At 44.6% G+C, this 144,179-nt stretch overlaps 1 protein-coding gene across 2 annotated transcripts; it reads right to left on the bottom strand.

Annotated features, from left to right (window-relative positions):
- Window positions 1-46,443: 46,443 nt before the first annotated feature.
- Window positions 46,444-101,303, bottom strand: LOC135318729 (uncharacterized). 2 transcript variants are annotated; one of them, XM_064476987.1, is made up of 6 exons: window positions 99,521-101,303; window positions 89,364-89,592; window positions 87,746-87,870; window positions 84,093-84,299; window positions 53,096-53,327; window positions 46,444-47,007 (listed from the first exon to the last, which is right to left on the bottom strand). In XM_064476987.1, exons 1-5 carry the CDS (start codon window positions 99,550-99,552, stop codon window positions 53,171-53,173), a joined length of 750 nt encoding a protein of 249 aa, XP_064333057.1. In that variant the 5' UTR covers window positions 99,553-101,303; the 3' UTR covers window positions 46,444-47,007; window positions 53,096-53,170. The 2 variants fall into 2 exon arrangements, 1 of the variants encoding a protein (XP_064333057.1); XR_010377064.1 differs by lacking the exons at window positions 84,093-84,299; window positions 87,746-87,870; window positions 89,364-89,592; window positions 99,521-101,303 and adding an exon at window positions 55,817-56,091.
- Between the last annotated feature and the right edge of the window lie 42,876 nt (window positions 101,304-144,179).

Genomic DNA, 144,179 nt, shown 5'->3' with positions numbered 1-144,179 from the left:
TTATCACTCAGAACTGAGCATGATGATAGACGTTCGTTTATCTAGCACAAAGGGAACGGGTTGCAGGAGAAATTTTACTCTGGTTTCTCAGGCTGTTTCCTAGTGCCGGTTTGAAGTTCCTGCAGTTTTCTCTGTAAAACCGAGTTGGAGCTAGAACCTACCCATCTATATGTATGGATTGGAGTTTGCAACTGAAAAGAAATTTTGTGTTCCAAACAATCTGTGTGAAGGACGGCTTTCACACACACTTATCTCTCACAACTGAACATGTGGACAGTCATTCGTTCATCTAACACAAAGGGAACGGGTTGCAGGGGTAACTTTTACTCTGCTTTCTCAGTCTGTTTCCGAGTGCCGGTTTGAAGGTCCTGCAGTTTTCACTGTAAAACCGAGTTGGAGCTAGTACCTCCCCATATATATGTATGGAATGGAGTTTGCAAATGAAAATAAACTTTGTGTTCCCAACAAGCTAGGTGAAGGAAGGCTTTCCCACACCATAATCTCTCATAACTGAGCATGTGGAAAGACGTTCGTTCATCTAGCACAAAGAGAACGGATTGCAAGAGAAACTTTTACTGTGGTTCCTCACTCTTTTTCCTAGTGCCGGTTTGAAGCTCATGCAGTTTTCACTGTAAAACAGAGTAGAAGCTTGTACCTCCCCATATATATATGGAGTGGAGTTTGCAACTGAAAACAAATTTTGTGTTCCCAACAAGCTAGGTGAAGGACGGAATTCACACACACTTATATCTCAGAACTGAGCATGTGGAGAGACGTTCGTTCATCTAGTACAAAGGGAACGCTTTGAAGGAGAAACTTATACTCTGGATTCTTAGTCTGTTTCCTACTGCCGGTTTGAAGTTCCTGCAGTTTTCACTGTTAAACCGAGTTGGAGCTAGTACTTCCCCATATATATGTATGGATTGGAGTTTGCAACTTTTAAGAATGTTTGTGTTCCCAACAAGCAAGGTGAAGGACGGCTTTCACACACACTTATCTCTCAGAACTGATCATGTGGAGAGACTTTAGTTCATCTTGCACGAAGGGAACCGTTTGCAGAAGAAACTTTTACTCTGCATTCTCAGTCTGTTTCCTAGTACCGGTTTGTAGTTCCTGCAATTTTCACTGTAAAACCGATTTGGTGCTAGTACCTCCCCATATGTATGTATGGAATGGAGTTTGCGAATGAAAATAAAATTTGTGTTCCCAACAAGCTAGGTGAAGGACGGCTTTCACACACACTTATCTCTCAGAACTGAGCAAGTGGAGACACTTGCATTCCTCTAGCACGAAGGGAACGGGTTACAGGAAAAACTTTTATTCTGGTTCCTCAGTCTGTTTCTAGTGCCGGTTTGAAGTTCCTGCAGTTTTAACTGTAAAACCGAGTTGCAGCTAGTACCTCCCCATTTATATGTATGGAGTGGAGTTTGCAACTGAAAAGAAACTTTGTGTTCCCAACAAGCTAGTTGAAGTACGGCTTTCACACACACTTATCTCTCAGAACTGAGCATGTGGACAGACGTTCGTTCATCTAGAACAAAGGAACGGTTAGCAGGAGAAAATTTTACTCTGGTTTCTCAGTCTGTTTCCTAGTGCCAGTTTGAAATTCCTGCAGTTTTCACTGTAAAACCGAGTTGGAGATAGAACCTCCCCATATATATGTATGGAGTGGTGTTTGCAACTGAAAAGAAACTTTGTGTTCCCAACAAGCTAGGTGAAGGACGGATTTCACACACACTTATCTCTCCGAAATGAGCATGTGGAGAGACGTTCCTTCATCTAGCATCAAGGGAACGGGTTGCTGGAGAAACTTTTACTCTGGTTTCTCAGTCTGTTTCCTAGTGCCGGTTTGAAGATCCTGCAGGTTTCACTGTTAAACGGAGTTGGAGCTTGTACATCTCCATATATATGTATGGAGTGTAGTTTGACAATGAAAAGAAACTTTGTGTTCCCAAGAAGCCAATTGAAAGACGGCTTTCACACACAATTATCTCTCAGAACTGAGCATGTGGGGTGACGTTCGTTCATCTAGCACAAAGGGAACGGGTTGCAGGAGAAACATTTACTCTGGTTTCTCAGTCTGTTTCCTAGTGCCGGTTTGAATTTCCTGCAGTTTTCACTGTAAAACCGATTTGGAGCTAGTACCTCCCCATATATATGTATGGATTGGAGTTTGCAACTGAAAAGAAACTTTGTGTTCAAAACAAGCTAAGTGAAGTTTGGCTTTCACACACACTTATATCTCAGACCTGAGCATGTGGAGAGACGTTCGTTCATCTAGCACAAAGGGAATCGGTTGCAGGAGAAATTTTTACTCTGGTTTCTCAGTATGTATCCTAGTGCCAGTGTGAAGTTCCTGCAGTTTTCACTGTAAAACCGAGTTGGAGCTAGTACCACCCCATATATATATATATGTGTTGCAGCTGGCAAGTGAAAAGAAACTTTGTGTTCCCAACAAGCTATGTGAAGAACGGCTTTCACACACACTTATCTCTCAGATCTGAGCATGTGGAGAGACGTTCGTTCATCTAGCACAAATGGAACGGGTTGCAGTATAAACTTTTACTCTGGTTCCTCAATCTGTTTTTTATTTCCGGTTTGAATGCCCTGCAGTTTTCACTGTGAAAACGAGTTGGAGCTAGTACCTCCCAATATATATGTATGGAGTAGAATTTGCAACTTAAAAGTATCTTTGTGTTCACAACAAGCTAGGTGAAGGACGGCTTTGACACACAATTATCTCTCAGAACTGAGCATTTGGAGAGACTTTATTTCATCTAGCACAAAGGGACCTGTTGCAGTAGAAACATTTACTATTGTTTCTCAGTCTGTTTCCTACTGCCTGTTTGAAGTTCCTGCAGTTTTCACTGTAAAACCTAGTTGGAGCTTGTACCTCCCCAAATATATTTATGGAGTGGAGTATGCAACTGAAAAGAACTATGTGTTCCCAACAAGGTAGGAGAAGGACGGCTTTCACACACACATATCTCTCAGAACTTAGCATGTGGAGAGACTTCCGTTCATCTAGCACAAAGGAAACGGGTTGCAGGAGAAACTTTTTCACTGGTTCCTCAGTCTGTTTCCTAGTGCCGGTTTGAAGTTCCTGCAGTTTTCACTGTAAAACCGAGTTGGAGCTAGTACCTCCCCATATATATGTATGGAATGGAGTTTGCAACAGAAAAGAAACTATGTGTTCCCAATCAGCTCGGTGGAGGACGGCTTTCACACACACTTATCTCTCAGAACTGAGCATGTGGACAGACGTTCGTTCATCTAGAACAAAGGAACGGTTAGCAGGAGAAACTTTTACTCTGGTTCCTCAGTCTGTTTCTTATTTCTTGTTTGAAGTTCCTGCAGTTTTCACTGTTAAAAAGAGTTGGGGCTTGTACCTCATAATATATATATATGGAGTGGAGTTTGCAACTGAAATGTATCTTTGTGTTCTCAACAAGCTAAGTGAAGTACGGCTTTCACACACAATTTTCTCTCAGAACTGAGCATGTGGAGAGACTTTCGTTCATCAAGCACAAAAAACGGGTTGCAGGAGAAACTTTTACTCTGGTACCTCAGTGTGTTTCCTAGTGCCGGTTTGAAGTTCCTGCAAATTTTTGTAAAACCGAGTTGGAGCTTGTACCTCCCCATATATATATGGAGTGGAGTTTGCAACTGAAACAAATTTGGTGTTCCGAAACAGCTAGGTGAAGGACGGAATTCACACACACTTATATCTCAGAACTGAGCACGTGGAGAGACGTTCGTTCTTGTAGCACAAAGAAACAGTTGCAGTAGAAACTTTTACTCTGGTTTCTCAGGCTGTATCCGACTGCCTGTTTGAAGTTCCTGCAATTTTCACTGTAAAACTGAGTTGGAGCTAGTACCTCCCAAATATATGCATGGAATGGAGTTTGCAACTGAAAAGAAACGTTGTGTTCCCAACAAGCTAGTTGAAGTACGGCTTTCACACACACTTATCTCTCAGAACTGATCATGTGGAGAGAGTTTCGTTCATCTAGCATGAAGGTAACGGTTTGCAGGAGAAACATTTAATCTGGTTTCTCAGTCTGTTTCCTAGTGCCGTTTTGAAGTTATTGCAGTTTTCACTGTAAAACCGAGTTGGAGCTTATACCTAACGATATATATGTATGGAGTGGAGTTGGCAACTGAAAAGAAACTTTGTATTCCCAAAAATCTAGGTGAAGGACGGCTTTCACACACAATTATCTCTCATACCTGAGCATGTGGAGAGACGTTCGTTCATCTAGCACAATGGGAACCTGTTGCAGGAGAAAATTTTACTCTGGTTCCTCAGTCTGTTTCCTAGTGCCGGTTTGAAGTTCCTGCAGTTTTCACTGTAAAACCGTGTTGGAGCTTGTACCTCCCCATATATATGTATGGAGAGGAGTTGGCAACTGAAATGAAACTTTGTGTTCCCAACAAGCTAGGTGAAGGATGGCTATCACACACACTTTTCTCTCAGAACTGATCATGTGGAGAGACTTTCGTTCATCTAGCACGAATGGAACGGGTTGCAGAAGAAACTTTTACTCTGTTTTCTCAGTCTGTTTCCTAGTGCCGGTTTAAAGTTCCTGCAGTTTTCACTGTAAAACCGATTTGGAGCTAGTACCTCCCCATATATATTTATGGAGTGGAGTTGCAACTGAAAAGAAACTTTCTGTTAACAACAAGCTAGTTAAAGGACGGCTTTCACACACACTTATCTCCCAGAACTGAGCATGTGGAGAGACTTTCGTTCATGTAGCACAAAGGGAACGGGTTGCTGGAGAAACGTTTACTCTGGTTTCTCAGTCTGTTTCCTATTGCGGGTTTGAAGTTCCTGCAGTTGTCACTGTAAAACAGAGTTGGAGCTTGTACCTACCCATAGATATCTATGGAGTGGTGTTTGCTACTGAAAGGAAACTTTGTGTTCCCAACAAGCTAGTTGAAGGACGGCTTTCACACACACTTATCTCTCAGAACATAGCATGTGGAGGGACGTTCGTTCATCTAGCACAAAGGGAACGGGTTGCAGCAAACTCTTTACTTTGGTTTCTCTGTCTTTTTCCTAGTGCCGGTTTGAAGTTCCTGCAGTATTCACTGTAAAACCGAGTTGGAGCTAGTACCTCCCCATATATATGTATGAAGTGTAGTTTGCACCTTAAAGGAAACTTTGTGTTCCCAACATGCTAGGTGAAGCACGGCTTTCACACACACTTATCTCTCAGAATTTAGCATGTGGAGAGACTTTCTTTCATATTTCTTTATGTGGTGGGACGTTCTTTTATCCAGTTAATAGGTAGAGTGTATTTTAATAACACCTTCTCTCATTTCTCTGTAAGGATTCAACGGTCGGTTTTAATGTAAATCTTGTTTGCTCTTTAAAATGTTTTTGCAGTTGTGCTTGCCCTGGGATATGTAAGTAATGTATTTTCTCTAGACCAGTAACTCTGGTTTTCCAAGAATTTATGTGAAGTACTTCTCCAACACACATACTGATGTGGGAATTCACCATGTGCTGAGCCGTTCTATCATCCAGTATTTAAGTTAAATAATACAGAAACACTTACTCTGTTTTCTCTGTTTGTTTCTCAAAACCGGTTTCCAATAAAAGTTTTTTGCACTGGAAAACCGATTTCGTCCTAATACATAGCCATATATATGAAAGCAGTGTAGTTTCCCCTGCCCAAAAACTCTGGTTTCCCAACAAGCCTGTGGAAACGTGGCTTCCATTCGCATACAGATCTAAAAATTTAGCATGTATAGAGGCATTATGTCATCCAGCATAAAATACAAGGGGACTTCTAGAGACACATTCTCTGATTTCTCATAATGTTTCCTGATGCCGGTTTCAAAGTTAAAGCTGTTTCCTGTGGATAACCGTTTTGGAGATTGTGCCTCCCTTTACATATATAATTAGTGTAGATGCTCTAAGACAGAAGCTCTGTGTACCCAAAAATCTAGTTTTACAACAGCTTCCACACAGATTGAGATGTCAGAAGTGATCATGTGGAGAGGCTTTTTACATCCGTCATAAAAGGTAGAGTGACATGTAGAAACACTTACTCTCTTTTCTCAGCATGATTCTTAAAGCCGGTCTCTAGTAAAATCGGTTTGCAATGGAAAAGCGCGCTGGAGTTTTTGCCTCCCCTTTGATATGTAACTAGCCTATTTCCCCGTGGCCAGAAACTCTGGGTTTCCAAAAACCTAAGTGAAGGAGGCTGCAACACATATTCCGTTCCCAAAATGGTACATGTGGGGACGCATTCCTTTATGTAACGTAAACAGCAAGGCTACACCTCAAGCACTTATCATGATTTCTCAGCATGATTTCTAGAGTATGTTTAAAGCTAAAAGCATTTTTCGCTCAAAAACCTTATTAGAGCTTGTTCCTTCTCTTATATTTATAGGTCGGGCACTGCCCCTAACACCAAACTTCTGTGTTCCAACAGGGTTGGTGAAGGATGATTTGCAAACACATTCGGTTTTCTCTCCTCCTCACTCTTCTGCTAAGGGAACCATGCAGGTTGTCTATTCTGGAAGCCAAGGAAAGTTTTTTCATTTAGGATCAGCCTCAGAGAAAACTGAGACCTGCTTCTGCTTCTGCTTCTTTTCCCTGCTAGATTTCCTCTTGATGCATTTCCAGATCCTCACGAGTGAGTTCCTGTAACCAAGAAATTATTTCAAAGAAAATGAGCAGGTTTCCTTAAGGCCGCTACTTCTTTTATATTCTTGCTTTTTAATACCTCATTTCCATCTCTTTATCTCCAGGTATCTTATTTCTATGTTCTTTGGTTGGGGCTGAAGTCTAATCAGCAATAGTGTAGAAATTATTGCTTGATATTACTGATCTACTTTCTTTCCATGGATATTTGAATTATCATTGGATTTTAGGGAAGATACATTCTTTAAAAAAATTCTAGTATCTTGTGGGTGATTCTGATTCTCTTTGTCTAGAATTACAATGCTTAATTTCTGAATAAGTGATGCTTTCATAGAGCTCAAAATTCCAAAGGTTTGTGCGCCACCACTGTCCCGAAGCCTTTCAAACTTTTCCTTGGGGGCACTCAGAACTTCGTGTGTCTCTGTGTGTGTGTGTGTGTGTGTGTGTGTGTGTGTGTGTGTGTACTTCTGGACTTAGTTTAGCCTGAAATGAGCAAAAGGAAGTACCCCTCTTTTTACACAAACAGCAGACGACTTTCACAAATTAATAACTTTTAAAAATATATGAACTGTATTGTTGTAGAATTTTACAAGAGGCAGTGACCTTCAGAGTTGTCAATAATGGAGGCAGAACAGTTGGAAGGACAGCAGGTGCTCGTGCTCAGTGGCTGAAGTCACAGAACATCCACGGCCACCTCTGGTTAATCTTATAGAGTTGGTGCTGTCTGCAGGCATTCAGGGCTGTGCCCCCCTCCCCACCAAATATATATATTAGGAAAACTGGTGAGCCTCAGTATGAGAAACAATAAAGTATTAGAAGGGGAAATTGAGTATATTGTTTTTAAAAAAAATTAGCATCCAGGTAGTTTAATTTCAGCTCCTAATACTGATGTGATGACATTGACAAGGATGCGTAAACACCTGTAAGATCAAGGGACAGGACCGGAGACTCTGAAGCAGCAATCACCACACACAACCTTCACTGCTGTCCTTGACAACCTTATTGAATTACTTGATTTAAAATAGACTATAGATGTTAAACATCATCATTTTGAAAAAGCAGATCTTTTGAAATCTTATATATTAATGTAACTGAATTGGATAAAGAAATGCTAAATGTGTAATAAAGTATCCATAGAGGTAACGATTACTGTAAACACCACAAATTGAAGAGGACCACAGCATAATGTGCATATATAGTTTAATGATCTGGAAGAATCACTCACCATTGTATTCAAGACATCTAGAGATGATGTTAAATGTGGTTGTCCTTGGATAGATTTTTGTGAATGTTAGAATGAAATCAGGGTCAAGCACACAAGTTTAGTTTAACAGCAAAAGGTGAAACAGACTTCTTTTCAAAAAGCTATTGTGTCTGGTTAGAAATCATCGAACCCATGGGTCAAGGGAAGGAAAAAAAACCTAGTGACCACGTGACTGTTTCAGGAGCTGGTAGTAAAATGAAAGTTGACAATAGTGTAAATTAGATATGATATTGATGTCCAGCTGACCCAATGATTTTTAGTCCATGTGTAAAAAATATATCAAGGAATAAATACTGATTTATGTGTTCTCAGCTCTGTTGCCCCCTCTTCAAGCCTGCATTCTGGTTGGGAAAATAAGATCTTCTACTGCAGGGAGGAGGATTTTCAAAAAAGGAGTGTCCCCCAACCGAGAAAATAAAGAAAAAGTAGACGACCACTTTAGAGACACAGGGAGATCTGTTGAGCCAGATGACACTTGCTTTACTGTCAATTAGTAGGAGGCACAGCTTTTTGATGAGTTGGGTAACGTATTGCTGCCTTTCTCAAGGTATTGCCCACGGCTCTTGAGAAGCGATGAAGTGGGGCCAAGGAATTAGCCTCTGAATGCCCTTTGCCATGGATGTTGTCTCTATTCTCCACTTTTAATCTTTAGCTTAGACAAGTTGCCGTGTCTTGCCAAGTGAGCTACAGACAGTAAGTACATCTTGAAGCACACGGCTCTTTCCTCCTCACTGCAGCAGAGAACCTCTGCATTGGAGCATCCTGAGATGTCATTGGTGGTCATTTTTCATGTTAGGAATCAGTAAGGATGCTATGTCCACATGGATGAGGAGGGTAAGGTTTCAGTCTCTAAAGTGTAATGATGGGTTTACCTTTTCACTTAAAGAGTCTCACATCAACAAATGCGGGTCTCTTCTGGACCAAGAAGAAACAAGTGTTTCAAAAATAACAGCTTGAAAGGTCAGTGGGACATGCCAGGCATCTTCTTCATGTCTTCAAGTTCGGGTATCAAACATGGGTTTCCTATCCTGAGTGATACTGACAATTTGTCATGCTCTGTGCCTCATGTATACCAAAGGCTTTCCTAGATAAAATTCTAGAAATGGTAACATTCTTGATATCTGTTAAACAGGGGAAGATGAAGGAATTAAATTTAGTCCCTAATGTGCATTGATTTTTTTAAAGACATCAATTTTATAGAAACTTTTGAAGAATTAAAGTGACAGAAAATTGCAAAGCACCTTCTCCTTCTGGTAGAAAACTATTCTGTTTTCGTTTTTTGAAGAATGTGACATAGAATCAGTACTAATATTGTTTGTATTGTACTTAGTGTTTACAGAGTGATTCACAGATATTCTCCTATTTCATCTGTGCAATGACCTCTGGAAGATAAGATTTCCTAGTTATGCTTTTTAATGTCTGTTTCCTAACTCTGTCTAAAAGCAGATTGATTGAGCTCCATTTGCTCAATTTAGAAGGCTGGACTGATTAATTGTGTCAGAACATTCCAGGAGGCAGAGGAAAGGAAGAGACAGGGGTTCTACACGATGGAAGCTGCTCCTGAAATGATTTGACCAGCAGCCTTATCCATTTTTCCCAAGGCTGGAAAGAAAAGACAACCCAAGGCAAGGAAAACAGGGAGCCCATGAGACTCCAACCTTGGCACATAGAGTCACGGCTGTCCTCCTGTGCCTTGGAGAATAGGAGGCTTTGTGTCTCTGTTCTATAATCTCTGTTTTGCTTTTTCTCCACAGTGTCTTGTTTTACTAGCATATGCTGAAACTTGATTTACATTTCATAGTATTAAAACAAAAATCAGGAACTCTTTATCATTTATTAACTATTTGGTAAATAGTTTTTGGTGAATCTTTAACTTTATTACTAGGACTTACCGTGGCAATGTACAACACCTACATCCCCAGATAACAGCGGTAGCTTACACATGCTAAACTTGTATTTCCCTCTTACATAAAGAAGTCAAGCAATCGGTATCACAGGGCTGGTTTGCATGAAGGTCCCAGGGTCAGAGAACCAGATGCCTCTTATTTTCAGCCCGTCAACTTGATGGCCCAAAGTGTCTTCCTGAGGGTCAAAAATCAGGCCCACATTCCAGGCAGCAGAAAGGAGGGAAGATAGGTGCTTCAGTTCCCTTTTGGGTTGGTTCTGTAAAGTCCCAGGTAGCTTTCCTTCTTTTATCTTGCTTTAGACAGAGGGCTGAGAGACAGCTTGCTATGAGGTAAGCTCAGCTCAGGACCAGCCATCTCCATCGAGGGGAGGGGAGGGAGGGGGCGGGGAGGCACTGCTCATCCTGCACGTGGTGTAAGACACCACGATGAGACGCCGGGGGCCTCCACAGTCCGTCCATTGCTTCGGGCTGCACTGATCGGTTGGTAACGGTTGAGATTTTCCCGTAGAAGTGCGTGTATGCTCGAACAATTGCTCGGTTCATTTAAACTAGTGGCTACCAGAGCACGTTGGAGAACACATTTGTTCTCACCTTCTAGCCAGTGACTCTCCCGCCATGTTTCTGTCCTACTGTTCATTTCCACCTTATTTTCCAAGACTCCCGGAGGAAATGTAAGCAGCCTGATGCTCAAATGCTTTTCTGTGTGATTCCCCCCTTGTTCTTTGAAGGAAAAACAAATTGCCTAGAGAACAGTGGACGAAATGCCAACCCCCCATTTCTTTAAGGGTCTGAGATTTGGTGTTAGGAAATAGAAGAAATTTCCAGAAACACCCTTAAGAAACATTATTTCTTTCAAATGTGATTTGGAACAACAAAGGACAATATATTTTATAGCACAGCTTTTAAGACAAATGAATTGGCAGTAAGTTCGCATAATGAAACTTCCAACGTCTTTATATTTCTCCTGGAATTTCCATGGTTCTTGGTGTAAATTTTTAATAATTAATACCAGCTTTCTATTCTTTCTCTTCCTGTAGTTGTAGAGTTAACTTGAAAATAGCTTGTTGTGTCACTGAGAAAGCCTCCTGGTCAGCCTTCTAGTTAAACAGCTTGTGTGCGTTTCGGTGGCAGGTGTGCTAAATAGTAGTTTTCAGGCACTTGAGGGATGCCCATCACACCAGCACTGCGGGAGCCTATTTCTCACCCACGACAAGGTGAGACCCTCCTTTCCTCCGCTGCCTCGCCCAGGCCCCCGCATTCTGGTTCTTTCTCACGACCCATTTTCATAAAGTTCAGCCCTGCACCAGCAGAGCAAGTCTTGGTTTCTCAAAGACCAGGAACTTAGTTCAAGGTTTTCTGTTAAAGGACAGTGTGTAAAATCAGGCAAATTGATATGTCTTTTGAGGCCTCAGGATCTCTGCATTTAAAACAAGAACTTGAGTTACAATACTATTCTCTTCCACTTTTGAAATTCTAAAGCTCCACACAATAGCTTTTTTAATTGCTAAAATTTTTTTCTAGACTATATTTTTCGAAGATTCACAAATATCTGTTAATTTATATTTAAAGATGTTATATTTAAGAAATGGAATAATTATTTACATTTAAATAGGAATTTAAGTCAAGAAATATTTGATACTGAATGTTTACTCTGAGTTCAAGTATGTAAGCTTAATTTTTGTGGTACTGTCGATAAACCACAAAACGTGAGAGTTGTTGGTTAAAGTTTATCTGGGGCAAAATAAGGACCAGAGCCCAGGTGACAGCATCTCAGAGAGCTCGGAGGAACTGCTCTGAAGAGGAGGGGGAGCTCAGAATTATATAAGATTTCAGTGAAGGGGGACGTGCGGTCCAATACAAGTTTAGGCAGAGGCTGCTGCTAGTCAAGAAGCAGGTGTCTCTGTTAATGATTTTAGCGCTTTTCTAGATAGGAGGGGATGTAAGAATTTGGGCGCATAAAATTTCCTGAAAATGTCTAACTATCTGAAGACTCTTCTGCCCATTTTCCCAGAGCACAGTGCGCCCCATTCCTGATCTCCACACTTAACTACTTTCAGAGGGTGTTGAAAGTCAGCAGCTGCAGTGGCTCATGACTTAACCAAATCAGAGGCAGATGACAAGTGCCAATTTTTAGTTGACAATATGTAAATATTGTAGGAAAAAATGTTACTTTCCAACCCTACCCGTGTTCTAGTTTTAGTTAGAGATCAACGGATAACTGTGTTCGATGACTTAGGTCAGACGAGGGGGCGACGGGGTCGTCTCGTGAGCCGGCCAGTGCTCTATGTCAGCCTCCTTGATCACATTCAATTTTCTTTCTCTTCAAACAGTATGCTTCTGATTTTGTGAAGTTTGGAGCCTGTCCTGAGCACATGGGGTCTGGAGGTGGCCCTGTTCCTGTGGTCTTTGTTTATTCTGTGAATTATGGTGTGAATCTTTATGTGCCCAAGCTTCATCATAATTTCAAACTTAAAGGATTTAAATATGGGAGATGGATGCCACGTTCTGGGAATAGATTTTCAGGATAACAGCCAGGATTGGTAAAAAGTAGGGAGAATGGATACGGACTTCAAAAAAGAAATGTTATTTTACAATTTCTTGTAGACAAATTAAAGTGCTTGTTGGGATTCTATCAGGAATGTTTAATTGGGAGACTTGCCTCCCATTTTCATGAAACAAAATAATTTTATTATTTGTTTAGTGCCTACTGTCTGGCAATGAAGTAGCCCCTTTGCATACACTTTTATCATTTAATCTCTACAAAGAGTCCCAGGAGAACACATGTGTCACCGGTGAGGGAACCAAGGTCATCCAGGGTATGTGGCTGGAAGGCAGATGGGCTGGAGGGCTTACCCTCCTTCAGGATGAGACAGAGACACCAAGGTTTATTGACAAGCATGTTGCAGAATGGCTTACTTAATACTTTGCTTCCTTGATGAAGTGGATCTCTTGAAATTGTTTATGTCTGGCTTATATTCCCCTCTCTCCTCTGCCTCAGGACTTCTCGTAAGTAGAATGAATTCAGCCTGAACTGATTCAGGAAAATCAGAAAATATAAAATTAGCTCACAAATGTCTGATTAGTCCTTGTAATTCAGTAATTCCTAAAACTCCTAGAAATGCAAGGAAGGTGTGTTACCTCGGGGACTGAGTGCATTTGAAGAGTGAGAAATTTAGTGTGATCTGGTAAAGGCACAGGCTCTATAGACAAAGATCCGGGTTTGGATCCTGGCTCCACCAAGTACTGGAAACATGACCACACATAGCCTCAGTTTCTTCATGTGTTAAATGGGCTGATGGAGCTCACCTCTAAGCAGTCAGGTCAAAATAAGATGGTACGAGTGACTCTCAGGCAGAATGCTTGGCAAAGTGCTAGTTGCTCTTGCTGCTTTATAATGTCTTCTTAGGTAATTCCGTTGTCCATTGGCTTGCAAATATCTCCTCATATGATTTAAGAAATATAGCATGCCTTAAGAATTTTAAAATAAGGAATGAAGACTTACTGGTTAATGCTGGGTGTATTTTTATAGGCCATTTATTAAAAACAAGTAGTTCTCTAAACAGAATTTATTCAGTGTGCCTAGAATATGATTCAGTTAAAAATGATTTTCCTTTAAATTCTTTTCAGAAATTTTCTGTGATATTTTTATCGAATAGTAGTTGAAGTTTTCTGAGGAGGGGTAACATTTTGAAAAGATTATTCTAGTAACAATTGATATATTAAATAAATGATTCATATCCCTAGACAGCGTAAAGCCCTGTTTTTTTTTTAAATATATATAATTTTGGGGCTTAGTTCTATGTCATTTTATTGGGCAGAAGTATTTCCCATTTCCATTTTACAGGCAGAGAAGATGAGTCATACGATACTCATTACACAAGAGCAGCAGAGGCTGATTAATTTGGGCAGAGGAGGAAAAGTGTGTGGATAAAAAATCCTTATTCTCAAACTGGACACATTCTGCAGTGCTGTGCAGCTGGAACGGTTTTGAATTTGCTTCTGGGCTGTTCTAGGTTTCGGCCCATGTGCCTGGAAAGGTCACTCGGGCAAACATGCTAATTTAAGAAGTTTGTCATTCTAAATGCTCTTAAGAGGATTAAACAAGTCCACAGCAAATAAATGAACATGTTTGGAAGGTTTTCCACCCTCATGTAATTTCCAGAAAACAGACATGATTCACTTGCTAAACCAAACACACAGGTATATTAATGAGCCTGTTTCACATGACTGGACATCACGGAGGGAGCCTCATCTATTGGCGTGGGTTCTGCTGCAGGAACCGCACCTGAAGGTTTAATTAGAATTTATTTCCAGCGAGTGCTGCTCCAGCCTTTTTCTCCCCAATGTAAGAAAGCGCCCTCCTTGCCTGGCCATTACTCTGCAGAGCCCCGCGGCTCACACACTCCCCTGCTCATCAGGATGCTGATGGAGCCAGCTTGCTTAGACACACTTAGCTACACTCGCAGCGGGGATCATCAGTCTCTTCTGTGTGTTCACCTCCACGTGCAGGGGAGAAAATCGAGTTTTGCTGGAGACAAACGCTAATTGACCACCAGTTGTTTCAGAGGGACTGTGATGTTGAAAACTGGAGTCCATTTCATTTTTATATGTTGGATGCAGACAAACTGCATGGCGACACCCCCACTGTAAGTACACCTACCAGGGAGGGGGTCGGAATTTTGATCTGCACGTATTCAGATCCTGGCACTGGTCAGCTTACAGTGTTCTCGCTGGGTTTGGGAGACTGTTTCCGTAGTGATTTATTTGGTTTCCAATAAATTTGCACAGCCGTCTCCTTCAGTCGAGTTCTGATGAGTTCAGTTGGGAGGGGCATGTGAAATTGGGGCAGGCAGAGAGGTGCAATGAAGACTAGACACCATCTGGTTACCTCTCATTTTTTATGGGCCCAAAAATGCTTGTCTTGTTTTCTTTTCTCCTCCATCTACCCCTTCAGGTCAGGGAGTCGTCTTCAAGAATTTCATCCTAAAATATAAATTAATGAAGAAGGCAGTGTGTCCCTTTGGTTGATTTCATTTGACTTGGGTTCATTTTTAAAGATTTTCCAGTGAGGAGTTTGTGAGCTTTTAAAAGCTGGAAGTGCAGCACAACCAAGGAGAGAAAGTCAGAGAAACGAGTCAGGGGCCCCTGTGAGGTCTGCAGGACGAAGGCAGGAAGTGGGGCGGAGGCAGCACCGTGGCCTCCCCTGTAGCCCTGAGGCCAACGTGGGCATGAAAAGCCAGCTTCTCTTGTCACCATGTGTTCTACCAGGTCTCCAACTAAAGGAATGCGAGGAGATTTGGAGAGGCCTTACCTTTTACCCTCTTGTCAAACATCTTTAATGCTGACTGTATTTATTCAAGATGACACAGAGATCACCTGCAGAGCTTGAGGGAGCGGTGCTTGCTTCCTGACTTGCCCGCCCCAGGCTCACTCATCAGACTCCTGATTCTTGCAGGCACTGCAGTGCCCGTGGGGGGCGCTCTGCTCCTGGGGGGGTCTCTGCTCCTGTGGGGGGAGCTCTGCTCCTGGAGGAGCTGGGCACTGGAGTGCTCACATTGGAGCCGGTCGCACAAGCGCTGATCCCTCACCACGTGATGAGCCCTTTGTGTAAGTAGTAGAGGTGGGAAACAGAGTCTTCCCGTGTCTACGGAGTTCTCCAGTAAAGCCAACTTGGAGGAAAGAAAGAAAATGCCTACTATTCCATGACTATGTCCTAAGGGTTTAAAGCTCACTGCGGAGCACACGTGAGATCTCATCCAGTAAATACTCTGCGGTCTTGACTCTGACATGTCATGAATTTGGCATTCTCATAATGTTATTTCTCTTAAAATATGTCTAAGCAATCATTTTTGTGTGATGGTTATATGTGCATAAGTGTCCTGAAGAAACTGTTGTGGATGGAAGTGTGGGCATCAGTGGTACCAGAAGGGCTGGTGGCCCTGGGGGCTGCCCGAGCTGCACACCATCTGTTACCAGCAGTCTTTCAGGTCGCATCTTATTCCAGAGCTCACCGGGGCTCCCATCTCTCACTATGTGTCTTGAGAGAATATTTGTTCAGAGGGTAGGGGACAGGGTGCTTCCAAGTCTGGGTTCTGGGGTTCCCTGTCTAAAGGTGGCACTGGCACAAATCCTTTATTCATGGGGTAATTAAGCCACACAGTCTCGTGGTTAATTTGGCCTCCCTGTCCTTCTTCATGTTAGGAGCTGGAGGGCTTGGGTAAGGCCCCCAAAGCTGTTTTTGGTGAGCTTTCAGCCCTACCATACCACCTGGGTTGTCCCGTTTCAGTCATATGACTTTGATTTTTGCAGGTAGGTGTGACTCCTGGACAGTGCCTGGGACTTCCAGGTTTCCCCTACAGTAGGAACACTGAAGAAATTTCAACCCGTAAGTTGTGTTCGGGGGCCTCGAGGACAAGTAGGGACCCACAGAAAGATATCTGGATGGGTGGCGATCAGGCCCGAGTCTTGGAAGGACAGAGATTCCATTACTGTTGTAACAGTGAACTTAAGGGAGGAATTCGGGAAGGTCTGATGCAATTGAGATTAAAAATATTATCTGGCTTTTATTGTTAGCAGTAGTGGTTTTTAACCCTTAGACTCATTCCCGCTTTTTATAAGAAATATTTTGTAACCTTTCCTTTTTGGTGCCCGGAATTGAACATCATGGAAAGTGTAACCTAAGTATAAATATGATAAACAAATAGACAGGTAGATGGAAAGATGGGGTACCTAAATTCTTATATTATGGGGTATTTAATATTTATGCTAATTAGTGACCTCTCAGGACAAAAGGCACATACAAAGGAAGTCACTTCTAATAAACTATTTTTCCAACCATTACCTAACTGGGAAACAAGTGGCTTCACAATGTTAGAGCACTTCCCAGGCCCCGGGCAAAACTCCTTGTCAGAGTTACACTTGCTGATGGTGTCCTGTGCCAAGTGCAAGCAAATGCTGTTCAGAAGCTGCCCGGAGGCTGACTCCGGGGATTCCTTCTCCGTCGCAGCTGTGAGGGGGCCTTGCCTTTCCTGACCACAACCACAGAGGCGATTTTAAATCTCTGAAAACTGCCATACCAGTGTATATCACAACCCCCATAAGATACGTTGAATAAAGTAGAAAACTTTAAGTGCCTCCTTTAGGATAGAAATATGATATAAAATAAATCATGATTTAAAAAATTCTAGTGCCTGAATAAGTGCTACATTACACTGGCTGCATTATTAGGTTAGACAACTTCATTACTGCTTTCCATACCACATCTTCTAATTAGATATTACTTATCTTTTTTTTCCCTAAAGAAAAAAAAATCATATGATGCATTCTTGTGTCAGAGGTGACAAGCAGAGAGCAAGTGTAAAACCGGAAATCGTGATGATGGTCAGTCTAATATCAGCTCCGTCACTGCGCAGATCATCTTAACTCATTTTACTGCACTTTTTGGAATTACCTTCTCACTTGGAAAATCCCCTGTGTCAGTTAGATTTGTTAGTAAAACAATTTGTTTTCTTACTTAGTGCATCAGTGATGTTTTCAAAATGATAAAAAATTTTGCCCATTGGATTTAAACAGTTGCTTGTTCTCGTAATTCATGGCTCACGGTCTCGTATTTGTCACAATTGGAGAACTGTGTTTTCTGTGTGCAAATTCTCATTGCTTTGGTGACGCAGGGACACGTGTCCTTACTGGATGGAGTATGATAGTAGTTGTTTGCATTCTCTCCCTAAATCTGGAGTCCTGTGTTATGATTCCTGTTAACTTAAAAAATATGAATATTGTTATTTACCTAAGTAGATAACATCGCACCAGTGATGCATATCAAATTGGTCCAACTAGGAATTCCAATATTAAATGAGACAGTAATTTCACAACTCACTATTCCAAAAATTTGGATTGATGGTTCAATTATACCAGGGACATTACCTGTTGTAATTGAATCAATCATTGCTTTCTTCAATAAAAGTTTCCATTCCATCTGCTCTTTTGTTTTATTGTTCTTCAGTGTTTTGTTTGCTTTCTTTCCCAAATATATATGATTTTGGTTTTGTCATTGAAAATCCTTGCTGGTTTTGCTACCTCATGCTGGAGAGGAAGGCTTGTGACTGTTTTATAGTCACTGATTTCATGGTTGTATGAGTGCTTAATGCCACCTTGCAGGGATGTGGAGACCTAATGAAGTATGTGCATAAAAGGCTTAGTCTACATTGAGTGCAGGGTTAGTGTGAGCAGCTCATGTCATCAGTATCATAGTTAGTCCATTACAATCATCCTTTGTTAATCAGTGTTATCATTCTAGCGTCTCCAGGAGAGGAAATGTAGTATTCTAAATGCAAATCTTTGCCACTCTTTTAGTCAATTCAACACCTTTAAAGCTTTGCTGTAATAGGACTGTGTGCCTGCTATCCCTACTTTTGCTTCTCCTGACCCAGGACGCGGTCTCCACGGCTGGTGATCCACAAGACACTGGATTCTTGGTCCCATGGCTCTGTGTGTGCTGGGACATCTGGGGACTTCAGCACTGTTTTAGGGGCTTTGGTCCCCACCTCTTCATAGCATTGCTGAGATGAGATCTGTGGGTTCACCCTCATTCTTGAGTGTATTGTGCATTTTTTCTAGAACCAACACATGCCAACCTGGCAGCACTGCTTTGACCACGTGCTGGGGCAGCGTGTGCTTGTCAGTTCTTGGGTTTAAATTTTCTGTTCTAATTTCTATAATGGGGTATATTGACAGATACACTCCATGTAAACAGAAGCTCTGTGGGGTTTTCTGCAACTTCTAAGAGCATAAATATTCCTGAAGCAGCTAACCTTCCTCCCAACAAGTGAGAAGCAAGCTGGTAAGTCCTGGGTGCCTGTGGCGGCCAAGCTGTGCAGCCCAGGCTGCTCACTGAGGTGCAAGGAGAAAAACTTAAAAACCTACTTCCATGTTGTGTTTCACAGAATCTCAGAACTGAACGTTTTAATATTTAAACAGGGGTGATTTTTTTATATATTATTTTATTTTTTCCTTTTTCAGTATTATTAGGTAGAATTATTACAGTTCAACTCCACATACACATTGCATGTAAATACCTGTATAGAATATACTGCATTTTTTAGTTTACATATATGTACTAATTATTGTTTCTAAGAACACATTAGAGTTTTAGATTTTTAAACTTACATAGTTACCAGAGGAATAAAGCCAACAACAAAAGAATAATAAACAGAATATGGTAATCCAATCACAAAGGACAGTCTTATGTGCTTACACATATTCAAGAAATCAAAATAATAATTATTTCATTTGTGGTCTTATTATTATTGCTATTAATTTTAGGTTCCTCATAAATGAAGTCATATGGCATTTTTCTTTCTCTTTCCACCCCACTTCACTTAGAATGACAGTCTTCAGGTCCATCCATGTTGCTGCAAATGGCATCTTTTATGGCTGAGTAGTATTCCATTGTAGATATGTATCACTTTGTCTTTATCCAGTCATGAGTTGATGGACATTTGTGTTGTTTCCATGTTTCTTGTTCTATGTCCCTTCTGGCAACAATTACTGATTTTAAACATTTTCCACCTTAAAATCCTTCCTGAAGGAGATGTGGTAACAAGAATCAAAAACAGTTACAGCACAGGGTTGTGTGTGATGGGCCCTAGGGGCTTGGTAGGAAGGTTGGCAGAAAGGATTTCAGATTCTAATGAAATGATTCCTCCTCTTGTAGCCCTGCCTACCGCCTCTCTCACAGCCTGACCTACAAGTCTGACCAGTCCCTTTTGTGAATCCCACTGTATTGTGCACAAATTTTTTCCAATTGATGTCATCCCGCAGGGAACTTAGGTAAGGCACCCAAGCTCCTGTGTTGGTTTCTTCCATCAGCCCTTAACTTCCTTGGGAGCCAGGACTGTCTCATTGCCCCAAGGATCCCTAATGCCTAGTGAGATGCCTGATAGAGCTGGTACTTAACAAGCACATGAGTCAAATGGAAAAAACAGTCGAGCGCTGCGTCTTATTTTTCAGACATGCCTACTTGAGTACATAGTGTAAAATGACATGTTTTCTTGGATTTGCTGTCAAATACTTCAACAAAGGACAAATAAAAGAACAAAGGTCTGAATAAAGGAAATATGGAAATGTTTGTGAATTCCTTAATCTGGGTGATGGGCTTATTGTACTATATTTATTGATGTATACTTAAGTTATTTTATGATTTTACTATCTTTAGCTGAATAGCAAGTATTAATACATATTAATTGAAATCCTTTGAGCAGACCAAATTTACCCCACACAAAATTCCCTTAATATCCTAGTAGTCTGTCTTACAGAAATCTTTTCCCATAAAGACAGGAAAAAAGGGAAAGACAGATCCGTGCAGTATTTCCATATTGTCAAAAGGCCAAAGACTGACACAAAAGAAGAGATTCTAAAAAAGATAGAGGCTGAAATCAATGTCCTGAAAACCTAGCCAAGAATTCTAAATGTCCCAACTTAACTAACCTCAGCACTGCCGCATCAAGAATGGGGCAAGTAGAACCTTGAGGATTTTTTTTTTAAATAAATAAATAATGATCCAGTTCCTACCACAGGCAATTATGCTAAGAGTGAGTATAAGTTCTAACACCAACTAGTGTACAAATTATAATTTCTACTTGATTCAAACTGCTTCTTCTATAAAATCTGAATCTTTTTATTCTTAAGACAGATTTGTGGCATATGACCTAGTGATAGAATTTTCAACTCGCTTGTATTCAAAAAGTTCACCAATGTGAGAGTTTATTACATCAACTATTGCTTTTTGGGAAACCCATGTGCCTTGTCACTCTCTTCCATAAGATTTCCTGTGGAAAATTCAATCCCTCATTCAGGAAAGGGCTGAGTAAACGGTCTGATGGAAAACCTTCATAAACTGCAACACAAGAAAGTGAAAATGACAGTGAGCAGCCCGTGAAGCTGGAAGACACACACAGCGCACGGCTGTGTTCCCGCCGTGACTTTCTGTAAACAGCAGGGGAAATGTGCATCTCAAGAAATAGACATAAACACTTCTCAGGACCTGAGCACACAATTTCCCTTTCAGGGTTTAGTGGGCTTCCATTTAATTCTATGAGAAGTGTTTAAAACAACAGAAAAACAGCTGAGATATGGTTTAAAGTAAGTTATGTCTTAGTGAAAATAAAGCCAGCTGATAGTTATCATTTTTACTTTATTTGATCTCACTCTCCTAATTTACCTCCTCAACCTCCGCCAGAAAATGATGGTGAAGTTCCCCTCCTGGGTCAGAAGGCTAAGTAGAAAGTACCAATCACATGGAGGTGTGCTTTGTTGTTTTATTTTTCAAAAGAAACTTGTTTCATTCATGTGATTTACTAATTAAGATCAAGAAACAAACTCTATTCAATAAATGGTAGCCAACACATGTCATCATATCTGCTCATCAGGTTTGGCCCCACGTTACACACATTTACATGGACATGTGACATGTGCTGTCATGGGACATGGTGAGTGGGGACAGGGTCTCTGCTCTCACAGGGCACACAGCCTGGTGGGGGAGGCGGTGTTCAATCATTGCCCTTTTTTTTTAATGTACTTACAAATTATGGTAAATGCTATTTAAAAAGAACAAAGTGAGTCAATGAAAGTGAAAAATTCAAGGACAGTATTTAGGCTGAGGGAAGACAGGGAACCTCTTTGAAGAGCTGACACTCCACTGAGACCCAAAGGACAACTCCGGTGCTGCAGGTGAAGGGCAGGGACACATTGATAAAGGGCTGATATCTAGAATACACCAAAATCTCTTTAAACTCAACAAGAAGAATGAATAACCTGCTTAAAAAATGAGCAAAATGCCTCAACACACACCTCAACATAGAAGGAAACTAGTTGCCAAAGAAGTTCATGGAAAGATGCTCCACAGCATCTGTCATCAAGGGGCTGCAGACTGAAACAGTGAGGTACCACTGCACACCTGTCAGAACTGCAAAAACGCAGAACACTGACAGCACCAAATGCTGCTGAGGATGTGGAGCGTCAGGAATTCTCATGCATTGCTGGTGGGAATGTAAAATGGCCCAGATACTTTGGAAGACGGTCTGGCAATTTTTTACAAAACTAGACGTACTCCTAACATATGATCCGGCAACTGTGCTCCTTGGTGTTTACTCGACGAAATGGAAACTTGTGTCCATACACAAATCTGCATACAGATGTTAATAGCAGCTTTATTCATAATCACCAGACCTCAGAAGCAACTAAGCTGTTCTTCAGTAGGTGAATGGATAAATAAACTATGGTCCAGGCAGAAAATGGACTATTATTTGGTGTTAAAATGAAATGAGTTATCAAGGCATGGAAAGACATGGAGGAACCTTAAATGCATATTACTAAGTGAAAGAAGCCAATCTGGGAAGGTTCTGCAACTGTGTGATTCCAACTGTATGGTGTTCTGGGAAAGGCAAAACCACAGAGACTAAAAGATCAGAGGCTGTCAGAGGCTAGAGGGGAAGGAGAAATGAATGAGGTGCAGCACGGAGCATTTTTAGGGTCACTTATACAGACTACTCTGTATGATGCTGTGACGGTGGATACATGTCATTGTACATCTGTCCAAACCCACAGAGTGCACACCACCAAGTGTAAATCCTAGTGTCAAGCATGGGCTCTGGGTGATGATGACGTGTCAGTGTAGGTTCACCCATTGTCGCAAATGAACGCTCTGGTGCAGGCGTCAATAGTGAGGAGGCTGTGGGGACAAACTGCAGTTCATACACCCAATCCAGCACCAGCCACCGCTGTTAATAAAGCTCTGTTGGTATGTGGACTGTCCGGCTGCTCTGGCGTCTGAACAGCAGAGCTGTGCAGCTGCACCAGAGATCAGGAGGTTTGCAGACCCTGAAATATTTACTCCCAAGCCCTTGACAGAAAAAAGCCTGCTGTGTCCTGTTCTACACGAATCACAATTCACCCGGATGAGACAGAACAGCAGGGCCCAAACCAGGCATGGTTAATGGGACAGAAGCAATGTTTTAGTTCCAACACCTTTGCTGAAGTCCTGCAGATCCAGCGAAAGACTGTAGCCAGGAAGCGTCTGCAGAAGGAGTCGGTAGCAGGCCTTCCCGCCAGGCTCCGGGATGCCAGGGGCCGCGCGCTGCACGGGGGCCACCCGCTTGAAGAAAGAGGACTTGCAGTGGAAGCTGATCAACTAATAGAGCTCGGAGAGGATGCTGCACTGCTGAATTCTCTCATCGGAACGCTGAACCACAGGGAGAAAAGCAACAAGCATCTGAACGAAACATGTAAGTGAAAAAAGACACTTAAAAAAGGTTTTCCCATAAAACAGAGACCTGATGACACAGGAAGGAAGAGGAATGCTGACTTCGTGCGCTGACCGGACCGGATGCAGAAACGCAGGGAAACAGCGCTGTGCATATGCTCCAGGCCCCCTCTGGGCCCCACCTCTCCATGTTCAGCCTGTCCTTTTCCTAGAAAGGCCCGTAGTCCCTGAAACAGAGGAATCTGCTCCCTACACATGAGACGCAGAGAAGGGAAGGAGCAAAAGAAAGGGAAAGTAAAGGAACAACGTTTCATCTAGACCCTAGGATTTGGGCGGGACTTTCACCAAACACAGAACCTCTCAAAGCACAGAGCACACAGTGAGAGGCTGACAGTGTGACTGCAACTTCTGCTCCTTAAACACCAGCTACCTGCCAGCACACGCTGTGCCCGTTACTGAATCATTACAATCATTTCAGAAACTATTACTACCCCGGCTCACAGGCAAGGAAATCTGAAACTCGGGGAGGAATTAGTATCATCCTGGACAAAGTCCCACGACCCAGAAGTGTCAGAGCCTCCGGCAGACCCTGGACTAAAATGCTCCTCATCACCACGGGCCCTGAGCCTCAGGCTGAGGCCACGTCAGGTCTGCACGGGCCCAGAGCACGAGTCTGTGGGACAGGGAGTGGTCCCACTCGAAGTGCCAGGCCAAGGCCCTCAGGAGCCTATGAAATGAAACCAAATCCCCAAACTCATTTCCAACCCACTGCCCTGTCCGGGAGGACTGCTCGGCACATCTGTGCTGTCACCTGTGCACAGGCTGTGAAAGGGGAACAGACAGTGACTTGACGTCCCAGTGGAAGTGGCTTGGAGACCGCTTCATCACAGGACAGACTCTCCCAGCTTCCAACGTTAACTCTCCATTCCATTTCCAACTGGAAAGTAAGTTTAGACTTGTTTTCCTCTCCTAGAAACAAAGAGACTGGTAACATCAGCGGGAAACTCAAGACATAGGAAGAGTCTCCTGGCCATTTGGAAGGATAGGCCAGAGAGGGAACAGAGACAGGGATCAGAAAGACCCGTGTTCCAGTCCAAAGTCTGCACATCACTCGCTTTGACAGTTTCCTTATTAATACAGGTGAAAAAATCTAATTATGATTGTTGGGAAAATTAATTGAAATAACGTATGCCACTAGCATACGTCTAAATTCCTTCATGAGTGTCCCAGAAATGGACGTGATCGTGGTTAGTTACTGTCTGCCAAGTCTTGGGTGCTAAGCTCACATCAGCCAGCCAGAGATGTGCCAGAGAATGCCTCACCAGCCAGCAGCCTTCTCCAACTTGGAAACTCACAGTGTCTGAAGAACAGGCAGTGGTGGATGCTTTGGGACACTCTGGAGGTAGCACTCCAGTGATGACTTTAAAAAGCTGGGGAGAATTTAGGGGACCATACAGTTCAAATACAGAAAACACATTCCATGTCTACCCACATTCATCTCTAGCCATGATGATTCAGAGAGGAAATACATATTCAAACGTACACCATTTTCCCACATAAGTGTATCAAAACAATTTGGAAAGAATGTAACTTTCTTCTCTAGATCACACAGCGGGGATTACAAGGTTTGTACTGACAGCCCTACTTGTAAAACATCTGCTAACGTAACTGGGTCCACTATGAGTCATCATCATTCGAAGAGAAGGATGGAAAAGAACAAAGCCTAGCTAATACGCTCCAGTCTTTTGTTGGGTTACGATGTCACAGAGGAGACGGACAGCTCAATAAGGAACCACTGTGCCATGATCACGGAGCCGGGGAGCGGGATGGGCGGCAAGATGTGTGACGCAGCCGCAGCTGTGCCCGCGCTTCTAGGCAGTAACCCAGTCTCCTCGACAAGGTGTCAAACGCTTGTGCCCACTTCCTCATCACCTGACATGTATTAAAGAGAAATGAAAACCTATAAATGGCCAATATCCTCGGTGGGCACACCGTCCAAAGAGCAAAGTCACAGTTTGACAACTGGCCATCCCGGTTCCCTGGGATTCATTCTTGGAGAACCTTAAAAACCACTCCTCTGTCCTCAAGAACTGCTGCCTACTTGTCCTATCTTTGGCTCAGGGATACACCACGTTCACGTGGACTTTAATGTCGGCACAGATTTGACTGTCTTTCTCCAGGTTCACTTGTCCATTCTGAAGAGGCCTGAGCTAAGTCCATCCTCCGTAAGATCTATTCCCTCCTGTGACAACTCATCGAGCCTGCAATTAAAAGCCAACTGAACAGGAGTGTCCTCAGCTAAAAATGTCACCCACCCTTTGCTGTTTTCTTAATCTCCTCTCCTGGCTAATTGCAACAGACTAACACTTCCCTCCACCCAACTCCCCAACTATGTCAAACAGAAAGTAAGGTCCATAAAAGAGGAGACAACTCTATAGTCACCTCTGAATTCCTAGCATATACTAATGTCAATAAATTGAACAATGATTATGGCTTCTTTCCTTTAAAACCTTTCTGGTTATTTAAATGAGACCTTGGAACAGAGCTGTTTGGGTCTAGTATCTTGATCCAGAAAACTCAGGAGGCCTTTTTGGGAATGGCTGTTCACTGATTCATTCAAAACCCAACTTCTCATTCCGGGAGGAGCTGTGATTTTCTGCCAGGAGATTGTGGTAACTCTCATGACAGAACAGCTTTAAACTAAATCCTTACTTTCGATTTGTTATTTTTCCCTGATTCCAAAAAAATTGACTTTCCTTCATTTCTTGCCTTGAGGAATGATGTTTTTCTTTCTTTCTAATTCACCCTTTATTAAACAGGCTTCTCAGAATGTGCTTGGCCTTACATAGGATGACCCATCCAACTCCCAGTGTGAGAGGCCTGGGTCTCACCTCCTGCCCTCCTGTCAGGGCAACTAACACGCAGTTCAGGAGCCAACTGGCACCCCAGGGCTTCTAAGGCTCGCATATCTCCCAGAATCCCTGCTTTCTGGGTTGACTTGGCTTCTGAGGATTCCCCTCACTTTCTTGAAAATTAGCTGTGCAGCTTGAAAGATGAGGAAGGAAGGTTTTATTTCTTAATCAGCATTTTAAGGAACTTGTGTAATGAAGGTTTTCACGAGTTTCTAGAACCCTCCATTGCCGAGACAGAAAACACAATAGATATTTTCTAAATTTAGGTATCATGTGCATTGTTTCTTTGCTTTTGTTTTCTTAACTACTAACAGACATTTTTTAATTAAAAAAAAAATAAGGCCCCAAATAGGATAGAAACTTGAAGGGGCAAACAAAATTTAAGGACAAAGACAGAAAAATGATAAGTACTCTACAAAGTTAATAGAATACAAACACTATGGATCAGGTCAGCAATTCTCAGTAACAGCTAGTTGAAACATGACCATGAGGTAAAATGTCTCTCCTGTCAGGAGATGGCCAACAGAAAATAGAATTAAAACAACAAACTAAAATTCTAAGTCTGGCGAAGTACAGAAGGCTACCAGCTAAATGTGTCTTCTTCTGGAAAAGAGGAAGACTCACCAGCACTTTTCTGTGGAGCCTGAGCCCAGGGGAGGGCGGTGAAGTGAGCTCTGTAAGTACCCAATTAGCAAAGTGGGTGATGAATAAAGAGACGTGAGCTTTGATGACAGAGATGATACTACTATTCACTTGTCCGGTAAAGTATGTCTTTACGTTCAGTGATCAATACCTCGGCGTCCTCAGGGATTGAGATTATAGGAAAATGCACAGCCCGGGCCAAGACCTCCTCTGTGAGCTCATGACATTGCACTTAGATGTCTCAAGGGCACCTCCAACTCCACCTGCACAGAGCTGACTTCACGGTTCTCCTCCCATGGCCGTCCTGCTCAGTACTCCTGGTTGGGGGATAAGGTCGCTCTGCCTCTCCCAGCTCAGGCCCATCACTCACAGATTTGACTGGACCCCTCTTTCAGGGCTCAGATTTCCTCAGTCACCGAGCCCCACCACCCACACCTGTCCTACCAGGTATTCACAGGAACTCCCTCAGCACTGACTCTGTGCTGGGGACCACGCTGCACACTGTGTGCATGTTATCTCACTGGATCACCACAACAGTCCTGGGAGGTCGGTACATCACTGCTTCAATTGTTTAGATAAATTGTTTCACTTCCTTGAGTGCGTCATCCAAAGTGACACGGCTACTGAGCCACAAAACTGGGACTGAAAACCACTTGAAAATTGAACACTGCTACACCTCGCAGCCACCCTACTGTGATTCATCACATCACCTCTTGCCGAGCCTACTGAATGTTTGCAAGCATTCTACAAACACAAAAGTGATCTACGAGAGCACCCCACTCCCCTACTTAAAATCTGTCAATGACGGTCCACTGTCCTTCAGAGAAAGACCCACCGGGCCTGAGCACAGCCCAACGGCCCGGCATCCTCGTTCCCTGCGCGGCCGCGCCGCCTCACCCACCAGGCATCTCTACACGTGCCGTGTCCAGGACAGGGATGCTGACTCCGTACAACCAAGGGCACGTCTCACTCGAACAATGATCACCCTCTTCAGTGGTCACCCTCTTCAATGCTGACTCTCAGAAAAATGTTTTCTCAGGATGAATCAATATCTTTTTCCTTACAACTTCCAGTCATTGATAATGAGCTCCTCCCAAAAGAGAGAACACTTAATAGTCAGTCTCCTTATCTGTAAAGTGGGAATAACAAGGAATTATGTGAGGTTTTCAGAGAAATAAAATTCATGTGAGTCTGAGGGACAATTCCCAACATACAGTAAGCACTCAATATGGGCTTACTTAGTATTAATAAGAATATGTTGCATTCCAGCAACCTTAACTCAATGTTTTATGGCTTTATCCAACAGACTACTGACAAACTGTTGGACGAACCCCTTTGAGCAGATCAGCACAAGCGTACTGGGAGAGCTAAGTGCTGACTCCAGTTACAGCTGCAGCCACCCAGCACTACGGGGCGGGGGCAGTTTGCTCAAACTCTTACATGTTGTTTGAGCATTTAGTTGTCGTTATTGAATAAAGACAGGTGTTCTTTAGTCAAAGCTCCTGAAACATAAATCTTCAAAAATAGATACAAATTAGCTTTCAAGTACAACATTCTCACTAGAAATTATTTGAAAATGATAGTCTTAGCTCCTCTGCACATCAAAAGGTCATGTTCTTAATGTATCTGACTATATACACTGAAAGGATTGTTTAAAAGAAATTAAGATGAAGCCATCCTAAATAATCTCTCAGTATCATCTGCACAAAGCCCCACCCAAGGGTCTCATTTCTCACTTCCACATAGGTGTTGAGGTAGCTTAACCTGGGTCTTGGTTTCTTATGACACAGGGGAGGGAAGAGTTGTGGATAGATTTATGTAGCAAATATAAACCTAGTGTATTTGATGTGTAGGAATCCTAGAAATAAACAAATTGATATATAGTCCCACCCTTAAGAAGCTCAGCCTTTCCATTTACAACAGCATTAAAAATAAAATGGGAGATACATTTAACAAAAATTTACAAGATTTGTACATTGAACATTTTGAAGTATCACGGAAAAAAAAATTTTAAAAGATCTACATATATGGAAGACATCCCATGTTCATGGAATGGTAGACAATATTGTTAAAAATGTTAAGACTCCCCAAAATGATCTACAAATTCAGTGGAATCCCTATCAAAATTCCAGCTAACTTCTTTGCAAAAATTGAAAAACTGATCCCAAAATTCATATGGAAGTGCAAGGGATCCAGGTCAGCCAAAACAATCTTGAAAAAGAAGAACAAAGTTGGAGGACTCACTTTAAAGGTTACTACAAATCTATAGTACTCAAGTCAGTGTGGTACTGGCATAAGTTTGGATACATAAATCTATGAGGCACAATAAAAATCCAGTGGGGGAAACTTACATTTACAGTCAGTTTTCCACAAGGGTGCCAACAACACTCCACTGAAAGAATAGTCTATTCAACGAATGGTGCAGGAACACCTGGGTATCTGCAGGCAAAAGAATGAATCTGGAACCCCCCTATTGTATATAACAAATAAAAATTAATTAAAAATGGATCACAGACAGAAACGTAAAAACTAAACCTATAAACTTTCTAAAAGAAGACTTAGTATAAATCTTTGTGGTCCTAGGATAGGCTATGGTTTCCTAGATATAATACCAACAGCAAAAGTGATAAAAAAAAAAAAACAGATAAACTGGACTTCGTGAAAATTAAAACCATTTGTTACAAAGGACATCATCAAGGAAGTGAAATGAAAGGGGAAGAGGATAGCTCAAGTGATAGAGTGCATGCTTGGCAAAAAAAAATGAATAAATCTAATTACCTCCCCTATAAATAAATTGTTTTAATGTTTAAAAAAAGTAATGTGAAACGACAATCTGCAGAATAGGAGAAAAATTTTGCAAAGAATATATCTAATAAGAGACTAGTATCCATGATATAAAACAGATGCTTACAACTGAACAATACAAAGAAAATCGACCCAATTTTTAAATTTGCCAAGGATTTAATTAGATACACAATTGGCCAATAAGCATATGAAAAGATGCTCAGCATCACTAGCCAAATCAAAATAAAAGTGAGATCTCATTTTACACCCAATAGGATGGTTATATTCAAAACATGGACAAAAACAAGTGTCGGTCAGGAGGCAGAGAAATGGGAACCCTCATATGCAGCCGGTGGAAAGGGGCAATGGTGCAGGTTCTTTGGAAAAGTCTGGTGTTTCCTCAAAAGGCTAGAGTTATCATATGGCTAAGCAATTCTACTCCTACATATAGTTTCATCCCTCAGTGTCCTCGGGGAGTTGGTTTCAGGAAGCCACCACCCTGGATTCCATAATCCAAGGATGTTCGAGTCCCTTAACAATCAGCCATCTGGATCCATGAAGTGGAAACTACAGATATGGCGGGCCAACTGTACAGCCAACAGAATGAAAACATATTCTCACAAAAACTTGCACATCAATATTCATGGCAGTATCATTCAGAGTAGCCAAAGGTTACAAACAATATCCATCCATCAATGAACGGGTAAACAAAATTACCAAGAATAGTCCCACAAACTTTTGGTCATTGAATCTTTGACAAAGGAGGTGAGAACATAAAATGGAGTAAAGACAGCCTCTTCAGAAAATGGTGTAGGGAAAACTGGACAGCTGCATGTAAATCAATGAAGTTAGACTACTCCCTCACAGCATACACAAAAATAAATTCAAAATGGCTTAAAGACTTAAACATGTAGACAAGACACTACAAACCTCTTAGAAGAAAACATAGGCAAAACATCTGACATATATCTCAGCAATGTTCTCCTAGAGCAGTCTACTCAAGCAATAGAAATACAAGCAAAAATATACAAGTGGGGACTAATTAAACTTACAAGCTTTTGCACAGCAAAGGAAACAATAAGAAAAACGAAAAGACAACCTATGGAATGGGAGAAAATATTTGCAATAAATGAGACTGACAAGGGCTTAATTCCCAGAATATATAAACAGCTTTTACACTTGATAAGAAAGAAAAATAAACAATTCAATCCAAAAATGGGAAGAAGTGCTAAAGAAACATTTCTCCAATGAAAACATACAAATGGCCAATAGGCATATGAAAAAATGCTCAATATCATCATCAGAGAAATGCAAATCAAAACTACAATCAAGTATCACCTCTCACCAGTCAGAATAGCCATCATTCAGAAGTTCACAAACAATAAATGCTGGAGATGCTGTGGAGAAAATGGAAACCTCCTACACTGTGCTGGGAATGCAGTTTGGTGGAGCCATTGTGGAAAACAGTATGGAGATTCACCAAAAGACAAAAAATTGACTTCCCCTATGACCCAGCAATCCCACTCCTGGGCATATATCCAGAGGGAGCCCTAATTCAAAAAGACACCTTTCCCCAAATGTTCACAGCAACACTATTTACAATAGCCAAGACATGGAAACAACCTAAATGTCCACTGACAGGTGACTGGATAAAGAGGTTGCAGTATATTTATACCATAGACTACTACTCAGCCATAAAAAATAATAAAATAATGCCATTTGCAGTAACATGAATGGACCTGGAGAATGTCATTCTAAGAGGAGTAAGCCAGAAAGAGAAAGAAAAATACCATATGAGATCGCTCACATATGGAATCTAAAAAAAAAAAAAAACAAACAAACAAAAAAAAAAAACAAAACAATACAAAGAAAGAGATACTTATCTACAGAACAGAAACAGGCACAGAGACATAGAAAGCAAACTATGGTTACCAGAGGGGAGACGGTGTGGGAAGGGATAAATTGCAAGTTCAAGGTTTGCAGATACTGATTATGTATAGAATAAACAGCAAGTTTATACTGTATAGTACAGGGAAATATGTCTAATATCTTATAGTAACTTATGTTGAAAAAGAATATGAAAATGAATACAGGTATATTCCTATATAACTGAAGTATTGTGCTGTAAACAACAAACTGATGCAACATTATAAACTGACTAGACTTCAATGAAACTATTTTTAAATAGACCAAAAACAAAAAAGAAAAAAAGAAAAAAGATATTATTAAACCAAAAGAATAAATTACTGTTTCAGGCTACAACATAGATGAACCTTAAAAAAGTATGCTGAAATAAGCCAGACACAAAAGGACAAATACTGCCCTTTTAGGTGAACTGTATCTAAGTGTTCATTGTACTACTCCTGTAAATTTTCCGGAAGTTTGAAGTCTATCAAATTAAAAATAAAGTGTATTATTCATTAAAAACATAAAACGATTCCTCACAGGAGGGCTTTAAATAATAAATGAAGAAATGCATGTAAAGCTCCTGGAACAACACTTTGCATTTCCACAGTCACTGTTGTCACTGAAACTCAGAGGGTGGTGACAGCGCTGATGAGAGCTGCCTCCACTCGCTCCCCTGCAGAAAGGAGTGAGGGCCTGGGCTCTGACAGGCAGGGTGACAGTGAACCTGAGTCAGACACAGCCACGCCCCAGACTCTATGTTACCCAACTTTCTTATACAAACTGCTGCATGTAACGTAAACACGCTAGAGGGATGCATCTTACAACATAGGCAATACAGTCAATGTTTTACAATAACTATAAATGGAGCAACTATTGTACACCTGAAATATATCATATTGTAAATCAGCTGTACCTTTAGAAAAAATTAAAAAATAATTTAAAAATGTTATAACTTTAATATCAGTCCGGTTTTTAAATAACTACGAAACAGCTTAGAATGTATAAAAGCATTTAAGTGTGATGTTTATTTACATATTTATTCACTTTCAGCCTCCTGCTAAAAAAGAAATTGAACAATTTTTTAAACACAGCTTAACAACCATAACAACAAAAAGACAAAAGTGAGAGTGAAGAGAAAATGGAGATTCAATACTTAAATGAAACCAGGGGGAGGTAAAGTCATAAAATCGGATGCTATGAAGTCAGGGTAAGTGTTAAAGGCCAACTAGAAATTCAGCTGTAAGATTCTTGGCAGCTAAAGCAAAAAGAAAAAGATGATGGGGCGGGTGGTAGAGCTCAGTGATAGAGCGTGTGCATAGCATACACGGGGTCTCGGTTCAAGCCCCAGGGCCTCCACTAACAGATAAATACACCTAATTACCTACCCACCCAAAAAAGCCCCAAAGAAAAGAAAAAGAAATTTTTTTCCTCAAAAAACCTGATATTAAATTTAGATTAAATTCTTAAAAAAAAGAAAAGAAAAATAGAAAAAAATGAGTGACACAAGCGATAATGCCCGTGAGATAAATCTGCAGTGGCTGCTGGCAGGTCCCCATGTCCCAAGTGGGAAAATCTAAAACATCCTTCACACCACCCAGAGTCATCCTCAGCCTACCCCACCCCTCCCCCTGTCAAATGCAGGAGCACAGGCAGGGCCTGGCCTTTGCTCTCTCTGTGTCATCACAGTGAGACAGGATAGAAGGGGACAGAGCACAGCCATTCAAGGAAGGCCACAACAATTAACATCAAAATGGTGAAGCATTCAACCCCCAATAGGCCTTGAGGCTCAGGATGAAGAGATTTAACTTCTAGCAGAGCTTGAGCTTCATTATAAACCCATTGTAAAAGTAACATGGTGAATAACATGCCCCAAGGCACAATGGCAGTCCCAAGGCTAGCCACAAAAGGTCAAAGGGTGGGAAATGGCCAACTCCCTGGGAATTCCATCCCCTTGCCCTTAGGCTGGTCCTTCTAATTATTACCATATGAAACCACCAAGCCCATGAAAACAAGCAACACAGAGCCGCCTAGCGGTCACCCCTCTCTCTCCCTCTTCGGAGAAGGCCCACACTCTGTCTGTGGAGTGTGTACCTACTTTTAATCTGAGCATCAAACCCCTAAACTTCATGGCGTTTCTCTTGCCTTTCAATGAATCTCTCTGAATAAATCTACCTTTGCTCAACAGTGGCTTGCTTTTGAATACTTTCCTGCATGAAGCCAAGGACCCACATTTGGTGGGGCACATCCCAGGGGCTCAACCAAAGCCTGAGACACAGCCCTTCTCATGCCCCACTTATTTTTTTCTTGTATCAACAGGACTGGGTTGTGAAGGGAGCTCTGAGGCCCTGGCTAAGGGACAGAAGCAGCCCCAAGGGCTCGAATTGGCGGGCAGCCTCTCTCCCAGGAGGGGCCTGGGTCTGCCCGGTTCTCTGAGTTTCTTTGTTGTGCTGACTCCCCAGCCACAGAGCGTTCTCCATAGGCCTGTCCCCACAAAACCCTTCTCTCCAAAATACAAGCACATCATGTCACAATCCTCTTGTTCAATCAGGAAATGTTCAGCCCACTTTTTCCTTCCCCAGTAAAGAACCTAACTGTCCTCCTTCCCATCCCACCACTTCTTTCTTTGTGAGCACTCTGCACTCTCCACACACCATGATGAACGCAGGTGCCTTGCTGGCTGGGACATAGATGTTTCAGTCTTACACAGCCTGCGTCATTTCACATTCCCCTTTCTACCTTAAAAAGCCTTTCCTGAGTCTCCCACCCCTCTGATTCTGAACTTCACAAAGTGCTGAGTTTACGGTCACTGTGTGCATACATCCCAGGTTTTGAGTATGTTTCCTTTGCAAGATCTTCATTAAGGAGCTGCATCAAGAAGTTTAAAGAGGCTATTCTTACATCTGAGCAGATGAGCCTGCATAAAATTTAAATGGCTTTGAATAGACTGTTAACCGGGGACAGAGATGTCGCAGGTCCTAGTCAACAGTGTCATGAGGCAAAACGTTCTTCAAAGGCTCAGAGTGGCTTCTGAACGTGGAGTCGGCAGGGAGGAGGTGACAGGCAGGGAGTGGGGTGTGTGAAACAGCTTACGCTCCCCCAGCTGGGGAAGAATTGGATTTTTTTCTAGTTTTCCAATTTCTTACAACTTTTTTCTTTTATTGTCACATACCATTTCATATGAATTAAGAAAATCAATGTCAGTCATTTGGGCCACTTGGGAGAAGCTACACAATGCCATTCACAAGTCTGGGAAATGACAGCCACACCAGTTTGGTTGAAAGACCAGTGGGGGTATTTCCAAGGTGATCACGGGAATGCAGCAAACTTCCCAGCTTCAATCACCTCATCTCAAAGGTGGGGCCAATAAAACTACCGAGCAAAATGCGTGATGATTATGGCCGACATCTGTTTACTAGGTAAGTGACCGTGACAGCTGCCACTTAATGGGGAATGAGAATGATGAACGAGGCCCCGTCTACCTGGTCACACGTGCCCTGCCTTCCTGCCTTGGTGCAGCAGCAGAGTTTGTTTAGCTGAGATGAACGACCCCAGAGCAGCCCCAACGGGAAAGCTCCCAGCTCTGCATGGCGAGGCGTGTTCCTTTCCTTCTCAGAGCTGATCACAGTTTGCAGTCATCTGTTTTTATGTTTATCACTTTTGTAACTGCCTCCCCCCCGGAGTTTTGCTCAAGCAGCACAGGGCCAGGTGTGTCTTGCTGCCTGCTGGATATTCTGGGCTGGGAGACAGCCGACCTCACATCTGGCTCAGGTGCTGGCTGAGGGCAGAAGGCCCAGGGGCCAATGCTGAACCGAGGCCCCTGCACCCAAAATTATGGTCTGACTTTGGGAAAACTACACAGTCTTCTTTACCCTGAGATTCCTCATCTGTCCATGAAAATAACTGCCCATGGCACACAGACTTACCAAGATTAAAGGAAATCACCAAATTCACAACCTATTCAAGGGGCTACCAGTGCATCCTCAACAGACACATGCTGCCTTTACGGCTCTGACACACGCCAAGCGGGGCGGCCGCACACAGTGAACACTGCTAAGAGCCAGTGTGTTAAGTGCTTCATGTGTGTTATAATACTCTTTACAACTTACAACTATCCCAGGTAGAAACGAATATTATCATGCCCATTTCATAGATTCACCAACAGGTTAGGAGTGGTTACATTCTAGTCCAAGGCCCTATGGTGAGGAAATGGCGATTTAAACCTGAATCTGGGCCCAGGCCTGGGCTCCATCTCTCTCTCATCCACCTGACAACTTGCCTATGAAATCCACCTGTCCAATACACGTTTGCAGCCGGCCAGCTCTTAAATACAATGTGTTCCACCGTTTGTCAATGTTCATTAATCACCATAAACTGTTATCAGAAACCACTACAGAAAAGAAAGGTGGGCTTATGTCCCTGCCCACAAAGAAAAGGAATTCTGCCTTGCCTTCTCCTGTAACGTGCAGAAACCCTTCCCTACACCACCAAATCCTTTTGTATGCTTCCTCCATGTTTATGTTTGCACACGGCTTATTAAATTAGAAGGTACCTGAAGTAATTGCATCTCGGTTGCTTTCCAAGTTTGCATATTATCCATAATCAGTCTGTGAACGAAAATACTACAGTGTGAATGAAAATACTACAACAATGTCAGTAAACAAAGAATGCTGAAACCAAGTCATCAGTGGCTGCCACCACCCCCCAGCGAGGACAGGCATGCAGCCCAGCCTCTGCAGCCACTCACAATGGTGCCCTCTGAGCAGACTCAGAATAAGAAAGGACAGGATACTTGCCCTAGATAGCTAGGTGCTTGTCTAAAGAATGAATTCAGTGAGTCCAAATGTTTGCTTCCTTCCATACATGGAAAAGCACTAAATTCTTGAACTTGAGATACCTGGCTTTCTTTAGATAACAAGCAATCTTTTATTGTTCCAACTTCCTGGTCTTTGTTGTAAAGCTCCTATATATCCTAGTTCCTCCTCAAACTCTTGGGAACAGTCCCTCAGAGTGATCTGAGAGGCTGTCATCCCGACTCGAGTCCTCCCGTCAAATAAAACATAACACTTAACTTTTAGGCTGCACATGTATTTCAGTCAAAAGTTTTGGGCACCAAAAAGGGACCCAGAGCAGATTTCTCTCCAACTGAACTCTCCGAGGAACTGGAGCCTTGGTACCAGCAGTTGCACTTTGTGCCCATCCGCCTCCTCGGGGAGTCCAGATGAATTTGGATGAGTCTCTCCTGGTTCTCGGATCTCACATATTGGTTGATGATCCTGAGTTTTATTTGGCGGTGTATCCAGGTACCTGGTCCTCCAGTTGAAAGAGACTGGGAGGAATTACCCACCCAGTGGAGGCATACTGGGTGGGGCCTGGTTGAAAGATAACAGGAAACACCCACCTTGAGGAGACGTCCAAAGTGGGGCTGGTGGAAACATACCAGGAAAATACTCACCCAGTGGAGACGTCCTGAGTGGGTCCAAGTTGAAAGACGCTGGGTTCAGGACTGAGTGGTTAGATAAGAGGCTGGTCTAATGTTGTCCTCAATTTGGTTACCTCCATTGAATTTTTTGGAATAAAAGTATAACTCTTATGAGGAACATTTCAACTCCAAAAATGGGACCCTCCTCCTGGCTGATAACAGCTTTCTCGGGTGACGGAGAAACTTTCAGGAATGGTAGAGGCAAAGACTTCATGCCACAGTGTTGTCCCTGCGGGAAATCTTACTAGCAATTTTATTCTGAGAACCCGACCTTACAATGGGGAATAGAACTTTCAAAAAAAAACAAACAAACAAACAAACACACAACAGAAAAGAAAAAGAAATGACAGATTGCCAGCCTCCAACTAATACACTAGCCAGGTTTATATACGTTCAAAACTTACAACATTAATTAGGAATTAGAAAAAAAAAAACTCACTCTGAAAGTAACTAACCAGGCCTGATAAAATATTTTTTGGAATTCTGAACTTATAAGAACAAAATCCCCTTTAGGGGGAACTTGGATTTCTCTTCCTATGTCCTTGAAATGTAAACGTTTTATCTTTCTCTGGGTGTTTTACCTTTGTGTATGTATGTATATATGTGTTTCTTTTTTTTTTTTTTTAAACGAAACCTTGGTCTCTGCCATACAAAAGGTACAAGTATTGTGTACATATGGTGGCCACGCAAATAAATTGGGATTCTCAACAATCCTTTGTACCAATTTTCAGATATTTTGCCATCTTAACCGTTGTTGCATCAGCCTGGACCACAAAGGCCTTTAGCTTTTGGAAAGTAAACTTTTGAATTTTATTTAAGCAACACCCCCACTCTCATGTGGAAAAGCCTCTTCATCTTATTCATTTAAAATCACTATATATATACATAAATTGATGGCCATATGATGGATCCTTAGTTTGGGAAAACTTTTAAATTGGTGAAAGTTGAAAGAGCTCTCATTATAAACAGCTCTTTTATTGGTACCTATTAAAATCAAGTTTAAAGGTAGATAATTATATCTAATGGTTAACCTAAGGACTTAGTTAAAAAAAAAAAACTGGCTTGAAAAGCTACATTTGTTTTTTTCCTTTCCGATCAATGGTTTTAGAGATGCTAATAAATACTTAGAATAATTAATGTTAATTAGGTTGAATAACTGGAAAAAGGATTGTAAAATTCTTGAGAAAAACAAAAGATAAGGGGCTTATCCCAAATGGATATATATTTTTATATGTTAATTTTGAATGAGATAAATAAAATGGACATTTTTGGATTTAGATACAAGGTTTTGATACTACACTACATAAAGTAAAAAAAAAAAAAAAAAAAGGGCCAAAGAGATCACCTACTGCCCCCCAACATTAAAGTTCAAACAAGTCCGCTTTAACACAGTTTAAAATATATGTATTTATAGAGCTTAAAAAAATACATATTTATAGACTGAAATACTTGATCAATAATTGGGACAAGAGACCAATTAATCAAATTGAAAATTGAGAAGGGCCTAAGCTCTTTGGCTCAAACTTGGGGATCCCAGAGAATTTTCTATATAATTAGATACAATGCACAAAAAAAAAAAAAAAAAAAAAAAAAAAGGCTTCTGGCACTCCTTCTAGAAATAGGAATTACTGATTAAACCTAATAAATATAAAAATTAAAGGTACAAGATTTAATAAAATTGAGATAAAATTTTGTAAAATTGGTATATTTGAATGGGCTTTATATAAAACTTTTGCTTAATTATATTGTGGGATAGATATATTTCAATGGAAAAGCACTTCCCCTTCTTGGTATTATAAGGCTGAGCACATATCTGTCCCTTAGAAAGTATTAATTGAACAAAATAAAGGAAACCAATAGAGTTACATGAGCCGTCCAGTATAACATAAAATTAAAAACTAATATTCAGTGGCTAATAAACAATAAAATAAGAGGTTTACCCTGGGTTTAACTTATAACTCAAGGAAAAGAGACCTTACTAAATACATTATGCAAGCTTTGGAAGACATGATAAAGTAAATCTTAAAGTTTTAAAACATGGAATTCTTTGTTTACAGCTATTCTCACTGATACAAAAAACCAATTAAGTAGATACAATTGCACCTGGGGGACAGAGCAGTTCTCTGGGGAACTGGAAGCGTGTGTCTTTGTCTTGCAGATCAGAAATATAAATACAGCAAACAGTGACCTAGGACTGAGCCTAATTAGCTCAATGAGATAATACTTAAGGCCAAGAAATTTTTGGCATTTTAGAACTCAGAACTCTGACGCGTCCTTCAGCATTTGTCAAGAATTCTTAAGTGTCTGTTTCATAAATAGTAAGCCTTAGTGATTTGAGCAAGCAAATTCAGCATACTCCAACTATTATTATACCTAACTTATAAGTAAGTTTTAAAGTGAACCTATGAGATCTCTAGCTTTTGTCTGTTTATAAGCCTGCGTACACATTATAGATGTGAGATATTTCTACAGCTAAAAAAAAAAAAAAAAAATCAAAGTCAAAGAGCTCTGCTTAATTGACGTAAAAAAATAAGAGCTTACAAATTAAGTATTTTTAAAATAAAAACTGACCAAATTGACTTTCAGCGTCACACGAACAGGAAAATATTCAATATTAAGATAATATTTGATATTGTTTAGTTTAAGTATGTTCTAATTAATATAGAAATCTTTAAAGTCATCAATATTAAGTATAATACCATTACTGTACCTAGGTTTAATGAAAGTCAAATAAGATCCTGTTATATCTGTTGCAGATTTGTCAAGAAAAAAGATAGTAATGTGGTGTAGTAAAATTTTAAGTAAATTAAATGCAAATGAGGTGAGAGCTTTGGGTAAATTTTTAAAATATATTATTAAAATGTATGCTTAAGATAATCTCTAAATGTTTGGGATCTTTAAATTCTAGAGTTGTGCTACATTAAGTTAAATGATAGGATTTTATTAAATAGCTATGACATTTTCAGATAAAATAAGATTGAAATATGAATTATTTAACATTTAACTTACCCTTACAGAGAAACTAAAGGTGTTTAGAAATATTAATAAATGGTTGGTGCTACACTGAAATAATCTCTATTATTAAGGGTATTATCTCAGTATCCTAGGAAAGTAAGATAAATGTGTAAAGGAAGATATAAGAATGTAATTATATTTTGTTAATAAAAAATAGTGACTTTCTTCTGAAGCTGGTTACTTCTGAATGGAAGCGAAAATAAAGGACACACTAATGTGAGTATAGAAAGCTGTGGAAGGTTTGTGGAAGAGGAACCCTGAGGAAAGAGTTTTGTACGTGGTCAGAATTGGCTAAGTTCAGAATCAACTTGGGCAAAGTAAATGAATCTTAGAAGTAATCTGGTAGAAGACTAGATTTGATTTTCTCTCTGTTAAGAGGAGAAAATTTTCTAAAAATGTTAATCCACCTTCAGTAACAAATTGTAAAGCTTCTTATACCACATAACTGATCTGTTCTGCTTTTACCTTTGACGTACTTTCTTGTTAATGAAAAAGAACTACTTTACAGTGATCTATATGTTTATCTGACCAAGTGTTCTGAAAACTTTTAACAAGCTCCCCAAATATCAATTTCTAATTGAAGTTCTTTTAATCTCCAGTTAAGTTTGGGGTGCTACAGAGGGCCCCTGAAACATCCCAAAGAGAGATTTTAAACTAATAAGTTTCATTTGGCATGTTAAATAACATGGTATTGTCAAATGAATAATAGATCTTCCTAGGTTATATTGTATAAGAAAATATTATTAATATACATATTCTAGAAATTATATGGACTCCCTAAAATTCTGGCATATCTGAAAAGTTACCAGTCATAATTCTGGTTATAGTGACCAGCTTTCTTTATCGATTATAGTGTAACGGTGTTTAACCATGCTTTTAAATCACTTGTCATTTATAGACAGTTAATTGTTTCCTTCTGATGATTTTGCAAAATGCTTTCTCTTCAAGGAGATTTATTGATTTCAAATAAATTTCAAACTATAGCACTGAACTAAACTGGGTAAGAAATTTTAAAGGTCTAATGAAAACTCTGATTAAAAGAATTAGTTACATGGGACTGAGTAAACTGGTGAATATGGTTATACTTTTTGATTTTGTCTGAAGTACTACTGGCTTTTAACCTGTTTCCCAGACATAAAGAAACTCTTCTCCTTAAGCTAGTTATGATTCACAGAAATTTGATAAATTATACCTATGTAAGCAGACTTGGAACAGTAATCTTTTCTCTCTATCTGATCCCTCAAGAGACTAAAAACTCTAAGGTCCCCAGTGGCTCTATCAGACAAATTAGGAAGATCATCTCCTAACAGATATAGCAATCTCAAGGTATTTTAAGGATTTTAAAGAGAAAAGAATTTACCTATATCTGTAAGGCAGAAATCCATGACAAGCCCTTGACGAGGCTTTCCGGGCCTTAGAAAACCTTATTAGCATTCTACCCTGAGAGTCCTTATTAAAAGTTCCAACACAGCCAATTTAAAAAAGCCTATATAATCAAATAATCAGACTTAGCTTGTAAACAAATTAATCTTGATTTGACTATATTTGAGAAAACTGAGGGTAACTTTAGAGAGAAAAAAGATTATATTTTACTGGATATTAATTTCTAGTTTTGTTAATTGAGGTCTATATTTACTAAGACACTTCCAAGATCATTCCTTGCTGTTATGTCACATTGCTGTAAAGGTTAATTGAATTATGAAAAGAATAATCTAGGTTTGTTTCTGAGGCTCAATAATCTATCCTTGGGTAAAGTTCCAATGCCCCATGACCTGCAGCCAGGGGATTATAAATACTGGAGCAGGCATGACTTAAAGAACTGTCTCCAACCTGAACGGAAGGACCTTTTACCAGGTACTCTTAACTAGACCATACACACCAAAGCTGAAGGAAATGGACTTTCAGATTCATTTCCTATCAGAAACAGCCCCTGCAGTGCACTTGCCTATAGAGCACTGCTCACCTTAAAACAATGCCCAAATGGAGAAAAAGCTACCAGGCCAGGATGAGAAGAAGACAACATCTGAAGACAAGATCTGAAGACAACAACTGCAGACCCAAGACATCGGACCAGGCCTGTATGCCAATTACTTTGATAATTTCTCCTACCTTTGATTATGAACTACTCCAATTGTTAAGTTTATGGTAAATTACCTATGTCTAGTACTTCTGTGTTACCTTGGTGGGTTTCCCTACTCCAAGGCTCTAACTAGATAGCCCTCAGAAACGTTATTCTAAAAAGAAATTATAGTTCTGTTTAGGCCACTGTTGATCTTACAAGGTGGGAGTCCTCACCTGGCCAATTAATACCTGCTGTGACCCTGACCATAAATATGAAATTTCTCATAAGATCACTCAAACTCAATCGGAAACACAAGCAAAATTTTAACCGAAAAATATAACTTCTCGACTATTAAATTCTTACTCATGACTTTATTAACGTTACTAGCTTTATTACTTATATCCTGTCTATATAATAAAATTGTTGTCTGTTACATTTCCCAATGTGTAACTAGGCCTACAAGATTGATGATGGCTAAACATCTTGAAGAAATAGATAAAATTTATAACTCTGTGTAAAATAATTGTAATAGTGTGATTCTAGTTATGGGAATGAGCAACGAAGGGTAAACAATTCCTGGATCATAATAGACTAGTAAGACAGGCGATCCAGAGAACTTTTAGTATCAACAGGGCCTGATAAAAAAAAACTAACACCTTGAATGGCAGCTCAGAAGATTCTTCACCTGAACTAGGAATGAGCCGTCCTAGCACCGTGGGACAAAATTGGTCATGAAATGTCTCTCAAAATATTGGTCGAATTTAGGACCAAGGGGGAGCACTGTGAATGAAAGTACTACAATGTGAATGAAAATACTGCAACCATGTCACTAACAAAGAATGCTGAAACCAAGTCATCAGTGGCTGCTGCAACACCCCAGCGAGGACAGACCTGCAGCCCAGCCTCTCAGCCACTCACATTGGTGCCCTCTGAGTGGACTCAGAATAAGAAAGGACAGGCTAATTGCCCTAGATAGCTAGGTGCTTGTTGAAGTATGAATTCAGTGAGTCCAAATGTTTGCTTCCTCCCATACATAGAAAACCACTAAATAATTGAACTTGAGATACCTGGATTTCTTTAGATAACAAGCAATCTTTTATTGTTCCAACCACCTGGTCTTTGTTGTAAAGCTCCTATATATCCTAGCTCCTCCCATACCTCTTGGGAGCAGTCCCTCAGAGTGATCTGAGAGGCTGTCATCTTGGCTCGAGTCCTCCTGCCAAATGAAACACAACTCTTAATTTTAGGCTGAACGTTTATTTCAATCAAGTCCCAGAATAGACACAACTCATCACTTCTGTAATGGAACACACTGGATCAGGAACCAAAAGCGTGTTCTAGTCCTGAAAACTACTGGTTCCTCTTTCTTCCTGTCATTATACAATCCCACCAGAACTCATTACTTTGCTGTCTGCTCATCTGGTAACCAAACTCAGAGAACAGTCAACTCAGCAGACTGCCCTACTGGGGAGAACAGCTGGCAACAGCACTGCGGGTTGCCTGCCCTCCCGCAAGCTCTGCCAACCCCTAGTGTCCTCCATGGAGACCAGGTCAACAAAGTCCCACACGTTAAGTAAATCATTTTATTTTATACGATATGTTACATATATACCCATCTCTGAAAACAGCTTTGCCAGAAGCCCAAACCTTCAACATTAATCTGCAAAGGCAAATCCGGTCCCCAAGTGAAAACAAGTCTTAAGACGACGCTAAGGCCTCCAAAGTTCTCTCCACGACCATCAACCAAACTGCCTGCAGGTCTGCAGCTGCAGGCGGCTACATGTCTGTTTTTAAAGCAACCCCTTCCTGCCCTCGGGTGCTACAATGTCTCTCTACGCCCTCCCATCTCAGGGTAAGAGCAGCCGCTGCAGAACCTTGCAGGGCAGCACTGACAGTACTGGACACAGAGGATCAGAGCTAAACTAAGCCTTCTGATGACACGAGCTTGTCACTCTGTCACTTTACAGATGAAGATATATATAGAGAGATAGGTGGGGTGATCTTGCTCAAAGTCACACAGCTAGTAAGTGGCAAAGTCTATAACTCTGCTCCTCCCTCCGGCGTGACGCCCCATCTGGGACACCCACAGGGTTCTCTCGTGCCTGCCTGACCAGTCCTTTCCTGTCACTCATAACCCACCACAGTGTCTGACCCTAGCCTGCCTTTCAGCATCTTTTCCCTCCAGTCTCTCAGGAACAAGGCTGCTCTGGCCACTGTATGACTTCCAGCTTCCCAAACCCTCCGTGCTCATGCTGGTCTTGCCTGAGCATCCGGCCCCCTGCTCAAAGGCTTTTCCTCCATTGCAGGAGGACGTTTCCACTCTCCACAGGGACACCCCCCTCAGAGGAGCCCTCTTCTTGCCCTCAGAACGTCAGGTGTCCCAGGCCACATCCCTAGCTGCCCCATTAGGACTGCGGGGGCCCAGGTCTGCTAGTCAGACCAGCAGCCTCAGAGCCAGGGATTATGCCCGGGTCACCCTGCAAACCTACTGCCCGCCTCACAGCCCCCAGCCAGCAGGTCACCTGGAAGTCACAGCAAGTGCCCCACCCAATCCAGAAGTCTCTTCATTTGCCAGCACGGCTGACGGCTGGTTTCCAACCTTTGGTCAGTTTTGCACAAAATAGCACCTTCCACTGTGAACCGGGGGGGTTTTGCTTCTGCTACCCACCCTTACTGGAAACGTCAAGGGAAACCAAAAGGCCTTCTCTCAACACTTTTTTGATGACACCCACCCACCCACAATACTCTAATGCTCAAGAGAATTGGGTCCACGTGATTTTGTTTCCCTTACACTAAGTGGCCAAAACACTGCGGGATTCTTTCTCTTTTGAGGGTATTTATACTCAGTTTATCGGCTTTAATCTGTTTTTGTCTCTCTCTTCAGTATCCCTAGCAGTTGCCACTTCTTACTCCCTTCAGCAGCCTCCCTCCCAACATCAAGTCTAGGAAATCAGCTGTGATGAGGGGCCAAGGGGCAGTCACAGAAGATGCATCTAAGGCACAGAGAGGCGACATAATTTGCCCAAGGTGATCAGCTTCAACCCCCAACAGTGTGTGTCACGTCCCTCTGTTTAACTCTTATGCTAAGCAAGTTAAGTTTTTGTAGATTATACTTATAAACAGATGAGGTATCAAAATATATACAAGGGCACACATCTACTCTAAGATGTTCATTAACTCCACTATTTTGTTTCTATTTATTTTATTTCTGTTTAAAAAAATTAAGAACCTCTGCAGTCAATATAGCAAAATGTTACTGGGTTTTAAATCCAGAATATAGAGGTGTTAAGTGTGTCATTACTCATCCTTATTTGTATGTTCACAAGACAAAATGATTTGAAAGTCTCTCTCCCCTCCCCCTACTCACTACTGGCTCTCACCTGAGCTCCCAGACCACACATCCAGCAGCCTTTCACTTTACCCACAACTGAACTCATCAGATTTTCCCCAGAACTCCCTCTGCAGCTTTCCCTCATCACAGCACAGCAGGACTATCATTTACCTCATTAATCCACCCGGAAACCTGGGCCTTACTCCATCCTACCTTCACAGACAGCATTCATCCTTTCCTTTTTACCATCGAAACATGTCTTCAATCTGTTCCCTTTTACACACTGACCGTCCCACCGATCAAGTGGAAGCCACCAACACTGCACACCTGGAATCACGAGTCTCCCAAGTGGCCCTACAGCCGCTCACCCCTATTTGAGACAAATGGGATTGTGTCACTCCCGCGCTTTTAGGACTCTTTTCAAACCCACTTTTCTTAGAAGAAACTCCAAGTTCTTCACCTAGTAAAGGTCTTTGTCATCAAACTGTCAGCTCAGGGAGGGCAGGACACGCCCTCTCTCCTTGGCCCAGCCCTCTGGGAGAGCATCAGCTTGGGAGGACCTGCTGAGATACACCAGCCTGTATTCTAAACCTGGTCTTGAGTTCTTAGCAAACTGCTTCACTTATCCATACAAATCCAAGGTAGATTAGAAAGATTTTACATGTTGAGCTACACTATTGATTTGGGGATTTTGCACTAGTAACCTGCAAGTACATGTTCTAATGATTCTGTCTTCTAAAAACCACACCCAGATTTAAGTAGTACTTGTGGAATGTCTTCGGAGTAAAAGGGACTGTACTTTTACAGACTTTATATTTTATAACATGAACAATCCGCACAGGGTCACAAATGGAACCGCCTCACAAGTGACAGAAGACAGGTGAGAGGCATATAGCAACAGGTCACAAAGATGGTAAGAGCGAAGTTGATTCTCCAACCCCCAAAAAAATTCCTCAAGGAACTGAAAACTCTGAATTTTGAAAGTAAAATACTATAATATAAAGAAATAAAATAAATAATCCTCTTCATCAGGGTATTAAGATCTGACTCCAGAATTTTTAGCATACCATACTGAATCCTAGCACAGAAAAATCAGATGGACTAGTGGTGAATAATTTCCAGGAAAACTGCAGTAATTCCTCCACTTGTAAAAGGACATACACTCACCTGTCAAGGTGAATGTAAAACACATTCTGGAGAAATTCGGAAGCTTCCAGGCTCCGCTTCTGGATGGCAAGGACACGGACAGCTTTGAAGCATGCTTCTGAGTCACCGGCATTCTTACACTGCAGGGGGAAAGGAGGCCCCCAGTCAAGAGCAGAGATGTTAGTGTCACATCTCGCAGGCCGTGCCTCGGGGACTCAGTGCCCTGCAGCAGCCCGGCCCCAGGCGAGGACCAGCAGCGTGGCCCACCCAAGCAGGAGGGGCACTGTGCTTGAGAAAGCCCATCCCCGATGGGGGCAAGAGGGGCTGGTGGGGTTGTGTGAACCTATAAATGCTCACAGAAATACACCTACATACAATCAAGTGCTACAATTAAAAGTAGAAGGCTATTTAACAAAATTTCAATTGTCAGTGTTAATTTTGCCATTCCTTTCCGCTTGTCCCCTGCACTCTGAGACAGGCTTAGGCTCTCTCACACCGGCAGCTCTGATGCAATAGTTGTGAAGTTATTTTACTTTGCTGCAAGTATCTTCACTCCCCGTGTCGCTGTGACTGTCGTCTCTTAACACAGTCAGATGTCTTCCTGGATCTCTCCCTGCGTTCCTTGCTCCTGCTTCTCAGATCCTAAGATAAAGGGCAAGTGAAGACACATGACTATAAAAGGCACTGTGGACTTGATTAAGCCTTCAGTGACCCCCTAGGTGAGTGCTTCCCACCACTTACCTTCGATTCTCAAGGTTCTGCCCAGGGTGACATCCAGACAGGATAGCGTCCTGGGCCAATTAAATGCTGTGTGGCTTGGGCGCACTGACAGGTGCAGGAGCCGGTTCTGGAGCCGGGCACCTCCCCACCTCTGCTCGTCTCTCTCCCAAAGCCCCGCTTCCAAGCCCCCAGGCTCCCTAATCTTCTGTCCTTCTCTTCTACTTTACTCCAAGCCCTTTTCCTCTTCCTTTATTCCCTACTTATCCCCAGCTGGAGTGATTTTTCAATCACAGTATCTGAAAAAATTTCCTGCAGCTGAAAAAGAGGACTCCAGAGGTCAATGCCCATATGCTGGTTCTTGAAGAGAGCCCCAGGTTAGGGAGACCCTCACCAACACTCACAGGGCATCAGACATGTTGCAGGGTCGACCACCCCCAACAAGAGTTTGCTGTGACCCCAAGGCATGCACAGCATCCCTGCTCACAAAAATGTAGTTGGCTCATTTATCCATTATTAAGAAGAAAAATTAAAAATTGTTAATGTTTCTTACTAAAATTATTTATGAGGTGGAAAAAGAAATTGTAATAGAAAAGAACAAATTTGACTTCATGTTAGATATGTTCCTTTGGCTTTAAACCTGTGCCCTGTTTTCTAGGCTCAGACTTGCTAGCTCTGTACCTTTTGTAAAAGAAAGTTGCCTTTAGCCTGAAATATCCAGGAGGGCCTATTCTGCGGGCTCTGATCTTTAAGGATGTTAGCTCTTCTACACTTATGTAGAGATGGCAAGTTGCAAAATAGAGAATAACCTTTTTTTTTTTTTTGGAGGTTTTAAAGGGTCACCATGAATTGACCCACATGGACAGCTGCAAGAACAAATGATTCCAAGGAAAACAATTTGTACAGCAAGAAGTTTGCAACAACCAACCACACCCCTGCCCCTTTTTAGTATAAAAGGAGACTGAATTCTGACTTGGGGAAGAGGGTTCTCCAGGATATCAGTATGCCATCTTCTGGGTCTGCCAGCTTTTCAAATAAAGTCACTATTCCTTGCTCTAACACCTCATCTCCCTATTTACTGGCCTGTCATTCAGCAAGCAGAACTAGTTTGGACGTGGTAACAAAATGACTTCATTGGAGGTAGTATGTCTCCACTGTTTCCTCATTTCCAATATGTCACAACCTATCAACTTTATATGCTGTTTAACAAAACAACCAAAAAACCTAACATAGGGAATTGATTTCACGGAAATAAAATTATTTCTACTCCTTCAAAACTTTTTTTTCTTTTCTATTTTATTTGTTTTGCTTATTTAAAAGAAAATAAAAGTCAAATCTATTTATTTCATGTATTTTTGTTATAGCTGCATATTTTAAATACTAAAAAGATATTTAAATTGCAATAAAAAATTGTTCATATATTAGTGTAAAGATATATAAACAATCAATGTGGATTAGGAAAGGTATGGATATTTACTAAAAATCCACAGCACATCCAGTCTTTTACAAGCATATCCTGGAATATAAGCTCTATGATCCAGGGGTCCACCACCCACATTCTCACTGCCGAGTTCCTTAGTAATCAACTACCAAGGCACCAACATAGAAAGACGCGATCAGGATTTTAGGTATAAATGAGGGAATTAGCTCATTCAATTCTATTTAAAAAAAACCCTTAAAATAATTACTGAACTTACAGACAAAGAAAATTGGACACAAAAAATTACAGTTTCTTCCCCAAGTCACAAAGCTAATAACTGGTAAAGGCAAGATTTGAACTCATCTGCCTGATTCTAAAAACTAATGTGGAAATCCCATTTGATTGTGGAGGGTCCAGCAGCACAGCCTATCACCATATCTTTGTTCATATCTAGCCTTAGACAGCCTGAGACAGCACCCCATTCCTATGGAACTCAAGGGCAAATGATATCAATAAGGATTTTATATTCAGTAGTTTCTTAGGTCTCATTTATATAAAGTGTCAGCAGGTCAGCAGAAAATCTCTGGGAAATATGAGTGGATCCAGAGCTTTTTGCTGATTAGAAACTCAGTCTACCAGGACAGAGTGACCTTCCCATGAGAGGCCACATGGACATAAACTAAAGGCAGGTGAGCAATGAAAACTAACAAGACCCTGGAACTCAAGCAAGAAGGACCCCTGCCATCCCCTGCCCAGTTGCCTCTTCGCCCGCATGGACACGATGGCAGAAGACCCAGGTTCTTGTCAAGTTACACCATCATGGATTCTCACCCATAAAAAGTTACGGCTCTATGCTCTTAAGTACTTTCCAACTTAAATATGATGAAACCAATATCTCAGCAGAATGTCTATATCTCCACTTCCTCCCTTCTATTAGGAGAATATTTCTATGGCAACAAAGCAGAAATCCAATTAAAAACACCATGCAAGAAGCAGGGAGAAAGTCTGCATAAGAGACTTTGTTCTCACTCTCAGTGAATGAAAACACAGAAAAAGTGTTCCTTCTCCCTCAGCAAGAGGGAGGTAGCCTGATTGTGTGTGTGTGTGCGTGTGTGTGTGTAAATCAAATACAATGAATTCTGGGATATTTACAGATTTTTTTTATCTTACTGTCATTTCATGAGGATGAGACAACCTTTAAAGTAATTTGAATCTAGTGTTCTGAGAGAGTCTCAGGCTCTTTTGGTGGAGGAGGGGAAAGGGGAAAGGAAAGGAGGAAAGAAGTAAATGAAGCAAAGGAGTACGAATACTGCTAGGGAAAGGCAAGACATTAATTTTTTTCCTAATTACATCACACACAAATTATGGACTGGCTTTCCCCCTTGTCTTGTCAAGCACTGAGTTGCAGAAGAAGAGGTGACAGCCCATTTCTTACTGAGCTTGTGATTGTACGTGGCATCTTATAGACCCAAATCATTTACCCTGATCAAACACTCTAGCAGCAGGCCGTAATTCTCCTGTTTTGAGAGACAAGAAAACAGGTGTTCAAAGAGGGTATATAAGTTGACAAAAGTCAGAGGACCAGTAAACAAGAGAGGATGAATTCAAACTCATATCTGAATGCAGAGTCTGATCTTCCCACTCCCAGGACTGGAAAATCCTTAACACACAGGCTCCCCAGCTCCCCTGCAGTGTTCCTGGCACCAAGCATTTCCCATAGCGATGGTCTCCAGTTCTCACAGTCACAGCGCTCTGTGCAGCCAATGGCCTCCATAGGACCTTGATCATCTACCTGACACGCCCACCAGGCTTCACCATAAAGGCAGGAAAGCTGGCTTTCAAGTGCATACAAAGCCACCCCCGGTCTAACCTGGGCTCTTCTGCGGCTTCTCCAGCCTAAAGGCAGCCATGAAACTGCTCGGAGTTTGTACATGAGCCACACTACCTCTCTCCATCTGTATCCCCACCTATACTACTTAGCTATGACCATTTTGATAATCTTGGAAACAAATTTTTAAAAACAGAAAAGAAAGCATTCTGGAACAAATACTTAATACTTCCAATTTTAAATGACAAGTTACAAAGTGAGTATTTACAAACCAAATCTGCCTTCCTAGGTGTCAGTTTTAAAAGTTAAAAAATATAATAGCAAAAAAATTCTCACGTACAAAATTAACAAAGACATCAACAATAATCTGGAATAAACTCAAAATTAAAGCCCATGTTCTACATGGAGAAAACTACTGGACTCTACTGAGGAGTAAAGTAACAGGTGTGAATGTAGAGACATCAACATATTGCATGGAGGAAAGCAGTTTTGTAAAGATGTAAGTTCTCCTAAAGATAATTCAAAACTTACTAAAAAATCCCATGAAAACCCTTATCTGTTTTTTTTAACTTGAACAAAGTATTTTAGAATTCTTCAGGAATAATAAAGTCATAATACTAGCCAAGAAAATTTGGAAGAAAAGAATAAAAGAAAATAACACTTTCAGATAGTAAATAAATTTTTACAATATGTAAGATATAGCGCTAGAGTAAGAAAGTAAAATTGACAGAAATAAACCATGAGCTCAAAAAGAGACTCTAGTGTGCATAAGTATATTGTACAGGTGGGATTTCAAATCAAAGAGCAAAGTATGAATTCAATAATTGTCCTGGGACAATCAGACAATCACCTGGAAAGAACAAATTATATTCCTGTGCTAATGACCACAAGAAAAATTACAGAAAGTGATGTAAATATTAAAATACTAATAACAACAATTGCAACTCTTTGCTCATATTAATTCAACTTCTCCTCACTATAACAAGTACTATTATCATCTCCATCTTAGAGATTAAAAAAACTTACAGAATAGATTTATATCATTATAAGAAAGTGTTTCTAAGAATAATACCAAAGATAAAACCCAAAAGGAAGACATTTACAATCTTAAAAATATTTTGGGCCACAACGAAAATAAAAAACCTACTGAACAAAATGAAAGGCAAGAAATGACAAGAAAAAGCTCTGTGATACATGTTGATGAAGGCAAGGGGTTAATGTTCATAACATACAAAGAGCTGTCACAAAGCAACAAGAAGCTCCCTCACTTAAATGTGTGCAAAGGACAAAAGGGATCATTCACTTTTAAAAAGTCAGATGGCTAATGAGTGAAAAATGCTCAATACCTCACTGGTCATCAAATGCAAACTAAAACAATGAAAAAGCACTTTTGCTCATCATATTGGCAAATATTTATAAAAGATATTCTAGCTAGTGTCCATCTGTGAGAGAACAAACTGTGAGCGACTTTTTGGAGGATGACATGTCAATGGATATGTAAACTCTGAAAAACGTGTGTACACACAGACTCAACTCAACTTCTAGGAATCTTTTCATTTAGAAAAATAATCAATTCAAAAATATGTACTCATCAGAGCATTTACACAGCACTGTTTACAATGTTGGGAAGAAAAGCTGAAGCGAAATCATATCCAGTGATAGAAAATTGGTTACATAAGTTATTCTACAGCTTTTCATTCCCTACTGGAGAAGCAATTTCTAGAGTCACTTGAAAGGAACCTGTGATGAATGTAAATGTCACATCCAGGGACTAAATTTCCAGAAGCCTTAACTAAAGGAATACTCATACAAGATCACAGGAATGTTTGTACAAGAAGGATGCCAGTCAAACATCCTTTCTGAAAGTGGAAAATGGAGAAAACTTAAGGGTCCACCATCAAGAAAAGGATGCGGTAAATCACGGCGAAATGTGGGCTTTGAAGGGGCCGGCGATTCGGCAAGGTCCAGGGCCTTGTCCACATCGCTCTCCGACCAAAGCTGTCCTTGCACAAGAGACCACACCTGCACATCAGGAGACCCCTCCACTCTATCCGAAAGGACTGGGTGAGTCTGGAGTGGGAGGATGTCTGTGATATACCCGTGAGTGAATAAAGCGAGCTGCAGAACACATATAGTATGGTCTTATTTTTCAATAAAGCATATATACACACACATATAAATAGATTTCCCATATACGTGTACATATGTAGGTATGTATGTATTTATGGATATATATATATATATGTCATAGGCATAAATGTCGTGAAATATATACACCACATTGTCAACAGCTTTTACACTCAGGAAATAAGGGGAAGGGAGGTAGGGGCCTTTTGGTACCACCACAGTTCTCTTTTCAGTATTTCAGATAAATATACTTGAATTTAAAAGTTTTTTCAAGTCCGAAGTAAAATGGACGATGCCTCCACAAGACAGAATGCTATACTGGTCATTAAAAATCATGCCAGGGGAATTAGAATATTGTAGAAAAACATGTAATAAGCCGAATGGAAAATGGAGGTCTCCACACAGTCAACAGGCACAGAGTGATCGCTGGTTTTTATGACAGAGGTGATACAAACTGACGAAAAGAACAGAAAATAGATGTTAAAGTGTTAATTACTATCTCTGAGTAGTGGGACAGGGATACCCTCTTTTGCCCCTTTTTTCAGACTTATTATATTAAATACACATTATTTTTCATCTGAAAAAAGCATTTTTAGATGTCTAGTACCACGCATTGGAGAAAATACATGAGTACTTACAGAAACAAATAACTAGGAGACACCGCAGCAGCATCACAAAATGTAGAACGGGCGATCCTGAATAACAACGCGCAGTTACAGAAGGACCCACAAAGTGAGAGCACCTGCTGTAACAGGGCATGGCCCCCTTCTATTTGTCAGTTGTGTCTTCAGGGCTGAGGCAGTTCTGAGCACGGCCAGTGTCAGTGCTGGTGTCTGGATGGATGCCACTGGAGGTGAGGGCACCTGCAAGCTGAGAGGAAGAACAGAAATCATCCTCTGCTTTTTCTGTCTTGTTTCTTTGTTACTGTAAAAGAGAGGCATAAATAAGATAAACTGTGAATCTTCCCTACTGAAATTTCAGTAATGAAACCGTTCTTAAAACCTTCACAGCTTATATTCTGCTTATAACTGTCTTTTCAACAAAGCATCACATTTATTAAATGTTAATTAACTCAATTAACTCCCTGTTGAAACCTTCTATTAAAGAACATGAAATGCACTACGTGAAAGCACCACGCCTGCAGTGACTACCTTATCTGCCTTGATGGCAGTGCAGTCAGCACTCACCATCCCGTGGCCCTGAGCTCCTAATGCTGCTAAGAGAGCACGCTGCCGCCTCTGATGGAGAGAAACTGTGAAAACATTCTCTGAAATCTACAGCACTGACAAAACATAACTGACAAATCCCAGGCTCCTTGGAGGCTGTCAATTTCTGTTTCTGTCCAAACACCGTCAATGAGCAGAACCACCCCATTCCGAGCCATGGGACTCACGTGGGAAGCAGTTTTGGATAAATTTCCATGTATAGAATGTAACCAACTATACATAGAACTCTGACAAAATAAAAGATGAAATACTCTGATTTTGGAAGACACTCAAAATATTCTCCTAAGCCTTAGTAGCTGGAAAGGCTGGGCTTCTCCTCATCCACTTATTCATTTCACATCCAGTGAGAATCTCCCACAAACCCTGTTTCCCTCTGTCTGCTGGGACCCTCAGGCACACTCTTGCTGTCGATCTTATAAGTCACAGCAATCTTATAAGTCTTAAATGTCTCACGCCTGCAACCCTCACACAAGCTCACCAACTAGCCACAATGTCTGTACTTGGCCCCATTTTCTCACCTGTTTATTTGGTATCTGTTCTTCTGTAAGCTGCCTAATATGCTTCTTGGAACAAGTCAGAAGAATGAGTGGGTAGATAAATGGATAGATGGACAGGTGAGAGATGGGCAGACAAACAGAGAGACTCCAAGAAAAGGGGAAAGAAAAGGGGAAAGAAAATTTCCTATGCAGAACCCTCTTCTAGTCAGGGAAGAAAACCACCACGGAGAAGAGTGAAGAGGCAGGTGGCTTAGGGCTGTTTCCTGGATTCCATGAAAAGTCACACCAAGAGATGAGAGGGTAGAACTATAAATAATAAAAGAAAAAAAGCATGCATGCTTGAAAAATATATCTACAGTATGTACTTTATAAAGGATAGATTCAAATCATCAGGGCCCAATAACACAATCCTTGGGTATTTACAGAAGTGAGAATCCCATCTCCAAACCACAAGGCATCCCTTCGGAGCACTAAGAGTCTACACGGGACGGTCATAAAGCCGTCACCACAAAAGTTATGCTATCCTGCGCTTACGAGGAACGAGCAGCTGTGCTCGGGCTGCCCACGTGCACCATTTACACCCCACAGCACCTCTACGGGGGGGGACGCCTAGCGAGCCCGTCTCTACAGGACAGGAAACAAGTCCGGGAGAGGCTAAGCTGACCTAACATTTCTCCATCTCACAGGACTGGTCACTCCAGAGCAGGACTCGAACTCGGACCCACGTTTGTAACCATGGTACTAACGTGCTCTGTGTGCTTTTTGTGTGTATAATACATTTGTTTCTGGCATGAAAGGATATTTAATAAATGATCGGTTGTCTTGTCTATCTCATTAGCTCACAATCTTTATATTTTTGAATTGTACTCTTTTCCCCTGGAGAAAGGAATGGAAAGAACAGGGGTCAGAATGAGGTGGGGCTCCATTCTTTATCTGGTACCTCATCTCATCCAAGTACCCAACCAGGGAGAAGGAGCAAATGTTGTCTTCAATTTTAAGGAGAGTGCTCCACTGATGGTGACTTATTCAACTGCAAAACCAAGGCTGGGGGCAGGGACATGCAGCAACCAGAGCTGTATCACCTGTAGGAAGGCGGGAAAAGCTCATGGGAGGGCTCAGGGGGTCAGCCTGATTTAACTTCAATCGATAAAAGAATAACACACTCTAAAAATACTAGCATTCAATGGATTTGTTCTTTCTTGTCATTTAGCAAGTTTCCACAGCTCACATGTAAGATTATCGTGAACCAGTGAAAAGAAGAGTCTACAGATAGGGAAAATCAATGCCACAGGCAGGCTGAAAGCCAGGCTGGAGGAAAGGAAGGGAAAGGGCATCGTTATGAATAGGGGAAAGACTGGGAAAAAGACATCATCACAAAGACCCTCAAGCATCATTCAACAATCATATTATCATTCATTCAAGAGAGAGTTACTGTGGTCTTATTTTGTGCAAGATTGTACAGAGGGCAAAGCAAGAGTGCAGCATCCATGGTGGCAGCAAGTGGCGGGGCTCAAATAAACTTCTGATCCCGGTACCTGGCACACTTGTCCTCAGTATAAAGGCAAAGAAAAAAAAGTAAAATAATGCTCTGTAAACTCAAAGCATTGTTGAAAAAAATTAAAGAAGACCTAAATACCTGGACAGACACACCACGCACATTCCTGGATCAGAAGACAGCGCTCTTGGAATGGCAGTGCTCCCCAGAGCGATCCATACATACAACGTGGTTTCGATCACAATCCCAGCCGGCTCCACTGCAGAAACTGACTAGCTGCTGCTACAATTCATATGGGAATTCGAGGGTCTCAGTAACCAAATTGTGCTTGAAAAAGAACAACGTGAGAGGACTTGTAATTCTCAATTTCAAACCTTACAACTGTATCTCCAGGTGAGGTTAGAGGCCATTTTTAAGTTATTATTGTGTTTATCCTTATTTTCTAAATTCTCTACAATGAAAATAACTGTTACAATAAGAAAAATAAAAAGTAAGGTATCTTTTAAAACATGCACACCAATTCATTCATTGGGAAAATAATATTTTAACTATAAAGAGGTAAACAAATATCTAGTGAAAAAGGACTACTTAAAACAACAGTGCATTTACATTTTTCATAAATTGAAAACTGAAAAGTACAAACACATCAAGTTTCTAGGGAGACCGATGCAACATATTAATAGTTATTTTCAAAAATTCTAATTGAATAATGAAAACTCAAGAAAGGGAAAATCGTGATTGACAGCCAACTACAAACACATGGAGAGCAAAGGCCTAGAAATCACAGTGCCTTTAACTCTGCTACTAACTCAATAGGAGAGGAAATTCCTCCCTGAGGGGACAGTGGAATCCCATGCATAAGACAGGATACACAGTACAAACTGCACTAGAATCAGGGGTGATTTTCTTAGAATTCTAAGGTTACAACATTGCTGAAAAACTATAAAAACACTGACAGACAGATTAAAACACACAGTCATATATATTATATAGAAACATATGAAGTCTGCTCCCATGTTGCATAGAAATACAAACATATTTGTTCATTTATGGGCACTGATTACTTTATCCCAGGTAGAATATTTCAACTAAAACAAATAATCAATATTACACTCCTTTTGTCAAATCTAGTTGATAAGTTACTCTGCTATGTAAACATAATGTGTCTAAGATAGATCTAAAATTAGTGAAAAAGATCTTTGTATGCTTCCTTGAACTCTTCTCAAAATTCCAAGCTTAATTTTAAAATACCTCTGAGCAGTATTTCTATATGATCTTTTCCCTCGTGAAATGAACAACACAGTCTGTTGTCAAAATTATGTCCTTACAATTATTCACGAGCACCGTATCCTAACAAAACTGCTGGACAAAAAGGCACTATCCAGACACTGTGACAAAACAAATGAAACACAAGGATGACAGTGACCCTATTCTGGAGGGCTTATAATGTGTTCCAACACCGGAGTTTTTATTTGATTGGTTTGATTGGTTAGAAAAATAAAATCACTCAAGTAATTTCTTCTTTGAGCATTCTGTAAGTCATGACTGTTTTCAGTGTCATGAGCAGGAAAGACTTAAGCAAGACTTGATTAGGTCAAATAGCAACAATCATCACTGGAGAGTGAGTAATAAAGAAGTAAACTGATAGCAATGCTTCTGCCTACATGAGACCTAAAATAAACCTACACTGATCTCTGCAAGGAAAATGAGGAGTTGAGGTCCCCAATGAGAAAACAAACAAGAAATCAAAAAAGGAAAGAATTTTTCCATAACGATTCCAGGAAGGAGTGGAGCATGGTGGTGAAGAGCACAGATGCTGGGGACAAACATGAGGGTCTGAACTCCCACAGCACTGGGTAGCTGTGACACTGATATGTCAGTGAAATTTTCTGCATCCCAGTCTCCTATCCATAGACTGGGGACAACAACAGCACCCGTCTCCTAGAACAGTCCTAAGAATTAAGTTATTTTATATATAAAAGTTTAAATAAAATACCTCAGATTATAAATATTACCCCAAAACACAAGGAACAAAGAAAACAGTGATAAATTGGAATTCATCAAAATGTAAAACATTTCTTCAAAGGACACCATCCAGAAAGTGAAAAAACAACAAACAGGAGAAAATTTTTTCAAATCATTTATCTGATTAGGAATTTTTATCTTCAAATAAAAAAAAAAACTCCTATAACTCAACAATAAAAAGGGAACTCAATTAAAAAGTGAATAAAGGATCTGAAAATGTATTTTTCAAAGAAAATATACAAATGGCCAATAAGCACAATCAAACGATGTTTAATATCATTAGCTGTAAAGGAAATCAAGTCAAAACCACTAGGAGAAACCGCTTCACACTCACTACAATAGGTTATAATAAAAAAAAAAGAGTAACAAGCACTAATGAGGACACAGAGGAAGCGGAGCTCGCAGCCCTTGCTGGTGAGAACGTAACGCTGTGTGACCACTTTGGAAAACAGCCTGGCAGGTCCTCAGAGAGTTGAACATTTGGTTTATGAATGACCCAGCCTTTCTGCTCTCTGGGCACACACGTAAGAGAACTGAAAACAAATGTCCACATAAAAACTCCTACAGGAATATTCACGGCGCCATTACTCATCACAGCCAAAAAGCAGAAACAACACAAATGACTATCACCTGATGAATGGGTAAACAGTGGGGCCCAGCCATACAGTGGAATATTATTCAGGAATAGCAAAGCATAGAGTACTGACCCAGGCAACACCGTGGACAAACATTTAAAACGTTACTCAGTGTGAAAGAAGTCAGTCACAATAGACGGTTTCATTTACATGAAATGACTCATTTTACATGAAATGTCCAACAGAGGCAAATCCACAGAGAGAGAACAGTGGCTTCCTGGGGCTGGGGGAGGATGGGGAAGATGGGAATGACTGCTTGTGCATACGGGGCTTCCTGTTGGGGGATGAAAATGTTTTAAGATTGACTGCAATGCACAATTATGGGCATAGAGTAAAAACCGCTGTACATTTTAATGGGTGAATTGTATTAAAACTGTTAAGAAAAAAAGCACCTAGGGCCAGTACTTTCAAATAGTAGATGCAAATTGCTAACTTTTATTACAGGAAGAAGAAACTGCCCTCAGCATGAAAGCAGGAGATCATCATGTGGGTAAACTGAAATTGGACAAGAGCATTTCACTTGAAACAGTTGCTGAGTGTACACGAAATACTCAGAAATAGGAAAATCAGCTTGACATCACGAAGAAGAATTCTGCTTCAAATGAAGATCAAGGATTTAGCAAGCCCAGCTGCTAGAAATGACCAGAGAAGATACTTTGTTCTTAGAACAAGCACCAGAGCCAACAAGGAAATGGTGGTGAGGAAAGCAGGCGGCCGAAAATCTGGAACAGTTTGCTACAAATAATTTCTCCACTGAAAATTCAAAAATAAAATGAAAGTGACACAATGCTGTGCTGGCCTCACCAAAATGGGCTTCCTCCGGTGCTCAACAGTTCTGTAACCCCGAATGAGAGACTCAGGAGAATCAGCATGGTTCCTGGCAGTCCCCAAGTGACTGCCCACCAGCACACTGACCACCATCACATCTGCCAGGGTTGTATTGCAGAGAAGAGACCAACTTCTAAAAGGCATAGGAAATGTTGACAAGGGAAGAAAAGGCTGCAGTAAGTCCTGGGACAGAGGCCCTGTGAGCAGAGGCCAGAAGGCTGCAGGTGAACTGGAGTTGCCCTGGGGCAGGAAGGGACCATGAAGTAGCAGATCTCAATTCTCTACTCTCTCTCCCTTGGGTAGGAGAGATAAACCTGCATCCTTCTCACCTGGAACTGTGGGTTCTGGCTTGCAGAAGTCTTACCTACAGTAAATGATTACTCAAGACTCTGTGGAAATAGCCCAGCAATCGATAGGGAGTAGGGAGCCAACTCCACGATCCTATCAAATGCTACCATATTTATTGTGTATAATCAAAGGAAAAAGTCATTAACAGTTGTGTGATAGTAAGCAGGAACTTGGGGAAAGAAGGGATGAGAAAGAGATTGTAGAATCCACCATGAGTACAAAGTCTTAGTGTATCTTTAGGGAAGTCATGGGGTGTGGGGAATAAGATATATTCTTTAGATATGTGAATTACAAAGCAGACCACCAGACCAGCTAGGTCCTTGTTTTGGGGATAATAGACTATCTAACTGCACACAAGCCCAGCGTTTATACCTGAGGGCCTGGGTCATTGCTTTGCAATTAGCAGAGTGCTATCTAAAACCTCAACTATGCAAGCAAAGCATTGCCTCTGCTTTTTAAGGCAAGGAGACAGGAGTGAGGATGAACAGACGCTTGCTTGCAAAGCAGTTACTAAGCTTTTTTTTTCTCCTTAAAGTTGACAGACGGCTGGGGTCTGTTAAAATTTGTTAACCCAATCATGGGCTCCCACATGGAACCATTATGGAGGAAACCCTTGGGTGACAAATCCTGGCTCTGGGCCTTTTCCTACCAGCTTCAGCCACTCTAGCAGGGTCTAGGCAGATCCCTGAATAACGATCCTACAGAACCACCCACACTCTTAACTCCTGGTGCCTGAAACTTAATTTTAGCTCTACACAACTTAACATAGAAAAGTTTCAGAAATAAAAGATATTATATTCATTTTATATCTCATCATATTACTGATTTTTCTGATAGCTCTAAGCTGCTGCTTCTTGGTAAACAACTAATTCTGCAGGTGAATTCCATACTTTCTTTGGGCATAACTAGCCAGTTTGGTCTCGCTGAATTCTATTGGTCAAATATCGATACACTTAATTGATTTCATTGTTCATCAGTTTCAGCTGGGAGTAGAGGGAGTGTCACTTTGTTCCTCAGCCCATCCTCAACTCTTTATCATCAGCAAATCAGGCTTCCGGAAAACAAAAAAAAAGCATTTGTTTCCCTTCTACAGTTTCAACAAACCCAACAGGATATATCAGCCTGGAGAAAGAATTCAACACAAATGTTAAAACAAAACTCTATAAACCTGAAGCAACTCCATCTCCGAATCATGATACACAATGACATGAGAGTTAAGTGTGTCAGGCACAAAGCATGGGTGAGCCTTACCACCTGATTTCTATTCTTCAAAGGAGGGAAGGTTTTCCTATTTTTTATTATCACTCTGTCATTGTTTCTGATTAAGCCAAAAACTAGTGTATGAAATAATTAAGCACTGCAATAACAGATTTTTGTTGTATCAATTACAGAAGGCATTCAGAGGGGATAGGAAAACCCACCTCTGTAAAAAATTCAAAATATCTTCCCCTGTTAAGAACACGTATACAAAATGCAACAGAGAATTCAAACTCTTGTGGAGAGGAGCAAAAGCCACAGAAACAAAGCAAAGTCATTACTATGAGTCAATTCAAAATTCACTGGACAATCATGCTCAATGCATTCAATAAAATTTTAAGGCACACTGCAAACCATTCACTTAATGATCTGCAGGCTAGAGGAACAATTTCTCTCTTTAACAGACAACAGTAATCAATAGGGTGCCCCACCAAACAAGGACCAAAGAACAATCAGGTTTTTAACAGTTCTGATAAATCAGCATGTTCTAAAGATCAAAATCCAAAAATTTTAAACATTCATTCACACCACAATGAAACAAGCACTTAAAAAAAACAAAAAACCCAAAGAAACTAAGCACATAGATCATGTACTTGGATCAATGAGAACTTCATGTACCACTGGAAGAAAGAATAAGCTATAGCCTTTTCCTTGAAAAATAAAACTACTTTTAAAGATAAATGCTAAAACACATTTCATCGTTCATGTTACCTTGAAAATTCTGAGGCACTTGTATCTGATTAGAAAAGCAATTCTGAGTAATAATATGTTACGATTCAGTGCCAGTTTGCTTTAGAAGAAAAGAGAAAAGAAAAGCTACTGTTCCTCAAATCCTGCACAGAGTGTGAAGTGCCTCCCGGCCTCTTTCTCCTCCCGTTTTCTAAGCTCATGCTCCCCAACCCTTCTGAAACAAGTATGACAACCTCTTATTCCCACCAATATGCAAAATGACAAAAGAAAATCAATTTATTTGTGTAAATGTATGCCTACACCTTGAACTGGAGGAGAAAGGTATCAGAAGTCCATATGGAACTTATTTCTACCTTCCTGAAATCACACACACAAACGTTCACACAGACACAGACACATACCCCCTGGATTACTGGGCACTTCACAAGCTTAGGACTTCCAACTTCTAGAAGATAACTGTAGTTAGTTTAAAATACAAAACTGTCAGCTTTTGAAAGCCTTGATCATCTGCTAAACCATCCAATTATCAAAGAGACCCAATTAGCCTTCTCTGTAGAATGTAATTTCCCATGATGGCAAAACAGACCCTAAGAAGTACTGGGTCCAAGTCTCGTGTTTATCACTAGCTATGACCGTTTTTAAGCACATTAACAGATTCAGAAAGCTTTGTCCCAACATTTATTCTTATTGATATCGTATACATGTTCAAATGCCTATACAGAGACTAGGTCCCATGATGGTGTTTAAGAGCTCTTTTGTGTATTGCAATATTTATTTTTAAGTGCAGACAAGGAGGGTGGGTGTTACTCAGTTGTAGACCACCTGCTTAGCATGCACAATGTTCTGGCTTCAGTCCCCAGTACCTCCAAAAAAATAAATAAAAATAAGTGCATAATTAAAAATGAGTAAAGTTATAAAAAAATGCAGACTAAAAACCACTGCAACCTAGGAGCCACAATTGCAGTAAAAAAACAAGTGTTTCTATCAAATATTGACTATATGCCAATCACAGAGACAACCACAACTCACACCTGACAACCATCACTTGTGATTCTCAGCAACCCTACTAAGTAGACACGGATGAGCAACCCAGCACTGCGGATGAGGAGACGGAGCTCGGAGGAGCCGGGGACGCTGACCGTCCTGCTCCCTGTGACACCGCGTCAGCCCAGGGCAAGAGCTGACAGAGCTGCATTGAGGGGACACCCAGCTGCATGGAACCTTGTGGCACTGGGGAGTCCCAGAAAACACTAAAAATTTTTCAGTGAAAAACCAGCTCAAATACATTACACTGTGCCTCATTCTTTAAAAAGGGAACGTGACTGAGACCTTTTTGATGCCTCCGTGTCCTTTCTGCCATCATCAGTTACTTGCCCTCTCAGCATGACCAGTGATGATATGGACCCCTTATGAAGTGCACTCAGATGGCAGAGCATTTAAAGCTGTTTTATTAAGTTTGTAAGACTCTGTCTATGCCTCACACAGGCGGTCATCCATCACTTCTCCCTGGTGTGGATGTACCACCTGAAATCATTCCTTTCTGCTTTTTAAAATCCCTTCATCTAATCCAGACTTTTCAACAGCAAAGAAGCAGCTCAACCACAGACAGTGGACAGCTTTTCACTAAATTACTCGAACAGCCCATCGGACTACCTGGAAACCCTTTACTTCTATTAAACCCTCTTCTGGGTACTTCTGATTGGTGGACTTGGCCTCTGACTGGCCTACTCAGAGAGCTCCCAGCCTCACATCCGGGGGTGGGAGAGGAAACTGCAGTTGGGGGAAATCAGTGCGGAATACGGACATCCTCCCACCAGGTCTGCACGGGTAGAAGTGCCACAACGTGCTAAGAAATTATACCGTCATTACCCCTGGGCTCCCATGGACTGGTTTCACATTAACCAAACTCATGACACACTGATGCAAGAAAACCAGAAATTTAACTTATTAATGTAACAGAAGACGTGAAACTATGAACCAGACTGCAATATCAGAGTTCAACCATGAGTACATGTTCTCCTCAATGGCCCAATCACGGGCAGGCAGTCACATGGCAAGCGTGGACAGAAGCAGAGCAGCAGAAAGGGTTTCTAGATTAATTCAATTGACTGAATTTCTGTTATACCAACAGATCTACTGTCTGGAAAACAACGCTAATCACGGTGCACTCTTCATGGACAGTGGCCGAGACACGACTGTGAGCACCTGTGTGACTCTCCTTTCTCTGTCCTTTCTGGGCTAACTGATGCACAGACGTACAGAGATCCAGGGATGCAGATGCATCTAAACACCCAAAGCCCATTTTCGAAGCCTCAAAACCAGACAGCCAGGGTTTAAATACCAGCTCTGCCGCTTACTATTTCTGTGACCTTGGCCAACTTACCCTCTGTGTGCCTCAATTTCCACACTGTAAAACTGGTATAAAAATCAAATTTTCTTACTCGCTTGTTGAGAAGATTGAAGGATACATTTCTGTAAAACGCTCAGAAAAGAATGTAGCACATTTTTGGTGCTCAACAAATATCAACTTAATATTACAGTGGTTTACAAGTCTCCTTTCTAATCATCTCCTGTGTTTCCTGGCTAGACTAAGTCCCAAAGGAAATCTTGATTTCTCCTTTTATAAACTCTTGGGGTGCACCCTTCTGTTCCATCCCACCACCTGTTTAAACTGAGGGAAGGGATGCTTCCTCCCCACTCCTCTGGGCCACGGAGAGTGCTTCTCCCTTCATACCCCTGGCCCCTGGCTCACAGTTAGCCCTCCTCACACTAACAGAGTGAGGTGTGATTCCAGGGAGACAAGCAGGGCATGTGAAGCCCTTCCTTTCCCTCCAGGGTTGGCCACCCTTGGGAAGCACCTGGGGTGCTCAGCTCCATAGCAGGACAGCCCTTTGCATGATGGGGCAGATCTTCTCAAGGGAAGGCTCGCTGTGGCACAGAGATACCTGGGACAGGGTAAGTCTCTATTTCTGGGACACTGTATCACAACACTCATTTACCCACAACCCTGAAGTTCATGGAGAGCGTGGCTTCATCAGTAAAAAAGAAAACATTTATCGCCTGCCTAGTCTTTCGTATTATCTCTCAGTTGGCTGCTGGAGACAACATGTGTATAAGTATTGGATCCCCTTAGGCCCCAACATATATGAAGTAACAAAAACTCTGTAGCTTAACGTTGGTTCAGAGCGACTGTGTAACGGTCCTGACTCTGCTGATGCTAAATTATGGGTATAGGAACTATGGAACCTCCTCAAATATCTTTCATCATAAAACCAGCTTTTCTTATTTTCCTGTTTCTTAGTAATTGCCAAAGACCATCAAATGATGGCTTCACACAAAACAGCAGCTAAAGATTATGAACCCTCTTGACATAACCACTGTGGTAAACACTTTACATAACTTCTAATTCTCACAATTCTACAAAGCAAATACGAGAGTCCCCATCTCACAGACGAGGGAAAAACTCAGAATGAACTGACTCAGGCTCACGTGGTTCAGTGGCAGCACGTACACGCAAACCCAAGTCAAAAAACTACACCCCTTTGTATATGTACCAAATCATCTCCCACCAATTAACATACATCGGCGGTGTCAATACTCAGGGAACTCAACACACTTTTTAGCTTTAAGTTGCTCCAGAGGCTGCTTCTAGCTCTTTTATAAAATCCCGGCCCACTGATTTCTAACACTGGAAGAAAAGTCCGATTTTCCCATTGTTTGCACAGCAAGTCTGAAATGTTCACAGCGAGATGACAGAATAAAACTAAGATATAAGCAGAATAATTTTTCCAGGTAGACAGACATAATGGACATTGTGCTATTCTGAAGCATTAAGCAAAGAAATCAAAATAAAAACACGTTGTTTAAGCCTTCTTTTAAAAACAGGAAAATTAAGACTGTAAGAAGGTGCAACAGCACCACCTACGGCTTAAAAGACCTTCCAGGTTCCCAGGAAAGATGCAACACAAAAATTGCCTGTATGATCAGAAAGGAGAATCAGGTAACTAAAAGCTTATGTACCACATACTGCACTTTGCTTCGGGGGAAGGGAGGAGTATTCAGTATTTAATCTGATATTGCTAATACTCCTGAATATAAACAAAAGACACAGGCTCATGGAAACTCATCTTAGAGGAGGAAAGAATCCAGTCCAGCCACTTCATTTTACAGGAGGGGAGACTGATACCTTGGATCTGTCCTCCTGGCAATCAGCAGCAAAGCTCTCCTAGGCCTCATGTCTTGCACTGTAGCAAAAACCAACAGATCTGTACTACGCCTATATTCATAAAAGTCACGTCTGTATTTTTCCAACAGCAGGTAATCAAAGTATCTTGCAAAATACTTCTCAAAGAGCCAGGAAGTCATACAAGTTTGTTGAAATACAAAAACATTTATTTACATATTAAAACAGCCTGAGCTTTATTCTCTCTATTAAAAAAGTGACATTTCAAATCAAAATTTTGATATTTTAAAACCTGTTAAGAGTGCAGAAAAAATATCAAAATTTTCTTTAATCACAAATGAGAGAAGCTTATTCCCTGAAAATGATCAATGTGGATTTTTCTAAACTTAATGGTTCTGGTCAGAATCTCATGAATTTATAAGTCTGAGTGGATATTTACACGGCAACATGAATTCTGAGCTGTAACAATACACATTCTGTGTAAATAATCTTCAAGGTCGTCTGCTTAAGGCAATTTAAGTATTCCCTGTTTCACGAGAATGATACAGATTTCATTAAAACTTCATACTGCACTAAAAAAAAAACTGAATCCTTGTTATTTTAAGCCATATTCATATATAACATATATATACATATTGAATATGCATCAGAAATAAGCTACAATTTTTAGTATTCAGAATTGATACTTCTAAAGTATCAGTCATTGTGACAGCACATTTTTATTAAGCACCTCAACGGTGCTTTGTATACAAGGCGTCTAACTCTCACAGTCAGACAAGGTAAACGATATTACTCAAATTTCACAAATGACGAAATGTACTTAAGCCATGAAAACAACTAACATATTCATCATCAAGAAAGAAAAGAGTAAGGATTTTACTTACAATACTCACTGACAATATTTTCTTCCATACTAAGACTACATAAAAACAATTCAGTCTTTGTAAATTTTTCAGTCAATAAGCGCCCCTAGAGAAAAACAATAACATCATTAGCAACGGTTGGATTTTCAAAGCCCACTTCTCTTTTGAACAATAATTATTTTAAATGATTTGTTTTTAGTGCTTACAAAGCACTAAAATAAAAAAAAAAGATATTACCTTTTTAAGTCATTACCTGAGAATAAAACATTTGTTAATATGTACAATTTTAATTTATGCCACTCTGTCTCACATTCTCACTGGTGTCTCTCCTTTGAAGACCTCATCAGGCTGAGATCGCTAAAATCGGTCATTTATGGACTCACAGGATTTCGGGAAACCACTCAACGGGAGGCTGATTAGAGGAGCAATTGAGATTGCATCCTGTGCAGCCTGGATTCCAGCACCGAGCTAGACACCGCCAGCTGCGTGAGATTTGGGACAAGCTGGCCCATCTCTCAATCCCTCAGCTGCAAAAAAGGAGACACTGATACCTACCCTCAAACACCTGCTATGAAGTAAAACATGAGGAAAACATTTTAGCCTTAGGTAGGTGTCCACTCACAGCGAATTTGGTCATTATGATGATGAGGATGGCTGTTAATAAATTAAGCTAAACCAAAAAGTAGAAATCACCATAAAGGAGAAACATTTTAAGTCAATGAGCATTTCCTTTTGGATGGATTGCAGAATATTCTATTGATTTTTTAATAAACCAAGATTTGTCAATTAATTATAGATTTACAGGTTCACGGACGAGTCTCCTGAAAAAGAATTAGAGGCCTCTAACCTCTGAATATTAAGAAAGTAAAGTTTAAAAAAAAACAGGGGGAGATTATACCTCATTTGGGAGAGTATGTGCTTAGCATGCATGAGGCCCTCAGTTCAGTCCCCAGTAATTTCATTTAAAAAAATTTTTTTAAGAAATGGAGAATTAAAGCAAAATGATGGAGGAATACGGAATTTTTTTAGAGGACTCAACTCAGATTTAAGATGGGGATAAAACATCCATTTCTCAGAGGAAATCTTGAGAACTATGTAAACTGGATCTGAGATGTCTAGTCTTTTAACATTATTCAAGAATTCATATTACCAAGTCTTAAAACTACCTGATAACCCTCAATGGTGATAGTGATCATAACAGCTGCCAACACGGATCGAGCTCTGGCTAGGACTGCTCTGTTCTGACATCTCTGCCCCTGAGGCCTCACCAGGCTGAGAGCACTAAATTCGGTCATTCATGAGCATCACGTGTAAGTCCTACATTTGTGCTTCTCACTCCCCCCTTCCCCAGCCCCTCTGAGGGAAGCACTGTTATCATCTTCCCCACCCGCAGATAAGGCCAGTGAGGCACTGAGACTAAACCCGTTCCAGGTCACATCGGCATTAAAGGACGTCTGTATTTCTGCTGTTTTGCTTTTGACAAAGGAATCTGAGTGTCAGCCGAGGGAGGCTGATGTGGGGTTCTAGGAGGTGAGCGGCCCAAACGAAAAAATGCACGAGGAGTTGCCATACTGCTGGACAGACTTCAGCCGGAGAATCCATGGGGTTAACAACACTTTATTGCCACAGGGAGGTGCACCCTATGATGCACCTGTCCTGCTTTTATCTGTTTTCTGTCAGCACATGCGCGGTCTGAGTTTCTTTGTTCATCAGGCTTACAGAATATCTCTAGCACATGCGTACTTCTATTTTCTTTGTTCTAAATCTTATATAATTGACGCATGCGTGGAGCAATTATTTACTGCATACTACAAACATGCTCTGATCGTGGCCTTGGGTCCCACGGCTATAACTCATCTCAATGCTCCGATCGTGGCCTTGGTTCCCACGGCCTTAACTCATCTCAACACCAGCTCACATTCCACCCCCTAGGTCGTGGGAACCCTAACCCATAGGGCGGAGCATTGTGCCCAAAGGCCACAACAACAATATAGAGTACAGCATCCTACCAATACACAGACAGCAACAATAGCCAGGACAGTTAGGCTCCATTTCCAGGAGGACGTCAAGGATGACCACCAATTCTTGAGGGGGTCTTGAGTTATATGATCTATGCGATCCAATTCCTGATCTATTTCATGCAGTGCCTTAGCTACTTCCTTCTGGTGATCTGGTATATAGATACAACATTCAATATGTAACATAGCACATGTGCCACCCTGGCTTGCAGTGAGAATATCTAATGCCATTCTATTTTGTAAGACTACCTTTCGCATCTGGGTAGTCTCGTCTAACTATTCCTCTATAGCTCTTCTAGTAACATTCAGTACAGCTGATATGTGCTGAGCTAAAGCTTCTACCTGCAATTCAACACTGATGGTCCCAGCACCAGGCAGGAACAGGGCCATGGGATAAAACCACCAAGCTGCACGCTTCCCCCGGTGCCACCGGGTGTGCAGTGGGTCCCAATTTGTGGGGTGCTCTGTCAAAGTGGGCCGGATATGTCCGGGCAAGTAAGCTCTACCCCCAAGTACAGTGCCCTGTCCATTTATCTGGGAGATAAGACCATCCGTGGATGCCATATACCCACAGATACCCTGGTGGCAGGAAATCAGTGGGTTTTGTGCCAATTAGAGGTCGTCCATCCCACCAGGTGGAGGCATTTACATTATAAGTAATTTTGGCACACAGCTCTTCTGGGAGCCACCCCATTGTGCGGTTTGGAGCCTCGTGTTCAAACCGCTGTTCAATACAGAGGGGGCTTAAGTTCCTCACTTTCACATGAACATTATTCATCCATCCCCACCCATTCCATACAGTCCTTCCAATTAGGGGGGGTATTGCCCCGCTCATGTCGGAGTATTTCTTCAATAGTGTTCCGCCGCAAGTCCCAGGGCGATCTCGCTGTCCTGTTGGCATTCCATCGAATCAAGGTGCTCCAATTAGCTCTGGACGCGGGGTGGAGGTGCCATGGCAGTCCATTTCCTGCGTCTACAGGAAGTTCAGTACAGACCCAACAGTGAGAGACGTTGTGGACTCACGCGAAAGTGTGTGCCCAGGAGAACATGGTATTTGCTGTTACCCTGGATGGAAGGACAGAGCAGAGGTGGACACTATGATTGGCAAATCTCTCCCTTCTGGGAGGATGCAAGCCATTTTCTCATCCTGTGAGAGTACAGTGGCAGGAAGGGCTGTTCGCCCTGGGCGGTGGTACCACATCAACCCGCCCACACTAGGTTGGTTACACTCTGGGAGAGCTTCAGGAGCTATCAGTGGAATTGCCCAAAGCTGTAGGGCTTCTGCTCCTTTAAGTAGGGACACTCCTGTTTTCCCTAGAGTAACCTGCACATCAAAAGGCCATTCCCCCACTCGTGGGGTTACCTGCAGGGCTTTCTCTAGCCCACTGCCCCATGGTTCCAAAAGGGCTAGCCAGGGGCCTTCAGTCTGGACCTGATTCTTCCATGTCCAGGTGTCCTGTTTTCCTGAGTTCAACACCCTGGGGGCGCGTAATATTAACGCATGCCCCACTATTGAGACATCGGAGGCATCCTGCATAGGCCCAATTCTGAGCCTCCGAATAGTCCCTTGCAATAACTTTTCCAGTGGGCTCATACCTGTATGGCGAGGTTGTTCATTCAAAAGATGTACCGCCTGCGGCAAGACATTGTTCCAGCCTCGCCCTTGTGGTTTGAGAGCCCTCAGTTTGTCCTTTAATAGGCCATTGTACCGTTCAATCATTCCTGCTGCTTGAGGACGGTAAGGCACATGCAATATCCAGTTAATATCATTTTCCTTGGCCCATTCCTGGGTCTGTTGGGCAGTGAAAGGGGTCCCTCTATCACTTTGTATTTCTAAAGGAGTCCCATAGAAGGCCCGTAAAACTTCCAGTGCTCTAATAGTAGAGTCTTGTGTAGCTCGGGGCACATGGTGAGCAAAACTTAGGCCAGTAGCGGTGTCTACCGCTGTCAGCAGGTACCGCAAGCCCGTACTCAGAGCAAAGGGGCCTACGTAATCTATTTGCCATACCTGCAATGGCTGAATTCCCCGTTCAATCTTCCCCATCTGTTGGGGCCATCGCCGCCGCTGTGGGTGGTGCTTAGCACACCATGGACATTGCCGCACGGCATCTTTGGCTTCACTGTGGCTCAGGTGCAGGCCCCACCGGTCGGCTACCTGCCTCATTGTGTATGAGCCAACATGACCAAGTTTCTTATGGAGCCACGGACCTATATCGGGTCCTGGGACCATAGCTTGTACAGGACGGAGTTGGGCTAGCGCGTCAGCAGCATCATTGCCCGGTGCCAGGGCTGGGCAGTGCCCTGGTACATGGTAAACAGCATGGTGGCCTTCTTGGCCTTTGTCCCATAACTGTTTCCACATCTGTTGTCCCCACAGGGGCCGGTGCCCAATCATCCAGTCTTGCAGGGCCCATTGGGGTATCCACAATGTAAGGCCTCGATATACGGCCCAACTATCTGTACAAATATGCAAGGGGCTAGGTTCATTCATCAACACCAGCCATACTGCCCGTAACTCAGCCCATTGGCTGGATTGGCCTTCTCAGGTCTCATACCAGAAGGCTTCAGTGGCAGGGTGCAGTTCTACTGCAACCCAAGTGGGCGGACTGCCCTTACAAGATCCATCAGTATACCAAGCAGTTCCCGGGGGTGGCCCTTTCCCTTCACGAAAGGGACTGGGGACAGGGTCCACCCCTTGTTGTGGGAGGGTCCGTACATCAGGTGCAACAAATCTCACAGGCCCTAACACCTGCTGCAACCCTGCAGCCAAGGGGCTAGCGGTGTACTGGCTCTCTGTTCCAAATAAACACCCCATTTCGTCAGAGTTGGGGTTTGGGCAGTTCCTGATCGGGATTGCTTTGCCCATGTCTGTACCCATCCTGCAATAGGGTATGTGGTCTGCACTTGGACCTCTTGCCTCCCCGTCAGGGGTTCAGTGACAATCAAGGATGCATAAGTCGCTAGCAACTGTTTCTCAATCAGAGAATAATGACATTTAGCCCCTTTCCACAACTGAGACCAGAATCCTATGGGCACTTTTTACTGCCCATGTTTCTGCCATAAGCCCCAGCCATATCCATCACTGTCCACATGGACTGTCAACCAGAAAGGGATGTCTGGATCTATAGTGTGCAGTGCTTGCGCTTGGGCCACTGCCCTCTTAGTTTCAACAAATGCACATTCGGTCTCATCAGACCAGTTCCAGATTTCTCCCTTTTTAATCAGTTTATACAGGGGTTTGGCTATTTGGGCCAAATGAGGAATAAACACCCGCCAGTATCCCAGAAGACCCAAATAAGTCTGTAACTGTTTAACTGTTTCAGGACGGGAATATGCTTGGATTTTGTCTATTACTGCTTCAGGCAGCATTTTTGTCTTACCCGACCAGACAACACCCAAGAATTTGACAGAATATCCAGGTCCTTGCACTTTGTCCTCGTTCATGGCCCACCCCCAGCCCACCAGGGCTTCTCGCAGTGCTGTGGCACTGGTTTCCAAATCTGAAAGAGAATCAGAGGTTAGCATTATGTCATCAATATAATGGAACAAGCGAACGGTATCCGGTTTGCTCCAGGTAGCCAGGTCCTGGGCCACCAGGCCATGACACAGTGTAGGGCTGTGCAGATATCCCTGCGGAAACACAACAAATGTCCATTGTCTGCCTTCCCAGGTGAAGGCAAACTGTTCTTGGCTCTCAGGGGCTATGTCTATCGAGAAGAATGCATTAGCCAGGTCAACCACATAGTGACAAGTACCCAGTTCATGGGACAGTCGGTCCATCAAATCTGTTATATTCAGCACAGCTGCATGCATGGGGGGAGTGACGTTATTCAGTTCCCGATAGTCCATTGTCATCCTCCAGGAGCCGTCTGGCTTCCGCACCGGCCATGCTGGAGAGTTATATGGGCTATGCGTAGCCCGAATTATACCGGCTTCCTCAAGCTTCAGAATAGTCTGTCCTATTTCCTCATGGCCTCAGGGCAATCGATATTGCCGGACATTCACCACTCGTGTGGCCCGTGGCAAAATCAAAGGTGCATGATGAGGATGCCCCCGTATAACTGTTTTCACCATATGGACTCTCAGGCGAAATTCCCCTTGAGTCGTCTGTATTTGAAATCCTTGCAAAATGTCTATCCCCAAAATGTATTCAGCTACTGGGGATATATGCACTTCATATGCAGCAGGGGACAGACGGCCAATGCCCAAAATCAGAGTCACTCGTTTAACACACATTTGCTTGTTTCCATATCCTTCTATATCAACCCATGGTCCCTGAAAACGCTCCGGATTTCCATGCACCAATGTAATTTCAGCTCCTGTGTCTACTAGTGCCAGCACTCGCTGTTTATTCATGGGGGACCAGTGAATAGTCAGCTAAACATGTGGCCTCCGGTCATCGGTGTGCCCCACATCCTGAACACCTTGGCCTTCCTCCTAGTCTGGGAGGAAATCAGCAAAGGCCACCTCTTGGGCCTGATGGGAGGTTGGCAATGGAGTATATTGTTGCTCAGGCCATAATTTCTTCCATAAGGCCATCAGCACCTCCAATGGCTGGCCATCTAATTTTACATGGTCCAGGCCAGCTGCCAGTAAATCACACCATATCTGCCAGCGATCTAGCTTTTGGGGCCCTCCTAAAATTGGAGCATTCCCCTTTTTCCTCCTTGGTGTGGACTTCCCTTTCTGTGTCACTGCACAGGAGGAGGAGATCTTGGACTCACCTTGAGTCTTGGCAGCATGTACCCCCTTTCGGTGCACCTCTATGTCCCCCAGACGAGCCAGAGCCTCAGTTACTTCATGAATGGGGTGGTCTACATACGGTGCTAGTAGCGCCGCCATAGTCCCAAATGTTCCCGTTGGGCCATTAGCCAAAATCAAATCTTTTATTCGAGCTGTAAGGAGCTCATCATCTGGATGCTCCCAGGGGCAGTGGGACCGGAATTACATAGGCATAGCTGCTCTCAGAGGCGGCGGAGCTAGGACCATGCAGACATCTTTCTGCTGTGCTGGGTCTCTGCTTAAGCTCCTCTTGCATCTGTAAATCTCTCATGTCTTGGCTAGCATGCCGTAAAACAGATAAGAACATCCAGGCCACCCTCCCGGCTGCCTCTTGGTGGGCTAATGGGACATTATTTTCTAACAGCTCCAACGCCCTCCGAACATCATCTGGCTGGGGCGCCACTGTGTCCCAATCCTCAGGTTGAGCCCACGTCAGCAAATAGGCTGCCACCGGGTATCATATAGAGGTAGGGGGCCACTTTGCATCCACCAGAGCATCCCCGTCAGGGGCAGGGGGTTCAGAAGGGGCACTCACCTCATCCTGCCAACTACGCCAAGTGTCAGCCGAGGGAGGCTGATGTGGGGTTCTAGGAGGTGAGCGGCCCAAACGAAAAAATGCACGAGGAGTTGCCATACTGCTGGACAGACTTCAGCCGGAGAATCCATGGGGTTAACAACACTTTATTGCCACAGGGAGGTGCACCCTATGATGCACCTGTCCTGCTTTTATCTGTTTTCTGTCAGCACATGTGCAGTCTGTTTCTTTGTTCATCAGGCTTACAGAATATCTCTAGCACATGCGTACTTCTATTTTCTTTGTTCTAAATCTTATATAATTGACGCATGCGTGGAGCAATTATTTACTGCATACTACAAACATGCTCTGATCGTGGCCTTGGTTCCCACGGCCTTAACTCATCTCAACACCAGCTCACACTGAGATATCAATTCAAGGGAGACTGTTAAATAATCAAGTCTGCCTGGTCTTCACCTCAAAGAGCAGATACTATAAATTCCTGATGTAGGATGAGGCTGCCGCCACAAACTGACTCAGCTTGAAATTAATATCCAAGATGAAGCAGCGGATACACGTAAATATTCACGATTGTCAACTCCGCTCACGGGTCTGGGCCCTTCACTGCCTGAACGGAGGTGAAATCCCCACCCCTGTCAGGGATGGAAGCGCGGCTCTTCCCAGTGTCACCCAGGCTTCACGGGCTGTTTCCCCCTACAGGCTGTCCTCAACGATTAAAAAGCTCTCAAGATTTTTACACCATGAAAAACTGAAAGACATTTCTGCAGATGGAGCACTTTCTCAGGCTTAAACCTTTTTTGCCTACACTCAGCAAGGGGGAAAAAAGAAACATGACTCTGCAAAGTCTCTGAGCCTCACCACTCACAGGAATAGAAAGGCCATAGCAGAAGATGACACTTCACATCGCAGGGTGAGAACAAAATAAAGCGGCCCCAACAACAGGCACTCCCAGAGACAGCGCTCAGCAGTCTTCTGCACACTCACGGTTTTGCAGCCCTCATCACCATTTATTTCCAGAACACCATCACCCAAGAAGAACACCCCTGTCACTAAGAGTCACTCCCTAACACCCCTCCACCCAGCCCTTTGCAACCATCACCTGCTCTCTGCCTCTGCATGTGCCTATTCTGAGCATTTCAGATCACTGAAATCAACAATATGTGGCTGTCTGTGGTTCCTTTCACTTAACATGCTGTTATCAAGGCTCGTCCATGTTGAAGTGGTATCAGCATCACTCTCTGTTTTTTTTTTTTTTTTTTTGAAAACGTTAAAGTTTATTAGAAGGTGGTAAGTACTATCAAAAAGAGTAGAGTGGAGCATAAGGGGTTGGGTTTCAAAGGGAAAAGGGCAGGTTGAGCAGTCAGGGTGGACTTCCCAGAACAGGTGGCCTTTTTCATCTTCCCCTTAATTTTTTTTTTCTTTTTTATTCACTCTTACGTCTGAATAATGTTCCACTACATGGAGATACTACATTCTGTTCATCCATTCAGCAGCTACGTATGGACGAGGTCCAGAAGAATGAGTGTAAGAGGTGACTAGCAGGGATGGCATTAAACAAAGGGCAAGATGTGCTTTAAAAAAAAAAAAGGCAACAAACAGAGGCACAAGGAAATTCAGTGAGTTTCTGAGCAAACTGCATGCTTGCTTCGGCAGGACTACCGTGCAGGGTTGAGGCGGATATTGGCAGGAATCACGGGGAGGGAGTCACCTGAGAAGATGCCCCACTGCAAGTAGCTCAGCCAGTTCTCCTCCGTCATCCTGTATTTTTAGAGCCATGTTTCTTGGTTTCTCTTATTTCAAGTAATAGCACTTTAACTACACATCTGGTCATCTGCATCAGACCACCTTACCTCCAAGCCACAGAAAATCATTCATTGACCGGAGCAGCTCCAGGACATAATGGTGATGGATTAGGGAGTCCTGCAGCATCCCAGCCTGCAGGTATAAACCCAACATGTGCCCTGTTGATGTCAAGAAAGTAAAATGCATGGAAATATCTCACTGCTGGTGCATGATATCTGCCCCCAAATTGCCCCAAAATCATACTGGCAAAGCACTACTCAACCCGCTCACTACAAAAAAAAAAAAAAAAAAAAGCTAAGAAGGCAAATTTAGGCTCTTCCTTTGAAAACCAGCAACCATCACTGCCAGTATCTGAGGTGGAATTCTCCTGACTTCAAAAACCACTGTGCAGTTACTTTTCAAACGTGAAGGTATATATGTATTCCACGTAGATGATATTACAGAAGGATTTTTCTTTTCAAAATTTCCAGTTGCAACATTAGCACAAGAAAGTTTTTGTTTCAGCTTTAAAAAAAATCAATTATCTTCCACTTTCTTAATGTTGATCCTATTTTTATTTTATAAAGGGAGCTATGTTGCATATTATAAACCAACTGTTTGGCTTCTGCAAACAAGAACTGTATGACTTCACTATTTCAGAGCAAACTTTAACGATGCTTTGAGAGGTGGGGCCTGTGGCGCTCAACTAACATCTCTTTAAATACTGACAAGGATGTGCTATTAAGTAATGCAAAGGCTCTAACTCCATATTAACTTAGAAACCAAAGAAACTACACCAAAACCTTACTTTATCATTTTTAAATATTCCGATTCTTTTGAATATTAAATTTCTTAAAAGATATGATTTCTTTTTGAGAAAAACAACAGCTGTATTAAATTTCCTCTCATCAAGAAAGCAATCTTTATCAAGAATAAAAACCCCTATGGAAATCCAAAAGATGGGACGTTTCTAGCTAAGTGAACATGCAGATGTGAACACAAACTTATGCCCTATCAGATCTCACTCGAACGAGCTCAACAAAGTCCTGGGCTACCCTAGAACTTAGCTCTTCTGTTCCAAATGTTGGCTGAGCTAAGATCATCAGGCAAGGCAGGGAAGGAGAGAAGAGGAAAGTCCACCTGGCGACCTCCATCTGTTTTCTTCCAGCCACAAGGTGCCGCTAGGGCGGCCCCGCTAACAAGCCCTCCCCATAACAAAATCTGGCATCCACACTGCCCCTGCCGTCCCCAAGCAACCCCAATGACCCTCTCCCACTGGTCGCCTCCCAGCCTGTGAATGGTCTTCTAATGACCCCCCCAGTTGGTGGCAACCTCCCCCTCTTCCCCGCTACACACACACACACACAGAGCCAGGGCAGCCTTCCCAAAGCACAAATTTGATTACCTCAACCCCCACTTCAAACCCTTCAGAGGCTCACTGGTAGAGTTCTAGCCCTACACCTGACCCTGACCCTGACCCTGACCATGCTCGCCCAGCCTCACCTCAGTACCCAGGTCCCCAGTGACCTCAGGGGACCCCTGACTTGCTCCTACTTCCCACTTGCCTCCAGGCTCATCTTGACTATTTCTCAAGGAAGCCTTCCCTCCCTCCAACCTCCGCACTTTGTTCCTCTGTTCCTAGAACATTCTAGGCTAAGTCAACTTCTGACACTACTAAGCTCCCAAGATGCTAATAAATTTTGCTTATTAATGTGGGTCCACTCTCCCCTAGACACTCAGAAGTGTGCGTGTTATGAATAAATGAATGACGGGGTGGGTCTCAAAGGGAGTGACTTACCTGCTTTCGCCCATCCCGGCCCTTCTTTCTTTAGAATATCAGAAGCAAAACCAGAAGTACCTTTCCTGAGGGTCACTTCCTGCTGACACCCTTCACTGCCTCCTGGGTCAGTTTTAGTAAAACCCAAACTTATCCAAAGCCCTCCACCCAAGGCCATCTCCAGTGTCCTCCCAAGCAGGGGCACCCTCCACCCTGGGCCACACAAGGCACACTCCGCGAGTTCCCACCTCACAAGCCTCCAGGCCTCTGCCCGGGCTGCTCCTGTCAACTGAGCCACCTTCTTGATGCCTTCTCCTGGCTGACACTTACTATGTCCTCACAACTGAATGTAGAGCCCATTTCTTCCAGGAAGTCCTCTCTGATAATGTCCTTTAGCTCTTGGCTGGGCTTCCTCTAGAGCAGCACTGCATGGTGACCAAATGGTGTTTGTCCACCCACTCCTTTGAGACCATGACATCTTGGAGGCCACATGGGAAATAGGAGTGAGACGACAAGAGGGTAGGGAAGAGCTAAAAGCAAAATCACAGCCCAAGTTCCAAATTTAAGGATTCTTTCTCAGAAAAAATGGATAAAATGTTTCATATGTGTGTCATTTGGCTATGATTTTTGTGGCTCATGGAAAGCAAGAGCTTGGTGTTCTAGTCCAAAAACCAATTTACATGCAAAGAAATGTATATATTCATATATAAAGGAAGCCAGAACTGCTCAACAACAGTTTGCAGTTTAATTCCAAAGGAACTTTGATAAAGGCAATCTCTCTCTCTCCTTTTTTTTTTTTTTTTTTTGAATCATATAGTTTCAGAAGTATTTGTATAACTACGTGATTGCTACAGCCCATGATTCTGCGCTGGAGTGTTTGGGGCTGAGGAAGCCCAGATTACATGCACTGTGTAAATGCAATCACACCAACACACTGACAGGAGCCCTAGTGGCTGAGCTGAATTTTCAAAGCAGACAACCTTACAATGGAACACAGTTCTAAGTAGAAAGTAAGAAATGCAATGTTCTGTACTCAATTTCATACGTTATATGGGCCATTAACCGATAGTGCACCTTGTCTAATGAAACCCAAAAATAAATTGCCAACGTCGATTTTCTCCATCTGACAGTTTTATGTTAACATTGGTTATCAAACCCTCAATTCATACGGAGAGCTCAGGCTTACGCTGCAGCAGGTTACATCCCGCCGAATACAGAGGATCAAGGAAGAACTGGAGAGTTTCCCTTCAGAAGCTGCTAAGTCTGGTTTTGCACCTGTACGTAATTTGCAACCACGTCATCGTCAAAGGAGTAAGACCTTACATCTGTGGGGCGTAAAGCACTGCGGTGCTTCTGAACAATCAAAGAACACTGAGCTTTGTGAAACAGTCCTGAGGCACTTAAATTGCACATTTTCTGAAAGGCTCCAAAACTGACCCACTTCACCATTCCAGTTACAACAGGGAGGTACCGGAATTAGTAGAGAAAACATGCCCTTTAAGTCTGAGAAGGCTCTGCTTGAATCCTGCTACAGCATTTACTAGCTGCTAAATGGACCAATTCCTTAACCCCTCTGAGAAGGCTTCCCAATCTGCAAAAGGGGGCTGCCACCGACCACCTGGGAGGCATGGATGTGAATGCAACACGCAAATAGGGCGGCCGACTGGTACCTGACACGGGGCCTGTCTAGTTTCCCTCCGCTGCCCTTCTCCCACTTTAAACTTGCACTGTTGCCTCTGGTAAGGATCAAGCCCCCGCAAGAGACTGCCCGATTCTTCTGTGTATCCCCGTATACATGACTTACACTTAGGAGGCCAGAAAAACTGCCTCCTCCTCAGTTACTGTCAATATTCTTTAGAGTTTGTGTTTTTTTTAACTCTATTTTGCAGGGAGACTATTCCAGAACTGTCCAAGCACCATTCTCCAGGTTGGCTCCCCTCACAGCACCCATCCATTTTCATCTCAGATCCTCTGTCTGATTGCCTTCTGTTCATGGGAAAGAGAGTCTGGTAGGGTGGGGACTCCCTAGGCCTCCTTCCCACCGTCAAAGGTAAGTGTGACTACCTTCTCCCCCCTCCCCACTCCAACTCCAGCTTCTGAGGAGTCTCCCCTCCCGGACCCTGCAGACTTTGCATCTTCCCAAGACACACACGTGGCCACGACCCTCCCTTTAGATTTCATCCTGGCTGGCCCTGCCCAACACCCGGCCCCTTAAGCATAAATGGCATTGCTCTGAAAATCCCAAATGCCGCTGACTGACACACCAAAGCTGCATTGTCTGGGCTTTCCTCCAACCGAGGCACAGCCCTGCCCTCCCTCAGCCTCAGTCTGCACCTCTTGAGAAGAGCTAAACCACATGTAAGGCTGTGAACTCCAACTAAGAAGGACGAATCCCAACGTGTATCTCTAGTCCGGCACCTTCACCTGAGCCCCAAGCTCATAGACCCGAGTGCCTCTTTGAAGTCCTCACTTGGATGACAAATGGCATCTTAAAAATGCCTCATGTCCACCATTTACTCTGGAATTCGATTCCTGGCAGGTACCTCCCAGACTCCCCATTTAACTAACAGAACCAGCACCCACCTAGATGTTTGAGGTCACATTCAATATCCGCTGTTCCCTCCCCCAAGCCCTGGTCTGGAATGAGTCCTGTTATTTCCGTTGCTAAGCCCATCTCAAGTCTGGTTCTGCAGGGACCATGGCCGTAACCCCACAAGCTCACAGCATGGTGCAGTGAGTCACAGTCCTCCAAAGGGTGCTCCCTGGAGGAGGAGGCATCTCCTGTCGCTGGTCACCTCAGAAGTCACTGGATTCTCACAAAGGAGGCCCAGGAGAAAGGACTCAAGGTTCGTCCATGGTCTGAGCTTTGAAGGACCTGAGGTCTGGGGGAGCTCCTAATTAGCAGACAAACCTGCCAGTGAGCAGAAGAGGATGGAGGAACCCAGGGAAGGCTGTTCTCACTCTGACCCCTGGGCTCTCAGGAGCCACGGGAAAGGCCACTGTCCAGGGCACAGCCCAGCCATCACAGATCCCAGCCTGCATTTGCCAACCCGGACAGCCTAGACTCCTTCTACTTGCAACACTTACTTCTGTTCTGTTCCCCACCCAGAATGTGATGGACTATTTCAGAAATTCTGGCCTGTCTCAAGCGAGACCAAGTCAGTGAAAAACGCAGCGTTGACATTTGGACCAGAGCATGAAAGGAGGAACAAGGCCTCATGGTCAGCATGATGGTGGTGGCCAAACCCTTCCCCCGGGTGAGATGAACCATGGTAGGGGTGAGAATACAAGGTCCTAGGTCGGCCAAAGCATCTCCCTTCACAGCTGACTGGGGTGTTGGGGTCTCACTATCGAAAACTAACGACACGGCCGTCAGTGGTGGACGTCAGCTGCAACAGACACAGAGTCAGCCATTTACTGCCAACGTGGGTTAAAAGTAAAGGCCGGTACAGGCAGGCCTGCACGGCTGCTGAGGCAAAACACAGACCAGGCTCTGAATGCCCACTGGATGAAGCAGACTGGAACATACGGTCCCCTTTAGCGGTCCGTTTGTCCACCAGATCCAGGTGAGTCAGCCTCTTCGGAGAAGGCCAAGTTGTCCTGATACTCAGAAGAAACAGCCTCGTACAGGGAACAAAAGAGTGGCATGGATTTTAGACCCGATACTGCCCCTTTATGAAGGCAAACTAAAGTAAATGGCACGGGGAAGTTGAATGCAAAAAAAAAAAAAGTGACTGCTTCCTCCAACAGCGTCCCCTGCACCTGATCACCCCCGAGCCGGCCACTTCCTCACCAGTGACCGCCGGCCAGGAAGCGCCATCACGCACGTCACACAGCAACAGCCAGGAACCGCGTGCTGAGCACTTTTGTGTAAAAGCAGGAATCGAGCAAGGTGCTGCAGACTTTGACATTCCAAGTTTAAATACTCCATGAAAAGAATCCCTAAGCAGCCTCTTAAATCAATTCGCATCTCACTTCTTCAAAACAAACAAATTTAATAAGGGCTCATTTGTCACCAAATATAAGGAAGACCAAACAGGTTCCTAAAAGCAAGGATTTTAACAGGTATCAAACACAAGTGGGTGATGTACTAACAAAGCAAATATTCCAAAAAAATTAGAAAATAAAAAGATGACTAGGATAATACATGGATCAAGGCAGCTGTTAAGTTTTTGCTTTTTAAAGCGATGGAGACAGCACGGAGGGCGATCTAGCTATTTCCAATGCAGAGTGTGCACAGCCCACCTTTTCAGACGCAACAACATGCTCACAGGGCAGTACAAGAGAAAAAGGAAAAGAGGAACAAGTGAAAATTAGAAACACACAAGAACAAAAATGACTTTGACAGCCTGTACAAGATCTTACGTGAGTGTGATGAGGACAGGGACATGGGGACGGTGAGACCCACCCTCACCTCATGCTCCAGGGAAGGCAGGGTCCTGTGGGGAGCGGCGCTGCCAGGGGACATCAACGTGGTAAGAGCCCCAAACCAAAACTCCACCTACATGCGTCTAGGCAGGTTTTGAGCTACAAAATGTGGTCGCATTTCAGGCTGGACAGTTTTACTCACTCCCACCAAGAGTAGCAGGAGAGGATAAGGCTCTGCTCCTGCACCAAACATTGTTTTATAAATTAATGACTGTGGAATAGTAAAAGGAACAATGGAGTAAAAGTGACTGGAGAAGAACGTGCTTGACCCGAGCTCACTGGCCGCGATATCTCACTGACGTTCAGATGCTGGCTGGGCGCTTATTGTATCAAAACAGACAGACCCACCAGGAGGGAGGTTTAATGTGTTGCTGTATTTTGATGCCGAGAACCATGCCTGGTACACGAGGTTCTGGGTAAACAATGGTGACAGTGTCAAACACTATGGACTAAGCACACATCCAACTACTTTGTCAAATCCAAGGACAGACTTGAAAAGGCAAAAACAAGCTGGCATTCTCCGGTGGGTCTACAGACTCAGAGACAAGCAGTTGCTGAGCAAAAATGTCACCAGTGCCTCCTATGACAATAGAGGAGGCACTGGCCAGGGGGCTGGGGCATGCTCCAGGCTTCCACTGCTCACGCAGCAGTCTGTCAAGGGGGAGAAGTTGGTCCCTGCTTACGTTGCACCGATGCACCTACCTGGACTAATGCCTGGGGGCTCAGCAGGAGGTGACAGGTGAGGTGAATGGAGCCAGTCTCGGTGTAGCCTGGTGCTGGCAGCTGTGCCTTCAGCAGTGCCCAGGCTCCTAAACCTGCCACCTCATCTCCAAGGAGCAGAAGGGGAGTGCGGGCATGTAGATCACAGGGCCCTGCAAGGACAAGTACAGATCATGGCCACGACATTACTTGCCCCTTCCTTAAGCCATAGAAGAATGTCCGGGGAGGAACTGAAAATTCATCCAGAGTTCGCCAGGCACCACACGCAGGTGGGACTCGGGTCCCCTGTGCCTCTCACTCACAGGGCTGGTCTGGACTTTCTTTTTATCAATTCTCTGGCATCTTCTCCTCCAACTGACCAACAACCAGAAATTAGGATCTGATCTTAGGTAAGTTCAAGAATCACAGATCACCGCCTCCACAGCTGACCCGGCTGCACGTGCTAGGAGCTCCGACCGTCACCAATGAGACCGCCATGAGCCCTCTCCAGACTGAAGGCCCGAGGCCGTAGGCCGGGGGGACACAACTTCCCTCACTCTCCGCAGCAAAGGGGGACCACCTCTCGGCAAAGGCATCTCAACCTCTCCTGCCCGAGGGACAGCACAATGGACACAAGGGGAAACAGAGCAGAAGGTGCGGGGTAGGTAGCCCAGAAGAGCTCGTCTGCACTTTCAAGGAAAAGTGAGTCCTTTGACATAATCACAGGGACAAAGTGAAGATGAACCTTTCCCTGCTCTGTCCCATACTCCGTGACATGCCTTTTCCTGCATAAGGAGTTCATTTGGAAGTCCCTGGCGGTGTTACTGATGTCCTAACCTGGCATGGTGACTGTCTAGCATGAAGAGAGGGCCTGAGCCGTGCAGGTGCTGGGCCTGGGAGGCAGGAGACACCGGCTCCATCCCCAGCTCAACCAGAGCCTCGTTCTGCATCTCGGGATTCAGCATCTCATCTATAAGCAAAGGGATGAGACTGTCCCAGGACAGGCTGCCCAACAGTAATGAAATGAGATCCATGTAAAGAAAGTTTCCCAGTTGCCACATTTAAAAAGTAAACAAATAAATAAACAAACAAACAAAAAACAAATACTAGAAACTGATTTTAAGAACAGATCTTACTTATTCTACTGTATGTAAAATACTATCATTTTGACATGTAATCAATATAGAAAGTAACAAGGTAGATTACATTCCTTTTACTAGATAAGTCTCAGTATCTGATGTGCATTTGTCCTACAGCACATCTCAGCTCAGACCAGCCTCCTCCCCAGCGCTTCTAGCATCAGTGGCTATGGCTACTCTATTGGACAGCAACTCCAGGTGTCCCACCAGGGGTCCTGGCTGAAAAGCTGGAGTAAGTGTCCACACTAACCCTAAAAGGATCTCTCTGAAACAAAGGCGGATTCACTTTTGAATGTCTGTAAACCGGCGGGCTGCACCTCCCTCCACCCTTGGCTACAAGACAGCCCTCTTCCTTGCTGATCCCTTCCTGGATGTAGGGAAGCAATCCGGCACACAGCCAGGGTGGCCGGGCCTCCAGATAGACGTACCTGCTGACTGTGTCCAGTCCCATGAAGTCCTCCTTCTCAAACAAGGTGCAGAGGAGGTGGATCTTGTCCCCAGACTTCTTGGGGGCCCTATCCAGCCACTTGGACTTGAGCATGATGAAGAGTGACTCAGTGAAGTCCTCGATCCTCTTCACCAGCCTGCAGTCCTCGTAGATTGAAGGCCACGTCTGTGCGTGTCTGCTCGGCCACCTCCCCATGCAGCACAAAGACAAAGAGCTAAGAGTCATTATCGAGGTGCCATACAGCTCCTCTGCACGTGGAGCTTCTCGAAAGCCTTGGCCGAGAGGCAATCGGTAATGGTGACAAGGCCCACTACATTGCTGTGGGTCTGGAAGTTTCTCCACCCATTCTCGGGTGCATAGTGGTGCCTGTAGTGGATACAGAGTGCCCACTGGGAGCCGCACGGGCTGATCTGGCTCACCAAGGAAATTCGCTTATAGATGCAAAAGAAATTCTCCTCTGAGATGATCCCAACGGCTTGGATCACCAAGGGGAGAATCTGATCGTTCTCAGCGCACTGCACGTAGTCAGGGATGCTCATGTTGCAGCCCCTGCCGAGAGGGGAGAGGAGATTGAGATACATACTCTGCTGTGGGCTGTGGGCCCCTCTGGGTTGTGGTGACCTGGTGTGTACCAGCCAGAAGGCAAGGGGAGCCCAAGCAAAGCCGGGGGTACAGTTTGTCCTCAGTGTCTACACATGGCTACCGTAGGTCGGATCACATTACCCAGCTTTTGGCCTAGGCTTCCTGCCCCTGCAGAGCAGGGTCATTTCTTGTTTTCTGTTCCAAGCACCTAGCCAAACCCTGATGCAAAGTCAGTGCTCAAAACTGCTGAATAAAGAAATGAAAAAATGAACTGCTTTCCACACCCCTTTAAGCAGAATATAAAGAAAAGAACCACAGTGGGATCAAAACATCTGGATTTCTATCCAATTTATTTGAACTCCTAAGCTGCAAAATAATGGATAAGATAACTTGTCTTGGGGAGGAGGGTACAGTTCAGTGGTAGAGCACGTGCTTAGCAAGTACGAGGTCCTGTGTTTAATCCCCAGTACCTCATTTTAAAAAGTGAAACAAATAAACAAACCTAATTACCCTCCTCAAAAAATATTATTTAACTCAAAATTCAAAAAACACCTTGCATTTGACACAACATTGTAAACTTGACTATACTTCAATTAAAAAAAAAATCCTTGCCTTACAAGAATACATCTGGATTATGGAAGTTTGCAAATGTAAAATGCCTAGGTTACAACCTGCATAAAAAGGGGGGACTGTACAAATTTACTGTCCCTCCTTTATGAGCTATATTACATTTGGGGGGGATTATAACCTCTCAGAGCTAATTTCCTCAGATTAAAAAAAAGAAAACATTACCTGATTCTCAGTATTGCTGAAGAATCTGATAACCCTATGAAGGCATCTGATACACAGAGGTTACTCAATAAATGTTTGTTGAATGAATGAATAAGCAAGCAAAGTGAATGCTGCTCCCTGCCACAGACCATCATATTGGTACTGCCTGGAAATCCCAAGCCCACGTTCACCCGACTCTACACTAACCATGTTGGTGAACTGTGCAGGCCTGTGTGCTTCTCTAAGCCCCAGTTTAATCATGAATAGAAATGAGGGCAATAACACAAACCTCAAAGAGTTAGTGAGTCAGTAATGAATTGTACCCGAATTTTGCAAGATTGAGCCATTAAGGAAAATTGGGCAAAGGGTCCATAGGCCCTCTCCATATTATCTCTTACAACTACATGGGAATCTACATTACATCACAAAATTAAAAGTCTAATTTTTTAAAGAGGCTATTGAGGTTAAATGAGCTCACTGTCTCAAATAAGGAACACACAGCACAAATAGGACAATCCCTAGACCATGAGATACACTCAGTTAAATTTCCCACTGAACCCACTGGTCCCTCCAACTTCAGAGCACGAGGATGGGTCCTCGTTTCCAGGGGCCACTGCACCTGAAGCTAACAAAGCTAATGTTCCCCACTTCCAGGAGCCCCTGTCACCACCCTAGGTCTAAGTTTGTATTTGTAATTTTTTTTCTTTTTATTAAATAGAAACCCCCAATTGCATAGCCTTCAGTTCAGCAAAACCTGACCACAGAGATCATGATGGCAGCCCTTCTTGGTGAAACAATAAAATGAAAAGCCATTTCCACAAGAACTGTGTGTAAATCTACTAGGGAACTTCATCCCGGACTGAGGGGAAGAGGACTGGGGAGGAGGGGGCAATCTGCGGCACACAGACCCTTGGGCCACCTGTCCCACGATGGACTTTAGTTTCAACACTCACCCTCCAGGAACTTCAAAATACACACAGAGTGCTATGGACAAGATTTTTTTTTTTTTAAAGAAATCACTGACTCCCTAGCAGCTCTTGTTTCTACCGAGACACAAATGGATTATGTGTATAATGTTTCACAAAAACCCTAAAATAGTAGCACCCCAACTTGACACATGAAGAAACTGAGGGAGAGAGGTTTATCACATTGTGCAAGATTAGAGAGAGGCCACATCAGACACCGTATTCAAACCCAATCCCCTGCTCCAGTGCTCACACTAGAAAGTGTGACATACTGCCCCTTTCCTGCCCTTTCCCTGCAATAAATCTCTGAAGAGTCTTTTCTGTGCCACTCAGAATCACAATCACATCAGTTTTCCACAAAGAACTATGTCACTCCTTGGAGGACATATCAAAATCTAACGGGTTGGAATGGGAGGAGAGATTTGTATTTTCTGTTTCTCAAAGGAAACATGGCTTTAAAAGAAACTGAAAAGGACTTATCTAGTCTACGGTCTCATTGTGCAGAGAAGGAAACGGAGGCTCAGAAGAGATGAGGAAAGGGCCTTATTAACAAATATTGCCTGAGTGCAGCACCAAGCTAGCCATGGGCACTGCTGTGGGAGGATCTGGGAGGCCCAGGAGAATGAGTGTTAGAAAAAGGAAAGATAAGAAGCATACAAGGCCCTGTCTCTATATCACCATACCATGGAGTTCCACCAAATTACCCAGTATGGGTGCAGCCAACATTAAGGTGGGCTAGAGAGGTTATAGAAACCTGGAATTCTCAACCATAGTGGAAATTCCAACATTTACTATGCTTTTTCCCAAGTTCATGCATCAGCTCAGTGGGCACTCTGTACCAGGAACTACATGAGGCCTCGAGTTCTCCCAAATACAGATCTCTATTACCACGTGTGCAAACCACATAGAGGCCCACCAGAAGAAAAACGCCCACAGATAAGATGGAATTACTGAAACTGAAAGCAGCCAAAAAGCATACTTTAACTAGGAAAAATGGTGCTGCTAGAAATGGACTCATGGACATAGAAATAAACTGTGTTTAGCAGGCAGGAAAGGGGGGATTAACAGATACACATTAATAAATATAAAATAAATGACAAGGACCTGCTATATAGCACAGGGAACTATATTCATGTTCTTGTAATGAGTTGTACTAAAAACAATCTAAAACATATGTATATATATATGAATACGTTTATAACTGAATCTCTGCTGTACACCTGAAACTAACATTGTAAGTTAACTACACTTCAATAAAAAATAATTAGAAAAATAAGAGCAAGTCATTAAAAAAATAAAAGAACACTGTACTCACCGTAGCTGTAGGTGGTGGAGAATTCTGGCTGCAAGCAGCAAGTCCACTGGATCACTCCAGCGCTGACTATCACCCTTTCTGACCATCAGAGATTCACTTGGCTTCACTGAGGTTACTTTTCTCTTCTGTGAAAGGCTACATTTGCAATTAACAATGTATAGAATCTCATCATTCACAAGCCCAAAAATTAGTGAGGACTTCCCATGGGCCAGGCTCTGGACAGATGAAAAGATACGGTCTCATATATATTCATAGTTAGAAGAAATTTATGTCATAAAGATATTAATTCTTCCTGTTTTGATAGACAGATTCAATGCAATTCTGATTAGAATTCCTACCAGATGTTTCATGGAATGTAGCAAGTTAATTTATGGTCAGGAACAGCCAAGAAACTTCTTTAGAACCACCACTGGTGAAGGGTGGATAGGTCATTGACTTCCACTGTTCTTCCTGAAGTGATGAAAACATTCTGGAATAATAATGGTTGCAGCACTGTGAATATGCTAAAAGCTGGTGAATTGTACCATTTAAATGGATGGAATTCATGGTATGTGAACAATATCACAATAAAGCTGTTATATGAAAAAAATATTTCTGGACAATTATTTTCCCCTCTATACAACTAGTCTGCCGCACAATTAAAGAAAAACAAAAAACCAAACCAAACCAAACTGTGCCAAGAGCTCTTTAGGACTGCAATGGCCCTAGGTCTCCAAAGCCTCATGGTGGTGCTGTTCCTGTTAACACACTCTAGCTGGGCTGGACTAGTTAGGGACTGTAACTATCTTTCTAAAATCGACAGTCACACGTTTCACCCTGGGAGAGGGAAGCCTGGAGGATGTCACAGACTCATGCCTTCAGCTCATTTTTAACTGAACCAAGCCCTGCTTTCAACACTGTAATCCCTCTCACTATAAAAACACGTGACATCAACAGGCACCGCCATCATAACACCTGAAAGTGTTCAAGGAACTTGCCTGGGGCAGAAACACTGAGGGAGGAGACGGAAGCTTCCTTAGCACTGACGCTCCCTTTTGCTGACTCCACCAGGAGAAGCTGGGCTTTACAGCCTGAGGCTCTCAGCCCGGGGAGCAGCACCCACGCCGCTGACCTAGTCCTGAGGGAGCTGGAAAGGGAGAGGAGGGCAGCCCCGGGGTCACGGGGCAGGGAAAGCGGGGGGTTGGGGACGCGGGCTGCAGCCCCGCTCGGAGGCCAGCCCCAGCCCCAGCCTCCCGCCCCCGTCCGGGTCCGCAGACCAAGCCCGCCCGGGACACAGCCCTCCCAGGGGCAGGGACGAGCCGGCGGCCAAGGAGAGGAAGCCCGGGAGGAGAGGATTCGCGGGCGGGAGAGGGGAAGGGGACGCCAGCCGTGGACTGAGGGGAGCCCGGCTGGGGCGAGAGGCGGCAGGTGCACACCTGGCCCTGGACAGCTGTGGCCGGGGTGCCGGTGTAGAGGGGCCTGGCCTGAGCAATTTAGCTGAGCACACGCTGACTCGCGCCCTCGCTGGCTGTGACACGCGGACCGCCCTCCCGCAGCCGCCTGAACATTTCCCGTGAGCCCGCCACCTTGCACTTCCACAGCCGGAGGCCTCGGCACCGGGCAGGAGCTAAAGGCTTACCGGGCGACAGAGCTGAGAAGACTTTGGGGCCGATCCCCGGCTCGGAGCTGTAGCTTCCAACCCGCGGTCCAGCTGGCACTGACTGCGCATGCGCAGGAGGGCCAGCGAGCCTCTGGGTTCTGTGAGAGAAGCTGGGGAAGTGAGGGAGGGAGAAGATGGGAGGAGGAGGGGAGGAGGGGAAAAGTGGAGGGAGACAGATGGACAGGAGGTGCACAGAGAAGGGAGGGATCTGGAGGGGGAGGGGAGTAGCAGAGATGGAGAGAAAAAGCTTTACATCTGGGGGCACCCCGAAACAGGCGGCAGTCCTGCCTCTGTACCCTTCTCTAACACTTCAAGGCCCGCAGCTCAAATTTTACCTCCCTGGTCCAGCCCTCCAGCCAAGGCCTCTGCAGAACCCCTACGGGAATCACACCTGTTGCCCCACGCGGAGCTGGGTTTCTTGTTGCTCTGGGACCCAAGCACCCGCGGGTGTTGTCACTCAGAACTACCTTGGGAAGAGTACATATTCCCCTTTTACACGCTGGGAAACAGGCAGGCACGATCTCTGCCTTAGCTGTCCCAGTTGTTGGGCTGGCAGGGAGCGGGAAGTACAAGATCAGAGCCCCAGACGGAGCAGACTGCCTAAGTGTTGGTGCATAGTCCCCATCCCTCCTGAGTAAACCACACCCCACCCTAGTGGAACCATCAAGGGCTCACAGTAGGTCCCTGGGTGTGGGAAAGCTGTCCTCAGTTCCAGTGCCCAGCTTGCTAGGTAGATAAGAGTGTTACCGAGTCCAAATTCATTCTCCTCAGTTCAGGACAGGCCAATAAGTTCAGAGACTAGGTGTTGGGGCATGGAATAGCAAGTTTTTGTAGACCTTGATGGCAAACTAATGTCCTGGAAAACCATCTCCCCAAGTCAGAATTCAGACTCCTTTCCTACGTGCTTGGTTGTAGCAAACTTCTTGGTGTAGGAATTCTTTTTTGTTAGAATCCTTTGTTCTTGCAGCTATCTGAGTGGGTCATATCTCTGTAAACCTCCAACAAAACAAAAGTTATTTTCTATTCTGCAACTTGTTATCTTTATATGAATTGAAAAGTGTTAAATATCCTTAAAAGTCAGAGCCTTCAGAATAGGCTCTCCTGTATATTTCAGGCTCTAGGCAACATTGTTTCACAAGCAACATGAAGCCTAGGAGACAGAGCACAGGGTTAAAGTCAAAGGAAAAGATCTAGTATGGAGTCAGATTTGTTCTTTTCTATTACCCGGGCAGAAGGCACTTGAGGATTTAAACCCCTTTAAGTTAAAAATAAGTAAAAGTTTAAAGGAATTTACATACATAGGTGGGAATGTGCATAGCATATCTGGAAAAGCACACAAAGGATAGTAAACAGTGGCATCTCCAGGGACGGCTGGAAGAACAGGGGATGAGGGAAAACTTCTTTCACTTGTGTATTTTTGTGCTCTGTTTGAGATTTTTTTAACCATATGCATGTATTTCTTTTTCAGTTAAAAAAATTGTAATGGAACAAAGGAGTAACTAGCACAGCAAATACAGCAGCCATAGAATCACTGTGCCATCACTTTTAATTTAAGCCAGGAAACATTTATTGACTCTCTCCTATGTGCCCAGTGCTGTTTTAAGACTTCTTTTATTATTTTTATTTTTATTTTTATTTTATAAAATAATAACATGCTATCCCTCACCCCTACCCAGGGCTGGTGGAAAACCAACTGAGTTTTTCTTGAGTTGTTTTCCAAGGAGTAGAGATGAGTTATAAACAGGACACATCTTCCGTGCAAAACAGTCGGAGTGGTTTTCCAGCAGACCAGACAGCTATGAAGGGTTTACAATAGAGGCGCCCAGAGGCTAAGAGAGAAAGCCTCCAGGACCCTACAACAAGCTGCCCAAAGTGCCTTCTCCATGGCACTACTGAAATAGGAAAGAACAAATCTGACTCCATATTAGATCTGTTCTTTTGACTTTAACCCTGTGCCCTGTTTCCTAGGTTTAGTCTTGTTGGTTCTGCACCTTTTGTAAAACAATGTTGCCTAGAGCCTGAAATATACAGGAGACCCTATTCTCAAGGCTCTGACTTTAAAGGATATTAACACTTTTCCATTCATATAAAGATAACAAGTTACAGAATAGAAAATAACATTTGTTTGTTGGAGGTTTACACGGATCTGACCCAGGCGAAGAGCTGCAAGAACAAAATATTCTAACAACAAAGAATTCATAAACCAAGTTTGCAACAACCAAGCATTCCTGCTTCCCCTTTTTAATATAAAAAGAGCCTGAATTCTGACTTTGGGAGATGGTTTTCCAGGACATTAGACTTCCATGTTCTTATCTGGCTTTCCAAATTAAAGTCGCTATTTCTTGCCCCAAAACTGTCTCCCAATTTATTGGCCTGTAATGCACAAGCAGAACAAGCCTGGACTTGGAAACACAAACATACATTGAAAGTACCCATTTGGTATATTAAATGACCTGCTTCCACTCGTCTTCCTGAAGTTTTCTTCTCTTGACCACTCCTGCTATGTTTATGAAAAGCCTGTCATGTGGACACATTTGCATCTCTTGCCACTACCCTTCCAGGTAAGAACTGATGCCAAGAAGTCAATGGAAGTTGCTAGAATGTATTACCTGGCCAGAAAAGAGCAGAAGTGTTCACTGGCTGATGTTCAGGAGCAGGCTGGGACACCTGACAAGATGTCATAAGTACGGATAGACAGCTGGGCACCAAAGGAGAAGCTTCTAAGCCTCCATGAGGGACTTGTTGCATAGGAAGGAAAAGTCCCAGCCTATAGCTCTGATCCCACCATGAGCTTCCTGAGCGAGGCTGGACAAGTCACTTAAATTCTCTAGGCCCGTGATGTCCACCATGGGAGCCACCAGCCACATTCAGGATTATGAAGTTATTCTGTAGCCAGACAGATTTGTAAATACACATTTTATTGCAAAGGTTCAGCAAATATAATATTTAAAAACATTATTGGTTATCTTGCCCTAATGAGTTATTTTTTTTATGTCTAGCTTCCTGTGGTTTGCAATGCCTGAGACTAATGATTCCCTCACAGTGAGTTATTTTGAAATTATAAGTTACTGGACACAGTACACTCATATCACACTTGAAAAAAATTGAACCACATAAGCAAGGTGATCTGACTTAGTAGTTATGAGCAGGGACTCTGGGGTCAGCCTGCCTGAGTATAAATTCTCACTCTGCCTCCAGGGGGTTCTGTGTGAATCTTGGAAAAATTATTGTTGTTGTTGTTGTTGTTGTTGTTATTTGTGCCTCTTTTTCCTTCCCTTTTAAATAGCGAGGAATATGTAGACTCTATCTCATACCGTGTTGCCAGGATTAAATGAGTAAACGTCTGTGCTGCCCACTTCCCTGGGTTTCAGCATTCTCCAGGCAATCAGTGTCAAACTCAGAGGCATTCTCCACTGTCTTCGTCAGTCTGGGATGCTGTAACAAATTACCATGGGTCGGGTGGCTTAAACAACCAGCATGTTCCTTAAGTTTTGGAGGCTGAGATCAATGTATCTGGGATAGGATAGCCTTCATGGCTCGAAGATGGCTGTTTTCCCACTATCTTCATGGGCCAGAGAGCAGAGAGAAGCAAGCAATCTGGGGCCCTTTATAAGGGCACTAATCCCATTCATGAGGGCTCTACTCTCATGACCTCATTTTATCCTAGTAATCACCTCCCAAAGGCCCCGCCTCCCAACACCATCACCCTGGGAGTTGGGGTTTCGACACATGGATTTTGAGGGGATGCAAACATTCAGTCCACACATCGGCTAACTCTCCCCAACATGCAATCATCAAACCTGTAGCTAATTTCAAAGTAATGTTTATATCTCTCAGCCCATTTCCATTACTGAATCCACTAACACTGAAGCCCTGTTATATTTTATTCCTTATTTTTCTGGTAGAGATTTAATTGATTCCTCTACTCCAATGCTCTCCTCACACCAAACAGTCCTCCTAACAGCCCCGCCAGGTAGGTCTTCCTTAAAACACCTTCCCACTGCACCTGGTTGTTTTTTAGGTGTAAATGTCAGAATCCTCTCCACACCCCAGCCTAGAACTTTAATCCCTTACACTACCGCTCACTATGTTATTTTTCTATTACCACTGTAACAAACTTCCATAAGTGTAACAACTTAAACCAGCACAGATTTATCACCTTATGGCTGTGGAGGTCAGAGATCCAACACAGTTCTCATTGAGCTAAATTCAAGTTAACAGCAGGGTTCCTTCCTTCTACAGGATCTAGAAGAGAATGTTTCCTTGTGTTTGTTTTTTTTCCAATTTCCAGAGGTCACCCACCTTCCTTAGCTTGTGCCCCACGACTTCCTCCATTTTCATGGCCAGCAGCCTTTCTGAACATTGCTCTATGGCTACACCTCCCTCTGATTTTAAACTCAGCTGGGCTGTGTCCTGCATTTTAAGGACCCCTGTGATTACATTGGGCTCACCTGGACAATCCAGGCTACTCACCCTATTGTCTCATCTCAGGATCCCCTTCTCCCCTCCCACTCAGGCATTATGTATGTGGCTGTGACACTCACCTTGTGTGACATTTCCTCCCATGAGCAATTTAAGGTTCAAGGCACTTATGAATGACTTTTTGTTTTTTTTCCTTAGTCTTTCTACCTTCAGTATGTGTGGTGAGATTATATGAATCCTTTTTATTTGTGGCCCTCCACTAATCTTTAATAATGTATCATGGGTTTAAAAGGCTAATAGACAATTTAGAAGACAGAAATCCTCTAAGATTTTTCTCCTAATATATCTGTCATCCCTTTTGCCATGTACAGAATCATGTCACAGTTGGCTACCCTGTGGTGGGGGAGGAACATGATTCTGCCACCACACTCCCCTCATTCACACCAATTTGATGATCGGCTAACAAAGGATCTATGCTCCCCGCTTCGCTCACTTCCTCCTCCTTTCCATTGACTATCCTGTTCCCACTGCTTCCTTCATTCACCACATCAGGATTTCATGACCACATTCTTCTCTAAATAAAATGGATATCTTGCATCTAATGTCTGATAACTGTTCTTATTGTATATGCACACACTGACCTACACATAACCCCACCCATCTCTTTATTTTCCTAGAATCATCCAGAGGAATCAGTTCCATGATGATGATGATGATGATGATACTGACAGTGATGACGGGGGCCTCTCAAGGATTCTGATAAAGAGGGAATCAATAAAGGGAGGGAATCATTGCAAAATTGCCCCAGAAACAGGCTTAAAAGTAAATAACTGCTAAAGTGTTTAATGAAATTGACTAATATTTAACTATTTTTAAAACTTTGTAACACTGAATTTAAAATTTTACTGGGAATTTTCATTCACCCCTAACCAGGATTCAACTCTAGGACCAAAATCTAAGGATTTCTATCTTCTAACAAATTGTCCACTAGGCTTTTAAACACGTGATCCTTTAAAAAGAGTAAGTGCTGGGCTGAAAATAAGCAGGATTCATATAATCTCACCAGACACAGTGAATGTGGAAAGACCAAGGAAGAAAAACAAAAAGCCATCCATAACATCTTGAACTTTACGTTGCTCACAGTAGAAAATGTTAGCCAAGGTGAGCATCATATCAACATGATGCCTGAGTGGGATGGGGAAGCTGATCTTCCTCATCAGACATTTATCCTGATTTGTTAGATGCCAACAGTTTCCTCATTGGATTTGCTTCTAATAAGTATGGAATAGTTTAGGCTCTACCAAGAACAGACTAAACATTTTCCCCTGCTGTCAGGTCACTGGACTGAATGTCCCCACAAGAAAGATATGATTATGTTTCATAGGGAAGTCTTCCTGAGAAGCAACAGGCTTTTCTAGGGCAGAACTGCAGGTCCCCCAATGGAGGGCTGGAGGAGGGCTTGAGGGGACACTGGAAAAACAGCAGGAGTGAGTTCAGATACTGCTGCTCAGGTCGCCAAAGTCAGCAGTGCTATCTCTAAGGATATGTCATTCTCCCAAAATTTCCATGAGTGAAGGAACCTGTGAACACTAAGCAGGTTTTTAAGACAAAGCAGCACATAATTTGCATCACAACTCAATTACAGTATGTTTTGATATTTGGAAAATAATTAGCTCATTGTTCTTTGAAACTGCAGCAGTAGTAATAGAAATAAAAAGACTGAGCCGTCTTGGAGACAACAATAAATAAACAATTCTAAATCTGCAGGATTCCTTGATGATATGCAAACAATGAGCTAGATGTGTGCTGCAGTTACCTCTTACTGCAGGGCTCACTCCTGCAAAGCATAGAACTAGTTTTCTCAGCAGACATAGGGAACCAAGTCAAGATTCCTAATCTTGAGAGGCTTACTATATGGCAGGAAAGATCAGACAAGTACATACATCCAAATATGAATAAATGTAATCAAATATTATGAAATGTGAATGGAGCACAGACAAAAGAGAAATTCCTTTCACCTGGGATCTAGAGAGACTTCTTCAGAAAATGTGGCTTTGGAGATGGCCAAAGATATGGGTGGAATTTTGGCAGAACAGGATGTAAGGAATTTAAGAACTGATTCTAAAATTCATATAAAAATGCAAAGGATCCCAAATATCCAAAACAACTTTGAACAAGAGAAACAAAGTTGGAAGACTTACTCTATCTGATTTTCAGAATTTTTTTATAAAGCTACAGTAATCAGAAAGTATGGTGTTGGTGTAAAACAGGAAAATAGAATAATGGAACAGAATAGAAAGTTCAGAACTAAACCAACACTTATATAGACAATTGATTCTCAAAAAGGATGCAGTGGAGGAAAGGATCTTTTCAACAAGTAGTGCTGGAATTGTTAGTGATATGCAAAAAAAAAAAAATGAACTTTGATCCACACCTCACAAAATATACAAAAATTAACTCAAAGTGGATCATAGATCTTAATAGGAAATCTAAAACTATAAAACAGCTAGGAGAAAAAGCATAGGCTTAAGCTTTATGACCTTGGGTTTGGCAAATATTTCTTTGCTATGACACCAAAAGTATAATCTATTTTAAAAAGTAACTGATAGAGTGAACTTTACAAAAATGAAGACTCTTCAAAGCTCTTCTAAACACTGTGAAGCAAATGAAAAGACAAGCCATAGACAGAAGCTATTTGCAGATCATATATATGGTAAAGGTCTCTCTTTGTGTCTGATCCAGAATAAAAATGTTTCAAAACTCAATAATAATGCAAACACCTGAATGAATGAATGAGGCCAGAAAACACACTTCAGTAAAGATATCCAGATGGATAATAAGCATATGAAAAGATGCTGATTAAAGATGCCATTAGTCATTAGAGAAATGCTTTTAAAAACCACAGTGAGATACTAGTACACATACATACTAGAATGTATATGATTAGAAAGACCGACCTTACAAAGTGCTGGCAAGGAAATAGAGCAACCAGAACTGATACACAGCACGAGGAATTTACATTAGCACAACTATTTTGGAAAACTGTTTAACAGTTTCTTTAAAAAAGGTAAACACTTATCTACCATATAACCCAGATATTCCTCATCTGATGCTTTAGAAAATAAAAGCATATGTCCATACAAAGACTTGTAACCAAATATTCACTGCAATATTATTTATAATAGCGCAAGTTGTAAATAACCCATGCATCCATGAAGAAGTAAATGAAGAAACAAAGGATGGTCTATCCAAACACTGCTCACAATAAACTATTCAGGAAAAACTCAGCACTAAGCAATACTCTGCTATAAGAAAAATTAGCTATTAATACAGCAACATAGATGACTCTCAAAATAATTACACTGAATGAAAGAAGTCAGACAACATAGAGTAGATACTGCATGAATCCATTCATACAACGATCTTCAAAATGCAAACCAGTATGTTGTGATAGAAAACAGATCAATGGTTTTCAGGGGAATAGACGGAGAGGGAGGGAGGGACAACCAAATGCAGGAGAAGAGTTTTGTGGGTGATGGGTATGTTCACTGTCTTGAATGTGGTCATGGTTTCTTGGGGATATACTTATGTCAAAACGTATTAAGTTGTACACTTTAAATGTGTGAAAATTATTTTGCCAAGTATACCTCAAAGCTGTCTTAAGAAAAAAGGCACTTCTGTCCTGACACAACTCAGGGCCTGATTGGAGTGACATGATCAGTCCCTCACACTGTCTGCCTAACGGGAAGGTAGAAAACCTCTTATGGAAGATAAGATATGGATTTTTCATCTGCAATGTCTGCCATGTAATAAAGAATTTCTAGACATGCAACATGTCAAGACTATATGATGGATAAAATGAGAATAAGAAATATTAGACAAAGGATGCAAACCCCCAGGTGATGTAGGTAGGCATCAGAGTTACCAATAAAGGCTATAAAATACTTTTATTATATTCAAGAAAATAAGGAAATGATGGGAGAATATATAACAGGGTCAAGACTTTCACCAGAGAAATATACTGGAATGTATTTTTAAGAAAAATCAAACAGATACTCTAGAACTGAAGCTTTCAGCTCTGGAAACAGGTAAACAGAGCTAATTAGGATCCTTTTTAAGTAAAACTTTCAGTAATGCCGGATAAAATACAACAACAAAAGTAACACAGAGCTAACTCTGCTCTGGAGAGAGAAGTTCCCAGGTGACAATACAAAGAGGACACTTAATGCCAAAATGGTAATCTTGTGAGCTGATGCCACCACACCCTGGAGGGAAGGGGTTTTCATCTGCACATAAATAGGGATACAATGTCCATTTAGGAAAAAGGGTCCATACCAGATGTAGAAGAGTCTTCCTTTATAGAAACCTCTGCATAAGACGTATTGGAAGACTTGCCTCTTCACTGAAAGGAAGACTCAAAGTTCTTCACATGTGCACACAGGAAAGGGGTGAAACAACTGGTTCTCTAGGGAAAAACAAAGTCTCCCTTAAAAAAAATCTAGTCTCCACTCCCCTGCTTTATATGAATGTGGAATCCAAATTGATACTCCACTTAAGATTCCGGAATTCCCAAACCGAAAAATATAATAATTCATGGTTGATCATATCACTTGGAGCCTTAGGATAAGCAACACAAAACTGTTCTCTAGGGAAACTTTAAAAACCAGGATGTAAGGGACAATCATAGGAAAAAAAAATTGTACTCACTATAGAGAATCTCCCACAACTCTACACACACACAGACACACAACTAAAAACAGAAGGAAATGAGTGCCACAGGGAAGAAAGAGCTAACCGTAAAACACAGGATGATTAATATTCCAGAGCCTAAAATTATGAAACAATCTAAGAGAGAGCATAAAATAAGTATGACTGAATCATTAAAAGATAAAATGAATCTTATATAACATAATGAACAATCAGGACATCATGAAAAAGAAAACAGATCAATTTTTTAAAGAACTAAACAGAACTTATGGAAACAAAATACAGATATCATTTGGTATATAAAATTCAATGTATGGGTTAAGTAACATTTTAATCTTCAATATCTAGGGTGTTCATTAAAATTCAACAGTAATCTCTAAAGTAATTGTTTAAAAAGAGAATAAAAATAAAGAAGTCAAAATGAAGAATGCAAAATAGGCCGGTCACTATTCTAAGTTCTTCATCTATTTTATCACTTAATCCTCACAGTCTTTGAGGTGGATACTACCACTTTTTGTATATGAAGAAAGTGAGTCTCAAAGGGATTACATATACTGGTTACATGGTTAGCGAGGGAGGGAACCAAGCCCGGATAGGCTGTCTCTAGACGCCATGCTCTTAACCATGACTGCAAGGTATATAACAGGCAGGAGAAAAGCAGAGCAAAGCAAATAGAATTCACAAAACAAGATGCCAGAAATAAAACATCATCACTAATCACAATGTATTTAGATGAAATAAATAATGAGTTAAAAGATTTACAGATTTCATTTGTTTACCTGAGACAAAGCAGAATTAAAACTTAAAACTGGTTGAAAGCTTAGAAGAATAACAGAAAGAAGTCAAAAGTTAGAGCCAGAAAAAGAGACACCTGAGAAATACTAATCAATGGAAATCACTCAAGGCTCCCTCAGGTTCATAGGTACCTGAAACCCACCTTGGCCTGACACTTACCAGCTCTGTGCCTGCGCAAAACTCTCAGTCCCCCGGAATCTTCGTTCACTCACCTGTGAATGTAAGGAACGATCCCTCCTTCCATCCGGCCAATTTGTATTGACTGCTGTGCCACGGGTACTGGTCAAGCCACCTGAGGTCCGTCAGTGAAAAAATAAGGATCCTTGTCCCTATAGGACTGAGGAGGAGCAGAACATAAACTACAGTCGTGACAGTCATGTGAAATATATAGTATTCTAGAAGGTGATAGAAATAATATGATCAGGGAGAGGGGGTTTCTGGGGCAGAGACAAGGGGAAGGCAGTTTCCAGGTTAAAATGAGATGGCCAGAGCTGGGCTCACTGAGGACCTTGAGAAGGGGGTGCTAGTTGCTGAGCTCCCTCTAACACAGCACCGCACACTGGGTGACGTGAACCACAGAGGCTCACTGTCTCACAGCCCTGGGTGCGGGGAGTCTGCAGGCAGGGTGTCAGCAGGGCTGGTTCCTCCTGAGGGCTGGGAGGGAGACGCTGGTCCAGGCCTCTCTCCTTGGCTTGGAGACGACCGTCTTCTCTCCACATCTCATCATGTCATCTCCATGTACACGTGTCTCTGTGTCCACATTGCCCCTTTTTATCTGGACACAAGTCATACTGGATTAGGGCCCACCCTAATGAACTCTTCTTAACCAATGACAACTGCAACAACCCTATTTCCAAATGGGGTCATGTTCTGTAGTCCTGGGGGTTAGGACTTCAGCATATGAGTTGGACAGAGACCGGCCAGGGCAACAGGCCTGTGGGTGCATGTCTGATGTCCCCAAGGGCCAGCAGGGAGGCCAGTGTGGCTGGAACGGAGTGAGCCAGGGAGAAAACCGGAGATAAGCTCAGCTTGGGGAGGGGGAGGAAAGCTGTAAGGTCACCATAAGGACTCTCGCTTCTTCACTGAGTGAAATGAGAAGCCATTGCAGGATTTTGAGCAGAGAAGATCACACCCAGGGTCTCAATCATGCCTGACTTAGGTGATGAGGATGAAAATATTTAGGCTTTTGAGCTGATAATAGTTAGACTACATGTTCGACTTTGAGTTGATGGTGTAGTAAATGAGACTCTGGAGGGTGTTGGGATGAGGTGGATGCATTTTGCATGTGGGATGGACAAGAACCAGTGGGGCCAAAGGGAAGAACTCGGTAGAATAATGGCCCCCAATATGTCCACGGTCTGATCCCTAGAACCTAGGAATGTCACTGTGCATGGCAAAAGGGACTCTGCAGGTGTGACTGTCAAGGACCTTGGGATGGCAGATCACTGTGGGAAAGCAAACATCATCACGGAGGTCCTTAGAAGAGAGAGGCAGATTGGTCAGAGACAGAGATGTGATGTGACAGCAGAAGTCACAGTGACACAGGGCCCTGGGCCAAGGAGTGTGAGCACCTCTGCAGGCTGGGAAATGTAGTAAGATGAATCCCTCCCAAGAGCCTCAGTGTGGAACGTAGCCTTGGCCACACGTTGGTTTTAGCCCACTGACATTGACTTTGCATTTCTGCACCCTAGAACAGTGAGACAATGGATGTGTGTTACTTTAAGCCACTGAGTCTGTGGTCCTTTGTTACAACAGCAATAGGAAAAGAGCTCAGGAACCAACAAGAACATGAACCCAAGGCTGCCTGCTGTGCCGGCAGGAAGTCCTTTGTCTCTGATCCTGGGGGAGTGTCCTGTCTTCTGGCAGCATCCACAGACTACCTCATGCTAACCTGGCAGCTTGCAGGGGGTCAAATCTTAACCCTGCACAGTTCTTGATATTTAGTTAATAAAAAAGATGGTGTCATCATAGGTATTTTTCCATCTTTTAAATACACTTCAGTCTTCTAATTGAGAGACTGTGTAAATAGTTTTCAATCTTAATAAGAAATAACTGTGGTTTTATTTGGTTACTTAAATTATGAATAATAATATTCACATTAGTAAAATTTATTAAAATCAACATTTTTCAATGAAAATATCAAATTTCTTTTTGCATGAACATGTATTAACTACAAGAAATGTTCCATGCTTTCTTCTATGATTTAGTATTAGAGTCTTAAAGAATAATATTTTCCTCAAAAGATATTATGGTGAGGGGATTTCTTTTGGTGGTACAGTTCCTACATAAAATCTGGTGCATGGCTCAGGCCACTGGGAACCTAGAGATGATAGAAATAAGGAGGCATTATAAACACAGAACAATTTTTAAAAGAATTAAAAAACTGGATTGTGAAAACAAAGAATCAGAGAATATTCTGGTGAAATAAAAGTATTTTTCAGCTTAAGCAAGACACTGGGTGAATAAATCTAAAATGAAAAAACCACCCAGAGATTAGCAGCGAGTCATGCATGCAGTGTGACTGATCAAAACCAAGTTGTTTCCAAACCAGTGTGCAGGCTTGATGCCTTCATCAATCAAGTCTGTGTGGCACCAGGCCACCTTGAATACATGTTGATGAGGTATTTATAAACCCTTCACCATCCCAGCTCAAAGCCCACACACGAGCCATACGACCATCACCTACACATCTGCAAAATATCCATCATGGTGAATAGCACTTTTCTTGCTCAGTAGCCGGTGGCAGGGCACTGTAAGCAGAGATACAGGGACACAGGGACACAGAGGCACCTCCCCTTACTCAGCTGATAACCTTCCGTGCATTCCTGGGGACAGGACTGTCATAAAATGCACCATGGATTGATCCTCCTCCTAGGAAAGAAACGACAGGGTTGTCCTCAGGTTTGAGCAAGGGTGGCCGGGGGATCTCAGAAGAGCTGTTTCAGCACAACCAATAGAAATGATGGCCACCGTGACCACGAGAGACGTCCCCTGCCATCTCGGTAGGCACTTGGGCTCCTGACAAAAGCTGGGCTCAGTAAAGGGTTGAGTAGAAGGCACAGGCCTGAGGGATGCCCCAGCAATAGGCAGGAGGTAGGGCCTGGTTTATACTGCTCTGGGTGTATCCCAGCCTCATCCGAATACAAACTCAGAAACTTGCAAAACAGCAGAGCTGGGATGGATCACATACTCCAGACTCCTCTCCTTATAGTTAAAAGGGTGGCAGCCCTGAGAGGCAAAGCAACGTGGTAAAGGCAGAGCGTGGAAGTGGCAGCGCCAGATGAAATGCACCGTGCCAACCCCAGTTCAAGGCCGCTAAAACTGAGTATGGGGCCAAGGTTTCCAACGAGGAGAATGAGACAGTGTAAATACTTTGTTCCCCCCAAAACCCCAAATGTTTTTTAAAGGCACAAAACTCACCTTAACTAGCTCTCTTCTGAGGGGGCGCTCTTCTGTCTCCGTCTTTCTGTCTGTCTCCATTTCTCTCTCTCAGACACAAACACATAGTTTTGTGAAAGGGGAATTCCTGCCATACAAAGACAGACTTCACATCTTCAGAAAGACACTTGACAAAGCACGTTTCTCAATTCAAGTCTTTGTGTGAGGTCTGAGCAACTGGCTTATCTTCTAGAACAATTGGTGGTTCCAAAATCAGGAGATCATCTTCCCCAAAGGAAGAGTTCTGGTCCGTGTTGATGAAGCTGGGGGTGTCACATTTTATGAGCCCGTTCGGCTCCTCCTCTGGCCACCTGCTGCATCTGATGGCTTCCTGGAGCCGAACATCCCTGTCAAGGGCTATGGTTGGGATAGCAGATTTGGCCCTGTCCAAGTGGCCCACTTTATTGACGTAGCAGTGAAAGAGGGACCTAGATTCGTCATTGCCCTGCCAGAGAACACCTTGGGCACCAGCGGTCTTCCAAAGTCTGACACAAAGCTGTTCAGTCTGAATCTCTTCTCGGGAGACTCTGCATTGCTATAAAGAAAACCAAAATAAAAGATCGCTCACACTCTAGCTCGGTGACCTGAAGAATCATAGTTTTTGCCATCTACTGAGTGCAAGTCCCTGCACAGAGCATGCTGACAAGCACTGGAAGTAAGAGACATCACTTCTGAACACATACAATTAAACCCAAGGCAAAAGTCTCAAGTGAGGGACCTTGGACCATCCTGAAAAGACATCGTTCCCTGAGAATCCTCAGTATTGCTGAATCACACACCAGTGTTTCTCATTGGGACACTTAGATCATCTTCATCAAAATTAGTTAAAGTGCTTCTTAAAATGCAGGATTCTGGGGTGCAGACCCTCAGCGTCTCCAGAGGTAGGGAACTGTAGTCTGTATTTTTAGAGCAGCCGAGATCACTGAACACGCTCAGGTTTAGCACCGCGGTCTACATCGTGTCACCTGAGCATCGACAATACTGTCTCACGGGGTAGGCGGGTTGCCATGTGTGTCAGGGTGCTGTCCTACCCACGAGACTCCCCTGATTCTCAGAACTGACAGTGCTGCCCCATTGGGCAAAAAATACCACCATTTCACAATGCATATGCAGGGCGCCAGACTGACAGATACAATCAGTGATGGGAGAGGGGACAAAACTCATGTTCCTGATCCCTTGTTTCACTTACTGTGGGACGAATGATCAATTCAAGGGTAATAAATCAGTGTATGAGTGAATAACATGACTCTCGTTAGTCCCACGAGTGCCTGGAAGAGCGAGCCTGGGCACACTGAGAACCATAACAGCCCATCTACTTAATTGCCATCCTCCCCAGATTTACGGAAAGGTTACTGCCACCCAGGCAGCGACCCCTGAAGGGCAAGAATCATGTCTGAACACACTCTCAAATACAGAACAGAACCTGACAACAATTAGGCTCTGAAGTCTGTGTTTAGTGAGTGTGGAATCTCAGTGATTTCAGCTCTTAGACCTTGCCTTCCCATCCCACCCCTCACGATATGGCCCTTATGACCAGCTCTCCCGGGGCTGGGGCCACGGAACCCACTTACAGGACTGGAAGAATCTGATCATGTAAACCATCCCCCAGAATATCATCAAGAGTCACCTGCATTTCAGGGATCAGTAATCCCAGAAGCTTTGCAGTTCAGGCAGCTGAGGGATTTTAATATCAGCTCTGTCTTCTACTGTGACTGCCTGGGTGACATCAGACAAGGAATTCTCAAAAGTCTGAGCTTTTCCTTTCAGGAATAATCTAATTAACAAATCTCGTTGACCACTCAACAAATGTGATGTGAAGATCAATGATTTACACAGGAGTACAACATTCACTAGGTCGTGGATTTAGAATCAGAGAAAAATCATTTGAGAAAGATTGACAGAATGTAGCTTTAATGCAAATTTAAGTATTCTTAACTTTTGGTAAATCATCTTCCCCTACTTATCACTTCACCCAAGTTCAAAATATATTTGAGAACAGGGATGAGTGTGCCAGCAATCTGGGACCCAATAACCTAAAATGTCACCTAGGAAAAAGAGGGGAGTAACACATTTTTAAAAAGCATGGTGAGGATGGCGGGGCCATCCCCCAACTCCAGACTAAGAAGCTCTAAGTAATAGATTTCCTGCCTGCCTGGGGCATCAGCTGATGTGAAAACCCACCCAGAAACCTCACTGTCCAGCAGCTCTTCCGTAACACAGGCTACACTTTCTCAGAATTAAGAATTGGGGCCAGTAACCACTTGGCTGAAGAATAAACAAGAGAGATAATAAACAAGGAGAACAAGAGAGTTCTGCCCCTTCCCAGGGGAGAGCCCAGACCTTGGGCTGCATGCACTGCGCCCACCTCCCAGGAGAAGAATAAACTGGAGAAGGGCGTTCTGAGAAACTGGGGCAGCAAAGGTTGAGATGAGAACAAATTGACCAGCTGGCCAGGGACAGCCCCCTTCGTCGCTGCCTTGGCAGCTGCCTCCGCCCCCTCAGCACATCCTGCCCACCTCCGGTGGCTAAGCTGTCAGGGAAACTGTGCTTTGCGACCTGGGGCAAAAGAGGCTGCCCCCAGGCCAAGCTGCGGAAGAGATGGGAGCTAAACCACCAGCTCCCAAGCGGCAGGCTCCATACCCCCGCCAACACCCCGCCGCCCCCGCACCCTACGGCAACTCCGGGGCAATATGACCCTGAGAAGCGTGACCTGGGAATGAGGGGCGGCCACGTCAGGCCTCCAGAGAGATGGAAGCTTATCCTCCAGCTCGCCAGGGGCAGCCCCTCTCTCCTCTCCACCACCTGATCTCACCGCGCCCACCTCCCAGGAGCAACCTGACCGGGTGTGGGGTGTCAGGCGAATCTTGCGTGGGAGAGGCCATCCCCAGGCCAGGTCAGGGGAGAGGAGAAGAAGTGGCACCATTAGGTGGGGCAGCCGGCCGTCTCAGCTGCCTCTGCCCCTCGACCGGATCGCGCCCGCCTCCCAGGAGCAAGCTGATCTGGAGACGGGCATCCAGCTTCTTGGGCAGCAGAGGACGCCCCCAGGATTGGCAGCGGGGAAGAGGAGAGCAAATTGACAGGCTCCGCCCTGAGGTCTTCTACCTCAGCCGTCGCCACCCCCGCACCTTAAAGACACCGCCCAGGGCGCCCCTCCCCCTGCAGGCTGAATGGGACAGGCGTGTCTGGTGATCTGGGGCAGGAGAAGCCACTCCCACACCAGGCCATCGGGGAGACGGGAGCCAATCCACCAGCTCCCCAAGGCAGCCCCCTACCCCCGCAGCAGCCACCACTCTTGCCCCCTGACCTCACGGTGGCCTCCTCTAGGGAGCAGGCTGACCTGGAGATGGACGTCCGGTGAACTTGGGACAACAGGGACCACCCCCAGGGCAAACCATGGGGGGAAATGGGAGCAAATGGACCGGCTCCATGGGAAAACCTGCCGCTGCTGCCACCACCCCCAACGTACCATGCCCGCCTCCCGGGGTCAGGCCGACTAGGATACACGTGTCCCGTAACCCAGGGCAACAGAGACCGCCCCCAGGACAAGCCGCGGGGAAGATGGGAGCAAATGGGCCCGCTCCCCCGCTGCAGGCCCCCGACCCCCGCCACCCGTTCACCCTGACAACCCTGCCTCCAGCCCCCAGCAGGCAAAGTGGGACAGGGGTGTCCGGGGACCTGGCGCAGCAGAGGCCGCCTGCAGGCTACGCGGCACAGACATGGGAGCTAATTCACAAGCTCCCCCGGGGCAGCCTCCCTATCCCCGCAGCCACCACCTTCCCAGCCCCCTGACTGCACCGCACCCATCTCCCAGGAGCAAGCTCACCTGGAGTCGGACCGCAGGCAAATCTCCGGCGGCAAAGGTCCCCCCCAGGCCAGGCCGCGGGGGAGAGAAGAAATGGAGCAGCTCCCTGGAACGGACCCCCTCCCCCTGCAGCCGCCGCCGCCGCCTCTCAGGAGCAAGCTCACCTGGAGACCGGCGTCCCGCCTTTAGGGCAGCAGAAGCCGCCCCTGGCTCCTCCGCGGGGGAGAGCGGAGCGAATTGGCCGGCTTCCGCGCGGCTGCCCCCCTACCCCCGTGGGCCCAGCACCTTAATGGCACCGTCCCCACTCCCCACTCAGCAAGCTGATTGGGACAGGCGTGTCCGGCGACCTGGGGCAGCAGAGGCCGCTCCCAGGCCCGGCAGCCGGGAGAAGGCAGCTATTCCACCAGTTCACCAGGGGCAGCCCCGCTCCGCCCCCTTGCCGCTGCCACCGCCCCCTGACCTAACCGCCCCACCACCCAGGAGCAAGCTTACCTGGAGTCCAACATCTGGCGAATCTCCGGCAGCCAAGGTCACCCTAGGCCAGGCTGCAGGGAAGAGAAGAAATCGACCGGCTTGCCCGGGCAGCCTCCCACACGCCGCCGCCTCCGCCGCCCCAAACCATTGCACTAGCCTCCCGGGGTCAGGCTGACTGCGAGGATGTGCACTTGCCTTCTAATCCTGGCCATGTGCCTGAGCACCTCCCTGCATCCCTACACTCCCTGCACCTCTGCACCCCTGCCACTATCTGCACTTCTGCACTGCCTGCACTTCTGCACCCCTGCACCCCCGCATCCCCTGAACTGCCTGCGCCCTCCACAGCCCCTGCACCCCTGTCACCAGTTACACTTTTGCACTGCCTACAAGCCTGCACCCCTGCATGTCCCACACACCAACTCTTGGGCCTGTGGCAGAGTCTCTGCTGTTAGACCAATGCACAGGAACTCACATCTTTGCCAGTATATGATGCATCAGTGGACGTCTGGGATTGGCTGCAGGAAGGTACATGTTCCCGGTCACTAGCCTGGGCCACTAGGGTGATCTCTCTGAGGTCACCAAGGACGGGCTCAGAGATGCTGTTTTCCGGGAAGAGAGGAGTTGAAACAGGTCTTGAGGGCAGAGCTGTGCTCACCAGGCTGTCCACGCTTCATGTTTTACACAGGGCTTCGGAGAAGTGAAATGGATCCAGCCAAGACCGGCCTGCTGTATGCCCACCTCAGTCCTGGGCTCTGAGTCAGACCGACTGGCTCCCACCCTCACAGCCCAGTTTGGGTACCTGAATGGTCCCTTTGAGGCGTCCCATCAGTTCTCAGGAAGAAGTCTGGCTGCTTCCACCCCATGGCCCTCCCTCCTGTGCTGGCCTCAGGAAGTTTCCTTATTTGGGGAAGAAGGCAGCCCACCCCCTACCCCACCCCTCACTGTGCTCTCACCCAGGCTGCTGCTCTCTCTGCCCATCAGAGTCTGGAAAGCCATCCCTCTTCAGTTATGTCCCTTCTGAGATGGACTTTCTTCCACTCAATTCTAGGCAAGGATGCACCATGGAATGCACTGGGTAAGAGAACCAAAATAAATAATTTCTTCTGTGAGGTTTTCTGTTTATCTACTGGGGCTGGGCTGTGTGTAGTTTGCTACAGCTATTGGTGTGAGAGGCTAAAACAGCCTGTGTGTCCTTGTTTTCATCTCCCCGCTGTCTTTGGGTTTTCCCTAGACACTCCTGAGACATTTACTTCCTTTACTTTTATTCCTGTCATTACACAGGGGCCCTACTGACATGGAGGTAAGGTGTTGGGGGAGCAGGACAGAGCAGGGCATCTGTAGTCCTGTGATTAGTTCTCATTGAGCCTGTGCCCTGAGCTGTGACCTCCACAAGTGTGTCTCTTTCTCCCCACCCCAATTTGGGTGAGACAGAAGGGATTTCCCTTCTCCCAGGTTGGTTAGGCTCTGGTAAAATAATTTCTCATTAAAAAACAAACAAACAAACAAACAAAAAACTACTTCCCCCAATGAAACAGAATGTTCTGGGTGTATTTCAATAGAGTTATTTTCTCCTTTCCAGGCAGGAAGCATGAGGAGTTATCCTCTGGCCTTCATTCTGAGAACAGGACATGGTCCTGGAGGTAAAATGCATGAAAAAGAGCAGGGGGCCCCTCTGACTGGCCCCCTGGAGTTGTCACACTCGGACTTAACCACGCTGAGACTCCCACTGGCCTCAGGGACCTGTTAAATCTGCCTGCCCCGGGGGTTCTTACAAAAGCGGGTTCTGCCCTGGGAGCTGTGACTCTCCAAGCCTGCCCGGCTGTCTCTCTGGGTTGGGAGCAGCTTTTCCCCTCATTTTTCTGGGATCTAAGAAGTGCAGTGGGATTGCAGCTCCCTCAGCTCTGGTGTTGTTTTCAGGACAGAAGGAACAATTTCTGAGCTCCACACGAGCTGGACCAGAGGCTGGAATCCTCCCCTCCTCTGCCTCCGTGCAATAAGTGGCTGTGGTTCTAGCCGAGTTTCTGAAGATGTGGATTTAGACACACACATCCCAGCCCCTACAGGAGCACACAGTCCCATAAATCCCCCCAGTTTCCACTGGTAACTATGGGACACGGGTTTCGGGACCACAGAGGCCTGACTGCACGACTTGCTCTGTGGCCTATTGACGTGGTTGCTCTGGGCCTTGTCTGAAGTGGCTTGCTTACCGCACCTGGTACATGGGAAACACAAAATAAGTACAAGAACCTTCACTTTTTCTCCCTCCAGGGCCTTCAAACATAGAAAGTATTAAGTGAACTCAGACAGCCTAGTCACCGCAATGAGGTCCGTCCAGCCTGGCTCTCCTGAGTGATGGGCACTGACTTGCACCTTAACTCGGAACAGTAGGGGAACCGCCTTCCTCTAACTGGGCATCTCCCCACACCGGGCTCGCCCTCAGCTGAGACGGGGCCAACTCCCCCATTGAGGTGTGTGCTGGTGGCTTCAGTGTGACCTGGATCTGCTGGGATGTGAACCTGCAGTGAGTGAGGTGGAGGGTCGGGTGGAGAAGGGTCCCTTCTGGGGTGGCAGGGGGCCCAGTAGCACCCAGCCCGGCCTGGTGCCTGGGGCTCCCTAACACCTCCTACAGCTCCTGGGTTGGCTCCGGTCCTGGCCACTCCACACACCCTCCCAGCATCTTTTCATTAAGTCCCTTTTTTGCTTTTATCAGCGAGAAGAGGCTTCTGTTGCTTGTTCAGTGAAACAGTGCATCGGGAAACCAAACTATTTCTAACATCAGTAAAATTCCAACCTCAGTTATCTCGCCGGGCAGACCGTGCAGCACAAAGGCCTGCAAAGTGCTGTGCAAACGGCTTACGTGTAGGGTCCTCATCATCTGTCTTCAGAGATACAGAAGCTGGTGGTTCAGGTAAAACCTCAGGGAGGGATTGAGGAATCCAAAGCTGGTTGGTTTCAAAGGCTAACTGGTCAGACCAGACCCCTGAGCTGTGGTCAGAAGCCTAGCTCAACATCATGCAGACTCAGCACCCTAAGTGCCAGGAGGGGCCGGTGGTGTTCCCTTTGCAGGCTCTCGTTGGGGATTCACTGTAGCCCTTTAAATGCAGCAGAGATTCTAGCCCACCTTAGCCCCCACCCTGAGTGTTCCATGACACAAATCCTGGGAGTGTTTAATTTTCATCTTTGTTTAGGAGAATGAAGGAGGGGCAAGAGGAGACATAAATTCATACTGACTGACACAAGGTCACAGCCAGTACCTCCTCCTTGGAGAGCTATGTGCTCCCACAGTGGTGGCTGGGGGGCTGGGTGGAGACCCTCTGCTGATCCCAGAGGGACTCGCTCCTCTGGCCACAACTGATGGGTTGGACAACAGATCCAGAGGGAGACAGAGAATCTTTCCTGGGAATTTGGAACTGACACACAGAAATCAAGTTCACTCATCTGGGGATTGGCGAGGGTGAGGGGCGGTGGTTGGAAATCAAATGAAACCAGAGCATGAGAGAAAGTTAGAAGTGAAAGAGAGAGAGACAGAGAGACTGAGCTTGTGAGAGCAAATAGTCAGAAAGAAGGAAAACAATCAGGGGACAGAGGAATTCCAGCTCCTGACTGTCTAGTCTGTCCCAGCCCATCAACGACCCCGCGGGATGGTTAATATCATTCCAGTTTTGCAGATTAGGAAAAAGGCTGAAAGAGGTGGGGGCTGGGTTTGGGTGCACAGTTAATTCAAGTGCCGCTGGATCCCTCACTTCCCATTGCCTGAAGGCACCTTAATCCTCACTGGGACCCCTGCAGTCCCCTGACGGCCCAGCACCCTGATCAAAGGACCCCTGCGGGAGTGGGAACCCCTCTGAGCGTGAAGAGTTCCCTGAACCGAGATGCCATGCATCAGCAGGCTCCCGCTCACCCCAGGTTAACATCGCCCCAGCTGTGCAGTCTCCCGACCCACTTCCCTCCCTGCCAGGCACCCCTGTCCTTACCACCAAGTGTACTGCAGGAATTCAGGCACAGGGATGCCCAAAGCAACACGAGCCCACTGGCTGTACAAACAGCAGACTCCCAGCCCCACCTGGGTTCTGAGGGGACAGTAGGCGTCCTCAGATTCCATGTGTCTAAGACAATCTTCTTCTTCAGCTGGAGGTTATAGAGAAAAATAAAAGGTCCAAAACATAGTTCGGTGAGGAATTCCTCCAAGGACCTGACTCCAGAGACTACAACCAGGGGTACCTACCCCCCGGACTTGGGGTGAAGGTGGATTATTGATCAGCACAACCCCCGGTGGCCCAGCTCCTTGGCTTGGCTGCCCAGAGTGGGCTGGGGGAATGGGTAAAGCCAGGGCACTCAGGAAGAGCACAGAGGACCTGATCTCCCCTCTCTGCACTTGTAAACCCTTCCCCAAATCTCAAGGCATCTGACAGAGAGCAGCCACCACAATAAGGAGATGCTCCCATCTCTTCACTCACTCCTGTCTGTTCACTTACATGCTGAGCATCCACTGGGTCCCAGGACATGACACATAGGATGGCCAATGGGACAGGCTTGGTCCTTCCCCCTGGACCCTGTTCAATCTGATGGAAGAATGATCACTCATAAGGAGTTTCTCAAAATTATACAGAGACCAAAGACAAACTGCAGAGTGAACCAAATTTAAAAATATATGTGAAGATCCCCCAGTCTCCCCGCCTAAGGTTAACAGCATAAAGCAAAAAGATCTTGCCTTTGATCACCAAGGAAGTTGTCACCCCCTCTCAGGTGGAAAGGACAGTTATTCTTTGAGCAGGACACAGAAGTGCTCCATTGGATTGGACCAGGGCATCTACATTCATTCAGCAAATGTGTATAAGCTCCTACTACATACGGGATTCTCCTAACTAGACCCATTCACAAGGCTCTCGGGCTTTATCAGTAAACAAAATAGACATGACTCCCCATCACTGGGGGCTCAGAGTTTTAGTAGAGGAAATAGGCAGCATGTTGGGGGTAGCAAGAGCTTGGAAAAATTTAAAAAAAAAAAAAAGAGTGATATGAGCAAACTCCGGTGATGGCGGTGGGGTGGGAGGCAGGCAGGAGGGAATAAGGCAATCCTGGCAGATCTCACGGAGTAATGAACTTGAAGCAGAATAGATCCGGAGGAAGAAGGAAGAGCCGGAGCCAGAGGCCCCCAGAGTGAGGGGGAGAGTGTGGGCAGAGAGGCAGAGCACGCTGGGTCCTGAGGCCTTTGTGACGACTTTGGCTCCTAATGAAATGGTGACCCGTTTAGTGAGTTTTGAGGGGAGGGGTGATGTAGTCCAACTTAAGCTTTTGTGTTTGTGTTTTTTTGTGGGAGGTAATTTATTTATTTTAATGAAGGTGCTGGGGATTGAACCCAGGATCTCTTGCATGCTAAGCATGCGCCCTACCACTGAACTACACCCACCCCCTCAATGTATGCTTTTGCAGGCTCCCTCTGACTCTGTGTGGATGAGAGATTGTAGGAAAGCAAAGATGGAAACAGGAGACTATTGGTGTCCAGGAAGGGCTGAAGGTGGCTCTTAGGAGGGCGGGGAGCAGGGAGCAGGTGGTTAATGAAGACAGAGTATCCAGAATTTTCTAACAAGCTGGATTTGCTGTCTGTGTGTGTAAGAGAAAGAGAGAAAGAACTTTGTTCCAACATCTGGACCTGGACAATGGGAGGGATGTCCTCTCCATCCACAGGGGATGGAACAAGGTGGGGCTGAGCAGGTGGAAAGGGGCTAGTATCAGCTCAGTTCTTCAATATCATGGTTAAGGGGTGTATTACATATTGCCACAGAAATGCCTAATAGGTAGAGGAGTCTGTTTTCTTTTTCTTTTTAACATTTAAAAAATAAAATTTAAATGTATTAATTGTATTATGTGAATGATTTGGGAATTTTGTTTCATGCCAAGGTATATGTTATATATAACCAAATGGAAAATATATCAGAAAAGGGGAGAAATGAGGGCTTTCACATAAACTGACTGTCCATAACGTAGGTAAAATTTCAATAAAACCAGTCTTCAGTGCAAAAACCTCATCTTGGTGTTACATAAAAATAAATGAAAAAGGACTATGTTGATGTATCATTATTTTATGTTACATAATAGCCCCAAACAAACACACTGTTTAACTATGAGGCTTGTAGAAATACTATTCGCTTTTTTCATATAAATACAGAAATGCAGAAAGGTTCTAAGGTAGAATAAGCATCTTAGTGGAAATAATACAGATTTGAGCATTTTACATGATATATATATTTACTGATACAAAATTTGGAAAAGTAATTACATAGTAGAACATATGTATGAATGTGAAAGCAAGATTAATGAAAGAAAAAGAATGTGAGTCTCAGGGATAAAGGTCCAGATGGAAAGGGCAAGTCAGGGAGTTTTGGAGAAATCGAGAAATTGATGGCATGCCAATTTCCAAGGCTGGGTTGCTTCCACCAAAGGAATAGCAGAGAGAGAGATGAGAGGCCCAGGAGCCAACCCTGGGGCACACCCACAGTATGTGTTTGGGAAAAAGAGGAGACATTGGCAAAGGACCAGCCAGTAGACCAAAAGCAGAAAGCAGACAGAGTCATGGGCTGGAGTTTGAGTGAAGCAGGAACACGGGGGAGGATGTATGGAAGAGCCGGGTCAAATGCTGCCGAGGGGCTACGCATGATGAGGACTGAAAATTGACCGCTATATTTAGCAACGTGGGGTCACTGATGGCCTTGACAGGGCAGTTTCCATAGAGCGAGGGATCAGGGGAAGAGCCAGAGTGGGTGTAAAAGGGGATGGCTCAAGAGAAGATGCAGACAGTGCGTTTAAACAACTCCTTAAAGATTTGCTACAAAGACACAGGGTGGCAATTGGTGGGGGTGAATTAGAGTCAAGGAGTGCTGTTTGTTTCTTTTAAGAAGATGGACGTTTATATACTGATTGGAGTCAACTAGCAGGAGAACAAAATAGATGAGGTAGTGAAAGAGAGGATGGTTTTGGGAATGACAACCCAGAGAAGATGGGAGGGATGGGGCCCTGGGGACTTTTCGAGGAATTGGCTTTCAATGTCACCTATAATAAGAGGTGGGGCACCGAGAGTGAGGTCACAGACAACAGTAGGTGAGTGGATGTGCTGGGAGTTGCTTGTGAAATTTCTCTTCTGTTGGCTTGTTTGCTTGTTCAAAGTAGAAAAGTAACCTTACCAGCTGAGGGACGAGGAGGAAGAAAGAGTTACTGGAGCCATGAGAAGAAGATAAGAAAGAGCCTTCCAGGGAGAATGGGACAGTGAAAAGAGCAGGGGGAGACGGGGGAGTGCGTGCCCAGAAAGTTACATTTTCTCCTTGACGTCCCCAAATGTGTGATGTGTGATTACCCTTCCTGCTGTCTACGAAATAAAAATTAAGTATGGTTCAGAGGAAATGCTATTTCATTCTAAGAGGCTACCTGTTTCTCAGGAATGGTCATCTTATACTGCAAATATTACAAGAAATGTTGAAAAGATGAACCTGTGTACCTAAAATCCCCTATTTTCTATTAATCTGGTTACTATTTAATTCTCCTATCAATAACTCATAACCAATACTGCCATGATGGAGGTATATTGATGCTTAAAAGGAAATGAGATCTGTATCCTTTTCCTAAATTCCATGGCTTCCTTAATATGCAGTTCCCCTTGGAATTTAGGAATGTCTGGTATAAGAAGTGAGAAACAGTTTGAGAAAATCCCGGCTCAGAATTACACAGCACAACCGCATCTCAGAAGTATATACAGCCGTAAAGAATTTTAGAAGCAAAACTCCTTAACTACTCTTAAAGACTTTTGCAAACCTGGGCCTGCCCAGATGTTTCCAAACTGGAAAGGGACTCCAATCACTTGCCTGGTACCGGACCAGAGGCTGGCCAGCCTTTTCTGTAAAAGTGAGAGAGTAAATATTTTCAGTTTTGCAGATCATTTTGTTGTAACCATGCAGGTCTGCAATAAGAAAGCTAAGAGCACTGGGAGACAGGAAACAAATGGGCATGCCCACACCCTCCCTTCCACTCAGGGCAGCTTCTCTGTGGTGGGGAGTTTTGTCACAATCACTTGCTTCTTTGTTTCCATTGGTTTCTTTGTTTCCACCTTACTGCTCAAGCTCAGAAATTCAGGTGGGCCTGGTCCTTCAGCATCCATGCAGAGAGAAGGCTGAGCGGGGGTGGGAAACCCACCTGATGGAGAAGAGAGATTGCTGGGAGGGACACTACGGTGGCCACCATGACATGAGACAATCACACCTGGGGTGAAAGGGAATGAAGACAAGGGAGGGACAGAGCAGTGGGACCCCTAGGTCGCCTGCCAGGCTTTCTCTCCCTCCACAGCCACCCTGGGTGCCTGGGGGGTGTTGGGCTTCAGCTACGGTGATTAGGATGAAGGGACTCAATATAAAGGACCCTCCACCTCCTCACTAGGTTCCAAACGCAGCCCCTCTAAGTCCACCCTCTGAGTTTCTGGAACTCAGCTGGAAGAATGCATGAGCAGGCCAGATCCAGAGCCCAAGCCAAACACGATGGTGGTCACGTGGGGTTGTAACCCCATGCTCAGTGGTAGGGGACTCTTTGCAAATCTGCAGAAATCCCTGTTCCACCTCATTCCTGGGGGAAACCCCAGATTTCCTCCTGCTCTGTCTGTTCTTCTCTTGATGCTATTGTCCTGGATGGATGCAGAGTCCTTGAACCTGGCCCTCCAAACGTACATAAGCAGCCTGTTCAATAAAACAAATTATGCACTTTTTCACATTTGCCAGTTTTTTGATTCCAGAAATTTTGCGGGACTCATTCTCACAGTCTCCTGTGCCCCCACCACTTGGTGGCCCTCTGCTCATGGAAACATGATTTCCCACAACTGCACCCTGCCTCCCAGCTGGTCAGAGGGGAGTGTCCCACAAAGACACAGGTGTTTGTGAGGATCCTGCCCCCAGCAGAAAGCCTACTCCTGGAGCTACGGACAGGGATCTGGCCTCCTGAGCCACTCAGCTCTAATTCAAAGCCTAAACTGGGGGCCCCGAACATTGCTGAATGAATTTCTGAGTCACCTGGGCTGGAGGGCCTGATTTTTCTTTCCAGGAATGGATGTAACGCAGCCTCCATTTTCAGGGCTGACATTCATGAAGGATCTAGTTCCCCCAACTGCACCCGAGGAAGGAGAGGCCCTTCCATCCCACTGGTTAGAAACCCAGCCCAGGGGAGTTCTGAAGCACCGCATTGCTGTCAGGTCCAGCATCCCTGCAGAATGGCCCCTGCCCTTGAATGAGCCCCTTCCCTGGGCCTTCCCTGCCCCAACATGACCACACCCCAGGCTGTGCCAGAGCTCTGGGGCTCTGCGTGTCCAGGGCACACAGTTGGGACCTGAGCCAGGTGTCCCCTGGGCCTCAAGGGGGAGAGGTCTGCCTCTGCATCAGGGGAAGGTGATCCCACATGGCTGGCAGGACACTCTCAATATGGACCTCCAGGAGCCCAGGGAGCAGTTTCCCTGCAGGTGTTAGAAGCCATCATCAGGAGGGCAGGCCCCTCTTTGTGCAGACCATCCCGCAATGCTGGGCCCAAGTGCTGACCACAGAAACCTACATGCCCCCAGGTTACCCCAGGCACAAATTCGTCACTTGGTGACCTGGGTACCACGGGCTCATTGGCCATCCCATGAGGGTGGTCCTTGCAGGCATGGTCTCCAGGTGCTCCCGTTAAGAAATCCCCCTGGGTTTCTGTGGTCACAGAGCCCACATCAGAAGATTCTAGTCCTGCAGTGAGCCCCACAGCAGTCACCTCCCCTGTGCATGTCCAGGGACAAATGACAGCAATTTATTGCCAGTAATCGTGGTGAACAAGGGGGTGGGATTCCATACTAAGTTCAGGATCCTGGTAACTCACTCTGCACCCCAAAAAGCATCCATGAGAAATGTGTGTATTGGGATATCTGTGCCCCTAGAAGAGCTGTTCCTCAGGGCTCCTGGGAACCTCCAGCCCCTCTCAAGGTTCTCAGAGCTTGGGTCTAAATTTCTATCTCCCTCCTTTGGTGTACAGCCACCTGTGACTCTTGAACACGGGTCACTTTATTGCATGACTTGGCATGTTCTTAGTGCTCGTCCTCCACCCCTGCACTAGACTCCCATGATGTTCCCACTGACCCTTGGCTCCCTGGGTGGGTCAGGGGGCCCTAAGTCTGCACCCTTCACTCTCCTCCTCTACCCCCAACCCTGAGGCCACCCCTAGGTGGACTGGGAGGTGTTTGTAAATGAGTCTTACACAAGGACATGACTGGACAAAGCAGAGCCCCATCCCCGGAAAGCACACCTGCTCCCTTCTCTGAAGAGGACCCCACAGCCCCACATTGCCTCCCAGGGGTCTACTCAGCATACAGTCCCCCAGTTCTGGGCAAGGCGTCTCCCTGGAATCCTTGCTTCCAGGCAGAGTCTCTCTGTCTTTCTTCTGAGTTTAGAGTTGTTCTCATGTTCCTGAGCACCAAGGTGCCCAGCACAGACCCTTCAGTGACCTGGAGAGACAAGGAAGATATGTGGCCACAGGTCTCACAGGACACACCTGCTGGGACCCCAGGCCAAAGGGCCGTCCTTCTGCCTTCTCAGGTGTGGATCCTGTGGTACCTTTTTGCAGGGGGCCCAAATGGGGAGTGGGGCCCAAAGCAGTTCATGGGGCTCTCTGGGCAGGGAAGACTTGGGCCAGGCAGCCTTGCCTGGTTTCCCTGCTGGGGCACTCTGAAAACCCCTGCTCCTCTGGCTGTGGCTGGAGGCCCCCCCAAACTTCAGGGCGGGGCCCTTTCTCTCAGCCTCCACTGCCTCCAAAGCCACGCTGGCGCTGGCATGGGGAAAGAGCTTTCTTGCCCTCTTGTGGCCAAGTTGCCAGAGGTGGATGCTGGGGGGAACTGGAGAGAGAGTTAGCAGTTGCTCAGATGTGAGTGGTTAGGCAATTTGACACCCTGTCAACTAGCCTTAAACATTGGAAAGAGGGCTTTCCCGGGAAAGCTGGAAGTTACTTTCAGTAATTTGTTTAAAGGTTTCTTTTTTTTTTTTCCCTTAAAGACTCATAAAACCTCTCCCAGGTCATTCCTGGTATGGACCATTATCCAGGGATCAATCGGGAAATGCAGGAGGAGAGGGGTGGGGGAGAGGGGAGGGGAGGTCATAGCCCACGGAGAGGAGATGCCCCTCCCAGGAGCCACAAACTGGGCAGTGGCTGCTGGCATCCAGCTCTCCTGTTCTCAGGCCCATTTCATCTGCGGGGTGTTTCCAAAGGAAAGAATGGTGGAAGGGCCATGGAGGACACGTAGACCTCCCAGAATAGACAAGGGGAGCAGAGTCACCATGCTGGCCCAGGGCTTGGAGACAGACCTGCAGTGGAGACCACAGGTCTTCTGAGAAGCCAGTTTCGAAATAAAGGCAGTATGCGCTGGAATACCCATTTCGAGCAATTGCTTCATCCTAGACATGTAATTTATATAGTTCTTCTCACCACGAAACTCTGTGTTCTCAACACGCTACGTGAATGACGGCTTCAACACACATTCATTTCTGAGATGTGAACAAGTGGAGAGCCGCTCTTTCATCCAGCATAATGGGCATGGTCACACCTAGGAACGCTTACCAAGATTTCTCAGCAACAGCCAATTTCGAAATAAATGCAGTGTGCGCAGGAAAAGCCAGTTGGAGTGAGGGCTTCCCCATACACATGTAAGTTATATAGTTCCCCTCACCATGAAACGCTATTCCCAACATGCTACATGCATGAAGGCTTCGACACACATTCAGTTCTAAGAAGTTAGCATGTGGAGAGCCGCTCTTTCATTCAGCATAAACGGCATGGTTACACCCAGGAAGATTTACTCAGATGTCTCAGCTGGTTCCTTCACCCAGATTCAAAATAAAGGCATTTTGTGCTGGGAAAGCCTGTTGGAGCGTGTTCAGAGCTGTTTTGGGCTCTGTCCCAGCTGGAGGGTGCAAACCCCAACCTCCAGAAAGAGGGTCCAGGCCCCCACCCGCCAGGTGGAGTTGCCTTTGTTGGGGAACAGTGATCTTTGGGTTAGATATTTTGTGGCTCTCTCTAAAACTGCTTTGACTTAAGTTTGCATCCTAGTCACCAGTTCCAGGGCAACAGAAAAAGCATACCCTACATCCCTTTGCACTCAAATCTTCCCTAAAGAGCAAATATTTGCCCATGAAAATACCAGCTGCTCTTCTAAGGCCCCAAAATACCCAGCAGTGTGGGCGGTGCACTCTTGATCGGGGACAGGAGGAGAGGGACCAACGGTCCTCCGGCAGGCTTGTCCCTGTGTGGCAGCTGTGGTGTGGGTGCGTGGTGGGGAGGGCCATGCAGGGAATCCTGTTTGAGGGGCCTCTGTGCACGTCTGCATTATGGTCTGAGGTTTCATACAAAGGCTCCAGGCATCCTAACTGGTCAGATACAGCCCCCACCCTCGGGCTGGAACCACCAGGAACTCAGTATCTGTAACAGGGACAGTGCCCGGTGTGGGGAGAGGTCATGGTACATTCTGGGGGAAGGGGCGGTGGTGCTGGGGAAGGCATGGGGTGCAGTGAAGGGTGGAGGGGGCAGGGTCCCTTGCTTGGGGGTGAGAGTTCTTGGGGAGACCACAGAGCATGGCACACACCATCCCCACCCCATACCCCAAATTCCTAGCCCCACTAACACAGGGGCCGCTCTGCGCCCTCTCACCATGGCTCTCCTGTGAGACCGCACCCAGCCTGGCATATGGCACCCTTGCCCTACCTCCCCTCTTGGGACAGACACTGTCTTCTTGGAAACTGCCCAGCAGCGCAAATTCAAGGCCAGCAGCGGGCCTGGCGGATCTGCACTTCAGGTGCCCTACCTGGCCAGCCGTGCGTGCCTGGGCTCAGTCCTCTATCTTGCCCAGCGGCAGCCTGGGTCCACGTCCGGTGCAAGCGGAGGCCGTGGAGCCCAGGTTGGGCCCTGCACACGGACGGCTGAGGGTGCCCCCGCCCCGCTGCCCCGCTGCCCCGCTGCCCCGCTGCCCCTGCCCCGCCACCCCACCGCCCCGCCGCCCCGCCCACTGGTGGCAGCACCGCCCCAGCCTCTGGCCAGCGCCACCTGCAGGTGAGGACGTCCGCTCGGCCCCGCCCTCCTCGGCCCCGCCCAGCTGCCCCATAAGCCTCCCCCCAGCCCCCATCGTGGCCGCGCCCTGGCTCCCATTGGCTCCGCAAATTCTGCCCTCGCACGTCTAGCCTCGGGAGGACGCAGACGCAAGCGCTAGGGGAGGGCCTCGCGGCGTTGCCATGGCTACAGGCGCCGCTCTCCGCACGGGCCGGCGTGCGCTTCTGGGGCTGGCCGCGGGCTCCTGAAGTGTGCAGCTGCCCGGGACCATGGCGGTGCTTGCTGCTGGGGCTGGCGGCTTGCTCGGCCAGGCGACTAGTTCTGGCCTGGTCAGTCGGCGGCCGACATCCTGTCTGGGGCAATGTCCCACAGACGGTAAACGTACGGCCGCGCCGTTGGCGGGGCCAGTGGACGTGGACTGGGGTGGGACCCGGGTTGGTGTGGCTGCCGGGGAGGGGCTGTGGTGCCGGGGAGCGGGTTGGGGCGGGGGGGACAGGGCTGGGGCACAGCCTCGGGCTTTCCTCCCCCTTGGGTGCTGGGGATGGGACCGCGAGTCCGGGTAGCCCTGCGTGGCCGCGGCCTCACAGAACCCTCGGGTAGGGCAGGCGGAGGACCCGTCTTTTATGAAGCGAGGCCTTACCCGGGTTTTGAAGAGCCCCAGAATCAGATGTTGGAATGGGGTGGTTTATCAGCCTTCTTTATCTGCAGGGAAATTTCAGTTCCATCCAGATGTTGGCTCCTTCAGTAAACCTCAGGAATAAGACAAGGGTCAGTGCCGATTAGCAGTTATCTAGGGCTTGACTCAAAATAGACTGTGCGGGATGTAGGGATGGTAGATGGCCCTCCCTTTCAAGGTTGGCAGTCTTCTGGGATTGGAGGCCCCAGTTGAGGATTACATCCTCATCTGCAGTAATGGAGGCTGTGGGAAACATTAACACAGAGAAGGGAGGGGTGTGGCTGCGGTAACTCATTAAAGAAGCCAGGACCCTTGCCTGGCTATTGTGTAGGTGAGTCTCTCCTAGGGTAGGGCAGCAGTTATCAAAGTGTGTCCGAGTCCCCTGAGATGCAAGACTATTTTCATAGAAATGCCGGGATGTCACCTGCCTTTTGCACTCTTGCACTTCCGAGTTTCCTGTGGGGTTTTCCAGGGAAAACCTGCTCTGTGGTATCACAAAACAGGGAATGTAGAGGCAGATAGAATTCAGCTCTCACCAGTCCAAAAGAGATTTGCAGAAATTAAAATCACTGCTATTCTTCTCATTAATGATTTTTGTTTAGAAAAATATACTTATTTTTTGCTTAAGAGTATTAATGGTAACAGGTAGTAGGTTGTTATTATTTTTAAATGAACTCATAAGCATTTTTTAAAGTTCTTATTTAACTTCTAACACAGGAACTATTGATAGATTTAACCCACATAAACAGCAGCCTTTTGGAGTCCTCAGTAATTAAGAGGGTACAGGGGTCTGTAGGCCAAGAAGCTTGAGAGCCCCTGGAGAACGGGTGCTCAGGTACTAGTCAGGTGCTTAGCGTTGTTAGACAGATGCCAAGATGTCTTCTGCATGTGCTCCTGGGCTCGAAGTAATTGGCCACATGGAGATGGGTGGGCAGTGCCTCCACTATACAAACCAGAAGCTGCTGAACGTTTCTGGAGTCTAGGCCATGAGCTGTTCAGGGATTCCCGTTGTATCTGTTACATCTAAGCCGGGATTCCTGTGCAGTAGGCCTGGCCCTGAAGACCCGCTCCCCTTTGCTCCCTGCCAGGTACTTTCTGTGTGACGTCAACCCTCCAGAGTGCTTCAGCCTCTGTAGGGGTGTCTGTATCCACATCGCCTTCCTCCTGAAGACCCTGCTGAAAATGGAGGAGTCGGTGCTGGTTGTACCCCCTTGAGGCCGCCTCTACTATTGGCAGAGCCTGGACATCCACCAGGTCCGGATACCCTGGTCTGACTTTTTTGATCTCTCAAGTCTCAACAGAAACATCCCTGACACTGAGTAAGAACAGTTCATTGCAGGTGAGATGGTGATCGTTTAACTGGGGCCAGACGGTTGTTGTTCTGGTTCCGATGTGAACATTGGGCCGTCTTGCTTCTGGCTTGTCAGTCTGCTTAGGGGCCCTGCTCATGTTTCCCTCACTGCAGGTGAATTTGGTCTTTCCATAGTTTTTCTCAGGAAATAGATCTGAAGTGTATGAGCTCTGTGTTCCCTCCCCTCTGAAAATCCTGGCCTCCTGGTGAGATGAAGCGGTGACAAGGAGGCCACTGCCACAGAGGCCTTGTCCCAGCAGGACTCGCTCCCTGGGCAGTAAGGGCCATTCTTACCTGAAGGAAAACACGATGTGTAAGTAGCATGGGCCAAGTGCTGGACAAGGTATGTAACCTCTCATTCAGTATAATTTTGTCCTGCTCAATCTTCCCATTTTATTTTTTGTAAGAGGTAAGAGTTGAAGATTTTCTTTGAATAAAGGTATTTAGAGCTTATGTTTTTTTTTTTAATTGAAATGTGGTTGATTTACAATGTTTTGTTAGTTTCAGATATACAGCTGTTTTGTTAGTTTCAGGTATACAGCATAGTGATTCAGTTGTACATATACATAGTCTATTATTTTTCAGGTTCTTTTCCATTATAGGTTGCAAGATACTGAACATTTTCCCCTGTGTTCTACAGTGAATCCTTGTTGTTTGTCTGTTTTACATATAGTAGTTTGTAATTGTTAATCCCAAACTCCTAAGTTTGTTTTCTAAGTCTGTCAATCTGTTTTTGTTTTGTAAATAAGTTCATTTGTATCATTTTTAAAAATTCCACATAAGTGATATCATATGATACTTGTCTTTCTCTGTCTGAGTTATTTCACTTTAGTGTGATAATCACCAGGTCCATCCATGTTGCTGTAAATGGCATTATTTCCTTCTTTGTTACAACTGAGTAATATTCTTTTATATCTAAATACTACATCTTTATCCAGTCATCTGTCAGTGGGTGTTTAGGTTGCTTCTATGTCTTGGCCATTGTAAACAATGCTGCTGTGAATATTGGGGAGCAGGTATGTTTTGGAATTAAGGTTCCTTCTGGATATATGCCCAGGAGTGGGATTGTTGGATCAAATGATGTCTTTTTTTAGTCTTTTGAGGAATCTCCATACTGTTTTCCACAGTGGCTGCACCAAACTACATCCCCACCAACAATGTAGGAGGGTTCGCTTTTCTCCACAGCCTCTCCAGCATTTATGGTTTGTGGATTTTTGAATGGTGACCATTCTGACTAGTGTGAGATGATAACTTATTGTAGTTTTGATTTGCATTTCTCTGATAATTAGCGATATTGAGCCTTTTTTCATATGCCTATTGCCCATTTGTTTATCTTCATTGGAGAATTGCTTGTTTAGTTGTTCTGCCCATTTTTGGATTGGGTTGTTTACTTTTTTTCTTATTAAGTTGTATGAATTATTTATATAGTCTAGAAGTTAAGCCATGTTCAGTCTCATCTTTTGCAAATATTTTCTCCCATTCCATAGGTTGTCTTTTTGTTTTGCTTATGGTTTCTATTGCTGTGAAAAAGCTGATAGGTTTAATTAGGTCCCATTTGTTTATTGTGGCTTTTATTTCTGTTGCTTGGGTGGATTGCCCTAGGAAAACATTGCTGAGATGTATGTCAAATAATGTTTTGCCTATGTTTTTTTTCTGAGAGGTTTATAGCGTCTTGTCTAATGTTTAAGTCTTTAAGCCATTTTGAGTTTGTTTCTTTTTGGGTTTTTTTTTTTTTTGTGACTCTATTGTATGCTTTTGATTTGTGGTTACCTTATTTTTCAAGTATATCAACCCATTACTATATCTATTTCCTATAGACTGATAATCACGTAGGCTCCAACTCATCCTAAGAATAATGAGAAAAAAAAAGAGGAAAAACATGTATCTTTTCTTGCTACCGTCTCACATTCCCACCTTTTTGTATTTTGATGTACTTTTTCTTTTTTACATCTTCATGTTTATTCTCTTGTAACTCATTATTGCATTTCCAACTATGGTTTTCCCATTTCTATAGCATCCTGTTTCCTTTCTGTTTAGAGTAGAACCTTTTAATGTCTCTGTTTGGTTCAATAATGCTGAATTATCTCCCCACCCCCTCCCCCCTGCGCCTCTGAATCCTCATTCCAGGGAAGCCAAACCATCCTAGCCTTCATTGGTTCTGGGAAAGCAATCTTCAGAGTGGGAAAAAAAAAACATTGAAAAATAATATTCTGTGTGTTGCTTTCTACTCTTGCCCAGAGAGTGAGAATCACCTCTGAAGGCGGAGGAAGAAAGTTGGAGGTGCGGGACACAAAGTCTTTTCTCCTTTTGCTACTGAAAAAATGATTGCTTTTGTAATTAGTGATGATGCCTTTTAAATTGGTGAGATTGAGATTCCACAGCTTCAGCGCCTGTGAAGAAGCAGCCGGGAGAAAGCTCTCCAGGGCCCTTGCAGTGGGAAAGGCAGCCCTTCTGAGCACCTGTTGTTCTGTATTCTTCCCGCCTCCACACGGGTTCACTAGGCACCCTGCAGGACGATGCAGTTCCCCGATGTGGAGGATGGGGAGACCCCTGCTGGGTGGTGAGCCACAGGAGCCCACACTTGAAGGACAAAGTGAAGAGTAGTGGGGCGGGCATAGGAACAGAGGATGCTTGAGACCCAGGATGGTGTCCTGGAGCCCAGCAGGCGAGGCTGGCGGGGCAGATGGGGCCCTGGGGCATGGGCAGGCTTTGAGGGATCTGAAGCAAAGATATGAACCAAGATACTGCATTTGTGTGGGGGTACGGCGCCCCCTGGAGGCCGTGGGGCAGTGCAGCGAGCCCAGGAGGAGCGGGCAGTTCCCCAGAGTTGAGTTGACAGGTCACAACCAACTCACTGGGAACCGAGAGGTACCGAGATATTGTTAACTTTTTGTCCCTCTTCCTGGAAAAAAAAACTGCTTCCTGTTGAATAGCCTGTGTCGTTAGAGTTAAAGACGAAGCAACATTTCCTCAAACGTCATCCATTGTGTAGTTGTTAATAAGGGTCAAATGCAGACTTGAATAGATGAAATCAAACATTCATCATCGGATTTTAAAATCCTTTAAAATAAAAATTCTTGCTGTCTTTGTTCTTCATTTCAGGGTTCACTTGGTGATAATAATAGTAACCAAAGCAACAGCAAACCCTTACAGAACTCTGTCCTGCTGTTCCAGGAACTCTGTGTTCACGACAACCCAACCAGGTGGCACTTTACAGGAAGGACAGTCATTAATCACACAGCTAGTAAATGGCAGAGCTGGGACTTGAACCCAAGCTATCTGGCCCCAGAGCCCCCTCTCAGGCCCTTCACTGCAGCTCATCACTTGGCATGCCCGACACAGGCCAGCATTAAGGAGCAGCATGACCTTGGCCAAGGCTGCTTCACCGCTTGGTCTGATTCCTCATCTGTAGAATGGGGGTGTGGGCAGTGAACTCTGTGAGCTCAGTGGTCACTTCTTCCAGCTCTGCTATTCTACTGCTTTGAGTTAATTTAGTAAGTATCCGAGCCTCTGCATGGCCCACCCATAGGCTGCCGCTTTGCTAGGCCTTGGGTTATGGAGAAAAGTAAGATCAGCCTGCTTCTCCAAGGAGCCTGTGTCCCTCCACGGCAAACAACTGTGAGGCCCAGGCTCCCTCGCTGGCAGTCGGGGGCTGGGCAGGAAAGTCTGATAGAAGATGGAGGCAGAGCCCCTCCAGGAACAGTGGTGGCCACACAGCTTTCAGGAACGGGAGCGTCTGTCCAGGCTGCTCAGAGGGGAGTCCTAATGAGGCCAGTAGCCCCACCAAACAAAGCCCTCAGGACAAAGATCTAGCCATCCCTGCAGTGTCGCCATAGAGCCAGTCCATCCTCATCACTGTGCCTCTGTGCTCCTTTGTCCTGGGGCCTCTCTTCCCTCTACACCCAGAAGACTCTTCTCCCTCTCTTCTCTGAGTGCCCCCTCACTTCACCCGTGGTCCCTGCTTCCTGGGCCACCATCTCTGGAGTTGACACTTTGCCTCCTCACACCCCCTGTGTTTGATCAGGAGCCTAGGTTGGCCTCCTTGTGCTCACTTTCCACCTTCAGATGATTGCTCCTCCCCTCGTGGGAGCACCTGGAAAACCCAGATCCATTCCTAGAAGTGCCTGTCACCCTGGCCTCCCTGCTCATCTGTCTCAGTCAGGAGCACCTGGACCACCAGCTCTGTATTGCCTCGCGTCCTACCATCAAGACGTCAAAGTTCATTCTCCTTCCACCACCCAGTATGGTCATTTTAGGGTCTTCTTCTCCATCAGCCTGAGCCAGCCACCCCCCATTCACCCTACCCCCAGGCTCATACCCGGGCGTGTCTCCACCCCAGGTCCAGCCTCTCTCTTTTAAGTGCCCACCTCTAGCCAGCCAGCTGCTTCTCCACCAGCCTCCCTGGCCCTCCTTCACCCTCACTGGGGCATCATGCGCTGACTCCTCTGCTTTCCTGCCTGTCCACGTTCCTCTTACTTCCACTACCCCACCTTCCAGCTCTGCATCCACAGTCAGCACTCTTTTTATGACAAACAAAACCCCCTTGAGCCTTGACCTTTTCAGTTCCTCACCAGGCCGACTTCCATCTCGGTTCACCCAGCTCTACTTGTTCTGAGCCTGCAGGCAGCAGGCTCTCCCAGCACAGGTTTCTAAGACTACAAATCAATGCCCACCATGTTGCCGCTGCCAGGCAATCCTCCAGGGTTTCTCTAGTGAGCACATTTCCCCACTTATCACTCAGTGGTGTCAACATTCTCTGCTCTCTGCACACCTCTAAGCTTCCCTCTGTCTCTTCCCTGACTCCCAGCAGATGGCCTTGCCTCCTGCTTCAGAGAGAATGACATGTCACTGGAAAGGAACTCGCCCACCTGCAGCAAATCTGCTCACCTCACCTTTTATCTGTCCCTCTCCCACCTGGACTCTAGCTGTAGTTGTTCTTAATTCAGTGAGTTTAGTTGACATATTTATACACAGTTAAAAGCATAGCACACTATAGGCTACTTTCTAGGACTTACTTTTTCAATTTAACATAGAGTGTATGATTCATCCACTTCGTTGCATGTACCTGCAGTTCATTTGTCTTAACTGATCTTAAATGTTGTGTGTGTGAAAGTAACACAAGGCAAGGGTAAGCCAGGATTCAGGATATTGGTTACTTCCTGTGAGAAGAGGCCAAGTGCAGGATAGGACACAGTATGTCACTGTCAATAGTCCTGTTCTGATGCTGGGTGATAGGTTCACAACTGTTTCTTATAATATTAGTTTTAATACATAAATACCTCCGACAGGCACCTAAGGTGAGAATGTGTCATAAACCAAGACATACAATGGGTAATATTACATCATTATTGTTATGTAATCTTGTTATAAAATATATTAATCATAATCCTACATTGTTATGTGTTATATATTATATAGATGCATTAATTATATATTATGTATATAAATACCTAAATATGTATCATATACTATCTGATAATAAATACACAGAGCATAATATGCTAGTCTATCTAATATTATGTATTATTTAATAAATAATAACATACTGTATCCTGTTATATGACATGGCACATAATCTTTAATCAAATAAAAATATGTCACTATATGTAATGGTAATTAATAAAATTAAATAAAACAGCCAGCAGCTTTTAACGCCGACACCGCTCCAGCTGTCACTGTCTTTTCTCTTCCCTTTCATGGCCGAGGTCCTCACAGTGCTATCCGTTCCCCCTTTCATCTCCTTATCCTGAACCTTCCTCCTCCTCCCATCCCATGCTGCCTTCTGCCCCGTGGCCCCTCTAGTCACCAGCGGCCTCTGGGGCACTGATCTGCGGGCACGGTCTCAGGCCCCAGCTCACCTGCCTGTCCGCCGCCTCTGCCACCGCTGGTGGGGGTGGGGCAGGGGTCAGAGTGTACCCCTTGTCCTGGAAGAGAACACAGCACAGACTGTGACCAGCAGCAGGTGTGGCCGGGAACTGCAGGACTTGGGGGAGAGCCAGACTGTCTGCATCCAGACCTGGGGCACTTGGAGTGTGAAGAAGCCCCGTCCTCACTGCCCCTGAAGTGAGGAAAACACCCTCAGGTGAGTTAAAGTGCTTATGACCTAGGTCTGTTGGCTGGAAAGGACAAACGGGCCCCTAAGGGGAGGGTAGTTGATGTTCCACGCCCCACCAAAGCCCTAAGGGCTGGCGGGGAACCAGGCTGGATGCTCCACTGGACCCAGTGCCCCCACGGGGGTGGGGCCTTCGGGAACAAGCAGAAAGCCCTCAGTCTCTGGGGGGAACGGGGCAGTGTGGGAGCATCCCTGCAGAGAGTCAAGTGACGTCAGGGCCTGTGGGATCCCTTTTTATGGCCACACCGAGCCTCAGCAGAAGCCACAGCAGGAGTGGATTCCTGTCTCTCCAGCTGTCATCGTGTCTGAGTGCCAGGCTTCAGATCCGATCCCCTGGGTCACTAGGACAGTTATACACAGAGGAGGCTCAGGGAGGCCTCAAGAGGACGGTACTGGCCTTCCTGCCGACACGATTACACAAAGATCAGACAATCCATCAATGGGAAGAAAATAAGAACCATGGTCACATCTGGACCCCAAGCTTAGACGTGGTGTATGGGTGACATTTATCGACAATCCAGCGAGGTTCTGGCCAGATCTAGGGGCCAGGGCAGCAAGATGGGAGTGGCTCTAAGGAGCATCGTGATGCAGAGACAGGACTGGGGGTCTGCAGGCTCCTCCCAGGAGGAGCCTCAGTGTTTGGGAGGTGGCTAACATGCCTCCTTCGTGTCACCAGCAAGTGATGCCACCTGTGGAAAATCAGCTATAATCCTGAGCCGGGTCAGCCCTGGGTGATATGATAAAGGCTCCTAAAAGAGGAGGCGCCAGATGGATAGTGAACCAACCAACAGGCTGATGAGTTTCTGGCCTGTGTTTATCGTGCTTTCATAGCCAAGAATGAGGAGAGAGTTGAATGGCTCACCATGAAGATTTTAACAACTTAAGAGGGTTCCGTGTCTCACTGCATTTCAGTGTCACCCGGAGGAATTCAGGAGGTGTTTAGACCCAGTGGAGATTAACGGCCTCTTGGTTCCTCATCAACCTGGCAAACCCACCAGCCCTCTATGGCGAGACCTTGGCAAGTGCCTTCCCTTGTTCTAACAAAACCCTTTCCACCCATGACTGTGGTAAGCTTTTATTTTCTTTTAATTAATGGGAAGTAAGATACCTTACAGCCTCCTCAGACCTTTCCTTAGGGCTTCTGCCCTTAGACCCCAGCAAGGGGGCCCTCTGCCCTGGGTCCTGCACTACAGAGGGTCCCTCTGGCCCTGACAGTCCCTCTGGCCATGCCCTCCATGGGATGGAGTCAGCAGGGCCAAGGGGACATGGTCATTGGCTCCATCCCATGCTCTAGAAACCCAGGACCCCAAATGCCCTGCCTCAGCAGCCCCTGACCCATTTCTAGTGCCTGCACCGGCTCTCCCCAGAGTTCAGATCCCCAGGATTCACAGAGAGGCCAAAGGGCAGCTGTTTGCATGGAGGGTATGAGCAGAGCCCGGACTGGAGGTCTGAGTGTCCCCCTGTGCACATCCAAGGCCCCTTGTGGCAAGGGATGGACCCAGCATTGGGAAGAAAAGGGTCAGGCTAGTGATCAGAGACTGGGAATCAGCTCTCCCCACACGCTCACTTTCTTTGCCGGACTCCCCTGTGTCTGGGAATTCTAAATGTGAACTTGGCCTTCCCCCTTATAATGAATGTATATTTGTAAAGGTTGGAGTTTAGAACCTACTGCACTTAACATGCTTAACATCTATAGGATGTGAGCTCCCAGGTATGCTCTGGCCCCGCACTTCCAAAGGTCCAGAGCAGTTATATTGGCTCTACTGAGACTGTAAGTGGCAAAGACCATCTCCAGATAGGAGGGGCTCCTGCTTCATGCTCCAAAGTCAGGATCTTCTGAGTGGATAAAACAATGGACACTGAGACCCTCAATTGCAAATTGATTTAGAATAACGCCAAAGTGTGTATGACGTGTGTGTGCACACATGGGCACCTGGGGACGTGTGTGGTACATGACTGTGACTGTGTGTGTGTGTGTGTGCACGCACGCACGCCTGGGGATGTATGTGGTTCTGTATGTTATATGTGTGTGTGCCCCTGAGTACATGTGTGGTTGTGTGTATGGTATGTTTGTGTGTGGTACATGACTCCATGTGTGTGTGCACGTGGGGATGTATGTGGAGCAGAGTCAGTGTGTCTGCAAGTGTGTTTGTGTGTACGTGAATGCATTAGTTTTAATAGTAGAAGCGGTCCTTTAGAATTATGAAGTAGTAAAAATTGTATGATGTCCTTTGCTGTATAATTCAAAATTAAAATAATTTTCAATCACCAGAAATTTAGTCCCCCTCAGATTCTGATTTTTTTCCATATTGATTATGTCTTCATTTTACTGATGAGGAAACTGTAGCTTAGAGTTGTTAACTGACTCAACCAAGGGCGTGAAGCTCATGAGCCCAGGACCAGGACGCAGTCCAAGCCACACTGCTCCAGAGGCCTGGAGCCCTGCTCACGATCACGCGTGGCCTCTTCGCGGGGGAACAGATTCTGATGGGCTGTGGCCAGCGTGCAGGCTGCCCAAGCCGGGGACTCGGGAAGCCGGGCAGAGAGTACCAGATAGTAGACAAGAATGAAGGGCTTCTCAGAAGTCAGATAGGTTCCTAGGTCTTGGATGAGGAAGGAAGCTTACTACTCATCCTTGATCCCTTTGCTGGTGGCTAAAAGGGACAAAGGCCCCCGAGAGCACTTCTGGGAGCTGCCTGCCAAAACCTAGAAAAGGACTGCAGTAGGAGCAGAGGAAGGAAATGTCGTCTCCTGGTGGACATCCATGGTGATGGCAGTAGGAGACTAAGCAGCCTTGTTATGGAGGTGGCAGGACAAGGTCCTAGTGGATGATCGTTTTCACGTGTCTTAAAAATCATTGCTTCATATATTTTATCCATTTTGTGGTTTATTTTAGGATGGTAAACATGGTCTCTGTTACTCCATATTACCTGGATTGATTAATTTTTTTATTGTTAATTTTCTCTTCAGTGATTTGGAAGCTATATTGCCTCTTAATGAAAATTCTCTCTAAATTTTTATAAATCATTTCTAAGTTCATAACTTTATATGCAATTGGACCAGTATTCCTATAAGAGTCTCAAAAATGAAATAATCTATTAGATCCTGTTCCTCAATAATGATAAATTTAGCATATTTTACCTCTCTGCTGTTCCAGATTGTGTGTGTGTGTGTGTGTTTGTGTGCTCCAGTTACTTTTTAGACAGTTGCTTTAAGTTTGTTACATTAACAAAGTAAATATAGGTATAAACATCTTGGATTTCATTGCTCACTACCACTATTTAATCCCATGTGTTTCCCACTTTTGATTTATTTACTTATCGGGATTTCCCAATCAACTGAACACATGATTGACTAATTTTTTTCGAGCGGTGGACTTGGAACACTTACATATCTATATGCAGATTTATGTTCTCCTCATCAACAACTCTCAGAGTGTTGTTGATGGCCCAAGCCTTGTTTTAAAATAAGGCATTGTTTTTCATCACCGAAAAAAAAAAAAATTCTTAATTTAAGGTGCTGTCTTTTTATGGCTGGCTAGTCTTGTATGCTTAATGGATATTAATAGAGATTTCCTTAACCATCCTCCTTCTTTTTGCCATAACTCGAATTCATTGAGAAGCATGTTTTTACCATTTCTCAGATGGGCTTCCGCTTTGACTTCTACTTTAAACCATCACCCCACTCTTTTTCTCCATGCTTATTCCTGAAAAAGTGAGCTCTCTATCGGATTAAAGGTGGTTCCCGTCAGAGATGTGTGGCTCCCTGTCCAAAGGTCCAAAGGAAGAGAAAAGGAAAGATTCCTGTTTCTGGTGGTTACATTTTGTCCGCATAGAGATCTAGTTATCTGTGTGGCTGTGGTGGAATCTGCAATATCGTGGCTCAGAGTTTACTTTTTATGGCTTACTAGGGGAGCCGCAATAGCTGGGATCACGGCACTGTGGCCGTTGTCAGGATCCCGGGGCTGAGGCAGCCCCTCTCCCCCCTTGTTATTTTGATCTTGCAAACTGGGTCCCAGCTATGTGAACCCTGCACCTGACGGCCAGGATCACCCCTAACGTGACGTGTCCCCAGTTCCTCATTGTCCCTCACTGCTATCAGCTAGCTCCAGTAAGGGTGCGAGCTGGCTTCCACTGCGGTCTTTCCTCCTTCCTCTCCAGGCAGGCCGTCCTTTCCCACTAGTTGTCCCTATACTTTCTCTCCTGCGCTACATACACTGAAGGAATTCCTCAGGGTTTCCAGCATGTAGATGGTGCTCTTCTATGTTTGGACCCTTTCAGTGCTTGCAGTGGAAATTTAGGAGGTGGGAAGGAGGAGCTTGGGGGTTCTCTGTATCTAGGGGCTCCCTATCCAGCAGATTCAACTAACTGTGGATTGAAAATATTCAGGAAAAAACAGAAAGTTTCAAAAAGCAACACTTGAATTTGCCATAAACTGGCAACTACTTACATAGCATTCATGGTGTATTAGATACCATGAGTAATCTAGAGATAATTTAAAGTACACAGGAGGACACAGCGAAAGAGAAAGTGACAACAAATATATGTGTATATTCATGTATAACTGAAAACTTGTGCTGTATGCTGGAATTTGATACAACATTGTAAAACGACTATAACTCAATAAAAAAAAATGCTTGTATATATATATAAAAAAATTACATGGGAGGATGTACATGAGTTCCATGCAAGTCCTATGTCATTTTATACAAGAGGCGTCAGCATCCATGGATGTTGACGTCTAGGGGGGAGTCCTGGAACCAGTGCCCCATGGTTACCAATGGATGACTGGAAGTCCAGGCTCCTTATCCCAGCCTGTCAGGTCCCCACGTGGTCTGAATCCTACCTGTACCACACTTCCCTTGTCACTCTCCTCCAGCCCTGGCAGACTGCCTTCTGATTCTTGAACAGGCCACACTCACTGCGCTTCATGTCTGGCCCCTAGAAATACCCGTTACTTTCTGAGCATGGCTCTGCTTTCACAAAATGGGTTGCATTGTCACTAGAGAAGACAGTGTGGAATTTCCTTTAAAAACTGAAAATAGACTTAACTCATGATCCAGCCTTCCCACTCCCAGGCATATGTCAGAAGAAAACTCTAATTCAAAAAGTCACATGCATCTCAGTGCTCACAGCAGCACTATTTATAATAGTCAGGATATGGCAACAACCCAAATGGCCATCGACAGCTGACTGGATAAAGAAGTAGTAATATATTTATACAATGGAATACTACTCAGCCATGAGAAAACAAAATAATGTCATTTGCAGCAACATGGGTGGACGTAGAGATAGTCATTCTAAGTGAAGTAAGCCAGAAAAAGAGAAAAATGCTATATGATATCACTTATATGTGGAATCTAAAAAAAGGCACAAATAAACTTTACAAAAGAGAAACCGACCCACAGACATAGAGAAACAAACTTATGGTTCCCAGGGAGAGAAGGGGATGGGAAGGGATAAATATGGGGATTCAAAAAGTGCCCCTCTTGGGGAGTGATGGTAATGTTAGCTGTCTTGATCGTGGTGATGTTTTTCTGGGTGTAAACATTTATCAAATGCATCAAATAGAACATGTGAAATATGTGTATTTTACTGTACAGGAATCATACCACAATAAAGGTGCCTGCAAAAAAATAAGAAAAGATTGGCGGCATTGTGTCTTATGTTTTTATGTGTCTTCAGTGAGTGGGTCTTCAAGTTTCTGGTCTGCCATATTTTCTGAACGATAAGTGCCCTCCTTCCCTTTTCTTTGGTAAACTGTCAGTGGGTGGCATTTATTCCCGTGGCTTCAACTGCTCTCTGTCCAATGATTAACTGTCAAATCTTTTCCAGCAAGGACATCTCAGTTCAGTCCCAGAAATATACTTATAATTGACAAGTAGACATTCCCATTTTGTTAGCCCATAAAAATCTCAAGCTCTGTATGTTTGGATTTACACTCGCTCAGAACTAGGTTTACTTCTTCAAACAATGGCATCACTATCCCATCTGTTTTCCGTGCCATACATCTGGGGGTTTTCCTTTCCTTTTCCACTCCCTCACCCCCGTCAGTACTACAATTCTGTTCCTTAATGTCCCCCAACTAAGTCCCTGCCCCTCGCTCCCCACTGCATTAATTCCCACCCCTTGCTAGTCTCCCCAGTGCTGTTCTTTAGAGTGAACAATCCACTTTGCTTACTTTTAATGACTAATCTGTGTCACTCTCCACCTTAAAACCCCAAAGAATTCCCCACTGCGTATGTGAGGAAGTCCACGCTCCCTGATTTAACGTCACACCTTCTCATAACCTAGTTGCTGCTTTTTTTCAGCCTCAGCTTCCGTTAGTTCCCCACAGCCTCTAGCCTCACTGACCTTCCTTCCCTAAGTGCAAAGTGCTCTTAGACACGACCAGACCTCTGCACGAGACACGCAAGCTGCCGAGAATCCCGTCCCCACCACGCACTCTCCTGGTCTAGAGATTTGCTGGAATCCTTCAGATGTCAGTGCAGAAAGCATTTCCTCTCTGACACCTTCCCTACCTTCTAGAACCCTGCCCCAGGCAGTGTAAGGGCCCCTATGAACATACAGTATACATGATGCCAAGGGACTCTTACCACATTGTTTTGAAAACCTATTTAAATTTGTCTCTTCCACGACACACTGTGATCTCCTTGAGGGGTGGGGGCTGTGTGGTATTTGTCTAGACAGCTGATGTCTGGCACAGACCCCGGGCCATCGGAAACAGTCTGCTGACTCATCAAGAATTGTCGTCTTTGTGACGTAAGAAAGACTACATGATCTCTGATTTTACACCATCCGGCAAGGGTCAAAATAATTTCACATAGAACTACACAGGCAAAATATGTGTATTCTTTTCCTCTTTGTGAGCCCGAGATCATAGGCATCCTGGAACGTAGGTGTCACTCTAAGCTGTCTGTCCCCTAGGCTGGCACGTCCAGCTTCAACGTATTTTTTAGAAGTTGTAGGGATACGTGTACATCACCCCGTCTTAGAGCAAACGGCGCTTCAGCCTGACCAAGTTTAATGTCCATATAAAAATCAGAAATCTTCCAAACTGAAGCCTGAAGAAACATTTCCCGTCTCTCCTTCCAGTCTGTCTGCCATCTGCATCCCACATCCCCACTGCTCATCTGCGTCAGGCCACCTTCTATCTGGAAACATTTTCGGTGGGACACTTGGATGAGAACTAATTACAGCAGTTATGAAAATGGTTCCATGAACGTACGCTCTGCACAACAAGGATGCTTTGACCAGAGGCCTCAGCCGTGGCCTTCAAGGTCTGTTCACGTGTTATGCCTGGTTTCCCTGCAGACTTTCTGCAGAAAATCAAGCCTGCAGTTAAAGTCATAGAAGGCCCAAGAAATCCAGCAAAATGGAGTGAATTTCATCTCCTTGGGAACATTTTTGAAAACCATTCACTAATAGGAAGAAGAGCTTTAAGAGGTTCGTTTCAGAGCAGATGATGTCCAACTGCAGGTGAGTCAGTTTTGTCACTGTTGCCCGCTAGTTGGCTTTCTGCTGCTTCTAACACGCCGCTGTTTAGAGAAGTGGCCTGAGTCAGCCCTCAGAGCAGAAAGGTGAGCTGGGCCTGGCGAGAGCCAAGCTCCTCTGCTGTGTAGTAACCCTCTGAGAAAGAAGGGATGGCCCAAGGCTTCCTCTGACTCTCCCTCAGTTATAAACTCTATGAAGGGAAAATGGAACAAAAAAATCTTAATTCAATGTGGTATTGTCAAAGTATAAAAATTATTGTCTTTGGAGGGGATGGTATAGTTCAAGGGGTAGAGTACGTGCTGGGTTCAATTCGCAGTACCTCAATGTAAAAAAATAATAAGAAAAATTCTTTAAAAAAGAGAAAAAGAACAAAGAAGAAAAGAGATCTAAAACAACCCAAGTTTAAAAAGAAAAAAAAAGTCTTTTAAAAATAGTAATCAGCTCAGTATTTTGCTAGATTAGGAGTTTGGGATTAACAGGTACACACTACTATGTATAAAATAAATAACCAACTCCCAGGTCCTTAATAACATAGTTCAACCTGAATCCTTTCTCTTTTTTCCCCTAAGCAACCCGTGGAAGCCTCTGAAATTCTAACCTTATAAAAGAATTCATTTAAAGGCGGTTTGAAAGTTACTGGTTAAAACAGTTATTTGTGGTTCCATGAATATAGGTCTAGTAAGAAATACAGACAATAAACTAGTAAGCAAATAAATATATGACGTACTGCTAGGTGCTAATAATTGCCACAAATAAACATAAAAAATATTAGGAGAGAAAATGATTGAATAGGAAATATGTGCATGCTATTTTAAATAATGTGGTCAGATAAGTCCTCTCTGAGGGTAAAATAATTTGAACAAAGTCCTGAATGAAGCAAAAGAATAAGCCATGTAGGTAACAGACAAGAAAAGCCTCCCAGGCCGGGAGAAGTGTAAGTAGGAGACTTGGAGTTACAAACACAGCTGTCCTGGTGGGGACCATCTGGGCGGTGAAGATGGGCTGGAGCAGAACGGTGAGAACTGAGGCTGCAGAGACGGGTGAGGGACCGGATCACACAGGGCCTTGGTAGGGACTCTGGATATCCTTCTGAATACAATGGAAAATCACGAGAGTATTTTGCAAAGCGGAACAACTTGATCTGATTCATACTTTAATAAGACCGTTGTGGGTAACATATGGGGAATAAGCAATGGAAGCAGGGCAAGGTAAGCTGTTGGGAAGCCAGTGGGAAGAGTGCTGCTGACCTGGAGAGAGACACCGAGGTTGGGCTGGGATGATGGCGGGAGACGGGCTGACAGGGGGACACGATTTGACAGTAACAGTCACAGGCCTTGATGCTCAAGTTGGACACAGACACAGAGTGGTTCAGGGTGATGGGTATGTGATATTTGGTGCTGAGCCGCAGTTTTTGTGCAGAGACCTGACAGGAGAATAAAGGGGACGTTGACGTCAGTAAGAAGGTTTGGTGGGTGTTGACTTCCCCCTAGAGCCGCATCTCTGTTTCTCTGTAGATGAAGTCAGCAGAGCAGGGATTGGTGTTCCTACTTCTGCAGAGAATTGCGTGTCCTCCTCATCGACAAATTCGAGAGGCCGACCTGCCCATCCAATTGCAACATCTTGAATCTGCTTCTTTCTATCCAGGAGGAGATTTCCAACTAAGATGTCAATCAAAAATTCCCGTGTCCAGAGTTAGAGCTGTGTGCCTTTGGGATGATCTCAGAGATGCCTCCACAGAGGCTCGGTGTGCTCTCTCTCCCTCAGAGCACACAGTTCCCTTCAGTCCGGTGGGTCTCAGCAGAGAATATTTCACAAATAGCCCCTCTCAGGCCCTGGGGACCAACCTCCCGCTTGGCGGAGCTCTGAAAATGAGCACGAGTTCCTGGCAAAGGGCCTTCTCCAGGGCGCCATCTGGCAGATTACATGAGGACAGTGTACAAAAGAGTGGGAGGGTTGTTGGTATAAATGGATTTTAATTTTTGCTCTGCGTCTGATTCTGCCCTTCCGTTTTGTTAAGGAAGTGTTCTTAGGCCAGACATGGTTCTCCTTTTTTCTTTCTAATTGATCATCTAAAAGGTTTAGATAGGGTATTTCTTTTAGGGTAAGAATCTTTACAAAAAAAAACCTTGCAAATAGCGTCTTGTTAGGCATTTGGACAAGACAACCAGTAAATTCTCCCAGCAGTATTGAACTCCCTTGTTCCTCCAGGGGGTATCCAAAGGTATACATGTTCCAAATCGGACCCAAAACCAATGAGTCTTTTCTTTTTTTTAAGCACCTCACCATGGACAAAAGATGTTACTAAAGAAGGTAAGAAAAGAGAAGGTCCCCATCATCCAGAGTCCCTCCCAAAGAGCCCACAGAAGTAAAGAGGAGATGAACGAGAGAAACGGTTTATTTATACACACGCAGGAGCCAACCAGAAAAATAACTACCATGTTAAATGGTGAAAGTTAAAGGATTTTTTTTATCAACCTAACTTAATAGGGCAAAGGGAGAGGAGAGAAATGGCTTCCATGACAGGTTTTCTTCTACATCTATTGAATCTCAGGTATCTTCAGCTTAAAGTGCTTTTGTATTAACCGTGGGTTCCATCTGACTTTCCATTCCTCAAACTTTGTTCTTCTTTTTCAAGATTCACTCATGTATTCTGAGCCCCTGGATTTTCCACGTGAATTTTAGATTGATTGTCAATTCCTGCAAAACACCACCTGGGATTTGGGCAGGCATTCTTTGAATCCTTAGATCTATTCATGGACTATTGTCATCTTAGTAGAATGAAGCCTTCTGATCCATGAATATGGGATTATTCTCTGTGAATGTAGGTCTTAATTTCTCTCAACAGAATCTCTCATCTATTGTAGTCTTCAGTGTCCAAGTCTGGGACTTCTTCCTCACCTCTATTGGATGCTGATTCAGAAGAGACACGACCTCCTGGAGAACGTCTGCTGCCACGGAGCTGACATGGAACTGAGTCCTGAGAAGGCTTTAAATTATTTTAAAAATAAGATTAATGTACTTTAATTACTCCATAGATGAGTAATGAATGGGTCACATTAACATAGGATTTTAATCCTTTTAGAATTAGTGGAGTAATACAGACACATTACAAAAAATTGAAATATTGCCTAAAAGAAGAGATTTGTAATTCCCACCCACAGAGGTGACTGTCATGAATGATTTGGTCCTTATGTCTCAGTCTCTGTGTCTCTCAGTAAGTCTCTCTCCATCTCTGTCTCTCACACACTCACAATCAGATAAATTTACATCTATATTGATTTCACACATATGTGGTAGTGAAGATGGGACCCTGGGTGCAGACAGTGGGTCTGCATACTTCCACCCTGAGGCCTCCCTTGACATTGGGTTGAGACCTGGCACCCACTTTTCCAACTGCACAGCATTCATTCATCCACATGAACCAGAACGAGTGGACCCCATCCCCTCTCCATCAACATTAGTGTTGCTTTAATTCTGACTGTTTCAACCAGTGCTGTGATGAACACCCTTGAAAAGGCATCTTTGAACAGGTGTGTAAGGATTTTAGTGGGATGAACTGTAAGGATCAGAACTTCTGGGGAAGAGATGCGTCTGTGGCCCTTTGATGTGTCCTGCACCCTCTTGTCCTGAAGAGGAGCGTCCCTTCACTCTTCCCTCCAGGGGATCTGCTGGAGCCTCTGCCTGCTTACATTGTCACCAGGGCTGGTTGTCACCTGACTAAAGACCCGCCAGTGTGATGGTGACCGGTGCTCTCTCTGCAGTGTTTCTGTCTGCCTGTGTTCTCACCTGAGAGGTCAAGCATCTCTAACACAAACTGGCCACCTGCATTGCCTCTCATTGGAACTGCCCATGTATCTTCTGTTTCTGTTTAGAACACTGCGTTTCGAAAGGATTTTGGACTACAGGGATAGGAAACCTTTCTCCAACCTTGGGTTATGAGGAATGCATTTTCCAGGTTGTGGTTTGTCTTTCAAGCAGTTTTTCTGGGCTTTTGCTAATTTTTTTTTATTTGTTTGGTTTCGTTTTTGCCACAGGAAGAGCTAAGCATTTCCCTTCTGTCTTCTGGCTGTGGTGTCACAGGGGGAACAGCAGTGTCTACCCTGAGATTATGCACAGAGTTACTAAAAGGGCTTCATTTTGTACATCACATCTTTAATCCCCCTGGATATCCCCTCAAAATAATAAAAATGCTGCTTTAAGTGAAAACAAACAAACAAAAATCAACAGCCCCAGCTTAAAACATGCGGGCAGGGACAAAAAAAAAACACCTTTTTTAAAGTTTCGTTGACAGGGAACACCCAGGAGAGGTAAAGACACGCAGAGAGAAAGAGGAATTGTGGTTGTCAGGGGCTGGGTGAGGAGGGAGGGGAGTGCGCGCTCTGGATCCATAGTTTCACTTTGAGGAAAGAAATAGTGTGAAACTAGATGGTAGTAATGGTCGCACAACTTTGTGAATGCCCCTAATGCTCCTGAATTGCACAATTTAAAAGAGGAAAAGTCTATATTTTATTAATGAAACTCTAAAAAGCAAAATAAAGAATGCCATAAATGATGTGAAACAAACAAAGGAAATTAAAGAAAACCAAACAAAAACATCTCCAGCGGAAGGGATGTCATTTGGGAGGGGGAGGGGACTGATGGTGGGATTTTGGAGAACATTTTGGAGAAGAATGTGTGGGTGCATGCAGAGGGGGCTGTGCCCCAGGAGGTGGTGATGCCTGAACTGGTTCTCCGTTGCCCAGCAGTCCAGGTGCAGATTCAGGGTCAGGAGGAGCTGCAGGAGCGGCAGGAGGGAGCTCGGGGTCCCCTGCTGGACCCAGATCGTCCTTTTGTTGGTCTCTGACAACTTCCCCTGCCCCTGCCTCCTCTGTAACTATTGGATGTGGACAGAGTTTTAAGTCTTGTGGAAGAGCTCGTGCTGTGAGAGAGGAAAAATTTACCCACCTGCCTCCCTTTCCATGTGCCTCTTCAAGGACAGAAGCCTTCCCAGAACTTTCCAGACAGCTCCCACCCAGAAAGTGCCCACAGGACGTGTTCTGTGACTGAATTTTTCCAGACAGGTGGTCTGAGGCCATTCTTTGCTCTGGTCCCAACAGTAGCCTCTGGGGACACCTCCCTGTGTGGCCCAGCCCTCACCCCTCCCTCACCTACACACCTGCACCAGCCCTGCATTTCTGACCTTCGGGCTCTGCTTCGGGGGCTCCTGGTCCTCCAACTGACTTGCAGCGAGATGGGCACGGTGCTCCAGGTCAGAGCCGGGTGTGCTGAGCTACCCGTCAGCCCCGGGCAGGTCCCTGGGGAGAGCCCTGTGTGATGGCTGGGTCGGAGGCGTGCCCCACTGATTTCTGGGCAATGGTGGTGGGGACCCCTCCATATCCAGACCCACCTGGAGCCTGCGCTGGCCCTCAGAAGAGTGGCACACCAGCCCTTCACTTGGGGAGGGGGCGTTGGTGTTCTTACTCAACAGCTCCTGTTCAATATGTGGTATCTGGCTCTGCAATGACAGTGACCAGCAGCTGACCCGGCCTGGAAGTCTCAGAGCCCTGCCCGGCCAGGAACACTCCTGATTCTGTCCACTCGACCCTCTGCTGCCAGACCAGACCGGGACCTTGTTCAGCTCAGACACCCAGGAGGGAAAAGACATACCCAGAGAGCATGGGCTCCACCTCGATTAGCAGGACCCTTCCCAGGCTCTCCACATCCCATCCAGCCAGCTTTGACCTGGGTTGTGGATGTGACCGGCCCTGCAGGGTTCTGATCTACTCTTGCTTAAGGCAGAAACCCATTCCCAACATGACTGCTCCACCTCAACCAGCCTTAAAAGGGCCGTGGGTCTACCTGGGTGGGATCTGAGTGGTGGCCCTGCCTGGGCGGGCCTGCCCTGGGCCTCCCTGTGTTACCTTTGGGTCTCTCTGGCCAAAAGGCCAGAGGCGCCTTGGGTGAGACCTGACCCAACACCGGCAGCGTTGGTACAGCCCCTCGCTGCGGGCTTTCCGAGGGCTGCAGCCTCGGGATACTGGGATGCAGCAGAAAATGCTTCTGTCTCCAACCAAGTGAGTTGAGTAGGTACTTCTCTACAGAGTGGGTGCCTGGTGACTTCGGTTCCAAGTTCTGTTGGGCTCTATTGCCAGGGAAGTGAGGTCACTTACTGGGGTCCACTTATCCAAGCTTCCTCCTGACACATAACTCCCCAAGGGCCTTTCTGGGCTGCCAATCTCTCATTTCTCACTCCATGCCATGTCCACACACAGTGACTCCAACTCAGCCCCCCCATTGCCCTGGAGAGGCCTGGATGCAGCCAGTGCTGCAGCTCTGAGGACTCAGCTGGGTTTAGACCTGGCTCTCCCCACTCAGCAGTGCTGTCACCTTGGACAAGCCACGTGCCTCTCAGTGTCTCCCCAATTCCCCATCAGCACAGTGGGGATCATTCTGGCCCCTGCTTCCTAGAGAAGCCATCCTGTCTCTAGACCTAGAAACACCTACTGCATCTGTCACCCCCATGGGCTGGCTTCACAGGGAGCTCGTGCACAGACTCAGCAAAGGAAGGGCCCCACAGAGGGCTGGTGGAGCGCAGAGCACATGTCACACAGGCCTGCTTCTGCCCTGAGGTCTGGAGAAAGTCACTTTCCTTGCTGCTTGCTTCCCAGCTCCCAGTCGTGAGACTGAAATTAAATACAACTCTGACATCGTCCGCTCTGGCATGCAACCTCCTAGGTCATTCTGTCATGTTGACATACAGGCCCAGTGTCCCATCTCGGCCTCTGTGGTGGGCTGCCCCACAATGTCTTCCTATTTTTTGCCTTCTGTTCCCATGCCATTGTGTGAACCCCACACCCTCCCCTGGAGGGTGGATGGACTTTGGGACCAGGTTCTGACATGTAGACTGACTTGTGAAAATGTGCTTGAGTTCCACTCCTTCCCAGCTCCAGTGTTCCTTCTCTCTGTCTCTGTCTCTCAGTGCCTCTCTCTCTGTCTTGTCTCTCTCTCTGTTTCTCTGTCTCCCCCTGCTTCTCTGTGTTTCAGTCTTTCTGTCTCTTTTCCTATATGTATGTGTGTATATATTTATGTGTATATGGGTGTATATATCTGTGTGTATTGTTCGGGCCCAGGGCAGGTCACTTCTGAAAATCCCTTGATGACATATTGATTATTTTGAATTCATGTTACTGAAGAAAAATTATCCTTGAAAATTGTGCAAGCACTTTGGTGGGATCTGCTCTAAGGATCAGCACTGCTAGGGAAGGAATGCACCTGTGGCACTTTGATGTGTCCTGCCCCTTGTTCTGCCAGAGAGGAGCGTCCATTTTATCTTCCCTCCAGGGGGCCTCCTGGGGTCTCTGCCTGCTCACGTTGTCACCAGGGCTGGTTGTCACCGGGCTAAAGACCTGCCAGTGTGATGGTGGCCAATGCTGTCTCTGCAGTCTGTCCGTCTGCCTGTGTCCTCACCTGAGAGGTCGAGCATCTCTAGCACACACTGGCCACCTGCACTGCCTCTCATTGGAACTGCCTGTGTGTGTTTTGTTTCTTTTCAGAACACTGGGCTTCAAGAGGGTTTTGGACCACAGGGATGTGAAACTTTCCTCCGACCTTGGGTCATGAGGAAAGGTTTTTCCAGGCTGTGGTTTTTCTTTCCAGCTGTCTTTCTTGGCCTTTGTTTTCTGCTTTAGTTTGGTTTTATTTTGCTACAAGAAGAGCTAAGCATCTCCCTTCTGGCTCTGGTTTCACACTTAGAACAGCAGTGCCTACCCCGAGATTATGCAGAGTTACTAAAAGGGCTTCATTTGGTACGTCTCATCTTTAATCCATCTGGATTTTCCTCTCAAAATACAAAAATGCTAATTCACGTGAAAACAAACAAACAAAAAATTCACCCGTCCCTACTTAAGATATGTGGGCAAACAAACAAAAATCCACCTTTTATATGATTTCATTGATAGGGAACCTCCAGGATCGGTAAAGACATAGAGAGAGAAAGGGGATTAGGGCTTGTCATGGGCTGGGGGAGGTAGGATGTGGGGTGTGCTTTGTACACAAGCTTTTACTTTGAGGAAGGAAATAGTCTGAAACCAGTGGTGTTGGTCTCACAGCATTGTGAATGCACTTAATGCTCCTTAAAATTGCACAATTTAAAATGGGAAAAGGCTAAACTTTATTCTTATAAACTTAAAACAAAAATGGAATATAGTATAATAGAAAAGAAAAACATCTGATTCCATAGAAGATCTGTCCTTTTGGCTTTAACCCTGTGCCCTCTTTTCTAGGCTTAGTCTTACTAGCTCTGCACATTTTGTAAAACAGTGTTGCCTTTAGCCTGAAATATACAGGAGAGCCTATTTTCAAGGCTCTGATCTTTAAGGATATTACCACTTTTGCACTTATATAAAGACAAAAAGATGCAGAATACAAAATTACTTTTGTTTTGTTAGAGGTTTTACA

This window comes from Camelus dromedarius, chromosome 20 (genome assembly GCF_036321535.1).
Source record: "Camelus dromedarius isolate mCamDro1 chromosome 20, mCamDro1.pat, whole genome shotgun sequence".
Taxonomy (NCBI): domain Eukaryota; kingdom Metazoa; phylum Chordata; class Mammalia; order Artiodactyla; family Camelidae; genus Camelus; species Camelus dromedarius.
Note: the sequence above shows the minus strand (reverse complement) of the source record. Positions and strands in the feature narration are given on the sequence as shown.

Excerpts from the sequence above, each read along its gene's own strand:
- LOC135318729 (XM_064476987.1), bottom strand. The coding sequence starts at position 99,552 with ATGGAAGGAGGGATCGTTCCTTACATTCACAG. Across the intron at positions 89,593-99,520 it reads ATCGTTCCTTACATTCACAG|ATCCCTCCCTTCTCTGTGCA; the intron begins GTGAGTGAACGA and ends CTCCCCCTCCAG. Across the intron at positions 87,871-89,363 it reads CTTCTCAGCTCTGTCGCCCG|AAGAGAAAAGTAACCTCAGT; the intron begins GTAAGCCTTTAG and ends AGCCTTTCACAG.